Below are 144,179 nucleotides of genomic sequence, written 5' to 3'. Positions count from 1 at the left end.
AGAAAGTTTTGTTTCAATTAAAGCAATAGTGATATGGCTTACTTCCAAAGACTTTGTACTTTTTAATATCTCCTTTTCTCTGCATGTCAATTAATGATTAACAGTCTTCCTTATATTCCTCCTTGTAACACTTCCAGCCATCTCCAAGTAGATTTTCATAAAGCCAACAAAACAAATTAAAGATCAGACATTATTAAAAAAAGTTCCACGATTCTGTGTAGTTTAAGGTAGAAAGCAACTGAGATACTACAGATATTACTCTTTCAAAAAATATTCTGCACTAATGGCAGTGAGGAGTAGGTTATACACTCTCAAATCAATCAAAATCAATGGCCTGATTCTGAATCAAGCACATCACTCAGGTTACACTGCTGTACCCATTAGAACTGAGAAAAATCCTCATGCAGTTTTGACCCGTAACAAGCATGATGGAAGATCAGTGAAATTTTCCAGTATTCTTGAGAGCAGACTGTAGCTGCAACTTTTCTGTATCTGTTAAAAAAACGCTGTTCCGATCTAAGCCTGATTTTTCAGCACACAAATCAAACAGCACCTTTAGTCTGTATTCTAGACTGCAGATAATCCTTTATTTCAAAAGCCCATCTAATGTTCAGTATTTTAATTAAAGGGGGGGGGGGAGCCGCTACTCTGGATACTACAGTAGTTTGTCCTGCAGATAACAGCTACACTTTTTCATAAACTAGTAAGATTACTTCACTTAGCTCCTTAGCATGCTGAATCACTCCAGCATCACTGAATGAATGTTACCCGTCCCACCTCACCACAAAAACCCATTTTTTTGCAACCTACAGGATGATCATTCCCACGCTTTTGTGAACAGCAAAAAAGCTGTAACTGTCTCCAATTCTTCCCTTAATAACCCCTCTCGTGTACTCATAACCAAAGCTTGGCAGGCAGAGCTCTATAATCTCCACACCGCTACTGAAAGGCGCACACCAAGACGTGTGCCTCTGACTTGCGAAAGTAACTGGCTACAGCGCACTGTCTGGAGACAGGCCCAGAATCCACAGAGACTCCCGGCGGGTAGTTAATCCAGGGTCGCACCACTACCTTCCCACACCATGTGCGAGAAGTCCCGTCCCTTGGCAGTGAAGCCTGCATGGCCGGCAAAGCCGTAAGGCTGCAGGCGAGAGCCTGCGGCCAGCTCTCCGCGCAGAGGCTGCTGACACAGCGGGCCGGGGCCTGCAGCACGCCCGGCCGAGCCGCGCATCAAAGGAGGCCGATGCTTAGGGGCACTGCAAAACGGCGCGGAGAGGTTCCGTCCGTCCGTCCGTCCGTCCGTCCCATCGGCACCCGGTGTGCCCGACGGCCGCGCTCCACCCGCACCTGGTCGTCCTCGTAGATGATATTGGCGGGGATCTCCTTGCGGATGATCTTCCCGAAGATGGTATCACCACCGGGCCGGGCAGCCTGCGCCTTGCTGATCTCGTCAGCCATGGCGGCCGTACCCACGTACCTCCCGCCCCGCTGCGCCGCGCTTCCTCCGGTGGCCACGGCCCCCGCCGCGCTCATTGGGTCGACAACTCGGCGCCTGCCGGCCCTACCCACCGTGATTGGTAGCTTCGCCTGTCTTTGCCGCCCTCGCTGGCCCGGAGTGGTAGGGCTCGGGAGGCGCGGAGGGATTCGGGGACGGGAATGTCTGAGAGCGAGTTGCGGAGGGATCAATGCCGGCATAGGAAACCAAGAACAGGTGGTACGTCTCCGTTTCACGCAGTGGGGTTCCAGAGGTGGCTGTTGCAGCCGCAAATGTTGTTTATTGCCACATCAAATCCGCCCAATACCGGTGTGTGTTATCTTGCTGTGTCCTGCTGCCAAGTGACTGTTGCTGTCAGGGATGCCCTAAGTTTTCCATGGAAGTTTGAAGGACAAACAGAAGCTGCTCTGAATCTAGTGAATCCTGGCGACCCTGATGCCTTGACAGCTGAGAGCTGTGTGATTCTGGAAAAGAGGAGAAGGTGAACAAATCACATTAGTGTCTCATGGCTGCTCATGGCCTGGATAGGTGGAGTCTTCACCAGGTTGGAGACTGGCTGGATAGCCGAGCCCGAAGAGTGGTAGTAAATGGTGTCACGATTTACCAATGTCAAAAGTGTCAAGAGTTGGTGACTAGTGGTTACTAGTGGCATCCCTCAGGGCTTGGTGATAGGGACAGTGTTGTTTAATACCTTCATTGATGATCTGGACAAGGAGATCAAGGGCACATCCAGTAAATTTGCAGACGACACCAAGTTGGGTGGGAATGTTGACCTGCTGAAGGACGGGGAGGCTCTGCAGAGGGATCTGTACAGGCTGCATTGATGAGCTGTGGCCAGTGCTATGAGGTTCAACAAGGCAAATTGCCAGGTCCTGCACTTGGGCCACAACCACCCCATGCAAAGCTGCAGCTTGGGGAAGACTGGCTGGAAAGCTGCTTGGCAGAAAAGGACCTGGGGGTGCTGATTAGCAGCTGAACATAAGCCAGCATGTGCCCAGGCAGCCAACAAGTCCAATAGCATCCTGGCCTGTATCAGAAATAGCGTGGCAGCAGGGCCAGGGCAGTAATCGTCCTCCTGTACTCAGCACTGGTGAGGCTGCACCTTGAATCCTGTGTTCAGTTCTGGGCTCCTCACTACACAAGACTAAAAGCTACTGGAGCAGGTCTAGAGAAGGGCAACAAAGCTGGTGAAGGGCCTGGAGCACAAGTCTTATGAGAAACGACTGAAGGAACTAGGGTTGTTTAGTCTGGAGAAGAGAAGGCTCGAGGGGACCTTTCTGCTCTCTACAGTTACGTGAAAGGAGGTTGTAGTGAGGTGGGCATCAGTCTCTTCTCCCAAGTAACAAGTGATAGGACAAGAGGCAATGGCCTCAAGCTGCACCAGGGAAGGTTTAGATTGGATCTTAGAAAAAAATCCACAGAGAAAGGGTGATCAGGCATTGGAACAGGCTGCCCAGGGCAGTGGTGAAATCACTGTCCCTGAAAGTGTTCAAAAAATGTGTAGATGAGGCCCTTAATGACATGGTTTAGTGATGAACTTGGCACTCCTGGGGTAACAGCTGGACTTGGTGATCTTAGAGGTCTTTTTCAACCTAGTTGGTTCTATGATTCAAGGCCCTTCAGGGCTGGAGGGGCCCATCAAGATCGGGGATGGGCTGAGCTAGGTGTTAGGTGCTGCTAGTATCAGAATGGCTCTTGCAGAGGGGAGATCATGGGCAGTTTGATGAGTCATCCCTTCTACACATGAGCCAATTCCTCACTATAAAACAAACCAGTCAATATGACCAGGCAATAATCCACTGAGGACAACACATTATGACATGTATTCATAAATATTTTTTTATATATACCAAAATGAAATATTATATATATATCAAAATGAAAAAGCAGGGGGGGAGAACTAACAATGTAACAATAAAGTAACAAGTAACACTGAAGTAACAATGAAGCTTAATTGTCTGAACTTTATAGTTAAAATAGATTCAATCTGATTTCCCCTCAAGCTTTGTCACAAAGTAAACATATATGAATGAGTGCATTAAAATCTTTAGACAAAACTTGTTCTCGCTCCAAGTTGTTGAATGTTGATACATGACTGACTACTGCTACTACCAGCTGCTGACAGTGATGTGTAATAGCTTGAGATACATATATTTGCATTATTAATCATAGGTACGCTTACTACTGGTGATTTTTCTGGTAGCACAGTTGCTAGCAGTGATTATTTTGTGCTAAACTGTAATAGAGAAATTTAGATGAAGAAACATCCTTGTGTTTTACAGACTCCTGCAAACCCAGGGTTGTGACCTCTGTGCACACGTGGGCCAGCTCACCCTTCAGGCAGTGGCAGGGCTGGAGACCAGCCCTGCTGCAGTACTGCAGGCCCTGGGGGGCTTACATGGTGCCCTGGGCCATGGGTTGGGCAGACCACTAAGGCACTAAGTGCCTTAAGTGAGGAGCCAGTGAGCCTGGGTGGACCCTAGCACCTACCATCAAAGGCAATTCTAGTGTCAAAACCTGCAACTCCTCTTTAGGTCACCTGAAGAAGCATATCTGATTTTTCCCAAAGTTTAGGCTGGATTCCTATCTACCAACTTCAGTAGGCATAAAAACAGGGTAATGGTTTTGATATGCAGATAGAATCCACAACTCATTAAAGCTGTGAAGTAGGTATGCTTTATTCAGTGCTGAGGCGCATGGGGGATTGCTCCTCCAAAGGCACACGCATCCCAGCGTTGTTCTCCTCTATATTTATTTACTAAAATACTCCATATGCATTAGGTTACACAATACACCTATACACATTCATGTCCTACCCCTGCGTTGTATTATAATGAGCTAAAAGGTCCTTTGTGCTTTCGCAGTGCCTTCTGGTGGTCGTGGGCAAGGGTCTCAAGATGAAGTAAACAAGTCTTCCTCGGACCTGAACTTTTCACCTTTAGTCGTTGTGTATGCTCCCTGGTTGTTTGGTCACCATCCAAACTGCAAAGCTGGTTTCAGCCGGTTTAGGGGTCCAGAGAGCAGGAACCAAGTTACAGTTCCTTCCTCTTATCAATAGCCTTGCATGCTCCCATCCTGCTTTGGCAAGCACAATAAATGTTAAGCAAGCAGTATACATTGTTTAGCAAGCAGCTGCAGCCCCTAATAAATCATTCCTTAACCCTAACTCCCTTGCATCGGTTAACCCCTCGCATCAGTAGCACCATTAAAGAAAAAAGAGATGGGGGTTATAGGAGGGCAGATGGGAATTGAGAGTTTAAATGCAACCGAGAGCTTCTGGGAAGTAACACCAAGTGTTAAACCACGTGCGGGCCACACACTGACAGCTTTCTGGTTTGAAACTGAGATTCTCCGTCGGAAGAAGGAGGTATAATACCTTGTGCCGGCAGCCCACGCCGTAAAAGGGGCCTGCGGGCAGGTTGCCTGCTGCCTTGGGACCCCTCCAGAGATCAGCGTCAGTGCTGCGGCAGTGCCCCGGCAGCCTAAGCCGGCGCTGGCCGTACCAGCACCCCGGAACACCGGGATGACAAGCGCCACCCGCCGACGCGCGGACGCACCACCTGTTTGATCGTCACTTCCGCTCCCAGATCTCCCCCGCTCGTCTGGGCCGGAACAGGACGGCGGTCGCCATGGCGAGCAGGCGGCAGGTGAGCGCGGCGCGCATGCGCAGCCAGGGCTTCGCGCGGGGGTGGCGGCTCACTGCCGGCGCTGTCCCATCCTGCCCGCAGCCCCGGTACTCGGGGATCGCCGCGAAGGAAGTGGAGCCGGGGCCAATGGGAAAAGGACGAGGAGGGCCTGCTCCGGTGTGGTGGTACAGGCTGCTCGCTCTCTCCCACTTCTCTCCTTTCCTCCGTTGCCTCCTTAAAGCGCTCGTGGGGCCGACTTTGTAGTTGCCCGTTTGTCCGGCGCCCTGCGTGAGGTCGCGGTCGCTCGTGCCCTGAAGAGTCGTGGGTCTTGCCCTCGAGAGCCGGCCCTATCGTGGGGGTTTGTCCGTCCTGCGTTCCCTGGAGCTGTAGTGCCGGCTGGCCCGGGGAGGCGTGCCGTGTTCCCCGCAAATCTGCGGCCTTTGGCTGTAAATAGTGACTACACACAGGTTACATGCATAGAGCATATGTCACCGGAGGGTAGGAACTTTTCCGCTGGCATTTATAGCCTCAAAAAGCAGAGGCTTTCCGGGCAAGAAACCCATAGAACTAGGTAATAGTAAGAAGCGTTTTGTATGCAGAAGATGTTGTAGAAAAAGGAAACGAGTTGAGAGATGACAATCAGGTAGAGGTTAAGGTATGTCAGGAGAATGAGTTATGAAGGGAAAATGAAGAAAAGCAGACAAGAATTATTTGAACCTTTAAACTTAACAGCATAGAGTACTTCTGGGGGCACTTGAGCCCCTGTTTCAGACGTGTTCTGAAGCCTAGTATTGGGAGGACTAATACACTAAGGTATTAGGGAAGTTCTGTTCCATTAGGTGACTGTAGACCTCAGAGTATTAGTACATATTGCTTCAAAATCATGTATGTATCTCTGTGGTTGGTATGGTGAAGAACTTTATATGAGGGGTTTGCAGAAACAGGCAAATAGCAGAGGAAGATGCCTGAAAATTGTTGATCAGAGTTTAGAATAACCATAAACCACTTTCACGTTTCACCATGCACTCAAAAACCATTTGTGATGCTAACTTTACTGTTCACAAAGATGGCAAAAATATTCTGGGTTAGAAATCATGTCCAAATAATTTAGTCAAATCTCTTAAAATATGTATACAGAATAAAAAAATTGTTTGCCGAGTTTTAATTCTGTTGGTTTACTTACTACAGGATCAGCCACCTAGGGAATGCTGTAGTAGAAGGTAGCACTATTCTCTTCAGTTGCTAATTATCAAGGACACAAGCTGAAAAGGAGGTAGCAGTCTGTGTTCTCTTCCGCATGTCACTCCTCAGCTTCATTTACGTGCTTGTCAAGTTACATACTGATTCTAGAAGTGGCAAAAGTTTTTCACTTGAACATTCATGAGACCCTTAACGCAATTGAGAATGCACTGAAAGATCTGTAATGCAGTACTGTATAGTGAACACAGTGCTAATTATAGTAGATATTATGACATGGTCTAATCCATGTGGTGAAGTAAGGTTGGAGTTTGTTCATATTTGTAAGTTGTCCCTTACTGAGACTAAAGGTGTGGTAGCATTATGTGAAAGAAGCAGTACTGAACCGGAAAGTTTCCTATTCTCATGCCTTCATCTTCTTCCTAAAAACTCACCTTCTGTGCATATACACTTCTGGCTGAATTATTTTAAGGTGTGGCCAAGTGACCAGCTGAGCAGAGGGTGAGAACTTAGCTTGAAAACCTAAAAAAATGTGTCGACATCTGTTGGGAGAAATAGCTTTCAGGGAAGCTTGCTGTTTTTGTCATTGCTAGATTTAAAGCAGAGGCAGCACTTTTTCAGGGCCCTGCCAGGATGTTGGTTTTGGCCTTTTAGGGGACAGTCTTGTTTGTATTTCCAGCTGACAGATAGAGAGCATGCTGACAAAGAAGGTGGGCATTTGTCAGTTACAGCCCTGTGTTTCCTCTGCATCCTTCTAAGAAATTTTTGGCATATTAATTGTGAGAAAAAAATTTAAGGTTATCATGAAATACCTGGAATTGTGCTTTCTAGATGTGCCAAAATGCACTTCAAAAGGTACCTTGTTATCAATATTTTTTTATTTTTTATGGTGCTTGTTAGGGATTCTTGTCAATCTCTTGCAAACTCCAAAAATAGTCTGTTAAGGACTTGAGGATTTCTGTAATTCATTACAGTCTAATGAATAAACATCCAAAACCATGAGCTGTGATTCTTGGGGGTTTTGGTTTATGTAAATACTGATGTGTGTCACTTTTACATTGTAAATCCTGATATTTTTTTTTTAGTGTTTGCTTTTACTGAAGTTTTTATTTGCTGATCTGGCAGTTTATATTTAGGGACTTTGCTTTGTTTTGGTTTTGCCACATTACCTGTGGAAGATTATGCCCAGGTGTTCTACAGAGACATAAAAAGTCTCTATAAAGACGGTTTTAGATCCTTTTGAAATTTACTTCTCTCGTGTTGGCTTGTGTGAAAATAGTTCAGGCATTTGTGCTTCTTTATTTTGTAATCAGATGATTTGACATTTACAGTTACTCTGATTTCTGTTGGGTTTATTTGATATTGGCACAATAAATATGTTTTCATCAATGTATTTGCAGAATTATATTCGTGTAATGCCAAATGATGATTTAGGAGTGTGGTGCTAATACTCTAGCATTTTAGCTTAATTTGAAACATCTAGAACTGTCTAGGATATTTCCTCATGTCTGCTTTGGATGCAAGTTACTTAATCAGAGATCGAGGAGTAGTATCTTAGCTACCAATTCCATACCTAATTCTGTACTAAATGGAAAGAACATGAAAGATTGGTTGGAACTAGATGATCTTTAAGGATCTTTCCAGCCCAAACCATTCTGTGATTCTGTGGTCAACCAGACCACCCTAATTGCAACATGTTCATTTTAACTAAGAATCCTGATAGGAAACAAGCTAATTCTATTGATGTTGTATTGACAGGTGTTGAAACTTTTTAAATCATTACACAGAACCCGGCAAGAAGTTTTTAAAAATGATACCAGAGCCCTTGAAGGTGAGATACCTTTTTCATGTGGTGCACACTTACCTGTCTTTCCATGGAACTTTCTCCTCTGAATTCACAGGAAAAGAATTCTTAACATAATCTTCCTTTAAGTTATAACTTTCATATTTTATAATTAATCATTGGGAAAACTTGTAAGTCCATACCTAGATACCCTTTAATTTTAAACAAAAAAACAGTTGTTGAATTCAGGCACTCAAGCCACATTTCATAAGGAAACCATCTCTTTTCTGGAACCTTGGTGATCTTCCTGGGCTTTTTATTTTACCTGGGGGTTTTTTGTTTGTCTTTTTTTTCACTTTCTTCTCTTGAGTCCAGCCAAAGCATGTTTAACTGTACTAAGCATTTGAGTTGATTCTCTTTCTGTATGGTTGCTCCTCAGGGGATAAATACTGCTTTTTTAATAAACCAGCTTTTAGTAGTGTCTCCTGGTTTTAAAGCTCAGAATGCTAGACAATCATATTTTATTCCTATACCAGTCAAGTTAAAACATAACATCACCTGAATTGCATGGAAAACTTATTTTAAAACAGTCAGTGTGTACCCAGAAAGTGCTATAAAGGATGAAGGATTGTGAGCTTTGAGGCAGTGACTAAGACAAGATACAGTTTTTATTCATGCTTGTGTGTTTGTTTGTTTGTTTGTTTAGCTGCAAGACAAAAGATAAATGAAGAATTCAAAAATCACCAAGATGAGACATCTGAAGAGAAGATAAATGAGGTACTTCTTGGTTTCACTGTTTTTTTCCACTTTGCTTAAGAATACTTACCTGATCTCTAAACCGGTGTTAAGTACTTCTTGAGACATTGTGAGAGCCAGGTGAGTCCAAAAAGGCTTTTACATGGATCTTTGTTTAGAAATGTATTGATACCTCCATTTATATTAATAGTATGTTACAGAATTTTGTACATACAAAAGCACAGAATGAGAAAGTGTCTTCTGGTATTTCAGTATGCCTATAATTAAGAAAAAAAAAAAAGTTTTATGTTGCTATTTTTCACATGACTGTTTTGTATATTTTGGTCATAATATCTATCTGAGCCACTTAAGGTCACTTAAGTTTACCTAGTCTTTGTTGTATATGGAAGCACAGGAAGATAGAAATTTAATAATCTGCTCAGTTACTGACAGACATGAGAAATTATTTTGATTCCTTATCACAAATATGGCAGCCTCTTTCATGGGTCCATTATGATCTTAGCACTTTTTATTGAGTCATTTCTCTGAAATTTACTGACACCTGAATTCAAACTTTTGTATTTTAGATAATTCTAGTTCTTGACATCCATTCACAGTTAATAATTTAGTCCATGTCATTCAGCCTTTTAGTAGATTGTATTTACATTGTCATTGGGCACTAGTTGGAAGAAAGTGCCTCCATCTGTGCTCTGCAGAAGTAAATCTAAATGTTTGCCTCATGCCAGCCACTGAGCACTAACATAAATAGTTCTGAGCATTTAGTTAGCACTTTCTAGCGTTTCTGCTTCTCATCAGTCCCCTATAGTGATACTTCTGTGTTTTTGTTCCCAGTGTCTGATCTGTTAAACTGTATGTTCTTTTTGTTACAGGTCTACAGGAAAAATGCTTGCTGTAGTTTATAAATCTATATTTGTTAGGAATGGCGACCAACAAAATACACATTTGTAACTTTTTAATATGAGTTAACTGGTATCTTGATTAAATGTGCAAGTGGAAGAACTTCTAGGCTTCCGTCACAGCTACAGAATTCTAGAACATCATAGAAGCTTTATATATACATAGACTCTGATGCAGAAGAGCAAAATCAAATAATATACTAGACTTGTGAGAATTTGGGTGCTTGCTTGCATAAAAACAGGGATGTTAGTATTCTGCTTTGGACAGCAGCTAAAAAATGGATTTTGACCAACCAAATATGCATTTGTTTGCCAGAACAGAAAGCTGCACTGTCTAATATGACGTCAAATAGGTATGTAGACCTAAGGAGGTAGGAGTAACTGGTCTGTGGTATTATTAGAATGTGAGATGTAGCAGCTGATTCTACTGCAGCAGTTTAACTCAGATCAGGAGTGCGCCTCTGAAGTTACTTCCTGGCATGTGGCTTGTGTTGTGAAGCAGTCTTAGAGGAAATGGTGGAATTCCTTTAAGGTGAATCTGAAGTGAAACCAGGAAAATCAAGAGCATACAGCCTAACTACTGATGGAAATTCAGTAGGGGGAACTGGAGGCTATTTAGTCCAAACTCTTAAAAGGGGTAGGTGGAGAGGAGAAATTCAGTTTAGGTGTCCAGTTTCAAAGATCCGTTTCTGTTGATACATGCCACTTCCTAGTGTAAGCATGTCTCCCAGAATGTCTCACTCGTGCAATTTCAGTTTTTACCAATGCAGGTATCACGCAAACAATTAGACTTCTCTTAATCATTGAAAAAAAACTCACAAGGCTGCTACTTCTTAATGAGGGAAAGAACTTTAGGTCTTTTGCCAAATAATGCCACTGCTAATCTTTAGGTAATGTCTTGTTCCCATGTTACTTCTCTGCAAAACTAGTATTCTTAATTCCTGTCGTGTTTTGCCCTAATTTGCCGTTATTTTTGTTTCCTTATTTCAAAACCTGGAATGTTAATAGAAGTAGATTGCACTTTCACTACCGGTGGTCAGGTATTGCAGAGGCATTCACTAATGTCTGTGATCACTGGAAACTAGTTACTAGTTTTAATTTGGTAAATAGAATTTATACTGCTGTATGTTACAGAGCAGAAGCATTCTTCCTCTAGTGTCAGGGTAGCTTATATATCAACCTATAAGTTATTCTAGGATCCCCAAAGTAAAAGCTGTGTATAGGTAGTGCATAACTAACTGAGTAATATAATTGACTGGCTTTGTTGTATGAATAGCTGTATAGTATGGAAAACACTTTCAGAAATAATTACATATCAGTTAAATTACTCTATTGTTTGTTGTTTTGTTTTTCCCTTTTACTAGCTTCTGAAAATAGCTTCAGATGTTGAAGTGATTCTTCGAACTTCTGTTATTCAGGCTGTTCACACAGATTCCAACAGAATAGGTGAGTAAAGCTGTGTGCTAAAAAGTTGTTTTAAATTGTTGTAGTTCAGCAAATAAATAGAGAACTTGAAAACTAAGTGAAGGGATAGAGAGTTCAAAAGTCTGTCTGTATGTCATTTCTCTGCCCAAACCTTTAATTTAAGCCTGTTGACTAATACCTAGGACAGGTGGAGGTTTCAAAGGCACAGAATTTCTGCACAAATATTTTGATACAGAGGCTGCTAGGAAAGAGGCAGTGACTACGTTTAGTGCCCTCATTGAGAGAAAGAAGTTCTAACTTGGCACCTTAACTATTAAGAGTGACAGCAGTTATGTAGCTGGTCAGCTTGCATGTACTGGCTAGTCAGTCAGTGCATATCTAGGTGTAGTGCCCACAGTATCCGTAGGTGCTTGCTTTATCAAATAGGTAGAAGCTTTTTGAGGAAAATTAGCCAGTGCACTATGTACACTGTCCATAAAACAGCGTGGGGGGGTTTTTGAGGCTTGAGTGTTCTTTTCGTAAACCTTGTTCTGACAATTCAAATTCTGAAATTACAATTTGAGGTTTAGAAGTTATTTTATCTTAGAGTCAAACATAAGAGAAGCAGTAAGTTCAACGTACAACTGTGTGGTAGAGGATAGAAAAAGTGTTCAGCTGTGTACATTGTTTTCATTTCACTTCTGTTCAGTGGTGTCTGTAAAGCTCTGTGACTGTTTCAGTTTGAGATTTGATAAAGCACTTAACTTTAGAACAGCCATTATGATTGAGACTAAAGATTCATCTACCTAGACCAGTGTCGAGTCTTTCACAGTGATCCTAGGCAGATGACAGCAGAACAGAGGAAGAGCAAGTGAAATTTTACATCTTTCAGCTGTTTACACATGGAAGCACTTCATGCATCAGGGATGGGTTCTGTGGTTTCTGCTCTAGTTGTCCTCAGTGGGTTTCTCTTTTGAACTTGCTTCTGTTGACCTATGCAAATTTCTTGCATCCAAGAACCTTTCACGAAGAATTTATACTGTTTTTCATGAAATCACTTGCAGTAGTTTTGAATTTGGTCCTGCTCTTTAATTGCTATCCATTTTCAACAAGCATGAGCTTTTAAGCCCCTTATTGCCCCCTTTTTGTTTTTTTACCCCCCCTGTGGAACAGCTTCTCTGGAACAAGGTGAATGCCTGTGGTCATTCTGTTGCTGTTCTCTGCACCCTTTTCAATTCTACTCTGTCTCCCTTAAGATGATTAGGATCTTGCTCTCTCAATCAGAGCTGAGCACAGTCATCAAGCTCTGGGCAAACCAGGCATTTATACACACACTGATGGCGCAGTGATGTTTTCTGTTTCATTCTCCGCTGGTTTCCTAGTCATTCCTAATTCTGAATTTCAATTTTGGCTGCTGTGCATACATACATTTATTTGTTTTTACAAAATTAATCTTGTATTCACTAAACTCATCTGAATGGTTATAGTTAATTTTTTAATTTGTCGCTTTCTTTGTGAAATTAGTTTTGTTGGTTTGTTGGGTTGTTTTTTTTTTTTACTTGTATGCATTACATGTCTCTACATTTTGTCATTTTACTGGTTATATTGTTAAGTCTAACTCTCATCATGCAATTCTTCACAGTAAGCTATTTTCTTAAAGAACTTACTCAGGATGGTATCATTAGAAAACATCCTTTTCCAGGTTACTTACAAATACCTTGAACAGCACAGATGACAAAAAAGTACCTGTAGAACACTTTTGACATGCCTCCACTGGGAGACCTGTTCATTTATTGTTCACCTCCTCCAGTTTAAACAGTGACTTAAAAGACTTTCTGTGACAGTAAGGCTGTTGTTTTCAGAAGCATGCCCTGAAGGACTTAGGGAATCCAAGCATGTTGGGCAGCTCCTGGGCAGCCCCGCAAGAGCTGTTCAAGCAACTCCATCAAGAACTGTGAGGCATAACTTCCCTGGCAAAAGTCACATGAATTTGTGTTCAAGTACTAATCTATCTTTATGTCAGTGTGTAGGGATGGGGTTAGGAGCCCAGCCAGAGCCCACCTAGAGCTGATCTGGGCAAGAAAGGTGAATGACAGCAAGAACAACAACTATAGGTATATCGGCAGCAAAAGGGAGAGGAGGGAAAATGTGAGCCCACAGCTGAATAGGGCAGGGAACCTGGTAACGAGGGACACAGAAGAGTATGAGGTGCTCGTACCTTCACCTCAGCCTTTACTGCAAAGGTTTGTCTTCAGAAATCATGGGCCTGAGACCACTGGGAATTTCTGGAGGAAGAATGACATTCCTCTGGTAGATGAGGAAAAGACAAGGAATATTTGAACAGAAAGGGCATAGACAAATTCATGGGACCTATGTGACACACCGATTGGTGGTAAGGGAGCTGGCTGATGTCAGTGCTAGGCCACTCTCAAGTCATCTTTGAAGCGTCATAGTGATTAGGGGAGTTGCGTGAGGTCCGGAAGAAAGCAAATGTTTCTCCTCTTTTCAAGAAAGTCAAGAGGGAGGATCTAGGAAACTGGTCAGCCTCACCTCAATCTCTGGAAAGGTCGTTAAGAAATACCTGGAAGCTGTTTCCAAATGTTCTAAGAACAGAATGGGAATGGGGAGTAGTCAGCAAGAATTTACAAAGGTGAGGTCTTCTCTGACCAGTCTGATACCCTTTTACAGTGAAATTACTTGACTCAGCAGACAAGGGCAGAGTACTGCTGATTGTCTGTTTTGACAGTAGCAGAGTTTTAATGTTGTCTCCTTTTAAATACCCATAAACAAGAAAGGATAGAATTGCCCCTGCCTAATTTTACAGACTTCTAAGAGAAGGAGTGGCAGAGAGGTTTTGGGGAAGAAGGAGGTCATCCAGGGTGTAGTACTCGCCAGGAAAATGTCCTGCAGCAAAAAATCTGGAGCGCATCTGTACAAGGGTGCATTTGACCTACTTATGAATGCAGAGAATGTCATTATGAAGTGTTTTGCCCATCCTTTTTTTTTCTGTATGCATTTTGAGTAAGTCTTAGCTTTGCTTCTCACTCTGCAATTGATCTTAATGCAGCAAGAGCAAAACAATGCTCTGGAAACAGCCATCACAATTTGAGAGATGTCTGGTTTGCGTGTGCTTGGAACTTGTACTGAAGTGAGAAATACTTAGTCTTGATAATACAGTGAATCACCAATTAAGGGATCAGGAATCCTTAGAAAAATAAATCCAGAGCATCATGATAGAAGTTCGTAGAATAAGAATGAACAGTATAAAAAATGGATAGAATGGATTCTTACTTGTCCTGGTATTATTAAAATGCAAAGAGCGTTCAGTGAAGTTGAAATTTACATCCAAAACTAATGCAAAAAAAAAAAAAAAAAAAAGTCATTTTTTATTTTACACAATAAATAATACTTAAAGGTCATGGCAATGAAAAATCTTAGTGGCCAGGAGCAAGGTACTAAAAATACAAAAAAAGCAGAAAATCAAATTTGATGCTTAGCTTGATACCGTACTAAAAGAGTAAAAGAGAATCTCCTTACAGAAGGAACATACAGACCTTTCCACCATGGTAAATTGATTAATAACATAACATTATTCCAAAGTGTTACTGTTTGAGCAGCCTCTTATAGTGTTTGCATCTTTCCTAAGAATTCAGCTTTGATTAGACAGCACTAAGAACTAAGCAATTCTGGTATAGCGCTTATTAATGTCACTGGTAGCACAGAGTATGCCATTAGAAAATTCTGGAAATTCAGAATTTTAGGGAGTTGAGATAGTTGTCACTATATTTTAATAGCAGTTTATAGCTAATAGCATGGTCAGTTTACTGTGTGAAATTGTACCTCAAAAATAAATAATATTCCGTATATGTAACTAAATTAATATGTATATGTATCTAAAAAATAAAAAATAAATAGGTGTGCTTTCCACAGCTACTCCATTTTGCTGAATATCTCACCTTACTGTTTTCATCCTTTCTTGTTCGTAAAGAAAAGTAGTTTTAAGATTTAAAAGAGGAAAAAAGTTGGAAGTGGGATTTCAATTTCCAGTTGAATCTATGGCTGAATGTTTTTGTGATTTAGTATCAGCTGGCAGCTAAGCCCTGCACAGCCAGGACTGGGGAGTGAATTGGGAGACTAAAAGTGAGAAAACTCATGGGCTAAGATAAAAACAGTTTAACAGATAAAGCAAAAGCCACACAGGCAAGCAGAGCAAAACTAGGAATTCATTCACTGCTTTCCATGGGCGGGCACTGTTCAGCCATCTCCAGGAAAGCAGAGCTCCATCATCTGTAATGGTGACTTGGGAAGACAAATGCCATCACCGCAAATGTATCCCCATCTTTCTTATACCAACTTAAACTGCTGAGCAAGATGTCAAATGGTGTGGAATATCCCTTCGGTCAGCTGCAGTCAGCTGTCCTGGCTGTGTCCCTTCCACACATCTTGTGCATTTATGTAATGAAAATAATCAAGTGGATCTTCTCATTTTCCTTTACTTTTTAACACCTAGGAGCCAGTTTCTGTTGGGAAGTTTGTTGTAGGAAATGCGTGTGTAGGTAATGTGAGTCTGCTTAGGTATTCAATTTCAGTACAGCTTTGATTAAGGAAGTTCTAGCAGAACAAAAATCAGCGTTCTTGATCCTTAAGACTCTGTGCCAATAGTTACAGTTAGCTTCATCATTGCTTTTATAGTATCATTGCTTTTATGGTATCATCACAATATGAAAGGCTTGGGAAAGATTTATTAAAAAAAAAAAAAAAGTAGAAGTACAACCCTAAGGTGGTTGCTTGAGTTGCTGCATGTTGGCAAAGAAAAATAAGCAACCTCAGTTGAATATTTCACTTTGTAAGTGAAGGTTTACTTAGCTGTAGTAGAAAATCTAGTGGCCTATTGTGAAAAAAGTATAAAATACTTACATTTGGGCTGTATTTAAATTACTATAACATCCTTGCTTCAGGCTTCTCTTAGGTTTGGGAGGGAAATGGTTTGGGATGAAGGAATTAGTTGCTATGTTGTATGAAGGAGCAGGAGAAAAACTAGGAAAAGTGTTTCAGAAAGCTGTTGCGACTCACTCCTGAAGTGAGCTACTGTCGATCTTTTGACTAAATTTTTTATTATAGCTGACAATATACAATTTAGCTACCACTGTTTTTTTCTTTTTTTTCAATCATGCATCTCCAAAGAAACTAAGAACCAGAAATAAAAAGACAAAGACTTGTCTTAGATAGAGCAAATACTGGTAAGGCAAACATTTTTCCTAATCAAATGAAATTATTCTGTGGTGTCATAGAAGCAGTGCACAAGCCAATGATATTCTTTAAAAACAATATGAGACATAGAATCGTAGAATCATACAATACTTAAGGTGAGAAAGGACCTTAAGATCAAGTTCCAACCCCCCTTCCAGGGCCAGGGACACCTCACACTAAACCATATCACCCAAGGCCTCGTCCAGCCTGGCCTGGAACACTGCCAGGGATGGAGCATTCACAACCTCCCTGGGCAACCTATTCCAGTGCCTCACCACCCTAACAGGAAAGAATTTCTTCCTTATATCCAATCTAAACTTCCCCTGTTTAAGTTTGAATCCATTACCCCTTGTCCTATCACTACAGTCCCTAATGAAGAGTCCATCCCCAGCATACCTATAGGCCCCCTTCAGATACTGGAAGGCTGCTATGAGGTCTCCACTCAGCCTTCTCTTCTCCAGGCTGAACAGCCCCAACTTTCTCAGCCTGTCTTCATACGGGAAGTGCTCCAGTCCCCTGATCATTCTCGCGGCCCTCCTCTGGACTTGTTCCAACAGTTCCATGTCCTTTTTATGTTGAGGACACCAGAACTGCACACAATACTCCAGGTGAGGTCTCACAAGAGCAGAATAAAGGGGCAGGATCACCTCCTTCGACCTGCTGGTCACACTCCTTTTGATGCAGCCCAGGATACAGTTGGCTTTCTGGGTTGGAAGCGCACACTGAAGCTGGCTCATGTTCATTTTCTCATCGACCAGCACCCCCAAGTCCTTCTCCGCAGGGCTGCTCTGAATCTCTTCTCTGCCCAGCCTGTAGCTGTGCCTGGGATTGCTCTGACCCAGGTGTAGGACTTTGCACTTGGCATGGTTAAACTTCATGATGTTGGCATCAGCCCACCTCACAAGCATGTCAAGGTCCCTCTGGATGGCATTCCTTCCCTCCAGCGTATCAACCGAACCACACAGCTTGGTGTCATCGGCAAACTTGCTGAGGGCGCACTCAATCCGACTGTCCATGTCAGCGACGAAGATGTTGAACAAGACAGGTCCCAACACCGATCCCTGAGGGACACCACTTGTTACTGGTCTCCAGCTGGACATTGAGCCATTGACCAGAACTCTTTGTGTGTGGCCATCCAGCCAGTTCTTTATCCACCATCCATCTTTTATTTATGATGAGTGGTCCATTCATCAAATTGATGTCTCTCCAATTTAGAGACAAGGATGTCGTGTGGGACAGTGTCGAACGCTTTGCACAAACCCAGGTAGATGACATCATCTGCTTTACTCCTGTCCATCAGTTCTGTAGCCCCATCACAGAAGGCCACCAAATTGGTGAGGCAGGATTTCCCCTTAGTGAAGCCATGCTGGTTGTCACCAAGCACCTTGTTGTTTTTGATGTGCCTTAGCATGCCTTCCAGGAGAATCTGTTCCAAGATTTTGCCAGGCACAGAGGTGAGACTGACTGGTCTGTAATTCCCTGGGTCATCCATTTTCCCCTTCTTGAAAATGGGGGTTACATTTCCCTTTTTCCAGTTGTCGGGAACTTCACCTGACTGCCATGATTTTTCAAATATGATGGCCAGCGGCTTAGCAACTTCATTTGCCAGCTCCTTCAGGACCCGTGGATGGATTTCATCAGGACCCATGGACTTGTGCATGTTCAGATTTTTAAGATGGTCTCGAACCAGATCCTCTCCTACAGTGAGCCCAAGGTCTTCATTCTCACAGTCCCTGCATCTACCTTCCAAGACTTGGGTGGTGCAGTCAGAGCCTTTGCTAGAGAAGACCGAGGCAAAGAAGTCATTCAGAACCTCAGCCTTCTCCAAATCCTGAGATTTGGAGAAGCTAGCTAGTTCACCTGAGAGCTTCCTGGGGGGGTGTATAATCATGTTGGGGTAGATCTTTGCCAAAAAATTCAGCTGAGCTTTTCTTACTAAGGAGAGGACAATTTCAATTAGGAGCTTGTTAGGCAAATAATTATTCTGTTCTTTTGGTTTTTTAAAGCTTTCAGTGTGAGTTACTTGGTAGTATACAGGTATCTCTGTTCTATTAAAATCATTTTTGTTTCAGATTAGGGTGATGCAAGAAGAGATTTCAATTTAGTAATATACCACACATGCAGTATGTCCTGGTGATTTTGATTCAGTGTGTTGCCAGTGTATGTTTGAAACTTAGCTTTGAAAAGGAAAGTTAAAAATTCTTATTTCAGTCTTTGTTTGGACTTCTGTTTCTCAATATTTTATATCCAGTTCTGTTTTTCTTTGGAATTTATGTTTTGAGTACCTGTTCTACTTGTGTAGGTCGACATGTTTTGTTATAAAATTACTCAGATGTAAAAGAAATGCAATCGAAATTTTACTTAAAGCTCTTAGAGACTTATTAAATACATCAGTATGAGTACACAGGTGCGCAAGCAGCATGCCTTTAAAGAAATCAGCTTTCTTAGAAGGCATGGGATATCAGTGCACTTTGATCAGAATGTTACTCATTGCACACACATCTGCACAAACACACAGAGTTTTACAGGTTTACTGTACTTTTCACAGCCATCTGACCCAGTCAGATTACAACGTTAGGATTTCAGGTGTTTGTGTTTTAATTTTTGCTACTGGAGCAAATCAGACATGACACACCTCCTCTGGTTCTGAGGAAGGAAAGCTGATTTCTGAAGAGCTAATAGGCAAGACCTTAAGAGTCAGGAAGAGGTTAAAATGGCATATAATTAGGCAAACCTTAACACACCACACCTGTGTGACAACGCAGTGGCCATAATTTTCATTTGGTACTTTCGTTTGCTGTTGTTCTTTAAAACAGGTAGGGCAAGGTGAATATTACAGATTAGATTCCAGGACTTTGAGGGAGAGGGCTAAGTCCAATTTAGTATTCATTTCTGGAACTGTTGGATCACACATATTCTGACTTGGGCATGATAAAACTGCCAGTACCTCTCTCACTAAAAGCTACTGCAACACTATATCATTTTTTATGGTTTCTTAGTGCTATTAAAATAATTTTCAGTACTCTAAAAAGAAAAAGGGGAAGGCAGTATTCTGACCAACAGAAGGTAGAAATCTCAATATTATTTTGGCTTGGGTAGATCCCATGATGCTGCTTGGTACATTTCCAGAAGTTCAGATTCTTATTGTAGTAACCTGATTTTTGTTCGTAAATATAAAAACAACTTTCAAATTTTAAGTAGTATTTTCCATAAGATTATATATTCTTAGAGGGATTTTTTTCTGTTACAGTGCTCGTACCCAGGAAAGATCTGCTACAAGACAACACTCCTTACTTTGATAAACCAACAAAAAAGCATGAATCCTGAGGAAAATACACCCCTCTCCCCAGAAGGTTGATATCCTGTGATGAGAGCTCTGAAAACCAATAGTGGATACCCGTATTAAAGCTAAATTTAAAAAATCATTGAATACTGTTACCAGGAAAACAGGAACTGAAACCAAGTCACTGTTTTTATCGTGTTCTGTGGTACCATCACCTACTTCTGTGGAAGATACTAATACTTCCACAGAAATGGGTACTAAGACTTCCACTTCAAGATGGACAGTTATCATGAAAATACACTGCTGAACTGTGTTACTTCAGCCAGTAATGTTTTTCATTATGACAGTTGTCAGAGATTGTTTCTTAGCAATCCAAAGGGGTTTGGGTGTTTTTATTTTTTTTTCAAACCTAAATACAAGCTAAATGCAGTTCTTAATCCTGATAATATTTATTTATAAGTTTATTGTCAATCATATACTGTTTTGAAGTAATGAAAGACCATCGTGTGGCACTTGCCATTAAATTTATGCTTTGCACCAAAAGCATGATTCCTAAAGTTGTCATGAATTGTACACTAATATATTGTAATGCCTGAGAGAGTTCTTAAGGTTTATCTGAATAAATTATTTAGGTTTTACGGCTGTGAGAGCATGTGTAGTGTTTTTCTTCTCTCCTACACCTTTGAATGAGCAGGAGTGGTAGAGTTTTGAGTTGTTAGATGACAGCAGAACAAACGAACCCAGCCACAGCTGTGATTATAGAGTGACTTCCTGAGGTATTTTTCCAATGAGAAGGCTTGTTGATAAATGGCAGGTGATCTGACTTGCCAAAAGTGAACTTATTTACTAAGCCCTTATAATTCTATTTATTTTTTTTTAATGGAGACTTACTTGCTTCTTGTGGAATTTCTTGCAATAATCACTTTAATTTTAATCAGAACCAGATAGAACCGCAGTGATCCATAGAATCTTCTCTGTGAAATCAGTAACAGGCACCATACTAGGATCTAAATAACTCACATAGGAGTGAGGTAGCTCAGTGATACCTCTCAGCTCTGTGTCAGGTTCCAGTGATTGTTTCTTTTTAATAAGCCTCCAAGATGTCTATACTGCATATCTCTGTGGGTTGTGACACAGCTTCATTGACTGAGTAAACGAGAAATTTAAATGCCTGTATCTGGTCTCTTTGTCTCATACAGCATGTCAGTGCCATCAGAACTCCTTTCTTTAAAACAATTGCCTGTGGCTGCTGTGCACAGGGCCATATGCAAGGCCAGCAGCAGATATGTTGGCAGTAACCCTCCTCCAGTTGCACTGATACTCTCTGTGTTGTAGCTAGAAGGCAGCAAGCAAATGATAGGAGATGCAATGCAGTGAGTGCGGTTCTTGCAGTTTCTTGCAGTTTTAGTGGCTCCACTAAAACCCAAATGCCTTGGTCTGCAGGGGATGTTCTGTTCTAGGCTTCTTGTGTTTACTTTCCAAAGGACAAGGTGTATTCTGTAGCTGATTTTCCTCTGCAGCCTGCTTACATTGAATTTTTTCTTCCCTATAAGAAGCATAGGAGAGAGGTATGCAAGGGAGAGGAAACACATGGCAGTTGCAGCTGTAAAGAGAAAAGAGAACGTTACCTCAAGCAGTGTTAAGAATCACAAAATGGTTTGGGTTGGACGGGACCTTGAAGCTCATCCAATTCCAAATCCCCTGCCACAGGCAGGGACACCTCCCACTAGACCCGGCTGCTCCAAGCTCTGTCCAACCTGGCCTTGAACACTGCCAGGGGCAGCCACAGCTTCTCTGGGCAACCTGTGCCAGCGCCTCACCACCCTCACAGGGAAGAATCACCTCCCTCCATTTTATGCAGCCCAGCATACAGTTGGCTTTCTGGGTTGCAAGCGCACACTGTTGAGCTTTTTGCTAGTCACTAGCTCAAGTCCGTCTCCTCAGGGCTTCTGTCAATCCAGTCTCTGCCCGGCCTAAAATTGACCAATTTTTAAGCCAAAATAATGAAATGGGTCTGGCAAGAATAAGAAACTATACAGCCATTAGGGTATACACCCCATGGCATGCTGGAACTGGTCAAAACTCATCTCCTGTAGACCTGCTGCTTTAGGCTATGGGAATAGTATATTAGTGATTTTGTCTTTCAGGTTGATTTCATAGAAATCACTGACAGCTGGTAGGTATTAATTCATTTGGTAGTGATGTAAAGTAGTATTGCTTGTTACCTAGCAAAGCATGTACTGAAAGGCTTAGTGATGGCACCAGTAGATGGCGACCTTTAAGATATTTGAGGGAACGCAAGTGCAGGAACTATTTAATGTGACTGTTGCTTCTGTATTGTTCTGCTGTCATGTGTTTTAGGTTTTCATTTTTAACAAGAATTAACATTAGTAGAAAGATAGTGCAGAAAGGTCAGTTTACGGGGTCAGGCTTGGGATTTGACAAACATCTGTTTCATCTTGAATACATATTTGTAATTAAAACACAGAATGGGTCACTGGAATAACAGACACCACTGCTGAAAGCAGACATGAAAGACAAAAAAGTTGATAGAATTGAATGGCCTGCAGAACAATTCTCCTTATACTCCTATGCAGCATATTTATGGGCTGTGCATTAACATTCCATGTCCCTGTGCCTATCCATGCAGCAAAGACAAACTGAATTTTGCAGTGCTGAGATGAGAAAAATCAAGTAGGCAAAAGACTACTAATGTAAGAGAAGAACAAACCTATTTGTTGCTCTTGTTTCAATGTGATCTTAAATAGGAATCCAGAGGATATCCAGACCAGGATAAATAGGAATCCAAATAAGGAATTGTGCAGAAAAGTATCTCAGAGTTGGTTATTGTCTGGGCCCAGCAGGTGTTTTCTTTCTGCAAATTTGATTTGCTAACCTTGAAAGAATCTTACAAACCTGCTTAATGAGCAGCTGATAATTAAAGGCTTCTCTGTTCTAGCTGCTCAGTGTGTCTGTTCCTCTTCCCTTTTCTTACTTTTTGGTTCACGTTCCAGTACCCAGTGACATTCCAGTACCCAGTCATCTCCACAGCTTCTATTTCCTCTTCATTGTGAGGGTGGTGAGACACTGGCACAGGTTGCCCAGAGAAGCTGTGCATGTCCCATCCCTGGAAGTGTTCAAGGCCAGGCTGTACCAGCCTTTGAGTAACCTGGTCTAGTAGAAGGTGTCGCTGCACATGGCAGAGGTTTGGAACTAGGTGGTCTGTAAGGTCCCTTCCAACCCAAACCATTCCATGATTCCATGGATGTGAACCTGTTCTTGATATTGCTGGCTTTGCGTTCATATATATCCTGATTTTCCTTAATTACTATCAATATTGAATAAAGTATTTTTGCATTCCATTTGCAAAGTTTTAAGTATTAGCCGAAACCTTCAAACATTACAGAAGCTTTCACTTAATGACTTGGGAGGGGAAAAGGTTGATTCTTTACAACAGAAACTGCAATTTAATAGGCGCACAGTAACATGATTCAATCCCATTAAACTTTTTCAGATTCACTGGAACCACAGAATTTTAGTACAGACATACCTGCCTTTCTCCCAAAGTAATGCAACATCATCAGCCTTAAAAGTTAAGCCTTAAAGTTAATAGCTCTTTAAAATGTAGTTTAACTATGCAGGAATTTCTGTTGGAAAGGGCTTGCTGCTTGCTCAGATCTGCTACAGTTCAGCTGTGACAGCTACAGGGACAGTATGGCTTCACCATGGGCATTGCTTTCCAGAGATGCCTTCGTGGCCCATGTAGGTGTGCTAACAGTGCTGCAGGACCTCCTGTTCTGAAGGTGATTTTGGCAGAACAGATGTCACCTCAGTGATTACACATAAGAAAATTCTAAGCACTTCAGCTTTTGACATCATCGGCCAGAGATGTGTCTGTCAGAGCATTCCATGATTGTATTGTTCATGAAATGGTGACTTCGCGTACACTGTAGCTTTAATGAAAGCATTAAATACAGCCAAGGAATATTTGCTGTTCAAATATTAAGTTTTGGTTTTGTTCTAACCACTTTTTCCTCTCCTTTATGTAACAGTTTCAAGATACAAGGTTTCTTCAGGTTTTATTTGGAAGCAGGAGCTCAGGATGGGGATCAAGCATGGTATTAGTACATTTGCCATAGCCTGGTGTTCATAAAACACAGGAGTTAGATTTAATCTACGACTTAATTTTGTTTACATGGATAGGACTTATGTTGAAGTCTTTATGGTCTTCATGTGAAACAAGGTGACTTTTCTAATACAACAGGGCCAAATTAATGTCCTTTGTTCCTCTGCACTTTGGTAAAGGAAGCGTCTAGTTGCTGTTCTTACGGTGGTGTTGCTGTACACCACAAACAGACTCCACAGAATTGTTCTGGAAGTAGCACTGAAAGTCTAATCTGGAAAAGTAGCTTGTGTCTTCTCCAAGGTGCCGAGTTCTCAGACTGTTTATCAGGTAATATGGAATCAACAAACTTGTGGCAACTCCAGTGACTAAACCTAGCATTAGTATTTATTCTCAGAGATCATGCTGGCTGAAAGAGCTGAACTAGACTGCTGCATAGCATTAGTCCCCTATGTATCATACCAGACTTGTAAATAAAGTAATTTAGCTTCCAGTACTGGCAGTTCTCTACACTTCCTTTACAAAAAGGAAAAAAAAATATTGGCAATTGAAAACTAAAAATAAAGGCTGACCAGCTTACAGGAAGAGCTGAGTCCTAGTACTTCCCTGCCTAGATAACTCTTTCCAAACTATTTGCAACAATTTAATCCTAAACTCTGGAGTTCAGTGGGCTGTCAATCTTTGAACTTGAGCTTTGTGGTATGTCAATTACTTAACACAAAGCACAGAACACAGCATGAATTCTGTGTTAAGGCTGGTATTTTACAGCTACAACTGCTTGATATTTTGATAACTCCAGTAGAAATCCAGTTACTTAAGGGTAAAGTGTATGTTGTTTGTGTGGGGTATATCTGTGGTGTACACATTCAGATCTCTCTAATTTTGTTGAAAGACTTCATCAGTGGAGCTTTTATGATGGCTTTATTCAGCTATTTTTAAAGTTTAGCTTTCCTGAGACATTTTTTTTGATGCTAGCAAGAATAAATCTGACGAGAGGAGAAGAAAGGAAGGGCACATCTTTATACTTTGATGAATAGCAATAATTTTAAATAATTTACTGGTTTTATAAGCAGATATTTCCATGTAGTTAGTGCTTCAATAATCTGGTTTGTGTCAGACAGAGGAGTAAAAGCATCTAGTTTTCAAATTATGCTTTCCTTGTTCTTGCAGTATGTGCTTCAGCTTTCCATCTCATCTGCCCAAAAGGGTATGGTTCAGGATTAGTCAGGATTAAATGAACAGCTAGTGAAACTATGGTCTGTAGAAACTGGAAGGGAGGATGGTATTCTCTGCATTAGGCCATAAAAATGGGAACAGTTGTACTGTTTCACCTGCTGCTGTAGTAGCAGCCCTGTTCTCTGAGGTCAGCGGCTATGTGCAAGGGTTGATTCAGACAACCCTGAACTGCCCTTGCCAGCTGAAAGCCGTATCCATAGCTGAGCATGGGAATTTTGTCATTCTGCTCTTTGTGTAGTGGAACTGTGGTAGTGAAAACAAGCCCGCGATGACCCATACAGTGCTCTGCACTTTTCCCAGTCAGTTTGTAAAGGAAAAAATGAGAAGGTCATTGCAATGCTTCCTTCCCTTTTAAGTGTGTGCGTAAGATAAAAATCTTCGGTCCATGGCTGTCCACCTGCAGATGAGCCAGCACTCATGTTTCGGTGTAGATCTTCATCAGCACATTCATACATTTGCTGTTCGGGAGGGCTGCTATCCTCTGCTTCCTCCTGATACTTGCAGAGGTAGATAGAGCCTGAAGTCAGTCTCTTAGTCAGGAAATTCTGAGAGGACTTTTGGAGACTCAGCACAAACTCTGCCCATGAAAAGCAAGTGCTTTTAAGAGAAGGAACAAACCTGCACTTTTCACAGTTAGCTGTGACATAGCACAAAGAGTATGGCTTTCGGGCTGTAATTCCTTTGGTTGTGATTTCAAAGGCTGTGTAAACTTTATGTAGCAGTTTGGCCAACATGTTATACTGTATCAGCAGGGAAGAGATCTCCTATATAACAGCTTAGTACTGAGAAAGACCAAAGAAGGAATTCTGACTTAGCTGAAACTAGTCCCTGAAGGAATTTCCCTTAATGTTAAGAACATGCCAGAATTTTTTGGCCACTAATATTTACTTATGTATGCGGTTTCCTCAGTAGATTTCCTCTGAACATGCTTTGTGAAAATACAAGAAGACAAGTGGTCCCACTGGACCCTGCAGTGTTGTCCAACAGCAGCTGAGGTGAGGGTGGCTTCTGTCAAACCAATAAATGAAATGTGACATGAGTAAGCATATGAATGAGAATGAAAGAGCATTAAAGTTCATAGAAGGAAGAGCAAATGGAATAAAGGAATATTAAAGACAACTTTTTGCACTAGTAAAACAAAAATGTCAAGCATCCATGGAGGAAGTCCTCAGATGGGCAGAACTGTGGTGGTATGCTCCTCAGTACTGCTTTGCTTTAGCTACTGTGTGGAAGATAAAACCTAGGGGATTTATGACTCTGAGGACAGAAGACCAGGCACAGAGTTCAAAGGGAGCATTACCTGCCTTTGTTATATGGGAAATGTGTTTTATGACGCATCAGTTACATCAAATGATGAATCACACTTCACAGCATGCTGTTTGACATACTTCCCATTGCCCTACAACAGACTGGTTGTTTGAAGTTCTACTATAACATGCATGTTGGGATTTCTTCCAGTACTTTTTTAAAGAGTTTTCAACGAATGCTTGAAACTGCAAACGCATTATAATGGACAAAAAGCATGGAAATGCTGGCACATGCATTCTGTCACCATTTCAGGGCATCATCATCATCATGGCTTGACTTCGCGAACGAAGATTTGGGAAGGGCATTTACCCACGCTTACTACAAGCGCGCTGATGACTAAGAAGGCCAATGTGGGATAGGCAAATCCGGCTACAAAAAGCACAGCAGAAGGTCTCCTTGGGTGGAACAGGTGGGACACGATTCTTCCTGCGTTGTCTTTTCTCCTTGAGACTAGTTCTTCGTGAACTCTCAAAGGAGTCAGCGGCATTATGTATGGTGTGCCTCCAAGTCTCCCGATTGGAGGCCAAGGTGGACCACTGATGGTAGTCAATATGGCCAAGGCTAAGGTATTGTTTCAGGGAGTCCTTGTATCTCTTCTTTGGGGCACCTCTCTTGCGGCTACCGGTGGCAAGTTCACCATAAAACACGATCTTGGGGAGGCGGTGATCCTTCATCCTAGAGACGTGCCCTGCCCAGCGCAGTTGCAGTTTCAGCAATGTGGCCTCGATGCTGGTGACCCCTGCCTGTTCGAGGACAGTGACATTAGACACATAGTCAGTCCAATGGATGTTTAGAATTGTACGAAGGCAGCGCTGATGAAAGCGTTCCAGGAGTCGCAGGTGATGACGATAGATGACCCATGATTCAGACCCATATAAAAGAGTAGACAATACAATGGCTCTGTAGACACTGATCTTTGTACTTTTCTTCAGGTGTTTATTACACCAGACTCTTTTATGGAGTTTTCCAAAGGCACTATATGCCTTTGCTATTCTGTTGTCTATCTCTCTGTCGATAGTGGCATCCGAGGAAATGATGCTTCCCAGATAGCTGAACTGCTGAACTGTCTTAAGCTCTGACTCGCCGATGGTAATATGGGGATGGCGATAATCTTCTTGGGGTGCAGGCTGGTAGAGGACTACTGTCTTATTCAAGCTGACTTCCAGCCCAAAAACCTCAGCCGCCTCCGCAAAGCAAGATGTTAAACGCTGCAGAGCTGCTTCTGTGTGGGCAACAAGGGCGGCATCATCAGCAAAGAGCAGTTCACGGACAAGATGGTTTAGGGTCTTAGTGTGGGCCTTCAGTCGCCTTAGATTGAATAGGCTACCATCGGTACGATATCGAATATAAATGCCGTCTTGTTCGTCGAGGTCTGCTGTAGCCCTTTGGAGCATCATGCTGAAGAAGATTGTGAATAAGGTCGGTGCGAGAACGCAACCTTGTTTCACACCATTGGTTATTGGGAAAGGCTCAGAGAGTGCATCACCATACCTGACTTGGCCTTGCTGATCCTCATGTAACAGAATAATCATTTTGAGGAACTTGAGGGGACAACCTAATCATTCTAAGATCAGCCATAAGCCTTTCCTGCTCACAGTGTCAAAAGCTTTGGTGAGGTCAACGAAAGTTACGTATAACCCCTTATTCTATTCTCTACACTTTTCTTGCAATTGTCTGAGAACAAATACCATGTCTGTGGTACTTCTATTAGCCCTGAAACCACACTGACTTTCAGGTAGAAGTTCTTCTGCGATGGCAGGTACTAGTCTGTTCAATAGTATTCTTGCAAGAATTTTACCAGCAATGGAGAGCAGAGTTATACCACGGTAGTTTGAGCAGTCTGACTTGGCACCTTTTTTCTTATACAGAGTGACGATGATTGCGTCACAAAAGTCTGACGGTATTTTGCCTTGTTCCCAACAGCACACAACTAGCTCATGAAATTTAGCGTGGAGTGTTTGGCCTCCATGCTTCCATATTTCAGGTGGGACTCCGTCAACCCCAGCTGCCTTGCCAGTTTTCACCTGCTGTATGGCCTTAAGAGTCTCTCCCATGGTATTTCAGGGCAGAAGACCCTAAATACACAAGAGAAAAGGAACGCAAATTCCTCCCCAAACCAGGGAACAAATTACATAACATTGTTTTTGTGATCAAGACATCCAGTAAAGTTTGCTGCAGATTGCGTCAACTTGTTCTCTTACAGTTCCATTTATTGAAAACTTAATTTTCTAGCAGATGGAATAGTAACTTACGTAATTTGTTCAAATATACAGTAACTTAAACCACAGAAGTTAAGTTGGGTGATCTCTCAGGGATTTATCCTAAGTGGCATTTCCTCTACTCTATGTCAAAGAAAGAAAATAAATAGGGAAAACTGAAATTGCAAAGAAACGAAGAAACACAAAAGTATCTGAACTGAACTGTGTATAACATCTGGCATGGTTTTGAAACTAAAATCCCATTGAATCCTAGAAAAACAACCTCTCTGGAAGTAATGGGACTCTGTAAGTTTTAGCAAGAAGAAATATTAAGAATTTTGTTATTTTATTAATTATTTAGGACTGCTCCACATTTGGAAATCTCTAATGGTTACTAAACAGAGGTGCAAAAAGCTACCATATTTTTTTAAAGCAGATCAAGAAGAATGTGTTATATCAATTCCCATGTGAAGTTAGGAATAAACAAAAATTAGCTCCAGGGTAGTATCCATATACATGAGGAAATAAAGAGCTGTAGTTCTGGCTGCTGTAAAACAGCACATTTTTGCAATACAACTAGCCTTCCAAAATATGCCCTCAGAAGGTAAGGTGAGGCTGGGATGATTTAACAGCCTTTAACTGGGCATAGGAGGAAAATATCAGCTGAATATCAAGAAAGGCGTGAAGCGCAGCTCTCACTGGTGTCACTTGGACTCTGCTCAGTATCTTCTCTTAGCAAAGTATTGCCTGCAGGAATGTGGACACTCTGTTAGAATGTTTGAAGTCTCACCTCCCACAGTACTAAAGCATGTGCCATAGACACATTAGAATGTAGGAATGAGGACTCAGAAGGGTGCTGGGACAATAATGGGTTGCACCAGCTGCATTATAGGTATGTTAATTTAGAAGCAATGTGCTAAGGCAGCAGAAGCTGAAAGGGAAGGATATTCTTAATGCCTTCACCATTGCTTACAGAAAATTAAGAGACAAGGAAAGAGGTAGTGTGAAATATGTTGTACTGCACTTGGTCTGGTGGGAGCACACCCCTCTGTAATATGCCTCTGTGGCTCAAGACTTTTTACAGCAGGAAGTCTTCCTGCCAGGTGACTTAAGATGGAAAGTGTGTGAGCTGCTAGTCTTCTTTTTGTCTTAATAGCTTACATCTGAACATTGTGCATTTACTGCCACTACACGTGTGGTGGGTTGTCCTGGCTGAACACCAGGTGCCCACCAAAGGCGCTCTATCACTTTCCTCCTTAGCTGGACAGGGGAGAGAAAATACAACCAAAGGCCCGTGGGTCAAGACAAGGACAGGGAGAGATGCCTCACTGATTACTGTCACACACAAAACAGACTTGACTTGGGGAAATCAGCTTGCTTTCTTGCCAATAGAATCAGAGTAGGATAATGAGTTATAAACTAAATCTTAAAAATAGCTTCCTGCCAAACCTCTCTTCTTCCTGGCTTAACTTCACATTTCTTCTATCTCTACCTCCCACAACACTGCAGGGGGAACAGGAATAGGGGCTGAGATCAGTCCGTTGCAAGTTGTCTCTGCCACTCCTCCTTCCTCCAGGGCAGGACTCTTTCTCTGATCCAGTACTGGAGTCCCTTCCATAGGATACAGTCCTGCATGAACTTTCCAATGCAAGACCTTCCCACCTGCTGCAGTCCTTCATGGACTGCTCCAGCATGGGTCCCTTCCACGGGGTGCTGAACAGACTGCTCCAGCATGGGTCCCTTTCACGGGTGCATCCTTCAGGAACAGACTGCTCCAGTATGGGTCACCACTCCTGCAGCAAACCTGCTCCAGCGTGGACTCCTCTCTCCATGGGGCCACAGGTCTTGCCAGCTCCAGGGCAGGCTTCCCGTGCAGTCACAGCCTGCTTCAGGCATCCCCCTGCTCCAGCATGGGGTCATCCATGGACTGCAAGTGGAATCTGCACTACCATGGACCTCCATGGGCTGCAGGGGCACAGCATGGTATTCTCATGGGCTGCAGAGAATCTCTGCTCTAGCACACGGAGCACCTCCTTTCCTCCTTCTGCACTGACCTTGGTGTCTGCAGAGTTGTTTCACATATTCTCACTCCTCTTTCCTGGCTACTGTTCCCAGCAGTTTTTAACTCTCCCTCTTAACTATGTTATCCCAGAGGTACTACCACCATCACTGATAGGCTTGGCCTTGGCCAGTGGCAAGTCTGTCTTGGAGCTGGCTGGCATTGTCTCTGTTTTACCATTGCCTCTGCTTTTAGCAGCTTCTCACATTCTCAGAGAAGCTACTCCTATAACCCCTCTGCTACCAAAACCTCACCATTCACACCCAATACACCATGCCCTTCAGGAGCCCTGGGCAGTGCCATTTTCACAGATGTTGTCAAGTACTAACTTAGAATGGGATATTTAATCCTTACCCAGCAGATGGATTCTGAATACTTTGCCCCTAAAAATATTCAGCAAAAATCATTTGCACTCTGCTGATATTTACACTGAGTTAAAAGTGAGGAAAATCAACGCCACTTGAATTAGAGGAAGCACTCTGCATGTGTCAGGTTCATTTAACAGCTACTGCAGGATTGTGAGAGGGTTTCTTGTGGGTCTGAAGTTCTTCTTCTGTCACTTACGCAGAGTTGGCCCACACTTTCTGATTCGGATACACTGATCACAGCAGTCTTACCCTAGGTACAGAAAAATATCTTTTTTTTCCATCTTCCTTTTTATTGGCCACCGTCTGTCTTGGTTATCTTCTCTCAAGACTTCTGTTATTCTCTTGCTGTCTGAGAACCAAACTGCTCCTTTTTTTTGGTCAATATAGGGGCCTAATACCTGTGCCAAATATCTCAGATGATTCTTTTTGAGAGTTGATGTTTTTCCCTATCCCTGCTGAACAGCAGTTCTTGCTGAACTGCAAGAAGAGTTGACAGCAGCCTGTTCTGTGCCACATCGCTGTATGAATGCAACATGTAAATCATTGTGGATATCCTGAGTCCATTAAAACCAGAAAGGCCAGCGTTTCTTGCTGCCTTATCTTTAACCATCAATCTCACAATAAGGAAGTAGAAAGGTGCTGTATGGAACTACAGGTTTAAAACCCCTGGGTGTGTATCCCTCACCCACACCTTTACTGCTGCAACAATGGGAGAGGACTTTCAGTAAGGAGTGCCCTACCTCCTTACAGTTTGACTTCTTATGAAAATTCCAGTTACGGCGTAGAATTTAATCTGGTCAGCATTTGAGCGAATAGTTGTTCCTGCTTATGTAAACAGCTCAATTAAATGCAGTGCTTAAATGCTTGCAGAACTGGCAGCATGTTTTATTATGGCAGTTTGCCAAGGAAGTAAGGAACTTGGGATTAAATCTTTCCTGTCTCATCCACAAAAGCAACCTCAGTGAATTCTCCTCTATGTGTAAAGCAAGCAGGATTCAGCATAATCTTCAAACTGTTCCAAGCTCTTTTTCACACTGGGTGCCTTTGGATAAGTAGTAGCTTAAAAGCAATACAGTTTTTAATTTCTGGAGCCATTTTAAGTTTTTACTTTGGAGAATAGATATATAGAGAATATAGATCTTCACCATGGTGATTGATTTCAAAGAAAGTAGCATCATGGCTCTTATCTTGCATGTTCTGTCTCTACTGACAATGTGGCTATTATCTAAGAAGTGTATCTGGTACAGTTAAAAAAAAAATATATATATATATATACATATACACACATAGGATGGTAAAAGTCACAGAATCAGCTGCAGAGAGCACCAACAAAGCCTTCTTCGGACCTTCTGACCTCTGCTTGCACATGGCATGTTGCTATGGAGCAACAAAATTGTCAAAGAAACACAACAAAGCTTCACACCACTGAAAGCTTGCACAGCTGTGCAGCTATAAGCATGCTGCTTCAAAAGCCAAGTTACACGCTGCATCAAGTGTTTTACTTCCCTTGGTTTGTAATGCTCACCTTTGTGCCTTTGCATAAGATACATTAAAGCTTTAACAGGTATTACCCGAGTGAAGGAATAATGTGAATGTGTTTGAATTTTTGAACAGCACATTTGACATCATATTCTAGTTTTCCATCTATCTGCATACCTGAACATCTTCAGATAAGCTTAGATGAACACAAACACATCAAACATGAATACCAATACACAGGTGTTTTATAGCTTTTGTCTGTGCTCAAGGCTTATTTATTGTATGTAATGATGTGTCCTTGCAGGAAACCTAGGAAAACTGAAGATGTGCATGGAGAATTTCTCCTTGGAATTCTAATTAAAAACACGATTGCATAGTTCAGAATTGCTTTCTGAGAGCTCCAAATGGCAGACAATATTCTGGCCAATTACTGGTGGACATGAAGGACCCTGATCTCCTATACCATGGGTAAAACCGGGTGAGGATGAGTCCTGTGAACAAGGCCGTCCCTGGGGCACTGCTTGGACAAGTGCATGGGATGGGACTGGGGAAGGCCAGTTGTACCTGCACTCGCCATATAGCTGCTAGTTACAGGCATTAGGAGTCTGTTGTGCAGGCTTTTTAGTGTCCTAACCTCCTTGCAGAGCCATCCTCAGCCTCACAGGAGCCACAGTTTCAATATCCCAAATACTGCTGCTGCCTTGGTAGCTTCTCCCATAATGTAACAGGCAGAACGGGATCCTCCCAGTATCATCTAGCACCTTGGTCATGAGAGCAGGGTAGAAGTAAGGGTAGACTGGTCCCTAGCCATGTTAAATGGGGGATGGTTAGCAATGACCAGCCCTGGGCATGGCAGTTCTCAGTGTCTGAGCACGAGCAGAGACAGAGAGGTACTAGGGAAGCCATGGGAGGTAACAGGGGATTGAGGGGAACAGACACGGCCCAAAGATGAAGAGCTGGGTAATGCAAAATAGCAAAGCATTTCTGAAAAGATCAAAATGCTTCTTAGCAGCTCCCTCTGGACATCTGGAAATCCAGCAGCTTTGTAATTCTTTGCATTTCCTTTGCCAGTAAGCCTGGTGAGTACAGCAGCCTGATGATCAGTTAGGAAAAGAGGATTATGTGATGATACTGACCACAGAAACTCTTCCTTGTTTCTTTTCTCCTTTAGCCAAGGAACTTCGAATGACCCAACAGCCTCTGGGCTCATTCATCCCCCTCTTATTGCACAGTCTATCAGCAGCAGATGCTGCTTGTAGCTGGACTTTTTGCAAGCCACATGGCAGTTCAGGAAGCCCAGATTTTTTCCTGCTGCTAGATTTCTTCAATATTCCTCCCTGATAGGGCAGTACTCCAGGACAGAAACTATTTTAGGGAAGGGGACGTGGCTCTTTTCCTTTTCCCCCAGGATTTTTGTTCTAGAGGCATGCTGCCAAAGGGGTTGACTGCATTGTACTTTGAATGTCAATGCTAATAAATTAAGCAAAAGAAGGTGTGTGTCTGTTAGTCTTCACACATGTCTGAGTTGCATAGCTAGTTAAATTGGGTACTTCCAAGAAGAATTTTTATCCTAGTCTTAGTTTGGTAGGCCAGGTGTTGAGGGTAGAGCTATAGTTTTCAGTTGGACAAATAAAATAACAAGAAACTGTGTATAAGGTCTCAAAAATGGTAGTCTCTTGAATTTCATTACTCAGTGATATTTGACTGCTTCTTCATAGTCTCCAAAAAGATTTAGTTGTTCAGACCGAACTTTGCATAGCCAAAAGCTCCTGTATAAATTAATAATGATTACCATTATTTATGCTTTCTAATAGTAGTAAAAGCAAATGCCAGGGGGAGGAGGCCTTACAGTGCAAATAAAATAATATAAAATAGTTGAAAGCAATGCAACAAAGGAAGACATGGAGCTGGGTACAACAAAAACTTGACCTAGCTGCTCAGCCTAACACCAGGAAGTTTTATTTTAGGACATGTATGTATCATGTTAACAGACACACATAAACTGAGCTTGAGGTACAAAATAGAAATGGAGACTAAGGAGAGATTTTCATGAAGAAAAAAACCCAGGGACTGTCAGAAAGAGATTGAGGGAGACTGCAGAAAGAGAAAACTGGTGTGAGAGGAGCAGCTCAGCAGCACAGAGTGTGAAATGGAGCCAATGAATTCCTGGAGGGAAGCTGGCTTGCACTTGACTGGGAGATCAGAACACCAGTCTTGAGGTAAGTGTAATGAAGAGGTCAACAAAGTCAGGTTTATAGCCAAGAAGAGTTTTAAGATCTGCTTTATAGGTTAAACAGCAGTAAGGGGCCAAAATGAAAGAAGTTTCAGTAATCATGGTAGTAGACTGTGGTAATTTATACTCTCACTTTGGTTACCAGGACAGCAGAAAGAGACCAGGTCTTAAAATCTTTTATAGAAAAAAAATTTCGTGTGTTGTTATTGTTCTGTATTCTGCTTATAGCAATGGGTATATATTTAAGATAAAATCTCTCTGGCCATGCCAGGGTAGAAATGCTACACTAGTTGTGACATAGGACTGCTTTGAATAGAAAACAGGAAATTAATCTCTGATTGAGATCTGTTTCTTATCACTCTTGTCTTACTTTGAAGTTCCTATTCCAAAGTATTTTCCCTGCAAGCACAAAATTGTTTTTATAGTAATATCTCTCCTCCCTCACTTCTTGACATTCACAGTTGATTCTTTTGCATATGGTGTCTGAAGAAAAACATCTGGCACTGAGGCAGGACTGAGATGTCCATGTCAGGATCTCGAAGGTCCGTCTGCATGGCAGCATGGGAACACCGGGCAGTGTGAGGAAACCTGCCCATGCTGCCTGGCCCAGAACAAAGGAGAGGTCAGATGCCACCGAGCTGCCAGATACCTGGCCAAGTGTGGGGATGAATGTTGGCTGTGTGTCCACAGCATGTTAATGGCCCATGCATTAATGGCAGCTGACAGTAAAAAATTTATGCTGTTAGCAGAAAGGTCTAGAGCAGGTTACAGTTCCCAAAGGCAGAGGAAGCAGGATTGCTAGCCAAAGAGCCACAGTCAGGTTGTGCTGTCCAGGTGGCACCACAGCTGCATGCATTTCAGAGTGTGTTTCTCTTTTATCTACTGCATTTAGCTGCAGGAATGGGACCATTATAAAACTTATCTGTGATGGGAGTGCATTTGCATCCACAGCACACTAGCAGCAGCGTGATGAGCATGCACTTAATACAGTGGGTGTACTGAATAACTTTGCTCTATTGTTTACCAGAGTACCCTGCACAATGTCACGACAGAGGCGTGGGGTGGTAGTAGGTCCATGGAAGTAGTGAGCATGAGTGATCATCAGCTATGCTCTTAACCACAACACACAATAGGACACTTCCTGAAATGGAACAGAACATGCAATGTGAGTAGCCAAAGCAGCAGAATCACACCTGCTCACAGCTGGCCACAGACAGACCTGTGAAAGTGGACTAGGAGAAAGAAACTGGTGGTATGACTGAGTTTCCTTAGGAGAAAACATCTCATGAGAGGAATCAAGGGCTAGGCCCTCAGGGGGACAGTGGTATGTGCTGCAGGACCTGCTTGTGCACCTGGATGTCCTGCATTGCACAGCTGAGGTGGAGACATTATCAGCAGAGTCAGTTCTCATATCTCATCTTTAAATAAATTTGCCCACAGAGGAGGCTGCATGAAAACGTGTTTTTTCCATTAGTTTGGTGAGAAGAAAACAGCTGCTTTTGCCTCTTTACCTGGCCTTCCCCTGAGACATCAGCAGAACTAAGACCTGGATGAAAGGCCTGGAGAAAAGGCAAAGGTCTGGGACTTGGGGTAACGCTATGGAGGTCAAGTGCTTTTTCACAGTGTGTGTCTGTGAGGGAGAAATGTCCTAGTCATACTTCTCATTAGGCTTCAATGCTTGAGGTTGTGTCCCTGTTACTTTTGTCCATTTTTGTATAAAGAATGCACCTTGTCTTATTCCTCTTGTAATCCCCAGTGATACCTAAGTATGTGATGTGCATGCATGTATACGCACTCACAAGCATATCTTGCACAAAAAGTCTTCTTAACAGCAGTATTTTCATCTTGTCATATATTAGGCTTGATAAGGTTTCTTTCAAGGGGGTTTTATAGCAAAGCAGTAGTATTTTTAGGGCTTTATATTTGGAACAGCAAGTGTGGGACCTGAAGAATACATCTATGGGGACCCCATATTGCTCTGGTTTTCCTGCTTCTCACAGCAGGAATTTTTGTGAGAAATTGCTCATTAAAGTTGATTCAGTGAGATAGGGTACAGTACTGTAATTCTCTGGTGAATTACACACATCCTCACTGATACAAAATAAATATTTCACATGGGAAATGCTTTCTGAGCAATAACCATACATCATGCAGACACGCACTACCAGAATAAAGGTGGGGAGAATTTGCTGGTGCCCACAACAGGATAGCAATGATTATATGAGAATTTTCATGCTGCAAGTTTATAAATCACATTAATTGTTGTCAGGTGTGCTGTCTGATGTTGTACATTTCTACAACATAGGCATTAATTAAAAACACAACATGTTTGTGAGTACCTTTTCCTGGAAGAAAGTCTGAAAGTTATGGTTATGTTGGTAATAAAATGCCGGATTATGGTACATGCTCTGTGTGTGCTTAATGTTAGTATGTAGGTAATTCTTGAATGTCTTGGGCCATCAGGTGAGACTTAGAGGAGCTGATTGCAAAATAATAGCTTGAGAAGCTGTGACACTGTGCAGCTGCACATAAGAGTGTGAAGCACAACTCAGGGTCTGAACTCTCTCCATGGGCTTCTTGCTCCACAGCATAAGCTAGTCCTTACCTCACCTGTATATAGAGTCAGTGCTCTTGCTGGGGTGTAAGGACAGAACCAAAGGTTCCTGCTGCTACATGCAGGTTTCTTATGTATGTGTAATGGTAGTGTTCAAAGTTGGCTTAACCAGATGCTGACAAAGTCAGGCTGTGTTTGACAAAAATATGTTTCAGCAAACGTAATGCTAATGGGAGTTACACAAGGGAACACTGAAGACATGAAAACAGAGGAGGGGAGGAGAGGAAACCAGAGGGACAGGAGATCGGCACAGTAACAAGTACCTCTTCTCATCATCAGCCTTCACTTTAAACCCTAAACTTTCCCCAAACCCTCCATATGTTTCTTAACTCCAGAAAATTATCAAATCAAGAGTTAAACATATATCTTAAAAAAAATGTTCATTTTCAAGATGCACAACAAAAATGAGTGTAAGATAGTTTTAAGAGATTCAATCCTGCGGGGGGGGGGGGAAGCTTATATTTTTTACCTTGGAGTTTTCAGCTATTCCAGATCTACAAACCTACGAATCAAGTTTTGCAGTAAGTGACTGAAGACCTCCACTAGTCTCAGTATTCAAAGCTGTCATGGCCAGCCAGCTGCACGATCCCCCAGATCAGACAAAGGCTGTGTCCATCCCTTGTACTGTACTGAGTTCACTGAGGCCTAAGCACTAACATCTGGCTTTTGTGAGACATCGTGTCCTTGTGAGTTGCAAAGGTACTTTGTAAAATGTTAATCAGTGAGCTTGGGAAGTGTTGCCATTCTCATTTTACACGTGGAGAAATGATGCAGAGAGATTAAGTGGTTTGTCAAAGGTCTTAGAGAAAGTAAAAGGCAGAGCCAAGGGTGTAGTTCAAGAAGACTAAATGTCATGACTTTGATCTAAGTGACACTGTCCCTGGAAGACATCTTATTATTCATGTCTGCTTTTCTGTGTAATAGAGATGCTTAATTCTAATTACAGAAAAGAAGAACTCTAAGAAACGGTCAATTATGAGAATAAGGCTAAAATCACTAATAAAGTAGAGCAGGATGTTTACTGCTGAGAGAAGTACAACGCTGAGTAAGTTGGGAGCATGAACACTATTAGTTCTAACTTCTACAGAGAGATTTTGTTAAACTGGCAATTGGCACAAGGAATCCTCTGCTGCATTTCCAGATATGGGCTTAGTTTCCCTGAGGCTGTTTTCCATGCATTCGTGTTTTAAACCATATAAACTATGACTTCCTGAAAATAAAAATAGCTTTGTTAAACTTAGACTTATAATAAACTACGTCAGATTGCATGAGGCAGGAAAAGTATTTCTTGCATCTCAAAAGTTTCTGGGTAGTATACAAGACATTTTAAACCTTAAAACATGCAACATCCTGAGCCTCTTTTCATGTTCAGCAATTTAATTCTGGATGGAATGAATGCTCCTTTTCTCCACACTCAACTTCCTTCTCACACTGATGCTTTTAACAACAATAAAAACCTAAACCCCATATCTGAAGTCTTCTCTCAGACAGAGAAGCGAAACAATGCACAGCATTATCTGCATTTCATGTTTTTTTCTCTGTGCACAGCAGGACTTCGGTCTACATGGAACTTTGTGAACAGTCTCACTGAAGGCAATCTGACTGTTGCCATATGAGGGGATAAAGAAGAATTTCTTTTTTTTTGTTGCAAGTGAGATTGCCATTTTGGAGGTATCCACAGGTCACATGTTTGGTGAAACTGCAGCTCTGGAGGTTGACTGCCAAGTCATGTAGGCAGGGTTTAACTGCTGGGCTACAGAACAGGCACTCAATGAGGACAAGCAGCAGAAGGTAGAGCAATGTGACAGGCAGTGTCAGATATTAGTAGCTTTGAATTTACAAACATGCTAAAAGAATAAGACAATTTGTGTGAAGTTTGACACTTGAGAGTGTGAGGGCCTAAAGCCTTAATAATGTATTAGATTTACTGCAATTATATTTTCACATTAAAAAAAAAAAAAAAAAGAGGAAAGCTAAAGCCCACAGAAGTCTCCTGAGATCCCAACATAAGCAACGTGCTATACCATCTTGCCAAGTTTATTTGTAGGCCTGAATGCTTGGTGTTCATTTTGTCTGTCCACCACAACATGTGTTTTAAACAAGGTAGAGCATGTAGGTTTTGTTCCCTTTTTATGGCTAAAAAGGACCCCTTGCATCATCAAAGAACAGACATTCATTCAGTTCAGACCAGTCAAAAGCACAACCTAAGGAGATTCTTTCCTTGCTGGAAGAGAACGCTGAAGAAGAGTTCCCTTCTCCCACAGGTACTTTTACTCATCTCTGTCAGTAGCAATCTTCCTTTCACTTCTGCATTGCTTCAGGAGGTCTGTAACTGCTTATGATTTCAAATCCTCTTCACCATTAACAGCAGAGTGAAGAAGCAACTGGGAAAGATGCGTAGAGAAGCAGTAGCTAAGAACACAGCTTTCTGAAGCACCTTGCTGCTAGCCTGAGGAGAAATTAGAGAGCTAAGTACAACATTTTCTGCAATAGTTGTTTTCTCTGGGGTAATAGAAGCATGAAACAAAAGTCAGCTTGTGGTATTATCAGCTTTGCAGTATTAGCATCTTGCAGCCATATAAAGACAGCAGTCTCTGGAATTGTTTCAGTTGTTTCTCTACAGATAGCACCATTGGCAATGACTCAAGAATACAAAATGAATTACAGCAGAACCACTGATATAAAAGGGAATAAAGAAAATCAACTGGGATGTTTTTAATTAATTATTTGCCCTGTTACAGGTAGTTTTCAAAAGTTATTTTTTACAATTAGTTTGTATTTGTACACTGTTGTTTGCAAATCTGGTCTTGCTAGTGTGCACCAGTGACTCTGTAACGTACTTCTCCATTTTTATGCCCTCACAGGAGTTTACAGTTACTGGAGCTGCAGATTCTTTGTAAGGAATACAAGTACAGCAATCAGACAGTCCTTGAACGTCCAGGGTCAGACAGTCTAATTTTTTAACAATATGGAAGTGAAAACATTCTGTGCCTGGCTGTTCAATTTACATCTTTTGCTATGCATCAGTGAATTCAGATGGCCTAAGCTAATTTTAGGGCACTTCTACATTTTGAGATCCCTGCATCACAATAGGTTCATCTGACTCTTAAACAAGTATATATGAATACAGTTTTCTGTATTGCCAAATGAGGATCCAGCAGTTATCTTTGTGAAACAAGTAAACCAGGAAATAAATAAATACCGTATGTGCAGGTGGGATTGTATAATGTCCTGAGTATGGGTAAGCCTGAATTCTAAAAGATTAGAAGACACTTTCAAAATTTGATGACAAAGTTACATACATAACCCACAGTTAGGCATTATAATAGGGTACACAGCGTGTCAGGGCTGCTTAGAAGAGATAGCCTAACACACTCTGAATAACTTTTGTCCATGGGCTGCTCCAGTCTGCTGCATGATGTGCTTACTCTAAATATGAAATAGTTCAGAAAGACAGCAAGTAGCATGGTGCAATAGCAGCACTGCAGTAGAACAAAGCACACAGTGCAGAGGAGCCAGTGTCTATACTACACACATTTTGGAGGTTTTGGAAGACAAATGCATGTGTGAACTGATTGGAAATTCCTGAATTCTCAGTACTTTAAAGGAAAAATTATTATAAGCAAAAGAGATAATTTGAAAAAGAAAATGCTGGAAAATATGCATATGGTCAATTTCTTATTTTCCCCTTGGATTATAGATCTTCATGACCTAAGCACCAGCAAAGGCACTTTTTCAATATCAAATGGGGTTGAAACAGACCAACTTGATAAAAAACTGTGTCTTTCCATGGGTAGCCTGAAACTGTCAAGAGTGGTACCAAGGCCAGCCAGCTGGTCATTTAACCATCTTCACTTTCTCCTTCATGATTGTTTCTTAATTTTACTTGCTCCGTCTTGTTCCTTATCTTGACTGTGAGCTCCTCAAGGCAGGATCTATTTCTAAATATGTGAGAACTTTCCTGGTTTGGTTTTAAATATGACATAGTGGGGCTTTTGGGTACTGGCCCAAGGCAAACAGTAAACAACAGCAAAACTAACACTAACCATATTTAATAAACCTGAGTTTCCATTGCATTTTCAGCCTGTTTTCCTGCTCCCTGTTTTCAAAGCAGTTGACCACCTTGGGAACTGAATGAAACATAGCTGTTCCCCGCTTCTGTACATTCTGTTCATGGTCCTTGTAAAACTGTATATGCAGCCGTCATATATATGGATGTACTCCAAATGAACAGAAAAGCCACAGAAATTGGTATCTAATTCAGGCACATACACATTGCTAGTTGTAAAATTTGAACTGAAATGTTACAGTTTTGAGATTTTCTAACATTAATATGGGACAAATAGGCTGTGTCTTCACTGTGGGGTAAGTGTGCTTTGTGGCACCAACATGCTGAATATAGGACCTGCTGAAGCACCCTACAAGTACCCAGTGGGCTGCTAATCCCAGTTAGCTCTGTATAAGAAGCAAGGTATAGCCAGGAACAAGAGGCAGGTACAGTGGCTGTATTCCAGGTCTATCCTGGCATACGTGTGCACTCCTAGATTGAGACACTGGAAAGAAAGTCATGACCCATTTAATAATATATGGTGAAAATCATGTAATTGATGGTGGCAAGTAAACATGAAATTCTTAGCAAAGCTGAGGCACTTTCTGAAAAAGCATATGGCCTGTTCTTGGGTTATGAATTTGAGTGTGTGAAGGACTGATACAGAGGGAGTTTTGGGAAGGGACAGAGAGAGGCACAGAAGAAAGGATGGATTTTTTAGCTTTGGGAACAGTCTGATGGTTTTGGTTTGTGTATGTGTTCTTTTTAAGTTTCATTTGAGAGAAGTAGTAGTAGGAAATTTGTAAAGGAGGACCAGAGCAATTGTTCTGTTCCCACAGATTGCCTGGGCATAATGAATGGAACATGAGCCCCATGTTTCTAATTTGATACTTTGAAGGTCACTCTCTTTTTGCCCAAGGCAGACATCCTTCTATTAAAGTTCCTCTGAAAATAAGTTTAATCCAGCTTCCACTGAAGTCAGTGGGAATTTTTAAATTGATTTCACTGGGAAGGGAAGAAGGCCTCTAGGATACAACCTTGCATTACTTTTTGGTTTTGGAGTTGTTTTCGGGGGGTTGGAGGGGTTTTTCTTGTTGTTTTTTTTTTGGGGGGGGGGGGGGGGGTTGGGTTCTTTTGGACAGATTATGTCATCATAAGTACCTCTTCATTCTTGAGGAAGTACTTGAGAAATGCCACATTATTGAGGAAGTGGCATGGGAGATAGGTAAAGAGTTTCACTTTCCAGGAAATCTCTCATATTCTTCCAAATCTAGAATGGCCTGGAGAAAAAAAACTGGAAGACCACTCCCAATCTGTCCTATGGCTAAAATGAATTAGTACATTTTCTCTTCAAACGCCCATTGACATATGCTACACATTGAATCCAGCTTGCCACTACAAATATCTTATAAAGTATCCTACAATACCAATCTGTAAATGTTTGTAGGAGGCTACCAAAAGCTTTTTATCAAAGGTTCCAACCATTCCTGAGTGATGGGAATTTGATGGTGAAATATTACAGGAAAAGCTCTGACAGCTATGTGGAACAGGTTAGAGCTACATTGGTTGCCAGCTGCATATCTTCACTGTTGTTCACACTTGTTCTCAACATCACTGTTGAGATGTTGCACTAGCTTTGTCAATGCATAGTTTAAAAAAAACCTTTAAAGAATAGCTTGAGTGGGTTTAAATGCTTTTTAAACATGATCCCACACGCCAGTGGTAAATTGTGATAGCTATTTTTCGGCAAGATTTTGGGTTAAGCCCAGATCCTGCTATCGACGCTTGAAGTGCCTTAGGGACAGGGTCTCAAAATAGAACAACTATATATAACCAGATGGTGACAAAACTAAACATTTGGGGGAGTTGTGAAGGAGAATATTGTTCCCAGTCCTTCTCACACTGAAGCAATTCACTTGCTTTTGGTGTACTACAGACCTTCTTCTACCAAATAAAACTATCAAAATAAAGTCCACAACAACAGCCTGTGGGGTACATTTACATTACTCCCTGTTCTGAATTCCCTTAGGACAATGCAGTGTGTTAACAACCATGTCATCTCAGCTGGCTTTGGTTTTGTCACACGGGTAGGCGGCACATGGTCTCAGTGAAACAAGTGGTGATTAACCTGCTTCCAAATTTGTATTTGGACCAACAGGAGTAAAAATACAGAAACCAAAAGGGAAGCAATCACGTGGTGGATGCAAAGCACCAAAGTACATACTGACTTTATAAAATTATACATCCTTATAGCCTCCAGAGCGCAGTCCTATTTAGGTATCTTTGCCATGTACAGCTCGGCTGTGGGTTGTCTGAGGAAAAGACCATTTACAGTTTCAGTGCGGTATTTAGCATAGAAATCCTTGGAATGTTTTCTTAAATATATAAACGGGCAGGACATTTTATATAGTTGTTCCCTGCTGCTATCCACCAGATATTCACTACAACTTTTTTTACTTTTAAAGTATGCACACTGTAATCAGTCTCTTTGTCAGGGATTTTTGAAGTGGAAAAAAATCATTAACATCTTGATTGGACAATTTTTTGGATATTAGAAAGTAACAATTATATTATTTAGCAACGGGTAGGTAGCCTGCCAAAATCCTGTACTTGTTAGCATACTTGTTTTGCTTATTCATAGTACCTACACTAGTGTGCTTTGTTTACAGAATGAACCGTTCTGGAATGAAGTTAAAATCTACTCAGGTGCAACAAAAGCCCTATTGCTTTTTAATAAGAGATGTTGCTGAAGTTGCTGTAAATTTCAATAGGAGTTCAATATCTGGAGCACCTCCAAGATCTGGCTCCTAATTTGGAACCTGAATTACATTTAGTATCCATTTAAAACCCATCTCATTTTTAAGTGTGCCCACTCAGTTTTATTATGCAGTGCCTGCTTTTTCTTTGCAATTACTCAGAATTGATGAAACTCTACTAAAATTGCAGGGCAGGAGTATGCCAACTGGCAGCAGCTGAATGCTTCCATTTACAGGGGAAATCAGGTGTGCATTCCTGCAATTTCTCACAGAAAGCTACTTGTATAAATTAATGCGGGGTTTTTATTACTTTCACCTCAAATATTTTCTTTAAGCAGTTCCATAACATGATGGAGGTAAGACTTAGGTACAAGTTTTGAATTCTGAATGGCCCAAGATTTCTCTAAATGTTGGCAAGGGAAGATGTTTCTCTGCAGAGCAATTTCCTCCTGCTGTGCTGCTGTGACAGTCCCACAGAAGAGGAGGTTCCGGGAACATGAAATACAACAGAGACAATAAAACTTAGTTAAAACTACTTTAAGTGTCATTCAAAGTGTTGGTTGTGATAATGAAGACCATCTAAGGTCTTGTCTTACTGGATGGAAGCCTGATACAAATGCCACTGCAGAGAGAAGGAACCTTTAGCCATCTCATGGTCATTGCACCAGTACCAACCTACTGCACTGCTCCTGCTGCTGGCTGACAGGTAAAACCCTGAAAGTATGGCAGCAAGCTACTTCAGCTGAGGGCTAATACCTCCAAAACCCACTTCTGACAATTCTCAGAAAGACATACTTGATAATATTTTAGTTTGTAACTTACCAATTGACACATAGAGGTGAACTATTTAATTTTTTTTTGGCAGTACAACTTCCAAGGTATTATATCCTCTTACTGTAGAAATACATATTTCTCACTTTTGCCTTTGGATACAGTAAGATTGTATTTAATTCAGGTTAGACATCCTAATGCTCTGATATGTTAGCAGTGTTGCTAAGGAGAGCCCAACATTTAGATCTGAGGAAAGCTTACCATGTTTTGCATAGTTTCATGAGGAAAGGAAATAAATTAAGATTAGACTAGTAAAGGGAAAGAAAATGGTTGATTAAATGTTGCTTTCTCAATTTCATACCATACGGGAGAAAAGTCAGTCACTCAAGACAGAGAGGAAATATAGATTCAGAGAATATTTGGATTTACAGTGCAATTAGCTGGAAAAACTTATTGCCACCACATATTGCTAAAGGCATACAGCTGCTAAAAAAAAATGACTGTGGCTGCCTGTGGCAGATATGATTTTCATCATGTCAACTGAGTAATTGAATAGTCTAATTTTCAAGGCAAATCTCCCAAATACAAAATCTGAGCTTTCTCGGTTTTGTGCTAGTTTCTTCGTTTTTTGTCTAAGGGTTTTCTTACCTTAGTTCAGGTTGTGCATGGTGTGTATATTTGTGTGTTTGTCACAAAAAGGTTAAAGTCCCAGCTTTTTAAGTCTTCACGAGGTTTATCATGAGACGTAGTCCAAGAGATAAGAGAAATCCTACCAGATGGAAAACTACAGTATGTTATTTCCCTTCATTAAATTGTGAAGAAAACACACAGTACAGAATTAGTGAACATCTCTACTGCAAGAAAAACTTTTTACAAGACACTAAGGAAGTCAATCAATAGAAACCCTAAGAAACTAGAATTTATGGGTTCTACCATTCATGGAACTTTATGCTGTTCTGTCCTATTAAGTGAATGTTACTCATATTTTGATCTATACACACATTTTTGTCCTTTTATAGTTTTGGTACAGATTGGGATTTCACTTCCTTTTCCAAATCTGAAGCTAGCATTCAGAGTAGATCTTGTCATCCATTTACACTTCAGGAAAACATTCTCCTACCAAATACTATGGGTAATATCCACGTGACGTGTACCCCATTGTCAATGTTATTCCCTACATGAGTAAGCATGCTGAACTGAGGAATAAAAAGGCAGGTGTTTGGGCTCAGCCATGTGGAGACACCCCTGCCCTGTTTTGGCCAAGTCTGGCAGTGCAGCTGGACATGCAAAATTGCACCTTCCCCCAGAATGAATCAGTGAGGCTGATGTCCTGGTGATAAAAAAATCCCCAGCTGCGTAACTGCCCATACTCATTTTATGTGGTATGGATAGCATTTGAGTTTAGTTTCTGATGCACCCTGATATATATCCTGCCTCTGTCTTGACCTGAGAGCTTTCTGAAATTCTCACAACTCTGCCAGCAGTTAGTGGGATTCCTGGTCTAGGAAAAGCTCAGCACATGTTTCCTAGCACATCACCTAGTTCTGTTGTGAGCCCCACCTCTTCTGACTCTTACTATGGACATGAAATAAATACCCATACTTAATGATAATACCGTCTGAAATCCCAATTGCAAGTTCAAAGAGCATATGCTTCAGGGCATACAGTCACTGTCCAGGCAATAAAGGTGGTTGTTTTTTTCTCATGAATACAAATATCCTGTTCAAAACAAATGTCATCAGTCTTTGGTGGCCTTGGACTGAAAGTAATTCCAAATTAATCTAGCAGGTTGGCAAGAAAACAAAAATGCCAACAATATATGAGTTAATGCAACTTACTGCCAGTTATATAAACAAGGAAGGCATCATGATGGAGTCACTGATGGCACAGCCAAAAACTTCCTGAAGCAGGCTTTTAGTACTACCTATCCATCAGCTAAGTCAGATTCTGTTCACTTGCTTAAAATTAAATAAAAAAATAAAACTGGCTACCATAAACACTGTAGAGTGTTGGGAGAAAAAAAAAAAAGTCAATGGAAAAAATACACTGAAATTTGTAAGGAGGAACTGAATATGAAAGTTCATGGTATAAAGAAAAAAGATCCAGACACACAAAGCACTGTGTTAGGAAGCTGAGCATACACGGTAAAAAACTGGCCTCACTGAAGATAGTGGCATGGGTTACACTAAGTCATTGAAGTCCTATGGTCAGCACTGAATTGGGGTACATACATCCCTGAGTTTAGGAACCAGTGAATGTTTCATGGAGAGTACAGAATTTACCATAGAAGTACCCTTAATACTGGATACACCATCTTATCGTATTTGTTAGAAGTCAGAAATGGAATTATTCTGACTTTCAGGAATTCTAGATTCCTTTTCAGCTTCCTTTGAGGGGAGGGAGAAGAGAGGAAAATGGGTTTGAACAGCTTAAAGTAAGAAAAAGCAATGGGGATTTATCTTGTTATCAGATGAAGAGTTGCCATCTTGTCACCATTACATTAGTTAAATTGAGCTGGTTCTGCAGCAGGGACTCGCAGGTTAGCAGTAGTGAGAATCTGAGTCCATCAGGTTTGCAGTTCAGAACAGGGCTGTTGCAGTTTCATTCAAAAACTAGTGAGTGTAAATCTTCAATGGAAGTAGCAACTAACAAAAAGAAAAAAAGGAAAGAAATAAAAAGAAGAAGAAAATTGTCTTAAAGAATAAAATCAAAGGAGCAGTGTTGGCTTTCAAAATGCTGGCTGGATGCTAGGAATTATGACCCTAAATGGTACAGAGACTTAGTAAGTCACTTAGGTGCAGCTCCTGTTGACTTCAGAGGACTTTTTCACAAATGAATAAAAGCTTCCTAGAAAAATATTTGAACCTATCCAGCAGCACTAATGAGATAAGTCTGTAAAACCCTCTGTGCCATTAACAAGGCACCTAGCTATACTAACAGCAATGGCGAGAAAAACTAACACATCACAGACAATTCCAGGGGGTTTCCCTCCATTCTTAGACCACTCTACCCAGTTTCATAGTAGCATGTTACAAAGTTTGTAAAATACAAAGCCTGCTTTTTGCAGTGTCTCCTGGAATGCCCTTGATCACTGGTAAAACCAACAAAACTGTATTCTCATAAACAGGAAAACAGACTTAATCCATACACCTTCTGAAATAATAATGAACTTTGAAAGTGTAGAATCATTTATTATTTGTATCACAATAGCAAGTAGAGAAGCTAAACAAATTGGGACTTGCTTAATATGAGGCAATGTGTAAACATAGCACAACAACAGAAATATGCAACCTAAATGGACCAGACAGCCAGAGGGTGAGAGAGGAGAAAGAGATGCATATTGAATAATTATGACTTCCAAAAGCCATGTATGTGCACAGAATGAAAACTAAGGGAAGCTACAGAAAATATGTTAGAAACCTAATTACCAGACCTGGTTCCTCCAAGTGTAAAAAACCACTATTATATTGTGGGGTTTAAATTTCTGTCAGAAAAAAAGAACAACCAATGAAGGTATCATACAGAGATTTCATTGCAGGCTCATAATTAAGCAATTACATCACTGCTGCTATTTAGCAAAGTTCCTTTCAGACAGAAACAGTACTATTACCTGAGAAAATCTCACCGGATTTTTACTTGGTGAGCTTTTGTTCAAGAATCTTCTTTTTATTATGTAGAAAAGCTCTGAGCTACTTGCCAAGTTCAGGTCTTTACATGTTGAGTGAGAAGTGATTAAGTCAAGAGGACACACATTCTTTTCCATTGTCTCCACACTTTCTTGGTGAGTGGTAAATCTGCCTCATGCTATTTGGTGAAAGAGCACTTCAGCTTGCGTTTCAGGTCTCTGGATCTAATTCATGGTACTACATATGGTATGTATGAAGTCATAAGGGAGCAGGCATGGTGCATCAACTTCCACATGGGACAGTTGGCAGGTCACGTAGAGGGGCCTGTATCCAAAACACATGCAAATTCAGTTTGCTGGGACTTCTAGGTGAAACTTCTGCCTCTCCTGGAAAAAGCAAGTATTTTTCCTTACCTGACCTGTTCACAGGGAAGAACCATTTAGAGAAAACACTGAGAGGTGGGTACCCTCAGTAGCTTCCTCTTTTAGCAGAAAAGAAGACAACAAACTAGCTTTCCTTCTCCTCTGCCACCACCCCCTCTCACTTGGTTATGACTGGACTCCCCTTCAGTGTTGGTCATGAACAGACCCTTGCAACCTGCTGAATGAGCAGACCATAAAATGTTGCGTCCTGTTAGCTGAGCCACATTAATAATCCTGGTTCCTCACCTGTGGCAACTGCAAAACAAAGCACATTTACCTAGGCCACCAGCATGAAGGTACACAGTTGCCACGGGTAAGGTATGCAGGTATGGTCGGCTAAGGCACTTTGGTGAACAGGTACCTTAACCATTTGTAATGGCTGGTCCACACCTTCACTGGCTTGTATATGGTTACACTAGAAATAGAGGAATCCCTTGCTGTTTATGACTGTTATACCCACACACTGCTATTTAGTCACAACAAACATGTTCATTTTATTATTAACTGAAAAAAGGGAACAATGCATTGTGAAATTTGGAATTGTAAAGTAACTTTTCTCTTTTAAAAAGCAATTTTATTTATTTTTTTCCCACAGACACCATCAAAGCCAGTAATGCTGGGTTCCTATATGTTGTGTTTGGTACACTAACTAGCAAGCACTCTGGCCCAAAAAGTGCGAAGAATGTAATTTATCATCAAAGATCCATAGAAATATTGAGGTATTTCTGCCTGACCATTTTTTTCATGCTTCAGCATGAAGCCCTGAGGACAGCAGGAGAGGAGAAAGTTTTAGAAAGATAAAATTCTTGCCTAACTTTGGATATGGAAGAAGTAATTAGTAAAAGTAGTTAGTAATAACGGCAAGCCTGTGTCACTGGGGAAAGAAATCAAGAGATTGTTCACTATTTAGTCAGAAGGAGACACTTGGAAAGCTGTAAAGATAATGTGACTGCGCTTTTGAGGAACTAGCTGTAGAAAGCCGAGTACAAATTGTTGGTCAGAGCACACTTGTCCAACTCAGTTCAATCTACTGAAGGCTTAATTGAGTCTATTTGCAAGCATGGCTGGCTCTGTACACAGTTTGTTCTCACACACAAAGTGATTAGTACATTGTTGGTAACTATGGCAGCTGAATACGTACCACTGCTGCCAGAAACAGCCTGGCACATGACTTGTCTTCTGACAAGTATTTGGCACACACTTTCACAGGGTTGATGAATCTCCTGACTCTGCTGCTGGACACAGTTCGGATAGGCTGGCTTCTGAAAAGGTTATGTTAATGGGCAACACAATGTGCCTCTGGGCACTCTAGCATGTTTGAGACACGTGGCAGGGCAGATGCCTGAAACTCTGAAGATGTACCAGAACCATCTAACAGAGATGACTGTGGATGCATGACTCGATGTGTCTTTGTTCCTTGAGGGGAATTGCTATGGGAAACAGTTCAAACTTTTGTGTTACCACAGGGTCTGAAGAAAATGCCACAAATCCTTAGAATACAGTGGTATTCCTAATGTGGACAGTCCTTTGTGGGAATCACTAATGTGTTAGCATCTTTGGCCTAAGATTCCTGCAATGTTCCTGTGATTCACCTGCTCCCAAGTGAGATTTGGCCAATAAAAGGCAGAAGTTCTTAACTACACTGCATGTCTAAAATACACAATACTGAAGCAACATGTTACATGGCATTCACTTCTTGGTTTGCATACTTCCCAAACTGGGATAATGTTTCTACAGAAGTTTTATGTGTAAATATGCTACTTGAATAATTTCCATTTAACTACACATTTTTTTCCTCCACAACAGATTTTTTTTTTTTTTTTCTGCTCGACAGAATTTTTGTTAGCGTATCTTCTTCAACATTATTTTGCTCCTTCCCCCAAGAATTCTTCAGGAATGGAGTCCTGAGACACAGCTTGAAACAGAAAATTAACTTCTTGTCAGCAGGATTGGCTCTACACCCAAAATCTGGATTAAGATTCTGGTTTTAACAGATATTATATGCATGACCTGAGGCAAGCTATAATGCTTCTTTATAGTGCAATTTCTGAAAGTGGGAATGATAATACTTTGTCTACATCATAGGATTCTTGAGAAGTAAAGTCCATTGACAGTAATGAAAAGCTTAGGCAAAATGGAAGCAACCATTGCAGCTGTTGTTTGCACTCATCAGATAAGAGTATTTGTCATCTAAACTTGCGCTGGAACTTGTTTTCAGTGCTGCTGCCCATGCAAGGGGAGATCAGTGGCTGGGCATGTAAAAAAAAAAAAAAAAAAAGGTCTGGAAAAATAATAAAAACCAACCATGTCAGTTGACGCAGGTCTTATTAATGACAAGAAATCTGTATGGCTAGTAATAAATGTCAGGAATTCATACAGATTAAAAGCAGATCAAAGTTTTGTAATGATTTTTTTTTTTTTTATTTTTTTACATGCTCAAGATCCTTTTCAGACTGTTTTATAACTGTTTGTGGATTTAGGTATAGACCAGGAAATTTTCCACCCTACAACTGATCTCTCCAGCCTCCTTCCCTCGTGTTGTGGTCCAAATTCAGCTTAGTGGCAACTTGTTAGCACTGCCACGTTTTCCATTTTAACTCATGCTGCTGAATACTGGATGATGTCCAAAACCAGGACAAGCAGTCCACAGGTGAGATGGAGCCTGTCTCTTGGTGAAGATCTGCAGCTCAACAGCACCAAGTGTCCACGGATAGAACTGCCAGCCGTACTTTGCCACCCAGTGAGGAATACCTTATCTTGCATGTTCCTTGTGTCTCCTATTTGAGTCATGCATGCCACCTCCAGTATTTACCAGCACGCAGAGGAGGGTGGTTGCTGCTGTCAACAGCCGTGGGGCAGAAGCCAGAGCCCCTTCTCTTTTCCTGGAGGTCCAACGACAACCACACCAGCTTTCGTGACCTGCTTTCCACACTTCCTCAAAGCCTCTGCAATGTCAGCACAGCATCTTGGACAGCCGCATGACGAACGGTCAGCCATTTGCACTAACTGCCCCCGGGTGCCCTATCTCTTCACGGCGAGAAGGCACGAAGAGCATCTGAGGAGGTGAGATAACCCCTCTGGCGTCGGAGGACGCTGGAGCGCTGGCTTCGCCAGGCTCCGGACAGGGAGAGCCCACACCAGGGACCACACCCGCGTCCTCCCAGGCCCGCTGTGTCGCCGAAACGCTCATCAGAGCCGGCAGCGACTCTGCGGCCCGCCCGCTCCCTCAGGGAGCCCGGGTGGGGCGGGGCGAGCAGGGGCCGCTGCGGCGCTGGCGCTGGTTTGAAAGCGCGGCGGCGGCGGAGCGGGCGGTACAGCGATAGGGCTGACAGGCAGCGGCAGCCGTCCTCGCCGCCGCCCGGCCTCCTTTGTCCCTTCCCCTCCCCAGCGCGCCTAGCCCAGCCCAGCCGGCAGCACGGAGCGGAACGGGCCAGGCTGGGGATTCCCCTTCTGCGCCGCCGAGGTCGCCATCTTCACCCCGACCTCGCCTCAGACCCTGCCGGCCCGGCTCCTGGGAGCCGTCCGGGAGTGCAGGAGGGGGCTGCGCCGCGCAAGCCCCCTGCATGTGACCGTCGGGCGGTAGCGGCCTCCTCCACGGATCTCGTCTGCGTCCTCCTCCGCCCTCAGCGCGGCGGAGAAGGGGCGCGGAGCGCCCGACAGAGGGGGACGGAGGTGCCGGGGCGCGGCGGGCAGACAAAGGAGCGGGCGCCGCCGTGGGCAGTGGTGAGTGGCAGGGGCGCTCTTACCGCCCATCTTCCCCGGGGCGCCCGCGGGGCAGGTACCTGCCGGTGAGCCGGGCTGCCCTGCGGCCTCTCCCTTGATCGGGGTGGGGGATGCAAAGACTTGGGGGTGGCGAGAACTGCCGTCCCTCAGCAGCCGCCCCTCAGCCGCCGCCTGAGACCACCGGTGTTTCCCGCACTGCCTGCCGCGCAGTGGCGAGCGAGGGCCGAGCGAGGTGCCTGGGGGCCGGGGCTGGGCTGGGCCAGGCCGGGCGGGGCATTGTGGGGGGAGCCTCCGGCTCCACCGCCGCAGGAGCGGGCAGCGAGCAGCAGGGCCGGACAGTGCCGCGGGCGCGGCGAGTGATGCTCAGCGGTAATCGCTCCTGACATTCGCACAAAAGGGAGGAAGCAACAAATTCTCCGGTGGGCGATATGAAAAAACGATGAAGAGAGTGGTCATTATTGTTTTTATTATTACTACTACTGTTACTATTCTTCCCTGCATTGGGGGGCAGGTGCTGCCGTGAGCCCCTGGGCGGGCGGCGGGGCCGCAGAGTGCGGCTTGGCCTGTGCCGGGCGCAGGGCGTGGTGCCTCGCCGGGGGTGCCACCCCGTCGCTCTGACCGCCCCGCACGGCGTCTGGAGGGGCACATGCCGCTTAGGGCTCGGGGTGCTGGGGCATAGCGGCCGTGACTTCGTCTGAATTCGGGGGGGTAACGTCGTACTTAACGCGGGTACTTGAAATGCGTTGCTTGTCTTGTGGCTTAAGCGTTTGGTTTTAAAGCAGTTTTTCTGTGTGTGTAACCCTGTGCTTTCACTAAAATTACGAATCTTGCTTTCGTAGGCCAGAAGAACATAAGGTTTTTCAACTCTTGACTCTGATGTTGAATGTGCACTGAACTGTAAGTCTTCCGAGTTTGTTTTTGAACTTGGGTGGATGAATGGAGTAATTATTTAAATTTGTGAGACAAAAACGTTGGAAGTAATTTAAGCAGATTTTTCCTGCAAATATATTCCTCCTGGACTGCGATAGCCACTAAAAAAATAGAAAAGTAAAGAAAATCTGTAAAGCCGGGGGGTGGGGGGGGAAGGGAGCAATTGTATTAAGCTCTCTTTTTAACTATTTTTTTTATGGTGGGCCTTATTTAAGTGTCAAGGCCTTACAGTCACTTTTCAAGCTTTGATCAATGTGTAGGAAACACCTGTAAGTGCAGTGGTATATTTCCTTATATTTAACTGAAGTAATTGAGATTAGATCATGCTTTTTTTCCTTGTGCACAAGGAATGTTTAGTCAATTATTTGCTTAGGTAATCTGATTAATAATAGCTCAGTCAAGGTACAGACATGTTCTTGAAAGTTGTTTATTATGTTGTCGAAATAGAGATGCAACTTTGAAAGATATAATACTAAATTTCTGTTACAATAAATTTGTTGAAAGGTGAAAGGACTGTTCTAGATGAAATTGCAGAATGTGATAAAGCAAATTTATTGCAGCTGCTAAAGAGCAAAGTAGCAGCTCAAATAAGCAAGAGATAATTCACTATAATTTTAGTACATACAGAAATTCAGTTGTGTGGCAATAGCTGCATTACTGCTTGCTTGAATTCTTTTTCCTCCCAGTAGCCTGGGAGGGAAACTAGAATCTGGATATAGCTGTTCAGATATCTAAAATTGTTTTGTTAATGGGCTATACTCCTTGCATGCATTCTGCTTTGAGGAAGGGGTGGTATCCTTTCCACAGCAGAGTGTTACTCTGTGTTCAAGAAACTTCCTGGTAAAGTTTCTGTATATCTAGATCAAAACTGTAGAGATCAGAAATTGCTGTCTATAAAATGTTATAATACACTTGTACACCAGAGGAATGAAGAACTGAAACTGTTGTTAGGAGTAGCTTGTCTGGAAATGTTGCAGCTGCGTGATAACTTATCTTTATTTTAAAGGTTGTTTTGCTGAAAAATAATTGGTGATTTGCTTATGCTGTCATATAACCAAGCAAAATACATTGTTTCGAACCTTCCTAGTAATTCTGACCTTACCAGGGTGTAAGAAGTGGTGTCGTGGTCTGTGGGAAGCCTTGTGGACATGGTGGCTTGTCATGATAGGGAGAAGGCAGTTAAAGTGTTTTAAATATCCCTTCATAGTTTCTGCTGTCCAAAAAATAAGTTGATGTAGAAGCAAGAAGGGGAGAAAAGTAATTGAGCATGTTTTCAAAGTGGCTTTCTAAATATTTTACTGTGATTTTTTTTTTTTTTTTAAACCTAGATACCAGAGCTTTATTTGCAGTGATAAAATATTAACCCTAGTGTCCAGAAATTGAATAATATGTTATGGAGGTGTTACAGTAAACAAGAAGTGTTAAATATCTCATTTCATATTTCTCCCCAACAAGCAATATAATTGGCACTCTTGCATTTTTAGGAGGAGTAATGGGTTTGTGATGGTGAAATAGTGTTACCCAGCAGCTGCTGCTATAATTCATTGTCCATTGGGGAGGAGTCTAACACCTGGTAACTTGAGCAAGCCTTTTAGAGCAAACTTTTACAAAGCCTTTGATATTTGTGTCAGACCTTTCTACCTTCAAAGGTAGAGTATGAAGGGCTTTTTCTGTCTCAGCTGGGATTTGCTAGAACTGTAATACAATATTAGAAAAATACTTTTTCTTTACACTATCGACATATGAATGTCAAGGAAAATATTTCATTCTGTTGTTATATGATTGAGGTGGCATTTTTTTGAAGTTCAAGATTTTTTTTCAAACTTCAGATTGGTGTTGAGACATTTACTTAGTGTGATTTACAGACCAACCTTTAGGCATGAAGCATAATTAGTCAGTAGTGGAATTAATTTACTCAGTACTGTGTTTAAAAAAAAAAAAAGTTTAAATACTTTTTGGAAGTACCTCTCCTGTAGGTCTTATTTGTTTGTTTCAGTTTTCATCATCTTGTCTAGTTGTGGAGTGGCAAGTTATATGTAAGCCTAGCGTACTAAATTACTAAAGGAAATCTCTTATCAGTCTGTTTTGGAACTGTCATGATTTCTGTTAGCTCTGTGTGCAGAAACCCACTGAGTTCTATTCAGTGTCTCTTGAGTATTTGTATGGAATTAAAATATGACTAACTTTCACTAAGTGTTACTTTTTGAGTGATACTTTGACTACTCAAATTTGCTTTCAGCAACTTAGTTGCAATTCATGATTATACTTGACAACCCCTGTCCTGGAACTGAATAGTAATTTATCACCAAAATCATTACTGCAACACTTGTTTTTCCTAGATAGGGTCTAGCTAATATTCAAGACTTAAATAAGCATGTGTCTGAAAGACTGTTATCTTTGGTTGCCTCCTTAACCTCTGGGTGTCTGTTTCTTGCTGTAAACCTCTCTGTGTGCTCAGATAGAGAAAGTGGGCAAAGACTAGTGTGGCTTTTTGTAGACCCTTGTTGTACCTTGCTGTGTTGTATTCATTAAAATGTATTTGCCAGTAACTACCATATCTGTTTAGTGTTAGACTTTCTGTGTCTCGTAATCTTAATATTGGCCTGTAAAACAAATAACTGAGTTTTAAGAACTGAAGATGTTGAAAACTTACAAGTCACAGAAATGCTTTCTTATACATGCTGAAAGATTGTAAGAAATTGGCTGCTAATTACTCCACAAACGTGTCTGGTAATGCATGTCTGTTTTCTAATGCAATTTTATCAGTTATTAAAGTATACTTAGGTTAACATGAAGGAGTTTTTCTACTTGTCTTGCCATATTACTGTTGCATTAAAAGTACTAAAGCTAAGTGAACAGAATGGTGACTGCACAGTTAAATTACTTTTTTTTTTTTTTTCAGGAATCAATTTTTGAGCAGACTAGATGGAGATGCATTAGGATAGCAGGGGCATAGTGTTCCTTCCTGTAGCCAAGCCTGGAAAGAAAATAAGTGGGGGGAGGGAAAGGGGGAGGAGTAATGCTTTTTTGAAGGATGCTGATCCTGAGATGGGTAGGTTGGATTCCAATTTCTTTAGAAACATCAGTAAATCAAGAGACTTTTGAGTATTCACAGTCACTTAAAGGTTTCAAGATACTTTGATGAAGCAAGTCTGTCTTGCATGATTAGTGTCTTTCGTTTTATTGCACGAGTAGTGATGATGTGAAGAAATAATGATGAATTCAAGGAATGAGCAACCTGGAGCAAATGTGTGTGGGTAAGACCTAACAGCTTCACTGAACATATTGAAATGGGGGCTTCACATAAAGAGCAGATCGAAGAGGAAGTTTAACTGTGACAAAGCTGGCAGATACTAGCAGAAAGAATGTAGGACAGTTAGGCCTAGTGAGTGTCCTATGAGAGGATGTGTTCTTGGGGCCTGTTACATAGCTTCATAACTCTACCTGAGTACACCTTTAGTCTGTTTCTAATTCAGTGTTTTGTGTGTGGTTAAAGTGGATGTCTGAGGTGAAACTACTAGTCCAAGGGTAATTGCTATCCCAAGAGAAACAGATTTCTCTTTGATTGCTTATCCTCAGCTTCAAGAAGAGGAGCTCTTTTGCCTGTAATGAAGGCACAGTTAAGGTAGCACAGACCTGCTTCAGAGCACTCTTTTGTATTCTTAGTGTCACATTAACAGAAAGGTTTAGGAGGAAGGTATAAGGTGGAAGACATAATGTTTCAGTGTGATTATCAGCAGGTTTTGTAGGCCACTTCCTGGAAACATAACTATACTGTATTAACGGTCCCCTCTGATTTATTTATTTTTCTGTCCAATCAGATTGTTAAAATTTGTCATGAGATGTCAGAGGGAGAACTGGTACCCTCTTTCTGCATATGCAGTAGAGCGTCAGAGTGGTACATGGGAGAAGGCAGGCTGCTAAGAGCTCCACTGCTGTTGAGCTTGCTTCCAAGTTATGGTTAAGGTAAATTCAATGAACAACTGAAATGGATCTCTGTGGGCTGTGTTCAGTGGATGTCTTTCTTATTTGGCTAAAGTTGAAAATATGGATATAGGCAAACATGTAGTAATGTCAAAGGTCTACAGGCTTGCAGTTACGTGAGCACTTGAACTGATACTGTGGTAGTTAGAAAATTATCAGCTCAGTTCTTAACTGGGCAGAGTTTGAATCAGCTCCTACCATACATAAATTCTAGCAGAAGTGTCATGGCCTGTAGTGAGGGGACTATGCAAACCACTCTCCCTACATTGGAGAAGAGGTCCTGGAGGAGAAATTGCAATTCATCCTTATTCTAAAGGAGAAACTCTCATCTAAACAGTCCTGGGCTCCTAATGCTGAGAGATTGATTACACATGGTGATGACCACTCCAATCCAATAATTTCTCACACCAAAACAGTTCCAGTACTTAGAGTTGCACTTCAGGCAGGCAAGGATAAAATGGTGTCAGTATCTCTAACCATTCAGGGTAAAACAAAGATCTGTTTGTTTTGTCAGTGTATAAATCATAGTACAAGGGCAAAACAACACATGAACCAAATAACTGATTAGACTACATTATTGTTTACTGCATATTTTGGTGTCTTTTGCTTTTGTCTTTTGCCATACAAATTGCTGTATAACTTGGTTTTTGTACTGAGTGTACATGCCTTGAACTTCATCAGTTGTTACACAGAGTTCAGAAATGTTTTGTTAGGAAAACTTTCTTTCCACAGAATGATAGAATCATAGAATGGTTTGTGTTGGAAAGTACCTTAAGATCATCTAGTTCCAACTCCCCTGCCATGGGCAGGAACACCTCACACTAAAGCATGTTGTCCAAGGTCTGCCCAACCTGGCCTTGAACACTGCCAGGGATGGAGCATTTACCACTTCTTTGGGCAACCCATTCCAGTGCCTCCACCACCTCACCACAGTAAAGAACTTCTTCCTTATATCTAACTTGAACTTCCCTTGTTTAAGTCTGAGCCCGTTACCCCTTGTCTTACCACTACAGTCCCTAATGAAAAGTGCCTCCCCAGCATCCTTATAGGCCCCCTTCAGATACTTGGAAGGCTGCTCTGAGGTCTGCACACAGCGTTCTCTTCTCCAGGCTGAACAGCCCCAACTGTCTCAGCCCATCTTCATACGGGAGGTGCCCCAGCCCCCTCATCATCCTCATGGACCTCCTCTGGACTTGTTTCAAGAGCTCCATGTCCTTCTTCTTTTGAGAACACCTGAACTGCACACAGTGCTCCAAGTGAGGTCTCATGCGAGCAGAGGGGCAGGATCACCTCCTTCAACCTGCTGGTCACACTCGTTTTAATGCAGCTCAGGATACAGTTGGCCTTCTGTTCTGCGCCTGCACACTGAAGCCAGCTCATGTTCATTTTCTCATCAGCCAATGTCCCCAAGTCCTTCTCTGCAGGTTTGCTCTGATTCTCTTCTCTGCCCAGCCTGTAGGTGTTCCTGGGATTGCCCCGACCCAGGTGCAGGACCTTGCACTTGGCATGCTTAAACTTCATGAGATTGACATTGGCCACCCCTGAAGTGTGTTGAGCTCCTTCTGGATGACATTCCTTCTGTCCAGCCTATCAACCGAACCACACAGCTTAGTGTCATCAGGAAACCTTGTGAGACCACACTTGATCCCACTGTCCATGTCACTGATAAAGATATTGAACAAGACTCGTCCCAACAGCAGTGCCTTAGGGACACCACTCATTACCAGTCCTCAGCTGGGCATTGAGCCATTGACCATAACTCTTTGCATGTGGCCATCCAGCCAATTTTTCATCCACCAAGTGATCCACCCATCAAATTGATGTCTCTCCAGTTTAGAGACAAGGATGTCATACGGTACAATTTCAAATGCTTTGCATGAGTCTATGTAGATGATATCAACTGCTTTGTCTTTATCCATCAATTCTGTAGCCCCATCATAGAAGGCCACCAAATTGTTCAGGCAGGATTTGCCCCTGGTGAAGCTATGGACTTATGCACGTTCAGGTTCCTAATATGATCTCGAACCTGATCCTCTCTTACAGTGGGCCTAAGATCTTCATTGTCAGAGGCCCTGCATCTGCCTTCCAAATGGAAGGAATGGAAAGTATGTTGCCACCAATGTGTTCCCAGTCAAAATCCCAGTTGTCCTCATAGAAAAAATAAGGTTGTCAGTCTCTTGAATGAAGTTGGTGATTTCAGCCTTAAAGTAGTGTCTTTTTCTGTAAGTAAAGGCTTACCTTTGTATAGGCTTAATATACTTTTCCCTCGCTTCCTTCTTGGAAGGGGATTTTTTTGTCACCTTGCTTGTACTTACCCACTGAATTTGGAATCTGTTTAAATGTTGTGAAAAATTGGACTTTCTTAAATTGCAGTTGGCTTTGTCAAAACAGTCATACTAGGTAAGTATTGAAATACTACATACAGAATGTTCTTTGTTACATTTATTGGTTGCTTTTATCTCATGTTTAGTAACTGTTGTGCTCACCAGCAATGTCTCTTAATTGGCTCCATGTGATGCAGCTATTCTTACCAAATGCCAGTTGCTAAAGGAATTCCACCTACTCCCTTAAAGCTTCCAGTGAACAATTTTACGTTTGAGCTTGACTACCTATTTCCTCTCTTCACCTTTCAAGTGAATGGTATTTTGCTCTGATTTTCTCAACTTAAGTCCTTTTCCAATAAAGCTCAGTTTTATAAGGCTTGTTCTTCCATGAGATAATAAAAAAAAATTAAAGCTTATGTAAGATAGTAGTTTGAAGTCAAGAGTAGTTATGTTCACCTGAACTGTATAAACAGATTTTGGGATATGGTAGAAATTCTTCTCCCGTCAAAAGCATGTGTAAGTATTTCAGAAGCAGGAATTTACTGATTTATTTGATGATCATATATCCAAGAAGTCAGTCTACAGTGGACTGAAAGAAAGGTTTAGAAATACTTGGTTTAAATACCTCTGATTTTTAAGGGGAGGGAGGAGGGAGCAAGGAGTGGTCTTCAAATAATTGCTTCAGGTTTGGTATTTCATGCAGTCTTATCCAGATTTATTTACGCATCAGACTTATTTTAACTGTCCTCAAGCATATGGGGGAATAATTTGTGAAGCTAATGGAAGACGAGACTGTCGGTAGCTCTGATTCATTCGTTTGTTGTTGTTGTCCTATGAAAAATTTGTCTTCCACAAATGTTTACTGCTCCCACTTTGAGCAGATCACAGTGCATGCCACTGATCATGTCACTGGTACAGGTAGGTCCGCTGTGTAATGAAGTCATCTTATTTCAGTGTCGAAATAGTGACTTACCCTGAAAGATACATTTAGGTGTGTCCAGCTCTGTTATTTGATATAATTATAACTTGTGTTCTGCTAAGCTGTTTTGTAATGAGTAAAGCCTTGTGATACTCTCAAAAAGTGTTAGTTGGACTAACTAACAGACCATATTGAAGTGAATTCAGAGGGGCACTATGTCAATACAGTCACTCTATCTTGAAACATACGATTGACTCTAATGCAGTTTTTCTCATGAACCATCCTTCATTGCCAAGCTTCCTGTGAGGTCTCTGAAGAGCAGCCTGTGAATCCTTGCACTGGCTCCTTTTACTTGTGCATTGTTAAGTGGTGCTTCCACTTACTGCAGGCCTTTCCCAGGGATTCAGTAGGAGTGGTGAGGAATGCCTTTCTGTTTTAAGTGTTTCAAGTTAAACTCTGGCTACGATGAAGTACATGGTGAACCTCTCGTAGAGATCCTAAATTCGTTACAGTTGTGTCTGTGAAGAAAGTCAGCTGCATCTCTTCAAGAGTGCAGTAAGGGTAACCTTGCTCATAACTTGCAAGTAGAATTATGGCGAAGTCGAATCCCATGTATTTCTTCATTAGAATCAGAATTGTGTTAGTTGTATCCCAAGGTGTTTACAAAGTAATATATGATGTTGTTATCACTCTATATATAGGATAATGCAAATAACAGATACACAGAAGAACCAAGGATTGTTGCATTTGCTCCCCATGCTGTGCACTCTGTTGTCAGCATATATATGTATTCATAGTAAGAGGACCCTAATTTCCTAAGGTGGTATTTTTTTTTTTTTTTACTTTTTTTTTTTTTTTAACTCTCCCTCCCTTCCCACTCACTTGAAAATTATAATGAATGCAAAGAAATTGCATCTAGAGTGATCCCACTTGCGGGGAACTTGCAACAGGCATGGTCCTTTTATAGTCAAAATATGCGTGCATTTTAGTGAAATAGTATATGAATTAAGAATACCTTTTAAAGAAAAGATGTTCTGACATTTCCACAGATAGCTGCTCAAATTTTGACAGACAGGTGATTCCAGATTATGCTTTTTATACTGAACGTATGCCATTTTTTCAGTCCTTAAACTTAGTTCCCTTTCTTTCAGGGTCAGAAAGCATAATGTGAAAGCTTTGTGGCTTTGTTTCTACTGACTGAGGTTATATTAAGATTTTTCTTTTTGTTAGTGTTCTTCTGTAATGACAGCTTTATCAAACTATTTGTCTTATTGTCTATTTAAATATGATTTAATTTGTGTTTGCATCTATTCAGAGATTCTAAGGGTATTTCAAATACTGTACTGTTCTGAAATCCCAGGTAGCAAATTCTGCAGATCACCATGGTAATATTTGTGTGCATGTGAGAGGAAGGCTAGAGTCAGAAGCTGCATTAACAGAATCTGTTAATACTGCGTATGCTCAGTGTCACTAGCACTGCTTGTTCTTTGATGTAGGTATGTCCTTTGCTTAATTAAAAACAAAGTAGTAAGATGCAGCTAATAGTGCTTATAGCCTGATTCTTAATCAGGGTTTCTTTGTAACTAATCCACTGAAAGAATCAGGTATGTGGGTAATCATTGAGTCTTCTTTCTCTTCAGGAAATGGCATTTAAGGATCCTGTAGCAAAGAAACTTCAAAGCTTCTTTGTTGCTGAAGGTCTTATGGGTAGGCTTGAAAGTGAATGTTCTACAGCTAGACCTACATACTGAGGGCACTCTCCTGCTGATAGCTCATGTCCTGTTGGTTTCTGCCAAGTCATTGCAAATGTTTAAGGCTTTGGTTTGGTTAAGTCTGTCCAGATGCTTTTGTACATGCAGTTGTTGCCATAGACCCAGTATTCTGAAGTGCAGTCAGTGGTAGTTTGTTTTTTTTTTTGGGGGGGGGGGTGGTTGGATTTTTTTTTTCCCTCCTAAAAAAAAAAAAAAAGAGGAACTATGTTCTGTTTTATAGTGCTGAAGCAGGTTCTTAATAATTAGCCTTAGTAAGTGCTGATGACAGATTGTCTTGAAAGTTCCTGTGAATTTGTAGGTAGACTGGTTGTACTTTGTGTGTGGGACAAGGAAAAGTTAAAACTGATGTTTCTTGACTCTTTACCACTGTAGTCTAAATAGGGGGCTGGGAGAAGAGAGCTAGGTTTGTGTGATAAGGATGGTAAGAGGGCTGTAGCACGTCCAATCCAAAGACAGGCTGAGAAAGTTGGGGCTGTTCAGCCTGGAGAAGAGAAGGCTGTGTGGAGACCTCATAGCAGCCTTCCAGTATCTGAAGGGGTCCTGCAAGGATAGGGACTGTAGTGATAGGACAAGGGGTAATGGGTTCAAACTTAAAGAGGGGAAGTTCAGGTTGGATACAATGAAGAAGTTCTTTACGGTGAGGGCGGTGAGGCACTGGAACAGGCTGCCCAAAGGAGTGGTTAATGCGCCATCCCTGGCAGTGTTCAAGGCCAGGTTGGACAGGGCCTAGGATGACATGGTCTAGTGTGAGGCATCCGTGCCCATGGCAGGGGGGTTGGAGCTTAGGAGCCTTCCCAACTCTTAGCCATTCTATGATCTATTTTACCTATTATTGTATTGATTGTCTTAGATGTTAATGAGTTGCAGTAACTTACTAGTTTAAAAATAATAGCGCACTGCTACTGACAATTACAGGTCATTGATACTGGTTCAAAATACAGACCAAGTTACAAGGTTTGTCTCAGATGGCCTCAGAGAATGGGCTTCTTCAGTCTTTTGTTTCATAGAGAAACCCTATAGCAAAACCATGAAGAGGGATGTGGAGTTGAAATGCCCTCTCTGCATTAGGATTCAGATGAGTCAGGGGAGGTTCAGGAGAGCTGCCTGTGCCATTGGCAGAGCAAATAGCCTTGTGTGACACGAATATTCAGTCAAACTGTCGTGAGCTTACACAGTCAGATGCAAGTCTGAGCTATCCTTGTATGCGTTCACATCACTTGATGTCTTTTGTTTTCACAACATTATTCAGTTGTTGTATGAAGTCTGTCATAGTAATAATGCTTATTACTATGGTAGTTCTGCTTCTGAATGCCAGGCCTCCTTTCAAGAGGATAAGTGTGGGAAGTGATGACTTTGAAGCTCTTTGCCTTAGAAAAACAAGCTGTGGTTTTATAAGGCTGTTTTTGTAAAGGCTGAACTCCACTGCGTAGGGAATGGAGCTGTTCGTATAGCTGGTGACTTTCTAGGTCCTTTCTTTGCTTGTTAAAGAAGATGTGTGTTGTCCCTTAAAAGGGTATCTCTCTTTCTAGTTCTTTACAAGGCAAAACTCTAGGGTCAACAGGACTTCAAACAATGATCTCCTGTAGTTTTGAGTGGGTTATTTTCATCTGTTTTATTACCTTGGGCTGTCTGCTGTTACATACAGGATTTGTGGTAGCAGACAGGTTGATCGTCACCTGTGTGATTTAAAGCAGACACATAAGGTGATTATTCATGCTAGATTTTGAAGCAAAAATTTAAGTAAATTATATGCTTTACCTGATGAATCAGTTAAACTGTTCATGGTAGTTTCTCAAAGTCTGTGTTGGCAGGTATGAAAACATAGTACGTGCTTCTGAAAAGCATACTATTAAATGCACCTTCCACCCACCAAACCCCCTACTGGTATTAGACTTGGAGCCATTTACTTATGAAAAGGAGAGCTTTTGCATACAGCAAAAGAGATCACTGTTAGAGTTAGGTTGTATGCTAGTAAAAAAATCTGCAAAAAATGTGTTAGCGCACAGATACTTTTTCCTGCTTTTTTGTGAAAGGCTTAGCCTCTCAAACATTGTAATACAGAATGACAGAGTAGTTAGGGTTGGAAAGGACCTTTTCCATATTAAAAATTCAGTGTGTCTAATTGGAATGAAATACAAGATTTCACACAAGATTTCACACCTTACATAGCTGAACTTCTGCACTCCCAATTTCTGATCCAGGTATCTTTCAGCCTTCTCCTTAGGGTGTTCATATAGTGTCGTCCATTCATCATCGAAATAGACACACCTGTGTCACTGATAAGCTGAAGAATTTCATTAGAACAGAGAAGAAATAAGAAAGCTTAATGCCAGCACAGACAAACATGACCTGAAGGTCAGCCCTCTGTGGGTCTGACTTATAGTAGTTGCCAAGAGAATTATTATTGTGCTCTTTTTGTTTTTTTTTCTTGGGGAGATTTCTTTAGGCCAGTGGAGGTAGATGTAAACATTATAAAATAGTGAAATGTCTTAATGTTGCTATCCTCAAGGACCTCTTGAAAATAATATTTGAGATGGGGAAAAGATACTCAGAGATAAGTTCAAGTAGGCTGCTGTCCCAAGTTTTCTTCTAGGCTAAGTTTCTGCATAGATACCTTCCTCCTTTAGAGGTATCTAAATGTAAACTTTGCATCTACATTGTCCTTTAAAGGACTCTAATTTTGTGACATATCCCTCTGATGGGAGAAATTAAAATTGCAGAATCATAGAATGGTTTGGGTGGAAAGGGACCTTAAAGCTCATCAAGAGCCAACCGCCCTCCCATGGCAGGGACATCTCCCAGCAGACCAGGTTCCTCAAAGCCCCATCCAGCCTGGCCTTGAATACTTCCAGGGATGGGGCAGCTTCCATGATAGGTTGTGCCTTAACTTACATTCAGTGTTAACATACTTTTTGGCACTTTTGATTCCAGATATGCACAGCTCTGAACTCATTGACATTTCTTAGCTCTGAGTGTATTCATTATGGCTCTATTAAATTAATTGGTGTACCAGTTATAAGCATCATAATGAAATGATAACGTGTTCTCATGGCTATCTGCAATTTTCTGTATGTATGTGACTTTGCCACTGACTGGAATGGAAGGATAATTGTAAATCTGTGAGTATATACTATATATGGCTTTAGAGATTTGAAAACTACTTTGCAGGTGCAAAACTGATTCTTTATATTTCTTCCATTTCTAATAGCTTGCAAAAGCATGAAAAAGTCAAGTGTTTTAATCAAGATAAAACCCAATATGAAATTTAGATATTTTATTTTTTTAATAAACTCATTTAACTGGTGAAGTTCTATGTCTAGATTTTTATATCCCCACCCTCCACCCCCTCCTCCCCAATGGGAAGGACTGCATGTTTGCAGGCTATATAACTCTTCATCTACCATAAACTCATGGCTTCTTTAGCATAAAAAATACTTCTCCTTAGGACACAAATGCATTTTTAAACCTTAAACATTACTTAGTGTCTTCAAGTTCTTCATCAAATTTCAACCTGTTTGGTGTAATTAGAAAACAACTTGGAAAATGTTATGAGACTACGGTAATTATTTTCTCTCTGAATTTGATACACTTAGTACTATTGGAATTAATTTGCTCAAACGTTAATCCTTACAACACTGTTGTAGCTGTCCTGTAAAAATAGACTTCTTTGTCATTTAGGTTCTCAAAACCAATATATTTTACTTCAGTAGAAACACTGTACTAATAGATATGTTTCACCTTTCTAAGGCAATCTGTAGGTCATTTATCGTATTGATTTGTACTATATCATCCTTGTTTTTATGCAGAGTTTTTATACTGAACTTCTCAAAAAGGCTAATACGACTTTTAAGCTCTGGTGAGCTAAGTGAAATAAGTCATCTGAGCAGATAATGTCAGGGTAATGATGAAATTGCCTGCTAATGTTGCAACATTAGCGATTTCTTGTAACTGGTTAAATCTGTAATTTAATTATTATTTAGAAATACAGGACATATACTGAATTGTTAGCTCTGAAAATAAGGCTTCAGACAACCATAAAGCTAAAGATTCATATGCAAATTCTAACACTTAGACAATTGCTATTTATAACTGACATTCTTAATGAACGGGTGATATGGGCAAGTCTGCAATAAGCTGTCCAGACTTCATAGAAGGTGGTTACAGCTTGGTTAGTAGTGTGCCTTGGCAGCACGTGCAGGCAACTGTTCTTTCTACTCTGCTGGCTGGTACTCTGTGCCAGTTCGTTTAATAGCCTTTCAAGCCAGAAGCCTACCATTTATAGGAGTGGTTTTGTGAATTAAATTGTCCATTAGGATGTCGGTTTAGTCTACAGGCTTTATTCATCTGGGACTTCAAATAGCTGTGATGCAATGACTTGCAACTACTGGTCCAGATTTCATTCATGATTGACCTTTAAAAATGTTATTGTACAAGGATGGTTTTTATTTTTGTACTGTGCTGCTCTTACATCATGGCTCTAGATATCTAATGCTACAGTTTAGGCAAGTGTAATTCATTTATTATCTACTTAGTCTATTTTTCTTTAAGGAGGTGGTTGGAAGAAGACATTTGGGTTAGAAGTCATGAATATAGATACTCTCGTGTCTACTGTTATCTCACTTGTAATAGCATTTATGCATATTGAAATGACATATACAGACTTTCAGTCTTCACATGGTTTTAGGATGTTATGTGTACTATTAACATGTACTTTGTGCTAACGTCTCATATATATACAAGATTGCTTCATTTTTTCTCTTGATAGAATTTACTAATATGACTCTTTCTCCACTTTGATTTCAGTTGTATTGCTTTTGGGTGAGGAGGTCCATGTTTACCTACAGTTAAATTAATTGGTTCTCCTGTCTATATCAGATATTGTCCACAGAGTCTTTAACTTGAAAGTAGCCAACTTTCAGTGACAAATTCAGTTACAAAATTGACATCTACTCTAAAAATGCTGTCTTTAAGGGTTTAATTTGCTTTCTTACTGAACTTGTTAGGCAGCCAGTAAGGTTTCATGTGTTATAAGCTGCTTGCTCTGCTGTTTCGTCTGAGGAACAGCTTACTGTGATGTGGTTATTTTACCAGGGGAAAGAAAAATTGTCAGAACTCTACTTACAGGTGTTCTGAATATAGTTCACATAGAGCCCAAGCACAATGATATTGAAGTGTTTTCCCTGTGTGCCTCTTTTTCCGCTGTTTATATCTCCTCCTTTTCTCCAGCTAGATGTCCCATATTTGGTGCCTCTGTCCAGTAACTGCACATCTTATAGTCTGTCAGGTTTATTGTTCTGTTAATTAAAGTTTACTTTTGTCTCTGAATTATTCTGAGGTAACTGAAGATAAAGAGTAAGAAGCTGTTGTCTGACTCCTTAGCCAAAGAAAGGAGACCCCAACGCTCTTTCCACAGACTCTCATTATGTCATATTGGGGCAATGCAATCATGAAACACAAACAAAATGGCAGTTATAGCCATTTTCTAACACTGTTCCTCTCAGTAGTCTTGTGAAGTTTCTCTTTCTGACCACCCAGATTTCTATCCTAACAAACAAAAAAGGTGATGAAAGCTTTCCGACTCTTGACATGTAACGCTGTCCGGACAAGTTTTGCCCTTCTCTTTTCCTCCCTAGCATTCCTCTCTTGATTTACCTTTTTTCTTTCATCTGCCTCACCTTCTAGTCCACAATTTTTTATGACAGTCTCTTCTGAAAACTACAGAGGTAAAGAAAAAAAAAGTCTAGGTTTTACTTCTTAATCTGACTTCTGGCAGTCTCAGAAAAAACAGGAGACTTGATTCCCTAGTTTGTGTGCAAGAAAGGGCTGAAATACGACAAACAAGACCTTGGTGAAAGTTGTCAAGGAAATGTCTTTCCATGGGGTGTAAAAGTTAAAACACCAGGGAGCTTAAGTGTAGATAAGAGTTATTGGGGGGGGGGGGGGGGGGGGTTTTGGTTGTTTGAGGTGTTTTGTTTGTTTGTTTAATTTTGTTTGGGGATTTGTTTGTTTGCTTTTCTATTGGGGTTTTTAATAAAATCTACCAAGCATTGCCCTACCTGACACAGGAGATGCACAAAATTTAATTTGCTACAACTTCTGCCTTATTTTACATGAACATTTGAAATGTGAACTGGACTGTCTGGGGCTTTCAGCTTTCCTCACAACTTCTGTCTGTTTTGAAGCCCATCTCTGATACGTAATTGCTGTCACAACAGTTCGTCATTATAGGTGGATGCCCTCTGAATACAGGGTGTTCTGGTTTATTGGGGTATTTGTTTTTTTGTTGGCTGCCTTCTTTTTTTTTTTTTCTTTTTTTTTCTTTTAAGTACATGTTTAACATTGTTAATGTGTTGCTGCTCCAACAGCAGATTTTAGAGTATGTGATTCTTTTTGTCAGTCAGAACCAGCTCTTATGAATGTGTTTCCTTTATCTTATTGCCTGCAGTATTTGTAATCCATCCCTTCTTTTAGTGAGAAATGTTGAACTTGGTAGAAGATATCATAGGCAATAATTAATTACAAACTTGTTTGCTAAACCTCACACATGTAATGAGATTTAACTGCCAAATTACTTTTGGGGGGGGGACGGGACTTAGTTCAAACCAGTTATTCTCTGAACCACCTGCTATTGCCAGTGATCCCAAGGCTGATAAGTAAGAAGGATTATGTAACCTTGCACACAAAAATTTTGGAATATACATCTGGTTTAGGGTCTTTCCACCAGCCCCTGCTGGTACTAAGGTTTGACCCTAGCAAAGACAGCTGCCAAAACTTAAGTAGTTACTGGTATTGAACCTGTGCTCCCTATTTACTTTGTTTAACTATGTCATACATATATGTGCATTAACAGTGTGTAAGCATCTTGTTAGATTAAGTATAAAGCATACCAGAGAGTGCACAAATTGATGATGTTTTTTTGCGAACACAGCAGTAAACAAGATAGCCTGTAATCCTTGAATTCATTCACAAATGGCAATAGCTCAGCTGTTCTGACATCTGTGGTATCCTGCAAATAGCTGATTCTCTTGGTAGCAACCTCTTGGTAGCTGTTTTCTTCATGCTAACATGAAATTACATTGCTCTTTGTTATAAATAATTTTTTATTATGAAATGTAAGAGTTGCTTATGCCGTTTTTTTTCCTGCCTTGGTCTCTAGAATTGGGGATCTCTTCAGTGAGTAACTTGCTGCTTGAAGAAAGAACTAGACTAACTGAAGTTGCGGAATTCAGGTAGGCAATGTTGTTTGTTTACTTTTCACTTTAAATGTTGAGGTAAACATAGGTGACAGATCTACGAATATTTATTGTGGTATCAAACCCATCAAAGCATGATTAGGATTTTAACCTTAAGTAGGTTGGATCGGTTTTCATAGAATCATAGAATAGTTAGGGTTGGAAAGGACCTTAAGATCATCAAGTTCCAACCCCCCTGCCATGGGCAGGGACACCTCGCTCTAAACCATATCACCCAAGGCCTCGTCCAGCCTGGCCTTGAACACTGCCAGGGATGGAGCATTCACAACCTCCCTGGGCAACCTATTCCAGTGCCTCACCACCCTCACAGGAAAGAATTTCCTCCTTATATCCAATCTAAACTTCCACTGTTTAAGTTTGAACCCATTACCCCTTGTCCTACCACTACATCCCCTAATGAAGAGTCCCTCCCCAGCATCCCTATAGGCCCCCTTCAGATACTGGAAGGCTGCTATGAGGTCGCCTCGCAGCCTTCTCTTCTCCAGGCTGAACAGCCCCAACTTTCTCAGCCTGTCTTCATACAGGAAGTGCTCCAGTCCCCTGATCATTCTCGCGGCCCTCCTCTGGACTTGTTCCAACAGTTCCATGTCCTTTTTATGTTGTGGACACCAGAACTGCACACAATACTCCAGGTGAGGTCTCACAAGAGCAGAATAAAGGGGCAGGATCACCTCCTCCGACCTGCTGGTCACACTCCTTTTGATGCAGCCCAGGATACAGTTGGCTTTCTGGGCTGCAAGCGCACACTGAAGCTGGCTCATGTTCATTTTCTCATCAACCAGCACCCCCAAGTCCTTCTCCGCAGGACTGCTCTGAATCTCTTCTCTGCCCAGCCTGTAGCTGTGTCTGGGATTGCTCTGACCCAGGTGTAGGACCTTGCACTTGGCATGGTTAAACTTCATGAGGTTGGCATCAGCCCACCTCACAAGCGTGTCAAGGTCCCTCTGGATGGCATTCCTTCCCTCCAGCGTATCAACCGAACCACACAGCTTGGTGTCATCGGCAAACTTGCTGAGGGCGCACTCAATCCCACTGTTCATGTCAGCGACAAAGATGTTAAACAAGACTGGTCCCAACACCGATCCCTGAGGGACACCACTCGTTACTGGTCTCCAGCTGGACATTGAGCCATTGACCACAACTCTTTGCATGAGGCCATCCAGTCAGTCCTTTATCCACTGAGTGGTCCATTCATCAAATTGATGTCTCTCCAATTTAGAGACAAGAATGTTGTATGGGACAGTGTCAAACGCTTTGCACAAATCTTGGTAGATGACATCAACTGCTTTACCCCTGTCCATCAGTTCTGTAGCCCCATCATAGAAGGCCACCAAATTGGTGAGGCAGGATTTCCCCTTAGTGAAGCCATGCTGGCTGTCACCAAGCACCTTGTTGTTTTTCATGTGCCTTAGCATGCCTTCCAGGAGAATCTGTTCCAAGATTTTGCCAGGCACAGAGGTGAGACTGACTGGTCTGTAATTCCCTGGGTCATCCATTTTCCCCTTCTTGAAAATGGGGGTTATATTTCCCTTTTTCCAGTTGTCGGGAACTTCACCTGACTGCCATGATTTTTCAAATATGATGGCCAGCGGCTTAGCAACTTCATTTGCCAGCTCCTTCAGGACCCGTGGATGGATTTCATCAGGACCCATGGACTTGTGCAAGTTCAGGTTCTTAAGATGGTCTCGAACCAATTCCTCTCCTACAGTGGGCCCAAGGTCTTCATTCTCACAGTCCCTGCGTCTGCCTTCCAAGACTTGGGTGGTGCGGTCAGAGCCTTTGCTAGAGAAGACCGAGGCAAAGAAGTCATTCAGAACCTCAGCCTTCTCCAAATCCTGTGTAGCTAGTTCACCCGAGAGCTTCCTGAGGGGGCCTACATTCTCCCTAATCTGTTTTTTATTTGCTATGTACCTGTAGAATCCCTTCCTGTTATCCTTAATATCCCTAGCCAAGTTTAATTCTAACTGGGCCTTAGCTTTCCTAACCTGGTCCCTAGCTTCCCGGACAACATCCCTGTACTCTTCCCAGGCCGCCTGTCCTTGCTTCCACTTTCTATAAAACTCTTTTTTCATTTGAATTTTCCTCAGGAGCTCCTTATCCATCCAAGGAGGTCTCCTGGCCCTCCTGCTGCACTTCCTTCTGGTTGGGATGCAACACTCCTGAGCTTGTAGCAGGTGATCCTTGAAGACCAATCAAGAGTCTTGAGCCCCCCTGCCCTCTAGGGCTATATCCCATGGAACCTTACTAAGCAGGCTCCTGAAGAGGCCAAAGTCTGCTTTCTTGAAGTCTAGGGCAGTGCGCTTGTTGCGCACTCTTCTTACTGTCCTAAAGATCTCAAATTCAACCATCTCGTGATCACTGCATCCAAGGCTGCCCTGCAGTGCCACATTTCCAACGAGCCCCTCCCTGTTCGTGAGCACGAGGTCAAGCATGGCACCTCTCCTTGTCGGCTCCTCTATTACTTGCAGACAGAAGTTGTCTTCCACACAATCGAGGAACCTCCTGGATTGCTTGTGCTGGGCCGTACCGTCATTCCAACAGATGTCAGGGTGGTTGAAGTCACGCATGAGAACGAGGGCCTGTGAGCATGAGGCTTTTCCTATCTGCCTATGGAGTGCTTCATCCGCAGATTCCTCTTGATCAGGTGGATGCCTGTTGATCAGGTGAGGAATCATGGTTCTTCTCATGAAGCAGCATTTGAAGCGCCTCTGCGGTGATGAGCCCCTTGATAGCAAGACCAGCAGAATTATATATGCAGATTTCCTTTGTGCTCATAATAAAAACAGATTGATTAATATTCATACATTATTTAGACTAATAGGAGGCCCAGGTACTTTGTGACTCTCAGTGAATTGAATTATTTAAATTGTCTTGTTGCCCCAGCAGACACCAATATTCATGGTATGTGCAGCCATCTATACTTACCTAGATTTTCTTCCTTAATTTTCTTACCAAAGTATATTCTCAATGGATTTGCTAATTACTTCATGTCAATTTCACATTCTTATTTCTGTTTTTGAAGTAAGGCTTCTAAATAGGTCTCTAATACCTAATTCTTCAATGAGATGATGAAACTCCTTTGATGTTCCTTGTGTGATACTTTTAAGGCTTTTAATAATTTAACTTGCAATTTAATATCCTATGCTACTGCTTATCCTGGTTTGCTCAGCTTTTAAGGACCCATCCAGATTCACTTTACTACTTTCTAATTCCCATCAAGTACACTTGCTTTAGTGTGGTGTTAAATACTGTAGATGAATGGCCCGTGTTTTTAATCAGCTGAATTTGCCTCTAGCTAATTTCTGGGATAGGTCTATTCCTATTTGACTTTAGTGAGTTACATGATTGCAGAGCATTTATGTAGGGTTAATTTCTGTGGATTACACGAGCACTGACGGAACGGTTAAACCCTGAAACTACTGGTGGTTTCTTAGGAACTCGTTCTGTAGAGCAACTTTAATTTTAGAAGATTGTGAATTCTACTTTAACATTACTCTTTACTGTTTCATATTTTACTGTCTAAAAATTCAAATGAACCGTGCAGAAGGATTCTGTTAGGTACCACTGCTTCAGGAAATGTGCATAAAAATCTCTTACACATGCTGCTTCCTCAGAAAGAGGTGTAATTTGTGGAACATATTGCACAATTCTCCTCACTGAGAGCAAAGCCTGCAAAACACTGTTTCATTTCTCAGGTACTGTGTAATAATCTATTTTACCTTATTCTTTGTGCTGCTGAGCACCATTCATGAAGTATGTCATTGGGGTAGCAGTCAAGCTTGATGCTTTACCCTAAAAATGCTCAATGTATGCTGAATTTCATTTAAATACTGGTAGATGGCTAACATTAGTTTTCTTCTTTCTCCCTTCCCCCATGTTCCTTTGACAAATCTGAGGTGTTTTCAGTATGACTGATGATACCAAACATGTTTGGGCTTATCCTTCATGCTGTGCACTTCCTTTCCATGAACACACCCAGGGTTTTTTTTTCTACTGCTCTGATTTCAGTGTCACTTGTAAAGTCTTTCTGCCAGAGAGCCCAGGGAAGGAAAAGTCCCCACACGAATTGACCCTGGAGAATATGTGACAAGGAGGTGGTTTTATTACTAGCATAATAGTGAAATTAGAAGTGTAAGTGGCATACCAAAGAGCTGCAGTCTCTCTTGCTGGCCCTGCAGTTCCTCCTCTGGTCTGCTCCCACCTCTGGAGCATCCCCAGATGTTTATGTACCCAGCCTGTGAAAAAAAATGTTTCATTTTAGAATGAGAATTGGGTGTGAGGAGGAAGACTCTCTGTCCTTAAGACTCTGTAAGAAGTGGGGTGAAGGAAGAAGGAAATGGTAACCTAATCAGGAAATTTAAAATTAAACTTTAAAATTACCAGTCTCTTAAAACCCCATAATCAAAAAAACCACCACGTGGAGGCAGGGGGAGGGGGAAGGAGAGAAGGCAGGCAGTTGGGTAGCAGATGTAGGGGTGATAAGACCAGGTAAGAAATAGTGATGTTTGAAGAAGGTGATTGAGGGGAAAAAAGGAGAATAAGGACTGTACTGCAAGCAGCAGAAGCATGAGTGACTGCTGATGCAGGAAGACAAAATGGGAGACAGGACTTCTGGAGCACCAGTGTCAGTTGGTGGTTATTGCCTCTGAAGCAGGGGTGGCAGAGAGCCAGAAAAACTCTGCAGTGCAAAACATGTGTATTTCATTCCTGTGCCAGAAACAAGTGAAGTGCACTGGGTGTTTCCAACCTGTTGTATGCTTATGTACAACCTTATGTACATGCTCCAGAAGTGTCTGCAGGAAGCTTCAGTTATAGGTAAGGAAGTACAGCCTTCCTGACTTGCCTTGCTGGCAGCTATGAAATTGGTGAGTGTAAAATGTCCATAAATATCTTACGGTATGTTTTTTTCTAGCCTAATAAAACAAAACCCCATGCCTGAAGTCCTAATACTTTTCTTAATTTATCTTGGGTGTTTTGAGGTACAAACTGTCAGTTTGAAAGACAATGATGAAGAGCAATGAATGAGGGCCATTCCCTGCTGCCCCTTGATCTAGAACACTGCAACTTTTCCTTCCCCTTTACGTCTGCAATTATGTGGCTGGACTTGCATCTTCACTCACGTAGCCAGTGTTCCTTGTTTCATGACTGTGACCACATGGTTGTTGGATGTAATTCCGGTCATGTGAAGAAAAAGGTGTAAGGCTTGAGGCTCTTCATCATAGTTAGAATATTCCTCATGTGGTCTCATGATACTCTGAAACACGTACTTTAGAACTGCTTAGAGAAGACCCAAAACAGTCGGGGGGGGGCGGAATTGAAATGTGTTTTCCGTATCTTATCTATTCTAGTATTGCTGTTTATGACCTAATTTACTACAGGTCTAAAATACTGTGGTTAGGGGAGAAGGTAGAAAAGGATATCTTTTCCCCTTCTGGAGGTAGTGTCAAAATAGTGAATTTTAGATAAATGCTTTTATACCAGTAAACAACTTGAGCTTGTCAAGGAAGCCCTTACTCCATTCACATCTTGCACTAGAAGTTTCTGCAGCACTTCTGCAGTATAGTGTTGCGGCCAGAAGTACTAGCCTAAAATGTTAGCAGGCACATTCATGTGTTGTGTTTGCCTCTAAATGCCACCACAGAAAATCATGCATGTCTTTAAAATCTGAAATATGTCATCTTCTACTTCACTTTTGTAGTGTGTGGCTTTCGAATTTGGTTCATGGGCCATCTTTTCTAACATTTTAATGGATTTTAGTTTCCTCTTTAAGAAAGTGTTTAGACTTCATCCACCACACTCTAATCAGCTCTGTATGACTCCAATTTAATAATAGATTCATGAAGTTAGAGCAATGTCAAAAGGAAGTTTTAGTTAATTTATTTAATTGAAATTTCTGTACTGTTCACTTTAAGGAAAAGGAGAAAAATGCACGATGTTGGATATTAACATTTTGTTTCATGAAGGATTTGCTTTTCAGTTTAGCTTATATTCTGCATGCAACTCCTGATACCTTTCCACAAATTGCTTAGCATTTATTGTCTGTCTTCTGCACATCAGATTTGTAGTTTGCCCTCCAACATGCAATGCCTATCCATTCAGAAAAGCTACAAGTGTTCATGCATTATATAGTCAAATTAGATTGCTATAGTTATCAAATAATTAAGGGATCCTATTCTGTGGCATGAAATAATTTGAGATACTTAATCTATCAAGTAAAGTAACTCAGAGGCAGAGAAGAGCTCATACGAAGTCTAAGAATCTGATCTTTGCAGACTGGATGCAAAAGGGAACACAAGTGAAGGAGATCTATTTCCCTTACCATATCTAAATCTTGTTCTTGAATTCTGTGTGGAACTTACAACTGTGGCAACTGTCCATTTTCTTTAAAAGAAGGTTAATATTCTTTGTTGTACTAGTGATCAGGTATCAAAAAAGAAAGAGGAAATAAACAGACTTTTGCTAATGGCCCAATTTAACCTTCATGCTCATCTTACAACGGAAAATCCCACTCTGCTGTCTTTCTTTCAACCAGCAATTGTTACAGCACACTGAAGGACATTTCTAGCTTTGTTTTTAACATTATGTGCAGCTTACTGGATACTCCCTTAGTAGGAAAAACAGTTTAAGCTCTGTTTTGAAGGAGGCATGTGTTCTGATAAGCGCTTATTCAGGACTTTGGCACATAGATTCAAAATACTGTGTTGAAAATCTTACCCGTATTCAGCTTTGGGCATGCAGATCTCATGGGCATCTTGCTTTCTTTTTATAGTTTCACAGATACCTAATCTACATGTTTACTTATGTCCAAAATTGTTGCAGTTTGCTTGAGCTGTTTGATGCTACCTGCTGTCCAGGAGAGACTGATTTAGTTTCTTGGAATATGCTTCATTAAGATTGTATTAGTCTTCTCCCAAGACACCATTCTGTGATATCATTTCCTTTCTGAAATATGAGTGAAGTAATTTGTTGCTACTCCTGCCTCCTTAAAAATGAGCTAGTAGCTGCAGCATTTTTTAGGAATCCTATTTCTTATAACTGAGTTAATTCAGAAGAAGCGCATCTTGTCTGTCTTTGTTCTGAAATGTATATCAATCTTTAATACTTCTACTCTTTCTTAATTTCCAGTTATTAATCCTAACAGGGATGTTATCTGTTACTGAGTAAATTGGGGAGGAAGTGTAAGCAGAGAAATATTTCCATTATTCCTGTTGCATAGTAGATCTGTTCCTCTCTTTGACTGGATTATGCATGATCATCCTTTCTTTTGAGGCTGGTTTGTCGAGACTTCGTTCCAAGTATTTGTCGACAGTTACTCTTGTCAGTCAAGTTGGGACAGCCAGAGTTAGGTAAAAATCACGTTCAGAGGCTGAACTGTATTTCCACGCTGCGAGCAGATTGACTTATTAGTATACGAATTTGAAGGACTGGAAGAGCGGCCTCAAGCTATAACTTCCTTAAATCCCATTGAATTGACTCAGGCAGGAAAATAGTGATGGGGAGTTGCAGTGTCTTCACTGGGATTTTTGTTTGCTTTTTAGTTAATACGCATGAATTGAAAAATGAAGCTGGTAATGCCAGCCTGTATGCCTTTTTAGAAGAGAAGTCTTTTAAGGTGAGTGGCAGTATTGTCAGTGAAGAGGCTTTTACTCTTGAGGTAGAAATGTGAAATACCCTTTCTTAAAAGAGAAATGTATGACTAGTTGTTATTTATTATGCACTTACATGAAAAGATACTAATTTCCTTAGGCAGAGAAGGGAGTGCAGGCATGGAGAAGCATTGTAATTAATTACTGGGGGGGGGGGGGGGGTGCCAGAGGAATTGTTTGAAAGCCAAATCTGTACTTGACTAGCGCCTGCTTCTCAAAAAATCTGGCAGGCTCAGAGTGGAAACCGCTGGGTACTTGGCACTTCTGAAAATCTAGCTATCTAACTTTCCACTTGAGTTTTGAGTTGCTGCTAATATAAGGATCCTAATGTGAGATGCCACAGGAGATGCGGGTGCTGCTGTATTGTATGTTATCTGCCTTTTAATGAACTGTGACTTGAGTAATTGAAAAGCCACACTGTGACATGAATCTCAGTAATCCCAGCTGATTTTAAAGTGCAGATCCCCAGACTAGTTTGTACACAGATGTTTTACTTCATTTTTCTGTTGTAGGGAAAACAAACTCATGGAAGATTGCTGACATTTTTTGCTGTTAACAGTTGCCATGGAAGAAAAATATTATTTACTGTCAAAATCTCATTATGTACCTTCAGATAAGCCAGTCTAGAAAATTATTTCGTTCTCTCTTACAAATACAATTTTTTTTTGTTTCTATGCCCTCTTTCTTCTGCTTCCATCTAAGTTCTCAATGTCTCCTGCACTCTTTGCCTTTGGATATTTAGGTATTTCAGCAAAGCTTCTTAATGCAGTGGGTTGTCCGTTGTGGTACCATTACAAGTGCTTTTACTTCCCCTTTTCGTCATTTTTTATGTATTAAAAAAAATTAAAAAAATCCAAAAAACCCAAACAAATCTCTGACCCATTTCTTTCATATTGTTTGTAAACATAAGGTCTGTTTCATGAGTGTAGCTTTCTTTTGCTCTGCTCTGCTTTACTTATCCTCTCCCTCTCTGCTTCCCCCCAGTCTAACACTATAGCCTTTCCTGTTACCTTTACATCCCTTCCTGTTTCTTTCAGCTGCCTGTATCTCAAAATAGCTGTAGTTAGATGCTACAGAATTTGATGATGCTGTTAGACCCAGAATTTGAAGGCTGCTGGATAACATGGCAGACCTCTGAAGTCCTTTGTGGGGTGGCACGAGAAAACTTCTGTTTTAAAAGCCTTGCGGAAAGTTGCTAGCTCTGCAAAACTGACTGTAGTGCCACTTGGGGATGAGGGGCTTGGTATGTGTTGCTGATGTATCAGTGGAGGCTCTTAGATGCTGTTTGTTACCTCATATATTGCATTGCTGTGGCTAGTAACTTCTTTTACATAGGCATGAAATTCCTGGATGTAAAGCTTTGTTGCAGAAAAGTCTGACTTCTGTTAAGGTTTGGGGACATAAAACAAAGCATGTGTTTGTTCCAGTCTCTAGGGACTGATACACTTTCATTTCCATATATGTTTAACAAAGTCACATAGCGTTTACTTAACGGAAGCTTCTACAGTAGAATAGCACAGCAGCTATTGCTAATTTGGTAGTTCAAGCTGGGCTCAAGTATGGAAGTGGTTTTTTGTTTGTTTCATTTTTGAGATAGGCAAGAATCTTCTGGAAGGAAGATATGTTCACATATATCCAGAAATAACTGCTTGTTTTGCAGAAACTGATTGTGTTCTGAGGACATGCTCAATAGCACAGTTATTAATAACAAGTAGTTATGAAAAGAAAAAACATCTGTCACTTCACAAATTAGGAGCAGCAACTCAGAAAAGCTTCTGAAAGGCTTTTTGCTATTCTGTTGTCCTATTAGTATTTGTACATTTTAGCAAGTACTTTATTTTTGAGATCCTGCATTTTCAATATTACAGTAAAATAGGCTGGTCATCAGGAATTGGAAAGAAAGCATTTTATACTAATTTTTGGAACTTCTCAAAAAATCTCAAATGCTTTGTCTCTTTCCCCATCGAAGTACCAGTAATGCATTAATGAGTGAAAGCTGATGATCAATATGCACTGACTATTATTACTGGCTTACCAGCACTATCTAGATTTTTCAAATGTCTGGGATATCAGTATATTATAAACCAAGTCAAATCAGCATTTGTTTTGAACTCTTAGTCTCAAGTAGAGGGTGATAGCTTTGCGCACATCCCACTAAAGCAATTGGAATGCTTGAGATCTCTATAAAAATAATTTACATACTTAACAGATAACTTAAGATGCTCAAAAATGAATGTACTAGTGACATAAAAAGCAAATTCACTCTCTTTTGACAAATATCAGCATCATTCAGTACATTGCATGTTCAAGAATTACAGTTATTTCAGTACCACTGTGTGTTATTCTGTAGCTCCTCTGACTCTTACCCTTCTTTATCCTTCTAGTTATTTCTGGCTTGCTTGCTGCCTAATGTGAAACACAAGTGTTAGTTTATTGTTGTTTTGTTTAGGTTTATTTTTTGGTTGTGGGTTTTTTTCCTTTTTCTTTGGGGGGGGGGGGGGTTGGCGCTCTAGCAAATGTGTGTCTTTTACACACAAATTGAAGTTTTGAAGTTTTTCCTACCAGTTATTGTACCATTCTAGTTACAGAGTTGTCCAACGAGAGACTGAGAGGTGTATAAGAGCAAGCTAGGTAAATGAGCAGATGGAATCAAGTGTTCAAATACATAGTATTACAGGCAAGCATAGTAAATGTACTGTGGTTTTTTTTCCTTTTTGTAATCTGTATTCCTACTTTTAAATATTTACAAGATATTCACATGGAAGGAAGCCCACAGTTGCAGGCCAGTGCATCACAAATTCTGGATTAGAAGAACAATTAACTTTATGTTGCATTAGAAGTATTTGAGTCATCATCCTCAAATAATACCAGTTGTATTTTCAGGATCTCCTTATTTAGACTCCTGACCATTCCCTGACAAAATTACCCCCTCACCCCTCCTGGGTTATTAATACTGGGCAGTTAACTGTGATGCTGGTTCAAACTGTGTTGAACAGCTGAACTGCGTTGCTTTTTTCAAAATGTGAACTTTAAAGAAATTCCTATGCAAAAACTAGGCTTGTTCATCTGTGCCTTCCTTTGTGCCCTTTCAGAAATGTTCTCATAATGTTCAAAGACCTCAGAAGAAGTTCCAAGAAGAAGCATGTTAGGGAAGATCTCACCTATTTCTGAAAAGGTTACTAGGAAATAGACTAGAATGTCTGTGAATATCCTGCATCAAGACAGAGTTAAAATTTCATGCTTCTGTCTATGATCCCTCCAGTGTACAGATCATAATTGTTAGCTGGTGGGACAGGTGGCGGCCTTATAGTTTCAGACTGTATCTGGAGATCATCATCCACTGACTCCTTGAGAGTGTGATAAATGCATAACCTTGCCAGGATGCTCTGGTAATCCTGTGGGTAACAAATGCAGCAATTCACATGGCCTTCTATGGAGACTTGTGTTCCTCAGATCTGGCACAATCCCAAATGCTTCTTCCAACTCTTTGGAAGAGACAGACATTCAGGTATAGGACTACTGGTCTGAGCACATTAAGTGAAAAACTAGTCTAACCTTTAGTAAAGGCCTAGAAAAACTCTTTATTTCCTTTCACCGTCTTTCTGTGTAGTAGTCTGACACTCTATTTGAGAATGCTTTTGCATCCCATGTACTCTCTGTATGTACTTATTTATATAAAACTAATGCTCACTTTGGGTTCCTTCCAGTGAAATATTTTATTTCCACTGTAAACAACTGCACACAGTCTCAAAAAACTGTGTTGTTATAAGTATTGATACTCAGGATTCTCATGGAGGGTTAATTTCTTTCTCTGTTATTTTTCTGCTGTTCAAGAATGAATTTTTTGCCTGAAGAAGCGGAGTCCAAATTGAAAACCAGTTATTTTTGCTTGCTTTCTTCTCTCTGACACTAGAAATGCTAATCAGTACTTAATAAGAAATTGCTGACTTTTACAGGCAAGATGGTAACAAAACCAGTCCAAGTAACAATTATGGAATCCTAGAATCATAGTGCGGTTTGGGTTGGAAAGGACCTTAAGATCATCTAGTTCCAACCTCACACTACACCATGTCGCCCAAAGTCTATCCAGCCTGCCCTTGAACACTGCGAGGGATGGAGCATTTATCAGTTCTTCAGGCAACCTGTTCCTGCATCTCACCACCCTCACAGTAAAGAACTTCTTCCTTATATCTGACCTGAAATTCCTTTGTTTAAGTTTAAACTCATTACCTCTTTTCATCCTGCCTGAGCACTTGATCTGATACTGTGGTTATTAGAAAACTGTTAGCTCAGTTCTTCACTGGGCAGAGTTTGAATCCTCTCCTACCATACATAAATTCTAGCAGAAGTGTCATGGCCTGTAGTGAGGGGACTATACAAACCACTCTCCCTACATTGGAGAAGAGGTCCTGGAGGAAAAATTGCAGTTCATCCTTATAGTAAAGGGGAATCTCTCATCTAAACAGTCCTGGGCTCCTAATGCTGGGAGATTGATTGCACATGGTGATGACCACTCCGATCCAATAATTTCTCACACCAAAAACAGTTCCAGTACTTAGAGTTGCACTTCAGGCAGGCAAGGATAAAATGGTGTCAGTATCTCTAACCATTCAGGGTAAAACAAAGATCTGTTTTGTCAGTGTATAAATCATAGTACAAGGGCAAAACAACACATGAACCAAATAACTGATTAGACTGCACCACTCTTTGTTGCGTATATTGATGTCTTGTGCTTTTTGTTTTTAATACAAATTGCTCTACAACTCTCTTTTGTAGTGAGTGTACATGCCTTGAACTTCATCAGTTGTTACACAGAGTTCAGAAATGTTTTGTTAGGGAAAATTTCTTTCCACAGAATGATAGAATCATAGAATGGTTTATGCTGGGAAGTACCTTAAGATCATCTAGTTCCAACTCCCCTACCATGGGCAGAAACACCTCATACTAAAGCATGTTGTCCAAGGTCTGTCCAACCTGGCCTTGAACACTGCCAGGGATGGAGCATTTACCACTTCTTTGGGCCACCCATTCCAGTGCCTCCACCACCTCACCACAGTAAAGAACTTCTTCCTTATGTCTAACTTGAACTTCCCTCGTTTAAGTCTGAACCCGTTACCCCTTGTCCTACCACTACAGTCCCTAATGAAAAGTGCCTCCCCAGCATCCTTATAGGCCCCCTTCAGATACTTGGAAGGCTGCTCTGAGGTCTGCACACAGCGTTCTCTTCTCCAGGCTGAACAGCCCCAACCGTCTCAGCCCGTCTTCATATGGGAGGTGCTCCAGTCCCCTCATCATCCTCGTGGACCTCCTCTCGACTTGCTCCAACAGCTCCATGTCTTTCTTCTTTTGAGAACACCTGAACTGTACACAATACTCCAAGTGGGATCTCATGTGAGCAGAGTAGAGGGGCAGGATCACCTCCTTTGACCTGCTGGTCACGCTCCTTTTGAGGTAGCTCAGGATACAGTTGGCTTTCTGTGCTGTGGGTGTACACTGAAGCCAGCTTTTGTTCAGTTTCTCATCAACCAATGTCCCCAAGTCCTTCTCTGCAGGTCTGCTCTGATTCTCTTCTCTGCCCAACCTGTAGGTGTTCCTGGGATTGCCCCGACCCAGGTGTAGGACCTTGCACTTGGCATGGTTAAACTTCATGAGATTGACATTGGCCACCCCTGAAGTGTGTTGAGCTCCTTCTGGATGACATTCCTTCTGTCCAGCCTATCAACCGAACCGCACAGCTTGGTGTCATCAGGAAGCTTGCTGAGGGTGCACTGAATCCCACTGTCCATGTTGCTGACAAAGATGTTGAAAAGGATTCATCCCAACACCAATCCCTGAGGGACACCACTCATTACCAGTCCCCAGCTGCGCATTGAGCCATTGACTACAACTCTCTGTGTGTGGCCATCCACACAATTCCTTATCCACTGGCTGGTCCATCCATCAAACAGATGTCTCTCCAGTTTAGAGACAAGGATGTCATATGGGACAGTGTCAAATGCTTTGCATGAGTCCAGGTAGATGATGTCAACTGCTTTGCCTTTATCCATCAATTCTGTAGCCCCATCATAGAAGGCCACCAAATTGGTCAGGCAGGATTTGCATTTGGTGAAGGCATGTTGGCTGTCAGCAACCACCTAGTTGTTTTTCATGTGCCTTAACATGTTTTCCAGGGGAATTCTGCTCCGTGATCCTGCCAGCCACAGAGGTAGGACTGACTGGTCTGTTGTTTCCTGGATCTTCCTTTTTCCCTTCCTTAAAAAGCGGGTCCTATTTTTCTTTTTCCAGTCATTTGAATTTCACCTGACTGGCATGATTTTTCAAATATGATGGATAGTGGCTTAGCAACTTCATTTGCCTGCTCCTTCAGGACCTGCAGATGGATTTCATCAGGTCCCATGAATTTGTGCACATTCAGGTTCGTAAGATGATCTTGAGCCTAATCCTCTCTTGCAGTGATCCTAAGATCTCCATTTTCACAGTTCTTGCATTTGTCTCCCAAGGCTTGAGTGGCATGGTCAGATCACTTGCCAGTGAACGCTGACGCAAAGAAGTCATTGACAGCTTCAGCTTTCTCCAAATCCAAGGTAGCCAGTGCTCCCATTTCCAGTAGGAGAATTAGTAGGTTTTAATTATTAATTAAAAACCAATTAATAGTTTTTATCCTGAGTTTGTTTTGTTTTGTTGTTGTTTTAATTAGTAGGTTTTAATTTTTTCTAATTTATTTAATACTTCTGCTGAAGGTTCTGAATGGAAGCACTGCCCATATACCTTTCCCCTTCACAGTGGCACAAGTGTGTAAACATGTTCATAGAATGAATCCAGCTGTTCATGCCAGTAACAGTTTAAATTAAGCTTTGGGAAGGTAGTGTTTTAGAGTTAACAGTGCTTTAGACCAAAGCATAGTGTGCTCATTTGGCCATTGTGTCCTTTTTTTATGTGCTCTATCTGCATGGCCCAGAAAAGGACAGGACTTTAAAAACAATTCTTTCTGGAAGGTTAGAAGTATTAAGAGACTGTTCTTAGTGATTTAAAAAAAAACAAATATCATTTCCTTATTCCATAAGTTGAACTGCAGTGTGAACTTCCCATCAAGTCATGAACAGAGATAACTGGACAAAACAAACTAATTTATTAATTAATAAAATTAATCATAAATGAGCAGCTTCTGAAGACACTTGCTAGGGGACAACTTGTGGTGGTGGCAGGCAGCTCAGCCAGGGCACCCGGTGCCTTCTGCAGCTCTTCATATGTAAATGTTCATGAGTGAGTGCTGGGGTTGCCTGCCTATTTTCTGGTGGGGGCAGAAAGGGGAATGCTCTATTCTGGCGGTGCTCTGCCTGCTCAGAGGAGGAAATAATGGAACCCTTTGTGCCCCCCTCTAAAGACATGTGCTTCAACAGGAATGGACTGTGCAGCTGCAACCCTAGCAACAAGGGCCTTGGGAAAATAATGGGGGCAGCTTTCCAGTGGAGGGATGGCCCATTTGAAGATGAGCAAATTAAGCTGGTTGCCTAGTATTTAGAAGAACTAGTGTGCCTGTTAATTCTCCCTAGGGATTTTTAAATTTTTTTTAATTTTAGCCCTTATGCTGAAATCTATGTGGTTTCTAATATATAGATAGATCAATGACTTAAGACTTGGCAGTGTCTTTGTTGATTACTTTTGACTGTATCTTGGTTTAGGCTTTAGGAATTTTTCTTATTGAATGTAACACTTTTAAGTTTGCTCTCATAACAGGTAGTAAAAATCCTTGGTTATGGGTAGGATTGGTTTTTTGGGTTTTGTTTTTTTGTGATTTTAGAGTCTTAACTTGATAACGTTTTTCCTGGAGAATTCACACCTAATTCATTGTTACCAGTGAAACAGCATGAAGGAATTCATTTCAAGCTGATAGTTTTTTAGTATAGATGCACAAAATGCTTAAAGATGCAGGGGTTTGAGAAATCAATTTATTGTAAAAAAGAAAAATAAAAGTGTATACATTCATGGGACTATTTGCGAGATTTGCATTGGTGCTTCCAAAGTGGTTATGCTTATTATGACAGATGTTTTCTAGATAAATTAATGTTAAATGTTTTGTATTTAGGATGCAGTAAGCCCATCCATTTACATGGGAAGTCTTGTGAATGAATTGGGATAATGCTACTGATGTGAATTCAGTAGACTTCATTAATTACCTAGCTGTGGATATTGATTCACCAGCCACAGTTCTGGCTGCATGTCTAGGAGAAGAGGGGGTGTTTGTTTGAGGGAGAGACTGAATAACGAATACCTTAAACCAAATGATCTGTGGCAGAGTGGCAGACAAAGAGGGCTTTGGGGAAGTGACTGATTATCCTCCATGAAGGGATTGCAGCAATATCTGGCCTTCATGCTGAACCTTGCATGTGAGCCATTCCCCTTCTGTGTGGGGAGAAAAAGGAGAAATCAAATCCACTTAGGAGTAAGTGCATCTTGGCGATAAAGACATGGTGTTACTGCATCATACTTATCTACTTACTATAATAAAGAACATGTCGAAAGTTTAGTTATTTTAGTTCTGTTTTCCAGTATTTTGAGAAAGACAGTAGCCTTCTTTTTTTTTTTTCAAGATAGGCACGATGTTTTGTTGCCTTCCATTTTCTTACCTCCTCTATGCAGTCTCTAATGCCTACGCTACCAGGCTGACTGTATGTGAAGTGGGAAGGGAAAGGTCTGGCACCTGTAAAATATTTGGAGACAGTTTGAGTCCAAGTTATAGAATTCTTTGTATTTTTGTGAGAGGTAGAAAAAATGAGGGAACTGGTTTGGACTGGAATAGGATTAGAGGCTGCACTTAAATGCTAGATTTAACTACTGTACCTAATGCTCTTCCCAGAAGTTGCTAGTGAAAGCAAAGTTAGAAATTTAAAGAGCTTAACACCCCTTTCGACAGCCCTTTGCCTTATTTGAGAAGGAGCAGCCATAATGGAAAAACATGTTAAAGAACAACTATAACTTTGAACTAAATGCATACTTTTACACTTCAATCTTAACCTTTTAGATAAAGATTATTATACCAGGCAAAGGAATTTTTTTGTTCACAAATATACACAGGACATATTTCACAGCAGATTCAAGGAAAACTTCCCCCACCCTACTGACACTCTGAAAGGAAATAGTGAACAGTTGTGTGTCATTGGAGGAGATAGAATCTCATTCAAATAGGGAAACTTTGCATGGTAAACTGAATTGTCACCTTACAGATGTTTGACAATTTAGTCGAAGTAGTTGCTGCTTGCTTTTCATTTGATTGGATTTACTTATGTCAGTTCTAAATGCAGACTTGATTGTAACCTCCAGCAAAACCTTAATGACTCATCTACAGACCTTTCACTCAAAGGGTTATGCAAATTAAATACTATGTTATTAAATAATTAAAAAATAAAAAAATCCGCCACAACCCAACCAACCAAACAATGGAATTTAGACAAATGTGAAGACAGAAAAGGCCTCTTTTTTTCTTCTCCTTTATTTCTTGTTTTTTGCTTGTACAGATAGGATTCCACTGAATTTTACAACTTAAACTTTAAGTGATGCTGAAGTTAGCCAGCAGTTCTGTAGTGTGCAGAAAGCATGCTTACCACAAAGTTTGTAAAGGTCAGTATGAAGGTGCTTACTGATTGTATGTGCATCAGACCTATTACAATCTCTTCTTCAAAAGTGGCTGCAAAACTTCTAAGAAGTTCAAGGGAACTGGGGAAAGGAGCAAAGTCTCTAAAAGGACTGAACTGTCGGAGACACCACACTAACCCGCGTCACCCAAGACTCCATCCGACCTGGCCTTGAACACTACCAGGGATGGAGCATTCACAACTTCCTTGGGTAGCCTGTTCCAGTGCCTCACCATTCTCACAGTAGTGGATTTGTATATTAGGAAATTATAATGGTCTGTCGTGGTTTTTCATAACAACACTTGGAGCAAGGTTGATCATTCTGAATGTGTATTTACCTTGTGGTCTAGGAAACTAAATATTGGCCAAGAGAAATTACTCTGATTAACTAGGTTTACCTATTAAAAGAGTGGAATAAGACAGCAGACCATGGAGAACAGAGTAGTTAGTATTGACAAAGCATTATTATTTTTTTCAGGCTTAAACTTGGAAGCAACTAATGTTAAATCCATCATGAGCTAAAATATGTAATTCACTGTGACTTGTTCTGCAGTCTTCATCAGCATAGTTTACAAAAGAGGTCTTAGAGGAACCTGACAGTATTTCCTGTAAAGAAGAGCTACAGTGGTTGTTGCTGCCATTTTCCTTATGGCTTTGTCATGTATGTTACAAAAAGATCACATCCTGCCGTGGCTGTCTGAAAGACTTCTGTAGTTGGGTCTTGAGTAAAGGAACTTCTATTTCGCTGTTTCAAGCAAATGGTTTTGACTGATGTGAGGAAAAACTTGAGTCTTCACATATATGTATTTATAAAGTTTCTTATTCTGTGCAGCAGCATTCTTTTCATAGCAAGGAAACACAAGCATTACGCTTCATCTTTTATTCAGGGCTTTTCAAGTTTATCAGAAGTACTGTATGTCTAGTGATTGTTTTTGCATGGGATTGTTTTTTCCATGGTCAAAACACTTTTTATTTTTCTGACTTCCATTAGGAGTTTTGTTTAGGTCAGAAGGTTGGAAAGAAGAGAACAGTATTTTCTCTGTGTGTTTTGCTTACCTTAACTTACCTTCTTGCAGGTAGGTAACTAACATAATGAGAGAGAAACTGCTTGGAGACAGCATGCCCCTGATCCATTCCACGATGGCTGACCATGTTTTGAAATACGTTTTATTGTAAACAATCTCATTTCTTCCCTTTTCCTTCCTCTCAAACAAATTGCCCAGAGCTAGGTTTTTAGACCTGAAAGTGTTCATTCAGTGTGGATAAGCAAATACTGTAAGGTAATGTGACAGCAGAATTTAAGTGCCCACAATGGGAAAAAGAATGTGACCTCATTGCTGTGCTATCTTGTAGTGATAAGATTTTATTTCACACTGCTAACATCTGCTGTAAGTAGATACTGTTTTGGCCATTACAAAATGCAGTATTTAGTGACTCTTTTTTCCTCACCACATGTGTGAATGGAGAAGGGTAATACAGAAATTCTTGAGGAAGGGATGAGAAAGCAAGAAGTAAGTAATATCTGGTAGGGCAGTATCTGAAGGTCATGCCAGACAACACAGAGCAGGAAGTACAGCCTCCTCTTTCAACAAAACTTCTGGGAATATGAGTGTAGAAGGACTCTGTATCAAGAAGCACCTAGTTCAGATACCTTTCAAAGGCTGTTTTTTACCTTTGCTGTATGGAAGAGGTGGACTCAACACAAAAGGGCCTCTTGACTTTTTCTTTCTATTTTGTTTTCTAATTTTTGGCTCCTGTCCCCACTGGTAAGGATTCAACATGTTTGCTTCACAGTACAGTACTGCAGGGAGAACAGAGACAGTACAAAGAGGAGAAACATTACAGTATCTGGCAACTTGACACACCTTGAGGGTTATTGCTTTGTTTGAAATACTGGCAGAAAGATGAAGGGTACACTGAACTATATCTAATCCCAGTTTCAGCCTAAAAAGCAGTGAAATAGTGCAAGTATCTGGAGGGAGGGGTTACGGAGGAAGATGTTTTATGTTTTCTAATGTGTGGTTCACTTTTCTTGAATTCCTGATTTCTCTGTTAATCCAGTGTCTTTATTCCATTAAAATTTGAGCTGTACCAGGTAGATCATCCTACAGGTGCTAGATGCATAAATAAGACTAATGGAGATTTCATTTATTTATTTATTTAAAATACAGAAAAAAAAAATCACAAAGCCAAATAGAATCTCTGCATGGGAAAAATATCAAAGTAGATTATGAAGTAGCGAAAATTTCTAGAAAGCCTTGATTAATTTTATTTTAAAAGAAAACAACATACTGTATGTTTTTACTTGGAATGTCATATATAATGAAAATATTAGTAAAAGGCAAATGATGTGTGATGTCACATCACACATCCACATTCCAGATGCTTGCTTATACTGCTCCCTGTGTTCTGCCATCTGTAGAATGAGGAGGTTGAGGAATTGTTTGAGAAAGGGAGGAAAAAAGTTGAGGGGGAGGGATGATAAAGTGTTTGTATAGCTCTGAATTATACATAAATGAAGAGGCACACTTTTAACACGTAGCTTGCTTAATCATCAGGATAGTTTTCTAAGGGTACCAATGGATTCCCCATAACTTGTTTTCTTCAAGTGAGATTTGAATGCCTTAACAAAACATCATAAAACAGACTAGAAATTCAAGATCTTGGTTTTCATTCAACAAAGACATTAATGCCTCTTTGTGTAGAATGTTGGACAGCAACATTGTATGGGCCTCATCAGACTGGAAGAACATCTAGTCCATTTATCCCCATTTCTATTTGTATCTAGAAATTCTAAAGCAGGCCACCTTCAGTTTAGCTGGCATTTGTCTATGCAACAAAATTTCAAACTTCAGGGTATTTTTTCCTCTTAATTTTCAGGGGTTTAATTTTTCTTCTTTTTTTTTTTCTTTTTGGTAAATTTGTTAAATACAAAGTAGTAGAAGCACTTTGGCAGCCACAAATCAACCTATTACTTAACTATATATTTACTGCCTTCATTCTCTCGCTTTCCTCCCCCCATAGCTTTAACAATTAAGCTATATACTCATTTAACTTGAGTTAAATTGATTAAAACTGTGTAAGAGTAAGAATGGGGACCTGGAGGCTGGGTGTCAGGGTACAGGATTGTTATTTACAAACCGCTTTAGAAGTGCAATTACCGAGTTATACCAATAATGTCATTTGTGCTTTTGAGCAGATTTTCTTTTTTTTCCTAATTAAAGTTCTGTTTCATGCATCCAGCTATCATCTGACAGTGTGATCATACAAATAAGAATGCCATGTTTAGTAAGTAGGCTAGAATAGTTAATACCATGTTTATTCTTTGTAACTTTAGTTTTTCATTCCTTGGTGAAAAAACACTGTACTACTGTCTTAATTGCTCTAAGCAATTAAAAATATTGGCTTGATAGGTAGGGGACTTCTTAGCTGATAGCAACTAAATGAGAAATTCATGTCTATGTCCAGCATAGGCACCTCTCTTTCTCCTTAGGGCAATAGAACCTTTCTGTGAAATTGACACAAAAGTGGTATATGGAAGTGTCTGAGTTGACTGTGTTCTGAACGTCTCTTGAGATTATGGTTACTAGTTATTGACAAATGAATGTGTTTTATAATAGTACTGTACACATAAATGCATTTCATGCCTGAAGATCCTAGAATAAGAAAGCAAGCAATATCCAGATCCTTTAAGTCCAGGTATTTTGTTGTTATTGTTACTGTAACCTGGAGGTGGTTACTGTGTTTTTGACATCATACGGCTTTGATTCCTTCATTCAAGATGGCAATACACTGCATTGCAGGCTATTACCTTAAAAACAAAATTAGAGCTAGTTCTTGATGCCGAAGTACCACCTGTACACAAATCAGTTTCCTTTTCCACACAGATGCCTATGCAGGGTGTGAGGTACAGAGCATGTCAGAGGCAAGGAGATGTTTGGAATGGGGTTGTGCTGTGAGGTTAGGTGAGTCTGGGTCATGTCTGTATGTGAAAGCTATTCTAGCTAGTCCAGACTCCTTTTCCATAGTCTGCTCTGGAGTCCTGTCTGGCATGGTACCACACCTCCGCTTGTGAAAGCAATGCATGAAACTACATCTTAGGCAAATGAGCACCAACCTGTTCCTTCTATAGACATAGTATATGTAACAAATGGCAAATATAGTTTTATATCCAGCGTGTTCTTGGTTACTTTTCTCTTTTTTTCTTTCAAAAAACAGGTTTTCTGATTTCTTTTTTGATGAGGTAGTTTGTGCTAGTATGATAGTATAATTTACGGATAAAAGACTTTCAAAGACAGAAATTGTAGTGTAGGAATGTAACAGTAACTGAACGCTACTAGAAGCTAGGGGGAAGTAAGCATCAAATGCTGTCTGGCTTTGAGCTAAAGAATGAAGTACTCTCATCTGGAGGAGGGGATTATTGTGGTGTGGTTGTTTTACAGATGTTTTGCAGGTTTTTTTTTATTTGGTGGGGTTTATTTTTTGTGGGTTTTTTTGTGGGTTGTTTTTTTTTTGGGGGGGGGGGGTTTGTGGGAGAGTCATGTGATGTTTTGTAGTTTGATAATCCAAAATAGAGCTTTCCAGGCAGTCTCGGAAACCAATCCTGATAGGAAGAGCTGGACAGCTTGTTAGTTTTTATTTAATGAAACCAGATTAAAGATTCCAGATAGTACAAGCACTGTGGTTGACTGTGTTCACAACATTTGTTTCTGAACACCTGGTAGCATGATAGAAAATACTGCTTTTCGAAGTGCATTAAGTTGAGAAACACATAGCTTTGCTGCGAGTTGAGTTCTAGTATACAAAATAGATTTTCTACCAACAAGAAGGTTAACAAACCAGTGATTGTGAAGGTAAAATTACGAAAAAAATGTCATGCTGTTTAAATCTTTAAATCAGAGCAGATTTACAACTCTCTGTGCTTTTTGCTCTAGAATGGCTTGTTTTCCATGCTGCAGCATTCTTGTGTGTAAAGCAAAACCATTTGCAGTGTAGCTGAGGGTCTCAGTCACTGATGGGGTTGAGATGGATCTGGACAGTTAACTCGCCTTTCATGTGCTTCTTAATGTCTTTGGGTGTCTTCTGCCTAACCCAGCTGCTTCTTCTATTAGGAAAAATACTGTTGTGATAAATTTTCAACTAGCTTGCATTGAATAGCTGGCATGACGCTGCTTTGCAAATGTCATGTAGTAGTGAATCTAATTTTTATTGTGTGACATGAGCTTAGTCTAGAATGTATTGGAGAAAGAATAGGAAGTTTGTTTCTAGTGCACAATATGCTTGAAAGCAAATAAAAAGCAGAGTTTTTAAGGAAGAGAATTAACATCAGATGCATGAGTATGTCAGAGCCAACTGGCTGAAGCACTTTTGCAATCAGAATAACCTAATAAATGTGGTGCAGGTGAATCATTTTTTTTACTGGTGAGAAAAAGAAAACCTTGCTAATCTATCTGTTACCTCTTCCAGTTTTTCAAAAAATTGACAGTTACCTGCACTGAAGGGGCTTGCACATGTGTGTAACAGCAGTGAGGCCTTACCTAGGGGTAGGGAAACTGAACAGAGATCTCTGACCGAGGGCTTGATCACGGAGGGCTGGTCTGCCTGCAGCAAGCTGGATGCCCAGCAGCTGCTCCCACCCACCCTCCTGCGCCCTCAGCCAAGAAGCTGCTCCAGGTCTGAGGAATGTTTGTATTTATCACAGTTCATTCCACAGGAGGGTTTTTCATGTTTTTAGAAACTGAAATTAGATTGAAATTTTTTCTTAAAAATCCACAACAAGAAAAACCCCAACACCATCAAACACAGCAAACAAACAAAACCCCCACCAAAACTCAGAATTTACAAGAGCAGTTGTTTGTTGTGAAACGTTTTTTAACTAACGTTCTATTAGTAGACTCTTAGGTAAGACTGGTAACATAGGATACTCTGTGCAATTTATTAATGAAAGTTTTTTAAATTGTTGTCAGACTGAATTTGCATCCAGAAATCATATCCTATCTGTGATATGCCTGGTTTTTAAGAGGACATACAGAAGTAAAATTTGTAACTACATGCTCCGTGGGTATTTTCTGTCTATTATCTATTTTATGAGAATACAATTTTGAATAGCTGTAGTTAATATAATTAGAAGTTCATTGTGGAGTTAAAATAGTGTAATCCAGTGGTTATTTGGTGTCAAGAGTACACTTTTCACATTGACTGTTTATTTCCGTGTAACAAGCCGTTGACTAAGAATTGAGGTACATAAAGTTTCATAGACAAGCATTGCAAGTTGCCTCTGGTTTTGTCAGCAGCCTTCAGCTCGGGGAGCTGAAATGAACCTGTGTAGCATTTATAAATATGAAGCTCATTGGAAAAATAAATCTTAGCTTTGACAAACCTGTATTCTAGGTTTTCCTGCTTACTGGATGCCTAACAATGTAGGTAAGCCATATGCCACTGTTTACATTTTTGTAAGAAATCCAAACCATTTGAGATTTATAGTATTATACACTGGCAGTAGAACTTCAGGTGGCTTCACCACCACTAAGATATGAACTGCAGGGTATTTTCCAAATGAGCATTTTTAGCAGTAATGGTCTTGAGGTTTTTGTGGGTACACAGGGAACACAATTCAGTGTTTCTTGGCAAGATTGGCATGACATTTCTGAGGAAACAATTTAGCTTCCTGTGCATTCAGATTTCAGAACAGCAGGAACTATTCTGCTTAGAGTACTTACTTTGTTAAAATGTTTCTGGAAAGTTTTGAAACTTGTTTTTTGTAGAGCACTTTGTTTCTTAACTAGGTCAATAATTCTGGTGTCTCCACTAGAACTGCAGTTCAGTGTTGGAGATTTGTCTTGTGTACCATGTTTTATTATTTAAAGTTGACGATCTGCTTGGCTATTTTTCTACATATGATATAGTGTCTTTTGGGTTTAAAATTTCACATCTCTCTACCTTTATGAAGTTTCTTAAACTTCATTAACTTTAGTTAAACTTTGATAGAGTTGTTCATGTTGTCTAGTGTGTAAGAAGACTCGTTGCAGGTGAATTATTAAGAGAAGCCATTGTTAAGAGGTTAGCTTAAAAAGGGTTTTATTAATGATTAAATTATGATTGTAAAATGATAATCAATGACTGAATGAAAATTAAATGGTAAACAGTAAAGCAATAATAGAATGGTAATTAAGCAGTTATTTAATCCAATTTTCGTGAAGGGTGAGAAGGAAGACCCTGATAATTCCAGGCCTGTCAATCTCACTTCAGGGCCTGTTAAAGTTATGGAGGTTATTCTGGAAGTTACTGAAAAACACTTGAGAGACAACACAGTCATTGGTTATAGCCAGCACAAATTCATGAGTGGAAAGTCCTGCTTAACCATCCTAATTCCATTTTATCACAAGGGCACCTCTTTAGTTGACCAAGGGAAGCCAGTGGATTTTAGCAAAGCTTTTAATACTGTGTCTCATAGTATCCTTCTGATCAGAACGTACAGCATAAGGCTAGGCAAGTTCATAATACACTGGCTGAGCAATTGGCTGATGGGTGGGCTCAAAGGGTTCTAGTACATAGGAGTCACATCAGGCTGGTGGCTAGTCACCAGTGGGGTGGGGTTCCCTAGGGGTCGATTTTAGGGCCAGTGCTCTTCAATATTTTTTATAAATTATCTGGGTGTGAAAGTCAAATGTACATTAAGGAAGTTTGCAGGTGATACTACATCAGGAGGAGCTGTTTATTCCCTCCAGGGTAGAAAGGCCTTGCTGAGAGATCTGGTAGACTAGAGAGTTAGATAATCATGAACTGTATACACTTTAGCAAGAGCAAGTGCGGGATTCTCATCCTGGGACAAGGCATATGTATGGTTATACATACATATATATACTGGGGGATGAGAAGCTGAAGAGCAGCTCTGCAGAAAGAGATCTGGGGGTTTGGGTTGATGGCAAGTTGAATATGAGCCAACAGTGTCTGCCCTGGCAGCCAAAAAGACCAACCATGTCCTGGGGTGCATCAAGCAGAGCATTGCTGGCCGACTGAGGGAGGTGAGTGTCTCACTCCACAGTGCTCTGGTGCAGCTCCACCTCAAGCACTGTGGTCAGCTGTGGGCACCTCAAGTGTAAGAAGGACTTCAGACTATTAGAGAATGTTTCCAGAGGAGGGCGACCAAAACGGTGGAAGGTCTCATGGGCAAGATTTGGGAGGAGCAGATGATATAACTTGGTTTGTTCAGCTTGGAGAAGGCTGAGGGGTGACCTTGTTGCAGACAACAACTTCCTCAAGGGGAGCAGCAGAGGGGAGCTGCTGATCTCTCAACTGATGACCAGCAATAGAACACGAGGAATAGACTAAAGCTGCATTAAAGACAGTTCAGATTAGACATTAAGAAAAAATTCTTCACCAGGAGTGTGATCGGTCACTGGAACCAACTCCAGGGAAGTGGTCACAGCATAATTCCTGGCAAAGTACAAGGAGCATCTGGACAACGGTCTTAATCAGATGGTTTAGTTTTAGGTAGTCCTGTGAGGAGCAGGGGGCTGGATTTGGTGATTTTTATGGCTCCCTTCCAAGTCTGTGATTCTCTAGAATACTCTAGACACTCTATGGTTCTATGATCCTTCTAGGTCTAGTGTAAAACATCATTTACCTTGTTACTGGCATCAGATGCTGGTTAAGGAGTCTGTCAACCTTTCAACCTTAAGTCATGTCCCTACTCAAGGGGGGGAGATCACTCTTGTCTGGACTGTTGCTGTACAGAAGAGATCAATGGGCTGGGAGACCAGGGGAGGGGCAGGGAGTAGGGCTACAGATACTTATATTGTGAAGTGATTGCTTATGGTTAAACCCTGCTATGGTGTATCAGCAAGTATGTATCTGTAGCAGTTTGTTTTGTCTAGTCCCAGCTGGGGTTAGTACTGTTAGTACGACATGGCCTAGATTCCTTAGTCCCTGTGAAGATACGGCCTATCACAGTTCTCAGGGTTTGTGCTGTGGGGCTGACTGCAGTCAGACCTCCTTGTTGGTGATGCCTGAAACAAAGCACTTAGAGTGGGTGCATCCATCACAGGCTTGCCAAACAGTATACTTGATCTGCAGTTAAAAAAAAAAAAAAAGAAAAAAAGAAAAAAAAAAGAAATACCTATCACAAAATGAAAATGGGTGAGGATTTTCAAGGTTTTGTTTGCAGTTACATTTTTTTGTACTCTTGCCTTTGATTGTCAGGATAAATATTTTATCACCATTTTGCAAAAGACATTCAAGAGCTCTCTGTGGTCAAATATTTCTTCTGCAGACTAAGTACTCAAATTCAGCTTTATATTAAGGAGCATTTGCAGTGATTCGTAATCTGTGGGAGGGAGAAGAAAAAAGTAATAATTCTTCTCAGTTCCTATATAGTATTTGAATCAGACTGCAGTCTGAAATTGGTCCCAAAATAAGATATATTATAGGATTTTTTTTCTGTGAAACAGCCCTCTATTGGTACTGGTATTATTGCTACTAATGAGCTGTGTCTATTTGTGAATATGTAATGGCTTAGTGTGAGCAACTGTAGAGAAAAAACTCTCCTGAAGAGTTTTCTTCCATCCCTAAATCTCATTCAGTTTGAAAAAATGAGTGTTTGTTTCAGGAAAATAAAAGGTGCTGTTGACCTGCAAAATGTCATTTCGTACTGGCTGCAGCCGTAACACATGAAATCTTTCTTTAGCATCTGACCCTGGAAACTTTATTCAGTTTGTAGTTGTTCTCCTTAATATAGACTAGTTGTCTGAGGTTTGTAGAAGTGAAAGTTTGTTAGCTTTCTGGTTATTGTTGTACTTGCTGTATGTAGCATGATAGCCTTAGCCATACGAATGCAATGCTTTGTGACTGTTGCAGTTACTGTATTACAGGTTGTGTTTGTGGCTTCAAATGCACAGGTGCATGCACACACAGTCATGTTATTCAGTAGGTTTCTTGTGTATAGAAATGGATGAGAGAGACTATCTGTGCTGTGGAAGTTTAGAGTATCTCTATGTATACTCCTTATTTAGCAGCTGTATTCCAGTTCATTGTTTTCTTTGCAATTGCTTAAGGATTATACAATTAGGATACACTTCTGCATTGTAGCATGTTTAAATTATGATACATAAACCGAACTTCTTTGTTGCTACTTTTCCCTTAAGTGACTTAAGAAGTGTCTGGAAGCTGAGGAATAGAACTGTCTCTTGCTGTATGCTGCTAGACAAAGATGAAACCTGACCTTCCTGTCCAGGTGTCACTTTGTGCTGTGTGTTACACAGTAGTGTGCTGGCCCGTCTCTGGCTATCAATGGGAGAAGAGGAAAATGACAGGCAATTTAACACTTCCTCTTCTCCCCCCCCCTCATGTGCTCTCTTTTGAAAGCACATGTAGCTATGGCAAGTATCTTTAAATCATCCATCTTTCTGGCTGCTGTTACCTGATAGAATTAATAAGGAGACTGCCTGGGAAGTCTTCTTTTGTGTTACCTTCAATAGGGCTTGCCACTTAAGAAGATAATGGTATACACCAGTTGGAACTTTGACTCACAAGATTTATTTATCCTTTTAATATGAATGAGCAGGCAATATGAAATCAGATTTCCTCAATTGTAGGAGTGGATTCTCAAGGGCTTCTCAGGTGTTCTTAACTCACTGGTTTTGTAGGTAGGGCATAATAAATTATGCCTAGACTGTGGTTTATGTCGGACAAAACATACTTAATTTGTCTTTAGTTTGTCTTCCTGCTATGTAGTAAATAAAATTTGGTGATTAGTTTTCTGTTAGTCTTTCTACATTTTCATAGTGCAGAACTACTAGATGTTCTGTGCTGCGGTTTTCAGAGAAGTAGGTTCCTGTCTGCATGTATGTGTGGGAAATAATCTGAGCTATGTATCAGCTGTTTCAGAAGGCTGCATTCAACCCAGGCATATTGAAAGTGATTACTAGTTGAAGACACAGGAAGCTTTGAAATGTCAGTGCTAGGGGAAAGGTTAGCTGCACTGCTCAGTCACTGACACAGTATTGCACTTTAAACTTGATTTGGTCCTGAAAAGCTATGCTTTTCTGTTTCAGACTGGGCACAGGGAATTTTAATGTGACCAGTGTAATACTTTTTTTCATGTGTTAGTTTTGTGCACAAAGAAGTAAGGACTTTTCAAGGGCATGTCCACTTAACTGAAAAAACAACTGGGGCAGAGGAGACAGGTCACTTGTAATTGATAAAACAAATGTTTGAGCTTCACACTATCAAGATGTTTTAAAAACGTTCAAAGGCTCTCTGCTTTAAGCTCCCAGCTGGCACTTGCAAACTATGTGTTCACTGTCACACTGCATGAGTTGTTCTTTCCTTGACCAAAAGGTGTTCTTTCCCTCCTTCACGTACTTTACAGCTCCCTCTCACAATGTCAGTGACCTGATAAGAGAAGCCTACTATTTTTTCCTTATGGACTTGCTGTGGTTCTCTTCCTATATCTTTTGCCCTCTTCCCATATATTTTCTCAGATGGGTACATTTGTTGTGGGGAAACTTGTGGTTTGAAACTTTTTATTCGAAGGCAAAGTACTCCCATAATATGTAGTTTTCATGGCTGTTACTTTGTGTTGAGATTGATTCAAAGTACAACCTATTCCAAAGTTGCTTAAGGAAATACGCTAATGAAAACCATTTCAGCATAAATAGGGGCAAAAACCCACCAACCCTTGACTCCAAATGGCTAATAATCCAAAGTAAAACACTATAATAAAATCTTACAAATATCTTCAGTTGTGATTTTCAGAACTGTATCATAAAGACATGAACAAAGTAACGCCTTTCAGAGTCAGGATCTATGTGTTCCAGGTGTGAAAATGCACAAGAAAGTCTAACTCAAATTTTGAAGAAGCTTCTTCGATGTCTTGAAACTAAATCATGAAGAACTTGGGGGGTGGGGAGGAATAGATGTGGGAATGGGGAAGGTTATGAGGAAGTGAAAAAGAGCTCAGCCTATGTAGATGCTGAATGTTGTTCTTTGTCTGGCAAGTTACTTGCAGCTCAGGTTTCTCAGGATTTGAAAGCAAAAAGGGTAATTGGTGCATTAAAAGCAGTGTCAAAGTCCCCAAAAGTGCCTGCTGTATTAGGTGGAAAGGGAGGAAGAGTGCTTCTGCAAGTGCACTGCTGTGGTGAGATAAAGTTTCTGATTTAGAATTCATGCATGAAGGCAATTCCCCTGTAGGTCATGTTAGTTTAAAATCTCTGTTGCGTTTTGTACAGATTGTTTTATTTCAAAAAACGAGACTGGCAAGTGACTAAACATTTCTCACTTCCTTTGAGAGCCACCAGTTGCTACAGCTCCAAGTGTATGGAAGCAGGCACCAGCGTAACCTCTCTGTTGGTTTGGTCACACCTTAATCATCTCCCTTCCCCCTCATTTCTTGCTGCCACTTGACTGTATCTGCTAAGCAGCAAGATGAAATAGTATTGCTACACTAGAGATTTGAACTGAAAAATACTGAAGAAGTCTGAAAAATGCACTCTAAAATTATAATTTTCTACTTAGCAGCTTGCAAGATTGAAACAAGTGATAACTGTTCAGAGCCTTTAAGGGAAAAAAGTGTCCTTTATGGAATGATACTTCCATATCAAGAATGATTATGTTTTGTTTTTTCATGAAAATAGGGAATAAAAACTGGTAGTAGTCCTGGTTACAACTTTGTGCATATGTGAGCATGTCATAGTGCATCATGTCATGACATACCATGGCATGGCATGCCTAGTTATGACCATGTGCATGCCTCACTTTTTAATTGTGTTTTTTTTTCTCTCCCTTTCTCCTTAAACAGTAGTCTGAGCTTTGGAGCAAATCTAGTTAAGTACCTTCAGTTATTTTCTTTCTCTTCCTGTGGTTTTATTTGCTTCAAGTAATTGTCAAAGAGCGTTGTTACCGTGCTTCCTGTTTGAAGCCACAGTGAACAGTATGCAGTCAAAGAATATAGAGGGCTCACCCTTAAAAGGAGCTTTATAGATGCTTTTTTTAAAAAAAAAAAACAGTGTCAGCTCTTAAGCAGTATGATTAATAAGCGGGTTTATTCTAAGTGACCCTCCACAGCATGCAGCATATTCCTGTTTGGATCAACTAAGGTAAATAAATGTTCTCTATCCTGCTTTTTGCCAGTAAATATGAAGAGCTTGGAGGGGAAATTGATTTCTTTTTTTGCCCTTCCTCCTGTCCTGTTCTGTTTATTTTCTACAGAAATGTTAATACTGCTTTAATAAGAAAAACTGCTGATACTGTAAGAGAAAGTGCTCCACCCCTGCTATCCATTATTACAATGTTTGCACTTAACTACCTTCATGACTGATATTTAACAATAAGTTGTAGTTGTGGGTTCTATATTAAATCAGCTACTGTAGAATAAGCTTTGAGTTCTGAATCTTGGGTTTCATTTCAAATTTTAAGCAGTGTATCTTTTTTAATATCTTAATTTCTTCATACTACTTAAAAATTTTATAAATGTTATGAAATTGAAGTTGTACATAAAGCCTTAAAATTTGACAGCCTGTGTGTTCTTGCGTTGTGAATTGTACACACTAAATTAAGTCTCATTCAGAGTTCACAAAGTTTAAATGGGCAAAAGTAAATAGGTGTTTCACCATTCATTACTAACTTTCTGGTTCAAACAGAATAAGCACCTTGTCTTTTCAGCATGAGTGGTATGGTGTTCTGCTCTGAGCACCATAAACTGTAAAGAGCGAAAACAAAGAGTGATAGAGCTATTGTCTTGAGCTCTGTTCTTCAGCCTCTGTTGTCATCTTCATCTGGAAAGTCTACACAGACAAATGCAGCAGTACATGCTAACAGTGCCATATTAAAAACCTTGGTCCTACAAAGTAGAGAACTAGCTGTGAAGTATATATTTTGGGATCTCATTAATTGCAGCTAAGTTTGGGGTGCAGTTCCAGGTTTCACAGGAATACTTTCTCAAGAGAATCCTAGTGGGCTGTTACTACATTAATTACCTGACTGGTAGCTGTAGGTCAGTATGGTGCTTTCTTCTTTCTTTCTTTATAACCAGTAATTTGGAAAAGAACAGCAGAATTTTCCTGTTTCAACTTGTTCTTTAAACAAATCATTAACGTCATAAGAGAAGTCCTAGTGTGTTGCTGTTGACCTTGCCGTGCTGATATGCCTTTTGACTTCAGTTTAATTGCTTTTACTTTCAATTTTGGTGTGGCAGATTTGTACCTGATCTTTTATATTGAAAATTGTTCATTATCTTGAAAATTGTTCATTTAATAGAGTGGGGGTGTATAAAATTGCAGTGCTGCAACAAATAGTGCTAAGTTTTATTTGCTTTTTAAGGGGTGCAGTTACTGTCAGTTTTCTCCGGACTTACAGATAGGTTTTTCCATCATCTCTTTTTCTAATTAAAAGGCAACAGATTGAAAAACTGTTTGGTACTGATTGTACAACCATGGAGATAAAGTTAAATGTGGGGTTATATAGGCTATAAAAGATAAAATACATTTTTAAGAATGAACATGTTATCAGACCTTATTATCATGATCTCTAGCTTCACTTTGTCGTTCAGCAGCTTTTGATGTGAGGAGGGAGTCAGTTGCAAATACAACTCTGTCCTGGAGGACACAAGTCCTATATGCTGAGAGTGTCTGGGTGGAGGAGGTCTTCTCGACCCTTTTTGTAACCAGGATAATTCTTCCAGGCTCACAAGAGCGTGCTCAGGTCCTTCAGGTTTTTTTCCCAGGGCTTCAGCTCAACAGAGTGCTTAATGCTGCAGTGAGCTGGAGGAGAGAATGCTAACTATAGCTGAACAGATGAGGAGATGGATCAGCAGAGGAGATTCCATGCCTTTTCCATGTAAGTTTCTGTACACAGGTGTAACAGCAGGATGGAAGTTAACCCTTTGTGAGGACAAGAATTTGTTATGTTAAATCTTGATTTTATCAAAAAGAGACTGTGGGGAAGCAATGATACAAGTGTCAGACTTTCAGGAGTTGCAAATCCAAATACTGGGTTGCTCATGCAGCAAGGGAAGCCCACTATGATGTGTCAGTTTATAGCTGTGGCAGGTTACAATGCATTAGATTTCAAAACACTCTAACTTCACATGCTTTCTCAGTTTTTCTGAGCAGCTGGCATTAGGGAAGCACTGCTGTGTTTCAGAACAACGAGGACCCTAACTTCTCAGAAGTAAAGTCACCAAATTTTAAGGAGGGATAAGATGTGCAATTACTGGTCTAGAACTGTCAATTGTTACGTGTTTAACAGCAGTTAACTATATTTTGGTTCCAGTTTTGCTACATGTTGAATCAGCTTCAGAAAAGAATTGTGTAGCATGCAAATTCTGAGACTGCAGAGAACAGTATTTTCTTATCAAGCCTTTGTACATTAGTGCAGTTCTTGTTATTTAGAATTCATCAAATTTACAGTAACCAGAAGAACTGAGAAAATAATATGAAGCTACATAATTAAGACGTGAAAACTTCCTTAGAGACTTTCATATTCATTCTTGGATTTCATACTGTTCATTGGTAACTGTTGCAGCTTCTTGACATGTATAGCATTTAGATGATCATCTTTGAGGCAGAAAAAAGTCTTTTTAAATAGTGAAAATAGTTATATTAGCACTGTACTAAGACCCTTTTTAAAAGTATTTGATAAAAGAAAGTTTGTGTAGAAGGATTGGGTGATTTTTTTCTCTTTTTTTGGGGGGGGGGTGAGAGGTGGTTTTGGTTTTTTTCTTACCCTCAAGGTGTTCTGTTTAATAGAATTGCTTTGCTTTTTATGGTGTTAGTGGTAGGAAAAGCTAGCAAAGCATTTTCTCCGCTTCCTATTCTGGTCTTTGGGCAAGAAATAGCAGGCATGTAAACTTAAACATTACCAGTAGCTTTTTCAAAGCTAGGAGAGGCAGGTACTTTTGCTGGGGTTTTGCTACTTAGATGATGTTACTGCATATACGTCCATTTCTTGAAGTGCCTCTGTTAGCCTCTTAAAGGTAAGAAGTGGGAAAACTTCCCAGAGGCTTTGGACTTAGTATGGGAAAGGTGCTACTGTATTTGTATGCATGTGTGCATTGTAGCCAACAGTCCTGGAACGTACCTGGCTAGTAGTGGTTGCACAGAACGATAACTTGGCATGTGTATAGTACATGAGACGCCTACTTGTGTATGTGCTTGGCATGTAGAGAACTGTTAAAGGCAGTAGCTAAGTGGAGCTGCTCCATCACAAATGTGTATGTATATACATGTATATGTATCTGTAGTTTATGGATCCCATGGAGTCTGCAAACCACTTCATTCTGTGAGGAATTTTATACAAAGAATGATGCATAATTAAGCACATATTTCTATGAGTAAAATGCAGTTTTATATAGACTTATTAAGGAGTTTGCATGTAAAAAATTACTGAATACTCATCTCACTTTCTTTGCAAGTAAAGTTTTGAGAGATGCAAGATAAATGATGAGGGTGGAATCTCACTGGAATTTTTATTGCACTCTTGCTGAAAGAAACTGGGTTGGAGATTAACCAATAAACATTATTTTAGCAAAGGAATGGTTGGAATCTGGAGCCTCAGTTGCTCTGCATGAGGAATTCTAGAGGTTTAAGGAAATGGTTTCAAACGCTACAAGTAGTCTCCTGTTTTGAAGCCAACTTAACATGAAGCAGGAAGGTAAAGTGAGTGGAATGAAATTACTTTCAGTTGGCCAAGTCCAGCCATTTTGCAAATTTTCTAAATGCAGAAATTCATTTATTTAATCAGTGTTTAGAGAAGCATGCCTTTATTTGACAGCTGTGTGACAGGATTAAGTTACTGTTTAAAGCTCGCTCTGTGAATGGACTGGGTAACTTTTCCATTGAGAAATATAAAGTGTCAATAGGCAAAATTCCCCAAGAAGTTTAAAGGGGTGTGTGGGCAATTGCCACTTCCTAAAATGACGCTTGAATGTTAGATCAAACGGAGATGACCAGCAAGAGATTAGACACCAGCTCTTGGTATCACTTCATCTAACCAAAGCTGGAATGTAAGGCTCATATGGATTTATGGTATATGCTATTCACGGTAGAAATAAGCATGTAACCTGTTTGCTAGTGTCTGTTCAGTCTGTGGTTCAAGAAACTGCTAAGAAATCACTGGGGTGGGTGGCTTGGGGCATGAGATTCTGTATGTTCTTAGTTTTTGATGCAATGTACTTCTGCTTTCAGGTTCACATAACGCTAAGGACCAAAGAAGCATATGTAACATTTCTGTGGTGCTGGGACCAACCTTCTGAAAGACTCTAAAATAATTTTTTGCCTTGAAGTTGTTTGTCGTGGGACTGACTTGTCTTTGGGGAAGAGCTCAACAGAGAAAAGATTTTCACATTGGAACCATTATAAGTAAACCTATTTAAAAGACTTGCTACCTGAAGACAGATTTACGAAGTCCTGCTTTTCATCTGTGTTCCTGCTGCAGACTGTAAACAATGAGTGAGTTTTGGTTGTGCTTCAACTGCTGTATTGCAGAACAGCCTCAGCCTGTAAGTATGAATATTGCCAATGCTTTTTTTTTTTTACTGCTTTTTGGCCAAGCTCAATAAGACTTAAATAATTAGCTAGCATCCTGGTTCTGTGGCCACATAAATTTTCTGTTGCAGATCCTTGTCACACAGATATTTTCCTGTCCTTGCAATCAAATCTATCTAAAGTGTTTGGAAAAAGCCTTTATTTGTTTGAATTGAAAAGGAGGGTAAAGGAAGGGAATTAGTCTAAACTAATCTAAACTATCACTGTCAAATAAGCAATTTTTGAGTGGATATGTGTAAGTGTCCTGGCTTCTGCATGGTTTAAGACCTGCCTTCAGATGTGGCTGGACAATGATGAAGGAAGGGAGCAATTCTGTTAAAAAAAGTCCTGAATGAAATCCAGTTCTTCTCCAGTTTAATTTAGTTAAGGATTTCAGCCTTAATTGTTTTATTCATTTTTAGATGAAACCTTAGGAAAGTGAAGGGATGCACTCGTACTGTAAATACTTTTTTTTTTTCATAGAATTTGGAATGATTGTTGTGTAAAAAGGTACATAGCGAACAGTTGGATAGAAGAACGTATCAAAGCATACTTCAGACATAAAGTACAGTTTCGTGTATTTGATTATATTATGTATTTGATTTGATTATGTTCCTGAGGCTGGTGGTGTTGGGAGAAAGTCTGCCTGTGTGAAGGTGGAATTAGCCAGGAATATGGTTAGCACTGAGGAGAATCATTTTACGGTTTGACATCGTATCAAGCTAAATGAATGTACAGAAAGGACAGTCATTTTGCAAATATGTGGAAAAGAACACAGTTACTACTAAGGGTATGTCAGAATTACAGTCACCAAGATAATCATGGAGTGAAAAGAACAAACATTAATATGTTCAGATGATAATGTTTGGCTGTAGGGAAGCTGCAGGATTAAAATCATAATAAGTTGATACTAGGTTTTGTCATTGCGCAAAGCCTGAATGCCAGACTGATCCTTGGGTGACAAATACTGAAGTGTAACCATTACAATTCTAACAACTGAATGCAAGTGTATCCCTTAGTCAAGTAGAGTTGTGAGAGATGAACTCTGAGATACCAACATGTGAAGCTGCAGTCCTCTCCTGTTACTTGGATGCTGTGAAGTCCTTTAAAATGCTGGCTGTGTCCATATATAGCCAAAGTTACTGCCTTGTTTTTGGAGCATGTGTTTCAATTAAAAATAAGGCATGACTGTTCAAAACCTTTGAGATGGAAAGTAGCCTGTTTGTTTACAAGAATACTGAGTCTTAGTCCATACAAAATCTTGACTTGTGTTTTAGTTATTGCCCAAAAAATACACAGTATGCTAATACAGCGCATGGGTCATAATTTACAGAAAGGGTAGGGAATGTACTTCAAAAGTGGAGAAAAGGGAAACAACCCATTCTTGTTGGACAGTTTCTGTTGACCAGATAGTGCGCATCTGCTTAGAAAAATAAAACCATCCTTATGTTTAAGATACAAATAGCACGTTGCTGAGCACTGACCTAGTTCCTGAAATCTGCCTTTCAAATGTGGGAGCTTTGCTTGTTATGAAGTGCCAGAATTCTTCAGGACACATCTTAGATTAGAAAGTTGTGGGCTCTCCTCCATGTGCTTGACAATAGGCTCTTAATTGTGCCTTCCCTGCAATTACTCAGCTCATTTTGCTGTGTTGTACAGCCATTCTTCAGCCATGCACTGTTGTGTAAGCAAAGTATTTAATCAGATGCATATACATCTGAGTAAGTCCAGGAATGTTGTTGGTTTTTTTTCTCTCTGATATGTAGCAAAGCATGTACTGTCACTGTGTTCATTCAGTCTGTTAGTTCAGCTCAGATTCACAGGAGAAATGCCTCATCTGCCCACTTTAAATCCTTTCAGGTGCCTTCTTTCAGTTTTACGTCCTGTATCTGAACTCACAGCCTATGCGTCACCATCAGTTTCATATTCAGTATGCTCCTTCTGTGGAAGGACTAATGTGGTCTTCTACCAACACAAACTCCCTCCAGCCTCTCAGAGTATAAGACTCTCAAAGCAGGAAGTTACTTGTATTTCCACTTGCTCTGATTTATGTTTAAAATGTTCCTTTTGTTTTTAAATGTCCATTATCTGAAACTTTTTCTCATTGTCTTTATCAGGTGCTGATATCTGGGACACCTTTCATGTCACAGATAGTGACATAAATTTTTATGGACTTTTTATTGGAAGAAAAGCAAAACTTTTAGTAGTTCCATGTTTCTGTGATATTTGTAGCTTTCATTGAGCTAAGGAGGTCTCCTACCGTCTTGAAATCCAGGATGCAGGAGCTGTCTCTGCTTTCTCATGGCAAATTCTAGCATATTACATTAAGAATCTTAAGTACAACATCTTTATTCTCTGCCCTATAGTGCACTTAAAACAAAAAACATGTATATGCACTAAGTCAGTTAGCTTAATAGAAGACTGTTGTTTGGGCTGTACACAAAGGCATTTTCTAGGTTATTGCCAATACTCTCTGTGCCTTCCAGACTTGCATACGGGTGCTTTCCAGTGCATTTTCATGGTCTTTTTACGTAAGATTTGCAAACTGTATGGCAATAGGAACACATTACTTACCTAATTTTAGTGCCATCACTTCTCTAATAGCATACCCCAGGGCAGAACAGTAACAGTGTTGAAGTTAAATATTAGTGCACTTTAAGGGGTCCTTAATTAAAAGACAGTATTCAAGTATTATGGTCATCTCTTGTTGAAATCTATCACAGCACAGCTTTCTGTCTTTTGTCAGTGCTAAATTGATGCACCACGTTCCTGTTAGATAAAACAGATGTCTTGGAAAGCAGTGTTCTTCTCTCTCTCCTAATTTTACTTTGATTGCTAAATGTTTCACTGGTTGTTTCCAAGGCTGCAGTATTCATAGTAAGATCTTGGAAGAGGCGTGTTCGAACGTGGGTCTCTACCTCACTCTGCCAGGATGATAAATGAAGAAACTGAGTATTCAAAGAACCAAAACTAATAAATAGTGAGGCATTTGAAGGTGTATGGTGGCCTGGATATTGCTCGTTAATAGCCCAAGGTCTTTACCACAGTAGAATGCAAACAAAAGCCAAGGCAAGCTGTTCTTTTACCTCCGTCTGGTTTTATCTTGTCAGGTTTGGATTGATAATATATTTTCCACAGTGAAGACTGCAGGCAATCAGCTGCTTACATACTTGGTTTATTGTACCAAGGAGGTGATACTAATCTCTTAATAGCTATGTTCAGATTTTGTTGGTTGTTTAAGTAGCCTAAATTCAATCTCATGATCTGACCCAAACCTCTTTTTATTTTGAGAAGAGTACCATTTTCTGTGATTGCCCTAGGTTTCTCACACCTTTCACTGATAACCTTGTTTAGGTTCTGTTAGCTGATCTTGCATTTTCCAGTGACAAGATGAATCTTTCTTACCATGCTTCCTCTGTGCTGTCATCCCATCCACTGCTATGTTTTGGTCAACTCTGCCAAATCCCCACTACCAGACGCATTGCTTGGTAGTGGAAGTTTAGAGAGCCTTTTATCTTGCCCATTTTCAGAGAAGATGTCTGTGTTTTGTGGGTTTTTTGTGGCGTTTTTTTTTTCTTAGCCTAAGTTTGTTGCCTACACCAGGAATCTGTTATTTTTCTCCACCTTTTTTTTCATGTTTTCTGCACTTTTAACTTGCAAAGTTAATTTTTGGTCTGAGAAGCCTTTGATCATGATCTGGTGCACTCCCACCTGGTTTGGGCCACTGCCTGGTACAGCTGAGCTCTACAGTTTACTTTGACCTTTTAGTAAAATGACTGCTCTGCTATAAAAGAACAAACTATGCTCTCCATCTTGTTCCAGCTTCCTTCTCTAGTTAATTAGTTTCTGGTTTGTTGCTTATCTCTTGTTCAGATAACTTCCATTTTGCATTTTGTTAGAGGGCTGTTGTAGTTTTGCTGTAAATGTTTAGAGTGGTACAGAAAGTGAAGTTTCCTTCATCTCTTTTTTGTTGTGTGAAGGAGGACTGGCCGATCTGTATTCATAGTGGGGGACCCATCTTAAAATACAGGCAGAAGAAACCTTGAACCTACTGCTGTATTTATCAACTGATCTGACTGCTAAATGACACAAAAGACATAAATGGTCTTGATCCTGATTACTTAAGGAAATTAATCACATAGATGTTGTCAGCTCTAGCTTTTTTTTTCTAGAGGAGTTGTAGATATATCTAACGATACATTTACCACTGCAACTCTTAAAAACTTGAACGCAATAAAGATAATTAAGCATTCAGTATGCATAACAAATGCAGAATAAATCACCCGCAGTAGGCATGCACAGTAAATTGGGAGTTTGCTGCTGAAGAAGTCCTGGGCCAAGCTTCCCATTCAGTACAGCAGTGCTGTGCGAGCGCAGCTTCTTGCTCAAAATGGCTAAAACTCAGGGTTTCTTATTCATCAGCTATGATCAGCCTGCCACATTCAGTACGTCTATGAAAGTCTCAAATATAAAAGGTGACAACTCTAGAGAGTCCTTGTATTTCAGAGTTGTCATACTGAGTTACATACTGAGCTGCCAGTTGAGATGTTTTAAATTCCTTCTGTTTCCTATTCAGTGCTGTTGTAGAAGAAGCCTTGAGGGAGCACCTTATCAAAGAGCGCAGAGTTAAATAAGCAGCAAAATGCTTGGGTTTTATGTCTTAAGCCTGATCTGTTTCAGCTGCTTTCAGCCTGATAGAGCTGCTTTAGTTTTTTCTTTTGCCTCTGAATTAGCCCCACATGCCTTAAAATATCTGTTGTGATGCTCAAGTATTAAAATGGTTACAAAGACAACAAAAAAGGCAGAATTTTATGTATTTATAAATACTTGAATGAAAATCAAGTGAATATTTTGTGACCCTTTATAATGGCTCTGAAATTTGTAGGAGCTCTTAGTTAGCTGTACTAATGCTATTTGCTTAATGTAATAGTAGCTGATGGGATGGAAAATAGCTCTTGGTGGGTGGGGTGTTGATGAGCGTCTTGACATTATGAACATATTTGAGGAAGGATGTAATATGCTTTTAATATTTACAGGTTCTGCAGAGCTCAGGCCTCCTTCTTAAACATGGGTAGGAAGTAGACTGTACTCTTTGTTTATCTGGACACCCATGTTAGAGCCATTCAGTCACTTGTTTCTTTTAAATCTCAAAAATTTCAGTGAAAAGACATCCTTAAAGGCAAAACCCAGTATGAGTTTCTGACAGAAGGAGCTGCCGTAAGAAATGCTGATACTGCCCAGCAAAAGCTGGTATTTTTGCAGCCGCCCTTAGAGACCTTGCTGAAGCATTTTTAAATTAACAAATCCAGTGCAATTTTTCCATCTGTTTTTTTCCTGTTCTGCTTTGCACATTGAGCCAGGGGAGATAGGCAAGCATGTGTGTTTAGGGGCATTGCTACTTGCCAGCAGCTAGAGGCAAGAGATAACCTGGACATGGTCTTGAGAGATGTGCACTTTTACTGACTCCATATGGAAGTATGCTTTGTGTTAGTGAATAGAGGAGTAAGTCATTGCCCTGAAGCCGAATGTTCAGCCTTTCAGCTCTGATTTTGATATGAAAGGGAGTATGGAGACTAGAAGCTTTCACTGCTGCTATCTTACTGTATTTTTGTTGTAAGTTTCCCAGAAGGGATCTGAGATGTTCTGTTGCAGGCAATTCTTAAAACCAATATGCAGCTCATAAAATACACATTTTTTTAATGGCTGTTTTAAAGATCTCTGCCTGCACTTCGATTTTTAATTCCAACATTAACATTTCACAATTATTAAAGTTTTTCCTTTTTTCAGACTCCCCAGACTTTTGGTTCTACTGTTCCTGTGATGACTTTTATGCATGAGACATGCATATCAAAGCTCCCATTTAATTACATTATAGCTATTCTTCATGTATTCTCAGAGATCCCCAAGTTACAAGATGCCTGTTAAGCCAGACTTTCATATGTAATCGCTTGCAATGATTTTCTCACTTTCATCGTCAGAGTGGCTTAGCTGATTGCTCTAGAATGCTGACTTCTGTAATTCTGGGTTAATATCCTGTCACAGAGAAAGGAGAACAGAAGCGTGGAGGTTGAGCAGAAAACCTGAAGCTGTGAACTGCTTCAGGGAAGTATTGCCTCTCTGAACCCATCAGTTTTACTTTTGTTTTTCAAACAGTTTTAGAGGGTTTTTTCAGTACTTGGGTGTACCCTCAAGAGAGCTGTAGTTTACTATAGCTGAGGAAAGATACGATCTCTCCTTGTGTTTTCTCCCTCAAATCAGTGTGTGACACTGAGTGATTTGTTGACACGTCATGCTCTGGGTGTGACCTGACATCAAAAGGGAGAGGTTCGAATGGGATTTTTTTTTAATAGTTTTAAGTTACATTATCTTGCTCCTTGCAATCATTAAATTCAGCTCATTCAGTCTCAGAAAATAGTGTGGGTTTATAACATGCTCTCTTCAGCAGTCACAAGGTCTTCATAATTGTTTGTTTGTCTTGCTTGTGGTACAACTGTTCTTCAGTGTGAATGTAACTACCCTTTTTGTTCTGCTTGATGATTTATCATAAAGGACTACCTGGTTCATAGTTTATATGTTTTGGTATTGGGATGCTCCCAAACAGAATATTTTAATTTTGTTTCATCTTTGGCAGGCCTGCATTATCATTTAGGTGTTTCTAACCTGCAAAAGATGGTTACAGGTTTGTGTGTGGCTACTTTATCTGTGGAGATGGAGAAATAATCTCCAGGTTATCAAAATCTGGTTTAAAAAAAAAAAAAAAAAAGAACCAAATTGTGATTTGTTTTCTAAGTTTAGCCAGACTATCACTTTTTTACTAGCATTGCATGGCTTTTCATGCTCTGCTGCTGTAGTAATAGGTGATATGAGCCAGCTTGATCTCCTCACTTTTGAAGCAGAGGTCCAGAGCTCATCTCATTGCAGTGCACAGCAGGAAATACTGCTGTTTATTGGAGGATGCCTTCCAAGAAATTGTGACCTTTTGAATACTTGTACTTACTTAAAAATCAAAAGCATTTCTGATAGGTAGTGACTGTGATGACAGCTGAGCGCAGATGGACCCCCTGGAAATCTGTGTTAGTCTCTTATTCTAGCCTCAGATTGCTTTAAGCACAGGTTAAATTCTTGCCTCCCAAGTTATGCCACTAATTTCAAGTTCAGTTTTCTTGCAGCTAAGCCCTGATTCATTTGGGAGGTCACTTGTTTTACAGCTGGAAGATGTTAGGCACGTTATTTAGGGAGGGTAGTCCATCAGTGGCTTCAGAGCCTCTGACTTTAAATGACAAAAAACCAGAAAAATAGTTTTGATATATAGGGTGAGTGGTAGGTAGAGAAAAATGGATAGGATTCAGATAAAATGGAGGAAAAAACTTCAACAGGATTGGTAAATAGATGATAATTGGGGATTATGCCAAAATGGGAGAATTTGAGGTGTTGTCACATCAGGGTTTTCTAAAACAATTACATAAACTGCAGTTATTAATCTTTACCTTGTTATGTATATTTGCCTAAAACCTGCCTTTTGAGTTGCTTTGTGTTTCGTGAACTGAAAAACTGCTGCTTTCAGGAATTAAATTATCTCAGTTCAACTGGAAACTAGAGTCATATATTATGGGAATGTAGTATTTATAAAAGAAAATTACTTTTATGAATCATCAAGTTCCCCTAAACATAGGGGCTTTCAAGCCAAATCCACTTCAGGTGGATTTCTTGACAGACTTTAGTAAAATTAATACAGGACAACATGTTACTTAACTTTCTCTAGATCAAATATTACTTTAAATACAGTTTGCCATCCTCCAGTTAAATTTAATTTCTAGGCTCTAGGATGATGGTTAAGTTGTAGATTACTTTTAAAATGGGATAATAAATCCTGTTAGGCATTTATTCTGAACAGGAATGCTAGGATATGCAAACACACACACATTTACGAGTGTGCGCATGTCTGTAACATACTGGATTGCTTGTATCCGTGGTAGGAGCTTGGCATTGCTGGACTTGTAAAGAGAAGAAGAAATGCCAACACAAGAATAGGCGTGCTGATCCACAGAATAACAGGCAGAAGAGCCTACGGGCCTTTTATTTTACATGAACAAATATCAAATGCATATTTTCTTTTTTTAACATCAGAACTAAGCTTTGAAAATTAAATGCTGCTTCAATTTTTAATGTGAAAAAAGGAAGATTTATGGGAGGAAGAAAAATAAATGCAATGTTTGTACTTCAGAGAATAAAAATATAGGACTGACGTGAAAGAGAAGAGCTTAAACTATTTTATTGCTTTTAAAATGTATTTTAAAATCTGTCAAATATTTTTAAGTTCATTATTCTGTGTGGATGTTGTCTTTTCTGTAATTTAACCATGAAGACAGTGCAAATCTGTAAAATACTATGCAACCAATGCTAGGCTGCTACCACTAGTGAGTATGAAGGAGAAGTGATTAAAGTGGCCATAGTGAAAGCAGTGTGGATTAAACTGGCTGCTGGAAGACTAGGAAAAATATCGTCAAGGACTTTTTGTATGACCCTACCTCTACAGAACTAAAACATACACACCTCATCTCAGGTCAGTGAGATTCAGCTGTTGTTTATAATTCAGGCGTAAAATGTCAGCATTTCCATTGCAAGAGTAACGCTCCTGAACTGAGAAGGTAATAAGAGGAACTGTATACATTTTGATACTTACACATCTTAATTAAAATCTGGCAGGAAACTGATGTGTGAAGACAGATGTGTAAGCGGATTTGGCAGTTAAAGAATACAGATTCTTAACTTTAAGGTGTGGGGTTTTCTGCAGGGTGAAATACTTAGTGTTTTTCTGCATAGCAAAGTCATATAAACTGTAGTCCCTGGTTTCTCTGATTTGTAAGGTATGTTTTAGGTGGTGGGTTGGAGTTTGTTGTTCTGTTTGTGTGTGTGCATGTGGGGAATAATGTGCTGAATTGCAGCAAAAAACAAGTGCCAGAGTATTTTTCTCAGTGCTTGACTGCTAGCTATGCTAACATTCTCTGAGGAGAGGCACTACAAACTACTGAAAAATACAGAACTTTTGCATGTATAGTAGAAGTATTTATAGGGCATGTGTATAAGCACCATGATGAATTCTTTTGAAGGCAATGCAACTTAAATGTTAAGGTAAAAATTTATGCTAGCTAGATTTTAAAATGGATGCTGTTGATTATAGATTACATAGTTAAGTCTAAAAAGACATGATGGTGTTTATTGTAAACATATTTTTCCATATCTAGAAAGATTGTAATACAAGAGGAGTTTCTGAATTGCACAACACTTATGTGAAGTAACTTCATTGTATCATCTGCCATAGTCATAGAATCATAGAATAGTTAGGGTTGGAAAGGACCTTAAGATCATCAAGTTCCAACCCCCCTGCCATGGGCAGGGACACCTTGCTCTAAACCATATCAGCCTCGTCCAGCCTGGCCTTGAGCATTCACAACCTCCCTGGGCAGCCTGTTCCACTGCCTCACCACCCTAACAGGAAAGAATTTCTTCCTTATATCCAATCTAAACTTCCCCTCTTTAAGTTTTAACCCATTACCCCTTGGCCTATCACTACAGTCCCTAATGAAGTGTCCACCCCCAGCATCCCTATAGGCCCCCTTCAGATACTGGAAGGCTGCTATGAGGTCTCCATGCAGCCTTCTCTTCTCCAGGCTGAACAGCCCCAACTTTCTCAGCCTGCCTTCATATGGGAGTTGCTCCAGTCCCCTGTGTCGAATCTTGTTCATCCTTTGAAGACAGTAAAATCAGTCTCTGTGTATGGTGCTGTTAGCATGCTTTATGTCACCAAAATTACATTCTTCAATATCTTTTGTCTCTTGCTCACTCTTTCTGAACTTGACACCAGTGTAAACACTAATTTCTGTTTAGTCAGAGTGGACAGAAGAGCTTACATCACTCTGATCTATCTTTACATAATAGGAAAAGTATTTTTTCAGATCAGGTACTCTACACAGTCTTACATTACATAATAACTTCAGTATTCAGAATTGGTCAGCTTACTTTATTACCCAGTGAAAAGGAAAGAATGAGAGGATTTTTTGAGGGGGTTATATCCTTGTATTTTTTACCTAAAAATGAGAGGGAAAATTTTCCCTTTGAAGCATGCTCTGAAATGCACCTTGAAAGTCTGTTTTACATTATAGTTTTTTGTTGATCAATAAAATGTACATCAAGTGATCAGCTCTTACAAGAAACCACTTTTGAAAATAAGTAAAATTTACAGTTGTCAGGTCTGCAAACTTGGTCTGTGTTCAGAGTCAAGCTGAATCTTTTTCCTACACTGGTATAGTAAGTTATCTGCAAGTAATCCCTTTGCCTCAGCTCACTGGAATTTCGTCATGCCCAAGAAGGAATAGAATTCAACTTAGGCTTCTAGCATTGTTGCCTCTGCAGGCACTGCAGGAGTGAACTTAGCTGACAGCTTATTTTTTAAGACTGAACATAACAGACACTTGAAGTGTGTGAAACAAGAAATGCTGTGGGATGCTAACTGCGGTATGGCTCATACTGTTCCGCAGATAACCACACCTAAGTTTTAGATTGTGTTTTATGCAAGTTCTCTTGTTGTAGTTTCTTAATCAAGAACTAACTGTAGCTATGTAATCTTAAAACACAGAAGAGTAGTCTGAAAATGGAGCCTGCAAGGAAACAACTGGGAAGAGCAGAAAGGTTTGAGTCTCAGTTTTCTCCTTAGTGATCCGGAAGACAGAATGTGAAATGTTTTTGATAGTGCATGCATCTTTCTGCTTTCTGACTTTTTTAGCTCTGCAGCTGGAAAACAAAACCCCTTTGTTCTGTTCTTAGTGGAAAAACTTATGTTAGCCCTTGAGTTTTATTAAAGAATACTAGATTCTTAAAATGTACTTAAAATGTATTTGCATTTTCAGCGTAATATGATAAAATTAACACTTCAAAGCTTAAGATACTATATTTAAGATTGTCTAGAATGATGGAGAGAACTAGGGCCACTTCTGAAGCTGTTCGGCTTTGAATGAAAGCAGCTGGAGCATAAACCCAGTATACATTGCTTTTAAGACAAACTTTTTAAGCTTCTGAAGAGCTACAGCAATTCCCTTTTTTTCAGGAGTGACTTAAACATAGCTGCTACAAATAATTTATGACAAAGAAAAGTGAGGGAATAGCCAGAAGCTTAAAGTGGCAGGATTTCTTAATACTACTTTATCGTCTTTTAACTCTATAGCCTTTGGGATTCTTTATCGAGGTGACTTGTAAATCAGTTGTTCTTTCCAGTAGGAGAAAACAGTAGCATATCAGTAAAATTCCTGCCTGGATGGCTGTCAGCTGACAAAGTTGACTGATACCTTTAGGGGACCAGGACAGCGGCTACAATAAAGAGGAGTGAGGAGCTGGGGCAGGGAAGACTCCTGAGACGTGAGTATATGGTGAGCTGTAAATGCCAAGTCACCTGGAAGGATGAAATTTCTCTGGCTGTCCATGCCTCCACACACGTTCATTTTACCAGGTAGTGAATAAAGAGATGTGGAGCAAACACCAGAGGGACAGCAGGAGTACCACAGCCTTCTGAATTTCAAAAACCTGCAGGATCTGAGAGAGCACCATGATGCTCAGTGTTGCAATGCCAAAGCTTCCCCTGTTTTGCTGAATGTTAAAGAACTGTGCTTTCCTGTTCTTCCTGTCTTAAGAAGCTCCTAAATATGGGCTTATTCTGGCAAGACCCATACATCTGACACACTGAGAAAGCCACTAAATTCCCAGGATTTATCCATTGGATCCAATTTCAGAATTGACTGTACTAGACTGAAGGAATAGTGACAAAAAGGTATGAAAGTAGGAGACACAATAATAGATATTCTGCTTTCACACTAATAAATTTATCACAGATAAATTCATTTTGAGGCTGTCTTCAACAGAATTTGTGTGTTGTCTTAGTACAGCTAGTGGAAAAAGCTATTGCCACTGCTCCTGAATACTTCTTTTCAATGGGGCTGCGTTTACAAGAGTAGAATTTGACAAATAAATTAGGAGTTTGGGGCACTTTCTGACTTGATGAAATTTAAATAGTTTATAATTGTTTATACTCAAAACCTGAGGAATTGTGGCATGCCTCGGCTAGACTATGCAAAACAGTCTGTACATGCTTGGTACTAGTGTTTTCCTTTTGATAGCAGGTTGGGCAAGGCAGCAAGGATTCCTTTATTTCACTAGGGAAAGCAGAACACTCCTTGAAAGGACTTCCTTGTTGAACTGAAATAGGTAGGAATACAGTACTGGACTAGAAGTTTTTCCTTTTTTCTTTGTCTTTCAAGTCTACGGATATCCAATGCCACATCATGTTGCTCTTCCTTTGCCCTCATGCTTCTGTTAGGGTTTTGTTAAGCAGCTCCTGAATAACTGCACTCTGGGCACAGGCTTCTGTGTGGCTGCTCTGTTGGATACTATTCTGAATAGGCCAAAAGCTGAGCAGAAAGCTAATTTAAGTCAAAGCACAGCTATTGATTTGAACATTTCCTAAGAGCTGCTGGTAGAGTTCTCTTCCAGAGAAGCTTCTAGCTATGCTATGCGTGGGCCTGGCATATCAGCATCCCTAAAATATCTACTTCCCCATCTGTTGCTAAATTGTCTTGGATGATTGTTTTACTGTTGCTTTTTTGTAGGTTTTTTTTAATTTTAATTTTATGTATAATGCCATAATTTTCATGTCCACTAGTGGGATAACCTTTCAAATGCATGATTTTTTCATAGTATGGGGAGAATATGGGATGGTGTTCCCACTTCCCTTTTATAGGTTGGCACTCCTTGCTTTAAATTTCAAGAGCAAGTAAAGAGAGACTACATCATGCGTATTGTGGTATGCCGTTGTTCCAGTGACTTACCTAAATTAACCAGATGATCAGTTTTTCAAACAGTCAGATTTAGGAGCTTTGCGTAAGTCCTAATAGGAGCAAGCAAGGAAAACCCAGAGTTAATGAGTTCACAAAGGTGACAACTTAGCAAGTAAATGCCAAAGAGAAGATTGCCAGAAATGTCAGCAGTCAGGAGTGTGTGTCATGGATCTGACACACATTAAATATAATAGGAAGAATACTTCCTTTAAAAAAGGATTTGTACCAAAAAAAGTAAGTATCTTTGTTTGGATGCTGGAAGAAGACTCTTCATCAGAGACTGTAGTGCTAGGACAAGAGGTTTAAACTTAAACAGTGGAAGTTCGGGTTAGATGTAAGGAAGAAGTTCTTTACTGTGAGGGTGGTGAGACACTGAAACAGGTTGCCCAAGGAAGTGGTAAATGCCTCATCCCTGGCAGTTGGTTGGGTTGAACCAACCTGGGTCAATGCTAGGTTGGACGGGTGACATGGTCTAATGTGAGCCATCCCTGCCCATGGCAGGGGAATTGGAATTAGATGATCTTAAGGTCCTTTCCAGCCATTCTATGGTTTAGATCAAGTTAGTTTTGATAAAACTTCACTGTGAAGTTAGAGGTACTAGAAAAGCAGTTGAATAGTGATGTATTTCATGTGCAAATGCATATAAACAAACAATAAGCTGCAGCTATTTGGCCAAACTGATGTTAAGCTTCTAAGATGATACTCACACAGGTATTTAAAAGCTGATGAGTTCCCTGTGTCTGTGCTGACTCTTGAGGATATTAAATGTTGTGGCTTTGTTTTCATCTGTCACATAAGTACTAGATCTTACACTTGTTAATCCTATTAGGAAACAATATCAGTGCTGTAACTCCTGAAGATCCATCTTCTCCCTCTCCTAGTTAAGGGTATTACTGAGTTGTATGTGAAGATTTTCTGAAAGTATCAGAAAAAAAATGCTTTGATACGTTGTCATAGCCAAAGGTGAATCACAGAGTGCAGTACCAGACTGCTGCTTGCGACCATATGTCAGTGCATTTATAGCTATTAAGAGCAGTGGGTGTTTTAACTAGCCAGTCCAGAGAAAGTGATGGCCTTCATTAAGAGATTATTTTTTATGGTGTGACTGAGGATCCTGTATCTGGCAGTGGCAATTACTTGTTTGGAGGTAATAGTTTATTTTTTGTTCTTGTATTTTTCTGTGATAGTTTGGTATATGCATGTATCCAGAATGTACATGGGAGTACAGAAGTCTTGTATGTAATGTATCTAATGCAATATGTATGCTTCCATATAGGTTTAACTGTGAGCAGATGCTTACATTATTTTAGCCAGCTAGCTCTAGAAAGGCTTACTACAGGATCTGTGAGCACAAAATATCATTCCTTAATGAAGTAATTTCAGTGTGCAGTGTACGTAAAGATACCCAAAGCTTTGCTTGTGTTGTAGCTGAGAAGGGGAATGACGTTCATTTGGCTGAGCAGGAGGGACTACATGTTGTAATCCTGGCACGTGTTCTTGAGAAAACTACAGCTCTTGTCATGTCAGATGACCTTACGAGTATTTCCTGTGTTCTTTCTGGTAAAGGTCAGCAAGTGAAACATGATGCAGTTTACTGTGTGTTACCAGCTTTTATTAAGAAACTATTAGAAATTTCCAGAAAGTTTGTGTTGTGATGTTATATCACTCGTTTGATCTGTATCTTTCAACATGTGATCTCTCCAGTAATTTTGATCATTGGGGAGAATATACAACATCTGTGAAACAGTGAAGTCAGTTACAGCCCTGCTCTACATTCTCCTTTATCAGCAGCTGAAGTTAGAGACTTGAAAAATCATCTAGCTGACAAAAGACTTATGCATGTTATCTAGTGCAATCTGCGTACTCAGAGTAGAATCAACCAGACCAGCTTTCACGGGGACATGTCTAGTTGTGTTCTGGGGATCTCCAACGATGGAATCCAGATTCATTAGGTTCTTGGTCCAGTGTCTGACCACCTACATCACAATTAATTTTTTTTTCTTTTAATTGGTATTTTCTGTCTTGCAACTTCCACTTGTAGTTCTTCATATTATCACTGTGCCACCTCCAAGTCTCCTTTTCTTCCGTACTATCCTGTCAGGCAGTGAAAGACTGTAAAGACCACAAGCAGATGTCTCTTCTAAAGGGTGAACAAGCCCACTCTTTCAGTCCTCTCTCTCCACTCTTGTGAGACCCCACCTGCAGTACTGCATTCAGTCTTGGGGCCCCTTACATGAGAAGGACCTGCTCAAGTATGTCCAGAGGCCATAAGGATGATCAGAGGGCTGGAGCACCTCTCCTATGAAGAGAGGCTGAGGGAGTTGAGCTTGTTCAGCCTGGAGAAGAGAAGGCTCAGGGGAAACCTTAGAGCAGTCGTCCAGTACCTGAAAGGAGTCTGCAAGAAAGCTGAAGAGGCACTTTTCTGAAGGGCATGATGTGACAAGAGAAAGGGAAATGGCTTTAAGCTGACAGAGGGGAAATTTATATTAGACATTGGGAAAAAATTCTTCCCTGTGAGGGTGGTGGGGCCCTGGCACAGGTTGCCCAGAAAAGCTGTGGCTGCCCCATCCCTGGCAGTGTTCAAGGCCAGGTTGGACAGGGCTTGGAGCAGCCTGGTCTAGTGTGAAGTGTCCCTGATCATGGCAGGGGGATTGGAACTGGATGATCTTTACAGCTCCTTCCAACACAAACCATTCTGTGATTCCATACAATGTGCACCAGTTTTTTCCCTTAACCTGTGTCACAGCTCTGTATTCACTCCAAAAGGTGCAGTGATGAAGTTTGTTTCCAGCTGTGTGGGTTGGTAATAAGTATTTGTTCCAGACAGCAGCTAACATGTTAGAAGTTACACAGCTTGGCAACTGTAAGAAAAGTGTGTATGTTCAATGCTAAGTTCTGATTTTTGCTGAGATACCACAAGCCAGTATCACAGCCTTGTTCATTGTGTCCTGCTATTCTTATCATTGATAAATTATCTTTTACTCTATGATCAGACTGCATAGCCATCTAAAGACATTAAAGAAGCTGTTATAGGAGAAAACCAGTATTATTATCTTAGACAACTGCTGCTTGGTTGGGCTCCTTTCTGTTGTTAGAGGCATTAATCACCAGAAGCAGTGAAAATAAGTTTACTTGAAAAACAAGTTAATTCGTGGTATAATATGGCAGCCAAGCTACAAGTTATAAATGTCACCTTAAAATTATTTTAATATGTATTTTGAAAAGAACAGTACTTACTGCCTATACTAAAGAATGGATTCTGATTTACTATGTGGCTTAAATTTGTTTTAAGCATCTGGAATGGAACAAGTTCCCTTTAATGTCTGAGCTAAACACATTTCTTTAAAAAGATCTATTGTCTTTCCTCGTCATTTGACCTCATTTGGCAAATTTTCCTGTTTATTTAGAAAACATAGGCTACAATTGCCAGTTTTACCATGTGATGAGTAACACCATCATAATATAATGGAATATTGTGTAAACACATCAAAAAGTGACCACTTCAAAAGATTCAAGAAGATGCTGAGTTTGCTAAAAGCAAAAGAGCTGCATGAGATAACAATATGCAATCCAGTTTGAGGTATTCATTTACAAAATAGGTTAATTTCATGTGAAGCTGAATTTAAAATCAGGCTGGAAGATTTGATAAAGTCAGTTTCTCTGCCATTTTACATTCTTTCATTTTGCCTTTTCTTTTGTCTTTTTTTATAATTGTGAATGGAACTGCTAGTTCCTTTGCTTGGGAGTTCAGGAAGTGGCAGATTTGTTGGGTTTTTCTGCTGGTTGAGTCAGTAAATGCCAAGTGATTTTGCTTAAAGTCCGAATCTAATGTACATTTGATAATCTATTAGATGCTAATTATAACTAACATTTTTATTAAACTTACCTCTTTTCAGTCCTTTGTCTCAATTTCCTAACTCCTTTCTCCTTTAACTGGAGAAGTCAGGTAGCATCCTGGATTTTTTGAAAACTCGATGAAAGCAGACTGTGCTGAAGGCCTGCTACTCATATCTGTTGCTTAAGAGCTGGTGTGAAAACCTGTACCGATATTCCTCCTGCTTTGGTTCTGATGAGGCCATAATTTTTAAGATCCATAAACAATCAAGACTCTTAAAGCAGTCTGCTAGAAACTGACCATTTAAGGGGCTGAGAAGTGTGTTAGTAATGATAGCAGCTTTGGTGTTTTCAGTTGATGAGGTTTATACAGCTCGTCAGAACACTGTGCTTACCACCACGTTACTGCCTTAGAATAAATCTGCCACTGAACTATGGTGATTTGAAGGGGGTGGCTAGCATTTTAATCTATCTTGCATATTATCTTAGTTGTGTTTCTTAGTGTTTCTTCTGTATGGTAGACCTCTTGACATAGGAGATTTCAAACGTAAAAGTCTAGTTCTTCATCTGTGCTTCTTCAGTCAGTGTCCATTTATGGTTCAAAAATTAAATTAAAAGTTAAAAGTATGCATCTGTTAGTGCCTGACTGGAATTCTAACATTACTGTGGATGCTATCTCTTTAATTTAATCAATTTTTGCATAGTTCTTGGAATTGGCAGTGTAAGCTCATGGGCTTAAAAGGGAGGGGGGGGGAGGGCGGAGAAAAAGTACCTCAGTATTCATGGAAGTGTCTGGGAGGTGTGCAGCCTTTTCTTCAAAAATACAGTGCTGGCTATATGATGATCCCATACATCCAGCCATTGGTTTCACAGTACTAATTTGCTGCATAATTGTCAGATTGTTAAGGGATGGGAGTATATTAGCATTTCAGCTTTATAAATGTATGTGCATATTGTTGGCTTTAACATGAATTTCTAGGTTCCTAATTAGGGGCGATTGTTTGGAGAAATGCCTCTTAAAACACACAAAGCCAAATACAATGGATATTCTTGTCCCTGCAGCTGCTTTATATACGGCTTGATGGAAGACACTCTAAGACCTTTTTAGGTAGTTTTGATGGGTCAATATTGAGAACCCAAACGCGTGACTCAGACCACAGCGTATCTTGAAAGACAGACATCCGGTGTGTATCAGACTATTTTGAGAGCGTTACAGCACATACGTGGGAGGACAGAAAGCCACCTCTACAAGGTGATGTGATACTTCTTATTCTAAGCAAGTGACTAGCTCTTCCTCTGTGTTAGCATACAGAGCATCAGTTGAGTGGCACAGCATAGGAGCTCCTTTGCTGCTGGTGCTCTTTCAGAGCAGATACAAAAAGCAGCAGAGATCAAAGAAGGAAAAATGAAGGGTGTTTTCTCTCTGTTTTTTCTGTAACCATCTGAATCCCCTGTCTCGAAATATTTGACTATCTTGTCTTTAATTAAATCCTTTCCTTAGATTTCTATCTTAGTTTTATCTCTGGCCTGTACTGCTTTTGAAATTGTAGATGAGTTCTTGAATGCAAAGCAAGCAAACAGCTCTGTTTCAACAGAGAGCTCTATCATTGAAAAGTTTAATAATTACTTTGTTCTCAGGGAAAAGTTATGAAACACCTATCTTGGTTGCTGCTGAAGATCCCAGAGAGTAAATTAGCAGATTAAGAGCTTGGTTTTTGCATTGTGTTAGTCTGAAATTATTAATAAATGAATAGTAAGGTCTCAAAGAAGGGGTTGCTGTTTGAGGGTTATTTGTGAAGGAAAGTTAAACAAGTAGCTGTAAGCTGCCATATAAATCTGATAATTCCTATTAAAAAAAGGAGGGGGCAAATCACATCTCTGCCTATCACTGACTTGGAAAGAAATTCACAAGGCACTGCATTTGTCCTGTCTACCTTAAAAGCAGCAGTTGTGATGGCTCTACTGGGATTTCTTCTACTGTAGGAGAGCTGGGGATTAGGGTTGTTTATATTAACTTTAGATCTCTTAGTGTGGCAAAAGGATTAGATGATGCGGTTAAAAGTAATTATACTTCATTGTGTTCAAATTACCCTGCTGTTATTTAAAAGTCAAGCTTGCAAACAGCTATTGTAGACTGAATTGCTTCTTAGTGTATATGATGCCATTTCAGTGACTGAGATATCAGCGACTTGAGCAGTCTGAAAAACTGACCCTCATGCTGTAGAGACAAGTTTAAAATATGTGTAACTTTCTGAATTCAGTCATTTTTCTGCTTTGAAAAGAGCAACATTTTCAGAGGTAATAAATGTAACTGGTCATTTTCTGAACACAGAAATTAATTTTGCAGGGCAACTGTTTATTACGTCCAGATGGATGGTTCACTTCTCTGTTCACCGGCGGGAGTTTCCCAGTAGAGGGAGTAAATTTATTAAGTCTTGACCAGGGCTTCAGAGGGGAATTAAATGTTCTTTTCTTATCTTCTTGCCAAGAGAGATAAGCCTGTTTTATTACAGTAATCATTTAAGAAAAGGGAAAAGCTACTTTTTTACTTGACTGGGTTACTGAGCCTGCAAGCTAGCAGTAAGCATTGCTGACTTGAAGGCAGTTTTGGCAGGTGAAGGGGGCCCACTGAAGCCTCAAATACTGCTGCAGTAGCCCACTGTAATGTGGAATATTATGACTTGATTTACACAATCCTCAGTCTTCTTAAAGAATAAACTGGAAAATGAGTCTCTGGAAGTTGATGCTTTTGCTGTGCATCAGACAAGGTGCTAAAGCATGGTATTTTGCTTTGGTTTTCCCTAATTATGTATCAAGGCTGGTTTTGAAGTTAAGTACAGCAGAAATTTCTCATCATTTTATTCAGAAAGGAAGGCTATAAAGAAGAGGGATTATGACTTAATGAATGTCATTTCTTAAAATTTTTTTCTGTATGTCAGTCTTTGTGGCAAACTTACAGATTTTATATTGAAATAACAAGTGAAACCAAAATAACACATAATGAAAAATAGTAGAGTGTCTTGCAGAATAAGGAAAAATTATGACAAAATGGAACCAGAGTTCTGTTCTCTACAGGTAGTTAGAATGAAAGACACGAAGAACAGTGTCAGAAAAAGGAAGGTGCATCACTTGCTGCTTTATGTATGGGTCATTTCATATTGGTCTATTTGGAAATATGTTGCACAAGATCAGAATAGATAGATCAGTATGTTATTTCCTTTCTAATTTAGTTTACTGTGCCCTACACTTTTTGGAGCACAGGTAACCGAAGTGGCAGAGAAATGCCTTGAAATGCAATATATGATATTAGTATTTATATAAGACATAAATATCTCACATGCAAAATACTGTTGCTGCATATAAAATAAGACAAAACCATATATATATATGGAAGTACAGTCTTGAAAACTGACATTTGTAACATTTTGGTAAATGGGAAAGTGTTATCCTTGCCTTGTGGTAGAATAATGATATTAATGAAGAATAATAAAATGTTCTCAAATGAGAAGCAACTGTAGCTGTGTTAAGTTTTGAAAAGAATGGTCAAAACAAAAATTTACTACTTGTGACTTAAAATACAAAAAATGTTTATTCTTAATGTGAGTTGCAAAGTTCTAGTATTCCCCTGCCACTAATTTGTTGCAAGTGTACATGTACGCTGTGTGTTCCTTGTAGTAGGCTTGCACTGAGGGCATTGGGAATTCTGTTGCCTGGTTTCTTCAAGTTTACTTGTCTGAGATTCTAAGCTCTCAGAACAGCATGCACCTGGGTGTGTGGAAAAAGAGTTGTCAGTTTTTCTTGTGTGTAAAGAGGAGATGAATTATAGGTGCAATGAGAAAAGTGCAATAAATGGGAATTTTAATAAAGCAACGTTTTTGGAAACTCTGCATGTTCCAGATATGGTGGTGACTTATCCCTTCTGAATTTCTTCAGTTTCCACCATGTTTTGCTTTATGCCTCGGAAGTGTGTTCCTCGTTCACCCCCACATACCACTTCTATCTGAAGGCTGACCGCGGCTGAGATAGAGCTCTTTGCAGATCAAATCCGCACAGGCTTTTATGTTGCAGCATCCTTTGAAGTGCTGTGTGCCACTTACATCTAGCAGTTTTCTCAAAAACTCTGGCTTAGACTTAGCAGAACATGGTTTTCTGCCAGCTAAACAGAAGAGACTGCTTTTGATTCCTAGCATAGGTAGGTTGGTACTTGACTTTGGGACACCTTTGTATGATGCTCTGACTTCACTTGCGACTTCTTTTAGCAGCTTCCAGAAAATAATCATCAGCCTGCTAGGATCACTCAAATACACATTTGAGACCTTGATGTTACTCTGCATGTATTTTCTTTTTCTTAATTTTTGAGTGGCCTGTCCTGAAGGGCAGAGAAAGATGCATAAGGAGAAAAATTTCCAAACCTGTTCTTTTTCATATGTATGTATACAGGCAAAGAACTTGCCTAATTCAGAACCATTGCCATCACTATGAATTGGCTTGAGCTAGAGAAATACAGACCTAGCCTCTGAACAAAATTTGGAGATAGTCAAAAAAGGTCACTTCTTCCCTGCAAGCCAAAAATAGAGGGGAATAAAAAGGAAATTTTACATTCCTCTGGACCCAACAGTGGAAATTCTTTATTTAGACAAACAAACTACAGTTTTAAATGTCTTGCAATAGGTAGTTTTTTGACCTGTGAAAATGGCTTTTCAGAAAAATGCCTGTGGCTTTGCTGAAAGGCAGGTTATCTATGTGTTATAATTAATTTTTTCCTCAAATAGATGTTTTTAAACTGCTCACCAACAGTTTCAAGAAACTTGCACAGTTAAAATTATTCCTGTGTTGATGCAGCTGTTGGTGGCTTTCTGAATTCTCATCTTGTACTTGGAAAGAGATGCTACCCTTTGTGGGTGCAAGGCATCACTTGGAGATCAAGAATAGATATGTCAGTTCCTTACTTCATTACTATGGAAACTGATACGTGATCCAGTTTCATTGCTTCTAGTGTATGTTCAAAGCAAAGCTTCTGAGATGGGTGCTTGGACCACTTCCATTCCTCTCAAACATCTAATGCACAAACCCACGTGTCTTCTGTTTGAAGATTATTTATTCTTTGTGTGGTGTGAAGATTACATGGTGTGTACTTCACAATTCAAATTCTGCAGATTTTTTTCAAGGGAACAAACTGAATAAAGTCATTAAATTATGAGATTTCATAATCTACTTCTAGGATCCCTTTACAAGTCTTACCTGTCACCTCTGTTGTGCTCTTTGCCAACAATCCCCCCTTAGTAAAGAAGGAACTGCCTTAGGACAAGGCTGGGGAGAAAGAAGGGAGAGTCAAATACTACAGTTGAGACTTTAATACTACAGTGCTACAATTCAGATTTGTTTGTTTGCCCACTGATAACAAATGCTTCAGTAACTTGGAACAAGCCAGCAAGAAAGGTGACAGCCCAGTTAATCATAATGTGAACTTCCTTCTACTTCCCCCCTGCTAAGAAATAGTCACAAATAAAACAGATGTAGGCCATAGTGTCTCATTGCAGTGAGGGTGCTAGAGCTGGGACATGTAAGTGTTCTGTCAGAAAACATGTTCAAAGCCAACCTTTAGATGCTCCGAATACTCAGGTGCATGTATGTTGAAGTCGTTTGCACTAGCATTATAAGCATGCGGCTGGTTTATATATCACTTTTGTAACCAGATCTCATTACTACAGTGGTTAGTGGCATATGTATATATTAGGAGGCTAATTATTTATGGTATGTTAGCAAGCGGAGTTTGGGGCATGGGTGACAGCTAATGGGAATTCATTTTCAATGGGCTGTGCCAGTTCAGGCATGTGACTTGTGTTAGGAACAACTGTGGAAGGGAAATGAGCATAACTGTACAATTGTACAATTAATTTCTTCTGAAGTAAGAGATAAATGTGCTGCTTCTCAGCTTCTTTCAAATTAAATATACTAAATTTACTGAAGAGTCAATCTGTGTGTTAATTCTTATTATTCATAGAACAGTGGTGTTGCATGTATCCTTAGAGGTACAGGGCCTCACAAAATACAACTGCACAGTAAAATGATGGTAGAGCTAATATTTACGGTGTCCTCTGTAAAAGCTTTGTAACCTTTCCAGGCATGCTCCCCTGCTCCTGCTTCCTGTGTTGCATTCCTTGCACAGAGGTGACTTTTTACAGTGCTCCCTGTGTTCCTTCACCCATGCTAATTGGTTATTTTGGCTCTGGCTGAGGCTGTGCCTACAGAAATGGCACATTCTAGTAGGAGCAGCTCAGTGTCAGTTAGCAATGCTAGCGTTTCATCCCAAAGAAGTCTAATTTGTACTCCAAGATTCCTCTGAAATTAAAATCGAAGCATGGTAAATGTGGAATGGCAAAGTTGCCTTAAAACCATGCTCATGATCCAAGCTAAATCACTAGTGTAAAGCAAGCTGAGTTCTCTTGCAGGGAAAAAAAAAAAAAAAATAAAAAAAAATAACCCAACAGAAAACAAAAACCAAACCGATGTCTGATTGTCTTTCAGGGTAGATGACTTTGTGGTCTTAATGTAACAGAGTATTTACATACCATTCCATTGCTTCAGGGAGATCACATCAGTGGGCACTTGCCAGGGTGTAACTGGCTGATGGCCTCTGATACAACCTCACTTAAGATAAGAAACAGTATTTGGTGACAGTTCACTTTAACTACTAGTTACTAGTTGACTAGCAGATGATTAGCAGAGAGTCATTTACAGTCACAAGATCCAGCATTCTAGTTCTGTTACTGGCATTGCAGTGATCTTCGCAGCAAGTAAAGGGAGGAAAGGAAATTGAGTGGCACAAAGAAAGGATTTGGTTGTTTTCAAAACAAGTAAATAAACAAAAAAAATCCAAAAGCTTTGGGATTATCTACATTTTTTTTCTGCATTTCAAAACTCTACTAAAACCAAGAAATCAGGGCTTTATTGTTTAGACATATAAAATAATCTAACTGTGGCTGTTAGCTATTTTTTTGTTTGCCCTTTTTTTTTTTTTTTTTTTTTTAAGGGAGAGAAGGGCAACTGCTACAGGCCTGAAACAAGTTTAATCGGAGTGGTAGGTTTCATACAGCTCTCTAGAGCTTCTTTCTCTGCCAGCTCCACAGCATATTACAGTACTATATTGTGTAAATACAGCAAAGTGCATTTAAAATAATCACCAGATCTGGTGGAGATGCTCCTTTTCCTGAATGTGTCAGATCAGCAGTTCTCATCCAGTGGAAGCATAAGCCTGGTGTGGGTCACATATGCTTTAATAGCTGATATCATGCATAACTTAAGATATTGTATACTGTATGTATAAGTGAGCTTGACTTCTAGATGAAATATTAATGCATTTGTGAGCGTGGTAATAGATTCTGTTTGGCTGTTTGTAGCTCTGTGAACTCTACTAATGTTTTCTGTAATTGAGACATCTCAGTTGATTTTCATAAACATTTTCTCTGTGAAAGTCCTCAAATACATTAAGATGTTTTTATAGCTATAATTGTTTTACTTGATTGATACTGTTAGTCTTGTTGGGAGTAGAGAGTTCACTGATAGTTTTGGCATAGATCACTGTGGTTTTGCTGTTTCTGTGCGAGTGTTTTACGTGTTTCTCCTCACCCCAGCTATTAATATGATGCAGTAAGGTACTGAAATGTACCAAAATCTGACTTTAGTAGTAGGGGAAAGGTATGGTAAAGGATTAAATGTGTTTGGTACTTGCTGGCTAAGCCCCATGACGTGTTCTCGTAGTTGTGGGCTGTGATTCATAAAGATTAATCTGTAGTGGTGTTTCGATAGCAGCTAGCCCACTCATGAGGCATGTACCTTTGTGTCTCTAGTCTGGGTGGTCTTACGATCTCATTGCAGATTAGAAACAGATATACCTTTAAAAATGAGACTGAGTGGACTTTAAGATGATAGGAAGCTTTTAGTTAAGCTCTCAAGTGGTTTCTAGTTGTTATATCTGTATTTTGTATGACACACCTTAAATGGAGATATTCATACTATTTATTGTATGGTTGTTGTGGGTTAGGTGGGTTTTGCTTTTTTGGGGGTTTTTTTGGTTTTTTTTTTTTTTTTTGTTTTTGCTTGTTTGGGAGTGGGGTCATTGGTTGGTTTGTGGTTTTTTTCAAATACAGGTATGGGCATACAGTGACTGCACACTGCATGGTTTGCTCTGTGTAAGCTCCCTGGCTCTGGCCTAAGAAATGAGTTTTCTCGTTTTATTCCTTTAGATGAAATGCTTAGCTGGAGGCAGGCAACCAAAGGAGATTTAATTAGAGGAAGTCCTTACTGCCTCTGATCTTTCATTTGTATATTATTGCATTAATAAAAAATGAATCTGTTACTCTGAGAAGGCAAGGGACTGTGGGGGGGAAGAAGTTAAGCAGTTCTTGTTTTCTGTCTCACCATGTGGGAATCAGAGTCCCTAATGTGGCATCCTGCCTCACTACTGCACTGCACCCTTTCAGCTCACACTCTGTAACCATGCAGACTGGAAGTTATCTGTGTATACAGTGTTTAGTAAAGATATGTCTGTGACTAATCCTGATCAGGCTCAAGGCATTGTTCTGAACATCACCATGAAAGGTATTACAAACGGTGACATAAGTTCCCATGGCATGCAAATCAGAAATTCTGTAAGTTAGTGTTTTTGTAGACTATATTAGTGCTCTTTGATCCTTAATTCTTGTTTTGGATGACTAACCTCAAATTTGTCTCAAATTTGATCTGTCACATCAAGACTGCAGATACTGCTAATAAAGCATGGAAGGTATTAAGGTAATTTACAGAAGTTTTGGTGACTTAAATGGTAGTTCCACTTGTACCATTCCTGAATACAAAGAGTTGTATCAGTGCTGGTCTCATGGTCTAGTATGGATCATAGAATCATAGAACAGTTTAGGTTGGAGGGAACTTTAGAGATCATTTGGTTGCAACCCCCCTCCCACAGGCAGGGACACCTTCCGCTATACCAGGATGTTCAAAGCCCCATTCAACTCTGCCTTCAAGTAAAAGATGCAAAGGACAGTATTGCCAGTATTTTATTTAACCTGGGAATTTGGACTATGCTATTTGACTATGAAAAAAAGTTGCAATGTATGCAATATCCTGTGGACAGTTAACTTTTAGGGTTTTGATACACATTGTTTTGTCTTTTCAGTGACTCTCATTTAGATGGTTTCTTTACCTTCCTTTCAGAAAAGACGGCGGCGAATTGACCGAAGCATGATTGGAGAGCCGACAAACTTCGTTCACACAGCTCATGTAGGATCTGGGGATCTATTCAGTGGAATGAATTCGGTAAGCACGAGCAGATGAAGAGCATTTCACCTTAAACAGAATACAGGGACACTGTATGTGTATATTGTGGCTGCAGCAATTTTTTTAAATTTTTCAACTATGAGAAAGAATCTCTATGAAAGAGCAACCTACTAGCATCTTATTCCTAAATCCTAAACTCTTGCATTCAAGGTTGTGGAATAGCATTTTTAAAATTCCTCTATTTATGGACAATACCTAGTAGATTCTGTATAAATTGTATAGGCTGTGTGTAGAATACTTTGTTCTGATGGCATATATGCACTAAAATAGAGGTGTATCTAGAAAATATCCTAGAGTACTTTACAGAACTTCTAAGTGTCTCATAGTTGACTAGATTTCTTACCTTAAATGCTTTAAGCTATTTTAAATATAGTTTATGTAAAACTGATTTACCTCAGTTTATGGTGCACACAAATTTTCTTGAGTGTTCTTTTTGAGGTTTTTCTGTACTATGTAGCCCTATTTGCAGTGTGAATTATTTCCAGAGCAAGCAACAATGTCAGAGGCAAGGTTTTGTGGCTTCCTGTAGATGACAGGAGCAGTAAATATTTCTATGTCCCTGAAAGTGAAAACCAGAAGGTAAGGCAGATCCTGAAAATCACCTTATGAGGAGAGATTTCTTGTGTACAGCTTCATACTTATGTGAAATGTCACTCTGTTTTTAAAGTCAATAATATGCACCCTAGAAAAGGGTTGTATGTAGATAATGATGAAAATTAACTTCTTGACCATAGTAATACTCTTTAAAGGAAAAAAATGTTTTGAGATTAAAATGATGGAAAATTTTTGACAAAGGAGAAAAAAAGAGTTCTCAGAGGTATCAAAGTAGAAAGCAGAGTTGTAAAGGAAAAAGACCATTTTAATGTAGGCAAATGAGGTCATTTGTAGTTTCAGCTGATTGACAGCTTATTGAGATCAAACAAAAACTTTTGTAACTCAGTGCATATTGGGGAAGGGCAAAGCTAGAAAATTTGACATGGCAAACAATATGCTACATTTTCCCAGAAACAGTGCAATGGGTTGGAAGTGATTTGTATGAAAACATCTCTAAGCAAGTTAAACAGACAAACACAGCTTCAACTTGATAAAATTCAGTTAAAGCTAATTATTCATTTACTGCAATATATTACATTAATATTTAAAGCGATTATAAATTAAAATAAAGTAGCAGGTTTGGTTTGTTGGGGGTTTTTTGTTTGTTTTGTCTTTTCAGCATGGCTTTTTGCTTTTTTATGTTTGTTGTCCCTCTTGTGAGAACCTTCCTCATTCTCACAGCTGAGCTGCCCCTTGTGAGGATTGTTGTGATTGCCTTAAGCTTTGCTCATTCACCTCAGACATTTCCCTCTGCTTGCCCTCATCTTTGCCTTATGAAATACCCAATTAATCTCTAGGTAGTAGGTAATCATTATTGTCTCTCTGCATAACTTTTTCATTTTGAGAGCTCGTAACTGGCTATCTCCTTTTTTTCACTTTTTTTTCATTTGGATAATATGCTGTGTCGGTGACCAGAGTAATTTTTTTGATCCCATATAGAATGGATCTTTATGAAAAAAATAATCCTGTTTTTCCCTCTCTCCTCAGAAGCACAAATCTCTGCTTTTTCACACTGCTATTTTCCTGCCTCTTCTGTGGTGACTTATTGTGGTAATATTCCATCCAGTCTCCTTGTTAATTCTTCATGGTGTAAATTCCAAGATTACGATGTTAACTTCCATGTTTTTCTGCTGCTTAATTTCCTTTATAGTATGGACATATTATACTCCTTCATGAACCTCCTTGTGCCTTCTCTCTTCTGAATACTTTAGGAGGATTTTTTGCAATTTCATTAGCTTTTGCCGTATGAATTTGGATCTTATTTGCTATCTGTCTGGTCTGTGCCTTTTTTTCGTCAGCATTGTTCTGTATTACATGCCCTTATAATTCTGAGCATAGTAACATTCTGACTACTGAAATATTTTGCTTTTTTCTTTGCTTTCTCTGTAGAGTGTCTCACTCCTTTGTCAAAGGTACATTTAAACAGTAGGAGTCCTCTGTGCACTGTTTCTTTCTCATTATCATCACCACCTTCTTTTATGTTCATATTCCATAGTGAAGTCTCTCATTTTCTTATTCTGCTTTGTATTCCTCTTTTTAGTCTTTGAGTTCATGTATTTTGTCCTTTTCTTAGTTTTCACTTGTTTTCTTTCTCAAAGAAATTCCACCGTCTGTGCAATTTCCTAATTCTAAAAGGGAAAGAAAAGGAAAGAAGAAAATTAATGAGACATAAGCAGCACAACAGATTGTATGATCTCTAATTGGCGCAATCCTTTCACTTTCCAAAATCTTTAGATTCTTACCCTATCTAAATTAGACATAAGAGAGAACAACCTTGCTGTTATGTATCATCAAAGGAAGGCAGCGGCGTCTTTGGGAAAGAAAAAAATTACTGCATTACATGGTGCATGTTTTTGTAGCTCAGACTGCTTCAGGAGTAACACCTGATGGCCTACAGCTGTTATACCTGCTTTTGCTCAGTGTTTTTAATGTTGTGTATCTCCTATATAAGCTTTCATATACAAAACAGCCACTGAACTGCTAATGCAGTCAAGTTTAATTTGCTGTGTTCTCTTTGCTTTAGATGTAATAGCCTCTGTGTTTCAGATGGCTACTTCCTTACCCACTAACACAAGCATCTGTGTGTGTGACTCAAGTACCAGAAAAATTATTCTAACCTGTAGAAGTACTCAAAAATTTCCATTTCAGCCATGCAGGTTATCAGGCTGGAAGGTGACATGGCCTGGAGATGTTTTTCTAGCTGTTCTTCACTAGAGCAAGGGTCATTCAGGTGAAATGAATGCCATCCTCAAGTCATTCTTGTGAATACATTTACATGTATGTTAATTATTGTCTGAGAGAGGGGAAAAAAACAACCCACACCACCGGAATAAATTCAAACTCCTTTTGTTCCAGTGAGCAACAGAAGATGTTTGGTGCATGTGACCAGCTTGGCAAAATGTCAGAGTTCTTAAACACTACCCAGTAAATGTGGATGCACTTATCCACACTTTTTTACTGAGTTTGTAGTCTGTATTGGCTCTGAACGCTTTTCCCCTGAGGAAAAATGTGACTATAACTTTGCTTTGCTGCTGTAGCTGTATCACTTATTTGAGCAAAGCACCAAGGTAGAAGATTGAGTTTAAATACACAAAAAACTGATCTTTTGCAGTTTTATTTTCTTGTTGTTTTTTTTTTTTTCTTTCACACTGGCCTTGAGAAACTGTGTATAAGAAAGAGTTGTGCTGGTTCATTTTGTGTGTGTGCATGTGTTTTGCTTTGCTGTAGAGAAGAATATATTTCTTTTGTCTTTGTAGATGGGGAAAATAATGTGCAAGCTACTTGGAAATATTTCTCCAGTGCTGTTTTAAGGAGTTTTCTAGTGTTGTTTTGAGGTCTCTGTGAAGAAGCATACACATAATAATTGCAGGTGGTGCCCTGCAGGCATAGGCTTTGCTGCAAGTTCAATTTCAGAAGCTGTAGCCTTCCATATGTTATTTTGTGCTCATTGTGTACTTGTTATGTATGCTCTGGGGTGAAGAGGAAAAATGGCAAAACCTTTAATGCTGGAGTTGTCTTCCTGCAGGCACTTGGACATTAGTATTTTGACTCATGCAACACAAGCAGTAAAAAACTATGGATTCCTTTCCTTTTTGTTGAGAAAGTCAGTGAAAGCCATAGAGGGGTGTATGTGTCTTGGGGTGAGAGGGGAAGTGTTCTTTATATATTTCTTTGTATCAAACTAACAATACCTTCAAATAAGCTATTTCCAGGGAAGTTGGTAGACTGAGTATGATTTAAACAATAAATTCCCTGCCATCTAGAAGAATAAAGCAGTAAAGGAAAACAGCATATGCTGTTATGTCAGTAGATAAATAAAAAAACCTTTCACAAACGAAAAGCTCCTTTTGGGTTTAGAAAGTCCTTTTTTTTTTTTTTTTGTTTTTAATTATCTGAAGTTAGCCATACAGTGCAGATATTTTGTAAGTGGTCTGTTATGCTTCTAACATAACACTGTCAACTTCTCTGATTTATCATACTTGCCAAGAACACTTTCTATGTAACGAGGTAAATTATAGCTTGTCAGATGGAGTGGAATCGAATCCTAGTAAGAGATATGATTAAATTTTTTTGAGTAATCAAGAAGGTCAGTGAAAGCCTGAATCAGTTTTCTTTAGGAGAGAGGAAAAAGTGCTCAAGCATCAGTTCTTCCCTCTCTCTTGCTGAGTTGCCTGCAGAAGTGAAAATTCCAGCAAGCCTACGCTGCACATGTCCTCATGCAAAAGTAATGCAGCTTTAATGCTAAAGGAGCACTTGAAAACCAAACCTAAACAAGAAATAGAATTGGAAGCAGGAAGATGCCATAACTCACTGCTTGTCCTCTTTTCTCTGCCCCCCTTTACCTTCTGTCTCCAGGTGAGCTCAATTCAGAACCAAATGCAGTCCAAGGGAGGCTATGGAGGTGGCATGTCTGCAAATGTTCAGATGCAGCTTGTAGATACAAAGGCAGGATAACCCTGGGGAAACCTTTCCAGTAAGTATTGCACTGTGCTTTTTAGGCACTGGTAGAGTAGTAAGACGAACAATCATACTACTTCATAATTAGCTACCATAAATAGCTGCATGTTTATGATGCCCAATTTTAAAATGCATTTCTGAGTAAAACATACTGTGTCGTGTAAGCATGTTATTCTTTTTCCACAATGAACTAGTTTGTCCAGACTGTATCAGTCTGTCTGTAAGCCTGTTTTATACCAAAGATGATGATATAGGCAAATCTTTGCAAGCGAAGTTAGTAGTGTAATTTCGTGATATGTTTAGTGTACCATTATTTGCAACAGTTCCATCCATTTAAGCACAGTATGTAAGGTGTTGAATCAATGAATAGTGATGTTAAAAGTAGGGAAAATGGTCACTCAGAATGTTCAAAACTCAGTTTAATGTGTGGTGTTTGTCTTCCAGGTTCATGTGGGTTCCTATATCTTCTTTCCTGTGTCCTCTTTTTTGCCTCGGTGACTGCTTTCTGTGCTCATGACGAGAGAAGTGATGACTCGTTGTTCACCCTTTGTGATTACTCCAGTGAAAAGTTGCTGTTCTGCTCTGATGATGGTGCCATTTATCAGATTGGTCTGCCCATGCCTTTCAGTGGCATATACATGTTTGCTTCTACCAGAATCATGAACATAGAGCTGTTTAGGATTGGTTTTAGTTTTTTGCTTTTAAGTCAAATTAAAGCACCAACCTGAGCTTTCCTAATCCCTCACAACTCCTCACAACATTCTGTTGCTTTTTAGTCATTAAATCTTTTGTCCACTAAAGTCACATAGAAATGAGTGAGTTTCCATTAATGTCTTCAATCACCTATTGTTCATACCCATTTTTGAAAAGTCTAGGACCTGCAAGCACAAATTATTATTTCATACAAAATCAGCAGAGTAGATGACTGCATGCTTTGTGAGGTTGCTGTGTGTGGTGGCCCTTTTGGTGCTAAGCAGGAAAACAAAAATTGCTTACTGCATACTGGTGGAAGATTTTGCTGTGGCACCAAGTCATGCCTGTTTCTGACAAAGGATTTGTAACTTAGCTGCTTCAGAATTATGTTTTTATTTTAGTTATTATCCAGCTGGTCTTGAAGTAATAAAGACAGAGCTTGCATTCATGAGGCATTTGTTGTAAATGTTCAAGTATATTTATTTTGAAAGAGCCGACCTTAAGACTGTAAACCAGTGTAGTACCGTATCTAAGTGTTGTGGAAGCGCTTTAGTCTGTTTAAAAAAGAAAAGCATAAGTTTGGCTGCTTCTTTTTCTTTTTACAGTTTTTGTTAATTTTAGGCTGTATGGTCATTTCCAGTAGCAGCGTGTCAGACTGCCTGCAATATTAGCTGAAAAGTTTAGTAGACCTCTCGAGTAGTTGGCAGTTTCTGTGTACTAAATATTTAGGGGCCATGAAAGTTGCTAAGAGCAACATACTAATCTGGCAGAACAGATGCCAATGAAAACAACATACAGGGTGACTTTTTACTAAGTCAGTAAAACGCCTTTTGCTCAGGTTCCAAAGCATGTTTCTTTCAAACGTTGTGAAATTGTATTTTAATATTGCACTGTTTTCAGATATATCTATAAATGGTCCCTTTTTTTCCTCCTTGGTGGTGGTTTGAGAGAAATCAATGATTTGAGTCCTGGTTGAGTTAGATTTTTATGTGGGGAAAAAAACCCATCCAAACAAGGCATAACTGAGCCTAATCAGATCTGGTTTTATATGTGAGCACTCATGTGTTCATAAACATAGATTGCTGTCAATGATTCTTTATTCTTTTTCTATACTTCCCCTGATTTCACATTGCAACAGCTGTCAGATTGATTTAAACATGTATGAACCTACTTAGTCTTCTCTCTCAGTTCACAAACAATACAAAAAATGTAGGGCCATGGTGGTAGTTTGCCTTTCCTAAATTGTATTCCAGTGGTAGGTGTCAGTTATCTGGTTCAGTAGTTCGAATTAGGTTGGATAGTCTTCACTGATTAAAGGTACTGATTTATGACAACATAAGATCAAGATGTTCAATTGTCTTGGTTCATAAACATGGCAGTGCAGTGATACCTTTTTTTTTTTTTAGAGGTCAACATTTCCAATGCCACTTTATCAATGAGTCTTAAATAAACTATGATTACAAAATTATTTGAACTTTGTCATTGGTAAGAGTGACTTAAATTTACTTGCCAAACATATCTTGCACTTGTCAAAATGTTTTCAACTCAATAACCAGGAGAAAAAAAAATTGCATATTTTTATAACAAACATACCTTTTTTTGTACATTATGTTCATTCTTGAATAAAGTTAGTTCAGTGTTGGCTTGGAGATATTAAAAAGAAAGTATTGACTTTTATTAAATAAATGTTTTCTTTCAGTTTGTGGCCTATACTTTTTCTTTTCATAAATTACATGTGCATTAGAAGAACTTGCAGCTTGTGGACAAACTTGTGGTGAAAATTCTCTGAAGAATAACTTACTAGTTTCATTGAGTAATTTGTAGTGTTTTGAGTGTTTTGACCTTTATGTTGCCAAGTGGATTAAACCATAGATTTAGTGGCAGTTTTGTTGCATTGATTTCGTGTGGATAGCAGGCGCTTCTGCAACGATCTTCAAGGTTTCTTAAATACACTGGAAACCTTCATGTACAGGATTTCTTTCCTTTTGACTGCAACTGGTATGTGTGTTATTCTCTTGATTTTGGTACAGATTATTGTGGTCATCAGACTGAATTGTACAACTAATCATCCTAATACACACATCTGTATTAAATATACCTGCAAGGCACAATCTTGTCTACTCTGTATTTGGCTCAATTTTTATATTTGACGCTCAAAGTTAATTAATTAAGCACTAATTTAGTATTTTAAAATTCATGATAAATTGTTTTAAAGACCAAGAATGAATTCTTTAGCTCATGGCAAGTTCTTGAAATTGCCAGTTGAGGAAAAAAGAGAATTCTAAAAGGAAAGAAGGATCAAGATAAGGCCTTGAGATACCATCAACTAGAGGGTTCTGTTGTTTAAATGTTGAGGTTATGGAAGCTTAGTACTGTCTACAAAGGTGTATCTTGAAGAACAGATGTTTTAATATAACTGTCTGTCAAAACAAAAGGGTTTGACCTCTTCAAGAAGGAAGCAGCCTACTTTTACATTGTCCTTAGGATGTTTAGGTGCCTAAAGCAGTTATATGAGTCAGTTTATCCCTTTTGTGCCTTATTAATTTAAGTGAGAACGTGCTACGTAAGCAACCAAGTCTCTAAACATAGTCTTGATATAATGTATTCTGGGTCCACTGTACTCTGCTATGACTTGATAGACCAGGAAACCCTCACCCTTCAGATCCAGAAAATTAAGTTGTTAGGAAATCTTGCCCCATCTACATAATGATGTTCTAACCAAGTACAATACCTGTTTAGTCACAACGCAATTATTCTGATTTCAGTATTCCTTGTCTTTTGGTTTTGGTGTTGTTTTGGGTTTGGGTTTGTTTTTTTTTTTCCGGGGGGGGGGGGCCGGCCCCCCGGCGGGAGGATTAGGAGGCACTCAACTAAATACAATACTGATTTTCAAGGTATAATTTTTTAAGCTATTAGTAATTTGTGTATGTCCATGAGAATAGGGCCCCTTCCTACAGAATGTAAAGTTGATTTATTTGAGTTTTATGAGGATTCTGTGGATCTCCAGCACTTTATTGTATTTCCTGATCTCCACAGAAGATCTCTGTGGATGCCACTCAAAAGATTTAATGAATTGACTGTACGTTCTCCCTTTATATGCCTTAAGAAATAAAGAAGTACTATGCCCCCTTCTGAAACCAGCAGCAAGCAGTATAAGGTTTGCCCACAGAAAGTTTATTAGGTTTCTATATTTGTGAAAACAATTTAATGGAAGATTCCTGGGGTAGTACACAGTCCCACAGACCAAAAGATTTAGGCGAGGATTTCACCCAAATTGTGATCCTGGATTTTGAAGTTTTTGAATATTGCATTTATTTGAATTTAAATGGTAAAATTGCCTTTCTTTATTCCATATCCCTTTTTCCATCATCATGGCTATTCACTGAACACTATGCATTATTATACATCATACTGTTATATTATGCACTATTCACTCCAGCATTTTCTTATTCCTTAAAACAGGTGTTAACATGACATAATGATGAAATCTGGAGTGAACTGCAGATTTAGTGGTATAGTGCAATTCTGTGATCAGAAACAGTTACATCAGGACACAAACCATTTTCGGATTAAAGGATGTTGTAGGCTCAGTATGTAGGACTTCCTTTATATCAAGTCTGTGAAAACATGTTGGTTGCAGCCACAGGCTACAGTTTCCCTATAAAGCAATTCTACTAAGCATAAGAAGATGTACAAATGGTCATCAGCACAGCAGTACCTTACTAGGAAGTTCACCTGCCTGAGACTGATAGCACATACAACACTTGCCACTGCGACGTTAAGAAATACTGAGGGAGGGGATTGACAAGCAGTGAGCAAAATTCCCTATGAAAACCATATTCTGCTTTCAAAAATTTGTGCATTGAAGTAGAAATGGTAAATTTTAGATGGTCCTTTCAGTGTTTGCTGTTAGGTGGTTAGGAGCAATCTCTGTGCATAGGTGCAATAAGCCAACATAATGGAAGTTGCTGTTAACTTGAGCAAGTAACACTTAAGTGCAAGCCATATTTCTTAATTATCACTGCGAATGTACAACTCTGGCTAGATTGCTTGAAAATAAACAGAACATCCTTATTCATGATAGAGGTCCTACCTTATGCAATATTGACAATTACTAACTCCGTATTCTAGTGAGCAGATCAAAAACGTTTATGTAAGGAAGAGGAATTGCATGTGCTTTTCAGTATGTCAGAAGAAGAAAACCCATTTACTTTCACTGTATTTGTAGCATGAAGCAAACTCATCACTTAATATTATTAAATCAGCTATAAATTATTCTAAAATGTGCAGTACCCAATAAATAAACTGACAACCATTTAATTGTATTAAGCATCCTGAATAATAATTGCATGGTCCTGACTCTAGTTCCTTATACATGGCATTAAAGCTTATTGAAAATGATATGCTGGATCTGCCAGTGATTAGTAGAAGTATTTCAAAGGCATACAAGTAAAACTGATTGGAGCTGGTCCTATCTACTTATTGTCACAGCCTCTGCTAGCACTGACACTGATTTGGCTCTCAGCTGACTATATTAGGTACTGACCCTACAGAAAAGTTTGGGGGCTTTAACCAAATTGGTTAGTTTTAACCTGGATCCACTTCTTAATGCTTATCCAGAGTAAATATGGGATTGGCATGGGATCAGAAATAATATGTTATGGGGAACACTGATAACCTAGCAGTGGGAAAGCATCAAACTACTTCCACTTTCTGGGAGTGCAGTTTCCAGTTTTGCCTAGGTTATTATGTTTCGTTTGGGGGCATAAAGCACATTGACACATTGCCAAATGGTGAACTGCATCACCAAGAGTCAGCCAGCCTCAGGCAATATGATTAATTTCTGCCATCAGTGCTAATTGCATCTGTCACCACTACACAAGACTTCTTTCACACAAGCTATTAGAATTTACATTTTCAGGCCTCAAACAGGTTTTTTATTAAGCCAAGGAAACACAGAGTGCTGGTAGAGCTGTCAATAATTTGCTGAATACCAAGCTTAATTAAATACGATGCAGAGTGGTGTAACTGCATTTATGAAGGATTGAGCTGTCATGCAAAAGGCATGTTCATTTGTTACAGCTGTTTAAGCATTTGTGGGGGCTTTTCATGACATGGATGGTCTACAACCAAATTTGGTTAGTTGTTTTGGGGGGTTTTTGCAGGTTTGTGTTTTGGGGTTGGTGTTTTGGTTTGTTTGTTGTTTTTGGTTTTTTTTTTTTCAAAAATGTGATGATTAGCAGAAAATAAATGTATGGTGTTATGTTTTGTTTATGATGCTTCACTTTGGACTTGGCTTGTAGTAGAAGACATTCCTCGTATGCCATGACACAATGCACAGAGGAGGACTGCATATCCAATAGGTAACATTGAAATTGGCGTACTCTGATTTTCCAGCAGCTCAAGAAGGTGTTGTTATATGCAAAGGTCATGATAAGATCAATCAGTCCGACAGTAACTTTGAGGGTAGGAGATGTTTCAGCATGAAACAGTGAGCCACCTGCTATGGATACATGTGATTAATGCTAATCTACATTTTGGCACTCCACAGCTTTTTCCACTTGTCACAATTTCACCTACTGGAGCAGTAGTAATTGTCTCGTGTATGGTGTATACATTAAGCAGCAGAGATAATGCATGGATGTGGGGACATTGTTTTGATTTGAGTGCATAAAGGAGAAAAACATTTTGAAAGGTGAAAACAAAGAATCAGCAATCACATTTCACCCAGCAGCGCTCTGGGTTTGGAAGGATTGAGACTCTGGGGAGGGAAGATACTAATACTGGTTGAGTGAAAAGAAAAAGAGGGTAAGTGGGGGAGAAGGGTAAACTTTGATAGGTGTCCAAGCACTGTACCCAAGCCAATTCCCCATGGTGCTCTGTTCAAGAAGGGAGCTGTTAGTGACAGCCACAAAACCAGAGCCCAGTGCAGCAAGGCTTGTTCATTTTTCACTGTTTTGGGTAGTAGATTCCAAGCCCATTACTCTTTCTGTAAGTTGCAGCAGACATACGGTTTCCAGCTGGCATAAGCAGGATCCGTTGCAACAGGTACAGTAGGAGCAGAGCAGGGGAACAGGGCTGCATGGTGAACAGAGGTGGGAAATGAGAATCTTCGTCACAATTTTCCAAGTCCGTATTAAATGAAAGTTATTTTTGTTAATGTGAACACATACAGGCGGTGCAGTGGATGCCCATGCAGCTCCACATCTCTGAAGAAAACATTCAGAAGCCTGTTTTCAAACCCGTTTTCTGGAGCTGGACAACATCAAGATTATATTCCTGCTTCAAGTCCAAGTCTCAGTATTTCTTTATGCTGACAAAACCCACCCCCTTCTATTTGTTTTCAACTATCCACAGTTCCACAGATGCTGTTTTCCTCAAAGACAGCCAAAATGTACCCAGCCCAGCTTTTGGATGGGAATTAAATTGCCATGCCATGCTTTGGTTAAGAGTTTCATTGCTCATTCTCTGAATCACAACCACAGCCCTGGAAGTATACGACAGAAGGAAGCACTGTGGCTAATGCAACAGCTCTGTAAAACCTCAAACTGCAAAGTTACATCAAGATGACTGATACTAAAACAATTTTAAATAGGATTTTCAGCCTCTCAAAACTTGCTTTCGTACCCAAACACTTCCAGCAAAGTTAAACTGGTTTTGACCTGAATAGATGCAGCGGCCCCTACTGTCCCCATCATACATGCTGTAATGAGACCTAATGATTTAAGAATGAGAGCCTGATGGTTCCTGGAACACAAGGCACTTTTCAGCCACCGTGTGATGTGTCCACCTGCCTCCTGTGCTGCAGCACTCCAAATACCCAGCAGCAGTGCAGAGGCCAGCACAGCACCAACGGGACACATGTCCCAACCCAAAGCACCAGAGCCGTTTGGCATGAGGGAATTCCAGTGATCCTTGTCAGTGCTTACAGGCATGGCAGCCACCGGCAGGCAGATCTCGGTGGAAGTGCGGTGGCCAGTGTGGTCCAGCCAGGTCCTGCCACAGCGGGACTTGCTCCAACACATGAAGCCGCTACAGCCCCAGTCTCACCCCAGGAGCAAGTTGTTTGCACCACAATCCCGGGCAGCTCTGCTACCTTCCCAAGTGCAAATGCACATAGCATTGTACTGGGTTAAGAAAACCTGTATTCAGTAAGCTTTTCCAAGTCGGGGCACTTGGCCAGCTTTGCAGAGAGAAGTCAGGTCGGCCAGCCCCCTGCCCTCATTTAGCGGAATTATGCCAGCCCAGTCAGCTGATAGAAGGGCAACTGGAGCTGGTTATTCTCAATACAATAATCAGTGCTGTCAGTGCTTGGAAAACTGTGATTAAATATGTGCAGCTGCACATTTGGATCGCTTTCCCACTGAGGGAAAGAAACTCCCACACTCATGAAGAAAAACCCTCTATGGGACTGACATACCTTCTAAATTTAAGCTTCTCTCTAACTAAGAAATTTCCACAGTCCTGTCCAACAAGCAATGCCACAGGGCACCATAACACACCCCACCTCCTCACGCTACCAACACCCCCCAGAACTAGTAATCTTGATGTTCACATTACAAGATGTTTAACAAGTTGCAATAAATACTTGGATAATTAGAAAGTGGGCACTGGCCTTCCTGAATGGGCACTGTCCCTAAGTAAAGCCAGTTTCACAGCAAGCTGGACTGTTTCTCAAATGAGAACCTTAAATCCAATCCTCTGACCACAAATGAACCTGAAATAAGACTGGTCTTTTCTAATCAGGCAAAGAGAATCCAGAATCAGATAGCTGCAAAGAGTTTAAAGGGCTTTACAAAATTAAGAGTACATTTGCGTGCTTCAGGATTTCATTGCTTTGGGTTTGCATCTGCACAACCTTTTGCCCTAGTTTCGGGTACACCACATTGTCTGTGTTTTATTCCATCACTGTGTACTATTTAAGGGTTTCAGCTTCTGAGAACTATTTCTCAAGACTTTACATGCTACTGATGTTGCTTGTGTCCTAAGAGGTCAGTCTTAATCCTCCCGCCACAAATGGCATTGGAGTCACATTTAAACGGATTATGAATAATATGCAGCAGGAGCTAGTGATTTTAAGTAGGTGAGGCTTGAAATAACAAACATGGAAAAATTGACCCTAAACACCTCCTAGAATGCTCTTGAAGAAGCATTAGCTGTATTTTGATATTTGGTTGGGGCTAACATACCCTAAAGGATAACAGCAGTGCCACATTTTGATTTTATAGCATTGTATCAAGTGACTGGC

General features: G+C 40.1%; 3 protein-coding genes across 8 annotated transcripts in view; 2 read left to right on the top strand and 1 right to left on the bottom strand.

Moving 5' to 3' along the window:
• HINT1 (histidine triad nucleotide binding protein 1) overlaps positions 1–1,504 on the bottom strand; it is a 4,137-nt gene extending 2,633 nt beyond the window's left edge. Inside the window, exon 1 of the mRNA XM_061368691.1 lies at positions 1,348–1,504. Within this exon, the coding sequence (XP_061224675.1) occupies positions 1,348–1,458 (111 nt within the window). The 5' untranslated portion in view covers positions 1,459–1,504. The remainder of the gene's footprint in view (positions 1–1,347) is intronic.
• A 3,539-nt stretch (positions 1,505–5,043) lies between these two features.
• On the top strand, positions 5,044–20,337 carry LYRM7 (LYR motif containing 7). 4 transcript variants are annotated; one of them, XM_061368688.1, is made up of 5 exons: positions 5,044–5,142; positions 8,077–8,149; positions 8,808–8,878; positions 11,118–11,199; positions 19,658–20,337. In XM_061368688.1, exons 1-5 carry the CDS (start codon positions 5,125–5,127, stop codon positions 19,732–19,734), a joined length of 321 nt encoding a protein of 106 aa, XP_061224672.1. In that variant the 5' UTR covers positions 5,044–5,124; the 3' UTR covers positions 19,735–20,337. The 4 variants fall into 4 exon arrangements, with proteins under 4 accessions (XP_061224672.1, XP_061224671.1, XP_061224674.1 ...); XM_061368687.1 differs by lacking the exon at positions 19,658–20,337 and adding an exon at positions 13,668–15,791; XM_061368690.1 differs by lacking the exon at positions 19,658–20,337 and adding an exon at positions 12,860–12,993.
• A 31,859-nt stretch (positions 20,338–52,196) lies between these two features.
• CDC42SE2 (CDC42 small effector 2) lies at positions 52,197–137,629 on the top strand. Of its 3 annotated transcripts, none has more exons than XM_061368684.1 (7): positions 52,197–52,654; positions 53,494–53,551; positions 69,740–69,812; positions 104,295–104,608; positions 130,565–130,666; positions 135,137–135,254; positions 135,683–137,629. In XM_061368684.1, the coding sequence occupies exons 4-6, from the start codon at positions 104,555–104,557 to the stop codon at positions 135,233–135,235; spliced, it is 255 nt and encodes an 84-aa protein (XP_061224668.1). In that variant the 5' UTR covers positions 52,197–52,654; positions 53,494–53,551; positions 69,740–69,812; positions 104,295–104,554; the 3' UTR covers positions 135,236–135,254; positions 135,683–137,629. The 3 variants fall into 3 exon arrangements, with proteins under 3 accessions (XP_061224668.1, XP_061224669.1, XP_061224670.1); XM_061368685.1 differs by lacking the exon at positions 52,197–52,654 and adding an exon at positions 53,260–53,362; XM_061368686.1 differs by lacking the exons at positions 52,197–52,654; positions 53,494–53,551; positions 69,740–69,812 and adding an exon at positions 100,084–100,208.
• The last annotated feature ends 6,550 nt before the right edge of the window (positions 137,630–144,179 follow it).

The sequence above is a fragment of the Neopsephotus bourkii genome, unplaced genomic scaffold (genome assembly GCF_033783945.1).
Source record: "Neopsephotus bourkii isolate Nb327-2 ecotype Australia unplaced genomic scaffold, CSIRO-AGI_Nbou_v1 NB_1441, whole genome shotgun sequence".
NCBI classification, from domain to species: Eukaryota; Metazoa; Chordata; class Aves; order Psittaciformes; family Psittacidae; genus Neopsephotus; species Neopsephotus bourkii.
Note: the sequence above shows the minus strand (reverse complement) of the source record. Positions and strands in the feature narration are given on the sequence as shown.

Bases quoted from the DNA above. Each gene is read 5' to 3' on its own strand.
- LYRM7 (XM_061368687.1), top strand. The intron at 8,150-8,807 runs GTGAGATACCTT...TTGTTTGTTTAG, and splicing joins TGATACCAGAGCCCTTGAAG to CTGCAAGACAAAAGATAAAT. The intron at 11,200-13,667 runs GTGAGTAAAGCT...CCTCTTTTCAAG, and splicing joins CACAGATTCCAACAGAATAG to AAAGTCAAGAGGGAGGATCT.
- CDC42SE2 (XM_061368684.1), top strand. From the start codon at position 104,555: ATGAGTGAGTTTTGGTTGTGCTTCAACTGCTGTATTGCAGAACAGCCT. The intron at 104,609-130,564 runs GTAAGTATGAAT...CCTTCCTTTCAG, and splicing joins TTGCAGAACAGCCTCAGCCT to AAAAGACGGCGGCGAATTGA. The intron at 130,667-135,136 runs GTAAGCACGAGC...TTCTGTCTCCAG, and splicing joins TATTCAGTGGAATGAATTCG to GTGAGCTCAATTCAGAACCA.